The sequence below is a fragment of the Bos indicus genome, chromosome 26 (genome assembly GCF_029378745.1).
Source record: "Bos indicus isolate NIAB-ARS_2022 breed Sahiwal x Tharparkar chromosome 26, NIAB-ARS_B.indTharparkar_mat_pri_1.0, whole genome shotgun sequence".
NCBI lineage: Eukaryota > Metazoa > Chordata > Mammalia > Artiodactyla > Bovidae > Bos > Bos indicus.
In genome coordinates this window covers 24659642-24802359 of record NC_091785.1, presented here as the reverse complement: position 1 = coordinate 24802359, position 142718 = coordinate 24659642, and the positions used below count along the sequence as shown (strand labels likewise).

Below are 142718 nucleotides of genomic sequence, written 5' to 3'. Positions count from 1 at the left end.
ATTCATGTTAATATTTGGCAGAAACCAACACAACACAATACTGTAAAGCAATTATCCTTCAATTAAAATAAACAAATTTATTTTAAAAAATCAGAATCTACTTAAGATTTTGATGTGCCTCTTTCCTGACATTTTCCTATGCAAATACATATGTGTATATAAATATATTTATATACCACATACACCAAGATGGAGCCATAACACACAGTCTTGTAACTTGCTTTTATAACTAACCAATATAAATAAATACCTCTCTATAATATAAATGTGTATCTACATCAGAACATTTAAAGACTTCATATTTCACTGTATAAAAATGTTTAATTTATTAAGCCAATCCTCATCTTAACACTTAAATTGCTTCTTTTTATTTTTTTGTTGTGCAATTACAAGCAATAATCTTATGAAAGTTCCTGCTCATTTGGTCATCTAGGAGAGGAAGTCCTTGAACCAAAAGTGATTTTCTTTTTAAAGACCTTTTTCTCCAGCTGCCGAATTTCTCTCCAAAAATTAATAGTAGTTTAAATCCATACCCAAACTAGAACAGTTATTACCATTCTCCTTGATCTTTGACAACCTGATAGCTTTTCCTAAACCAGTATGTTTATATTTAATTCACATATCTTTGATTGGTAGTGAGGTCGACTACTTTCTCATGTTTCACAATCAATTATTTGTTTTCTGGTTTTCAAATTGTCCACACTAACTCTCTGCCCATTTTTCTCATGAATTATTTACCTTTTTGTGAATTCGAAAGAGCACCTTATATATATATTAATAATGATGATACTAACTCTTTGGCAATGTTTTAGTCAATTTGTCTTCTTATACAGAGTCTTTGGGGGCTTCTCTGGTGGCTCAGTGGTAAAGAATCTACCACCAATGCAGGAGACACAGGCTCAATCCCTGGGTCGAGAGGATCCCTTGGAGAAGGAAATGGCAACCCACTCCAGTATTCTTGCCTGAGAAATCCCATGGACAGAGGAGCCTTGCAGGCTACAGTCCATGGAGTCACAAAAGAGTCCGGCACAACTTAGCAACTAAACAGCAATATAGAGTCTTTTGTCGCTAAAAAACAACAACAACAAAAAAAAACAACAACAACACTGTGTAGTTTTTGAGAGAAATTGAGAAACTCTAGTCTCTGAATAAAATATATGGTTAAATGAGCTAAAAACAATGAAAAAGACACCTGATGTCTCAAGATACCATTGAACGGTTGAATCAAATAATATAAGAATGCCGAGCTGTATGCATCATAAATGTGTGAAATTTGTGTACAAATGTTGTATTGATTACCAACTTTCAGACTCACAAAGTGATCTCTCCTGTAGGTTATTAACATTTAATTTCATTAAATCTCTCCATCTTGGCTTTACTGTTCCTACATTTGACCTTAACTTTTTTTCCAAAAAAGTAGTTTATTATCTTACTGTCATTTTCTTAATAATCCATACTGCACACTGGTATGAAACAACACCTTTATCTTAGATGGTAATCACGGGTCTTTTTGTAGCCTTTCCAATCCTTTCCATTGATCTGTTTATTCACACATTTTCACTAAACTATTTGATTACTAAAGCTTTATAATACATTTAAACACCTGGTAAAGGCTAATGCTCCCTTCTCACTCTTCTTTTCCAGAATTTTATGGCGATTGTCACCTGTTTATTCTTCTGGAGGAACCCTAGAATCAGTTTTCAAGTCCCAAGCAACATAACTCTCTGAAATTTTTATTGGAGATATTAAATGTGCAGATTAATTTGGACAGATTTATATCTATACCATATTGAGTTTTCTCATCCAGGAACTTGGTGTATTGGTCCATTTTTCAAGTCTTCCTTTTTATACCCCTCAAAAGAATTCTGTAGTGTTTTATATATATAGGCCTTACAGATATTTTGGTAACTTTATTCATAGATATTTTATTACTTTAGTTGCTATTGTGAAAGGGGGGTCTTCCATCATACACTGTAACTGATTCTTTGTAGGAAAGAAAGCCATTGATATCTATATATTTCTTTTATAACCTGCCACCCTGTTGAACTCCTGTTAGTTCTGGCAATTTTTCAGTTCACTTCTTGGATTTTGTGGCAGGAAATCATAACATATGGGGGCCTCGGGCTCCTAACCATTATGTGCAATATCCCTGTCTGATAGGACACATCAAAAGGAAGTGCTCCCTAAGAAGAAATAATGATGCTAACGAGATCCACAAAATAACCAGAAGAGAGAGCACGATGACTTCTTTAAACATGATTTAAGAATGAAGAACTGCGGTCAATACTTAATGGGGAAATTTTTTCTGCAGGCAGCTAAAAACTATTGTCTACAAAAATATGGAAGTTTTAATATGGGAATGCTTTTGAAATTCACCAAGCCAATTACAAAATGTGCTCTACCAGTTCTACCTTTGTGTGTGTGTATCTGTCATTGAAGATACTAGATTATAAACTCATGCTACACTGTAAGCATCCTGAGGGCAGGAACCTCCAGGCACCCAATGCCTAACATAATGCCTCCTCACAGTCTGGACTCAGGTTATTGAATGAGTACATAAATGGAAAAATGACCAATATCAACTGCAACTGTGCCTCAGTAAAAGATTATTTCTGATGTCTTAGAAGGAAATGTATTGGCACTTCTCAAAGACTTTAGTGACAAATATTTCTAATAATCTTATCTAGAGATCTAGATTTTACTTAACTTTTAGGGAGGCAATGTACATGTTTATGCTTCTGGGTATGTCATCTCAGTCAGTGAGTTATGGCTGAGTTCAGTGAGGTGTTCCTGCCTCACATTTTCTGGTGCAGTCGGAAGTCAAATCCCGACCCCTCTGTCTCCAAGTCTCTGAGCTGTTTCTACCACACCATATTTAACTAGTATATGCCATATTTTTAATTATATTCTTCTTCAGGAGGGGATAGCATTCTCTCATTACTTTTATAAGCAGTAATATATCTGGATAATAATAGATGACATTTAGTAAGCACTTACTACATGCCAGGCACTGTTCTTTCGATATTAGCCATTTTATCCCCGAAAGCTAAATGAGAAGGAGGTTGGATCTGAACCGAGGCACATCTTCAGAGTCTGTATCCTTAACGATGTTTCTATACTACCTGGCCTCCTGTGGCACTTAAATTTTCCCTCCACAGGTCACAGTGATAGTTGGGTAGAATAGGGATTTGCCATATGGTAAGAGGAAAGGAGTTGGAAGCCATTTATTTTTGTCTTGCTGATTCCGGGTACACTATTGTCTCATATACTGCTCATGGGGAATATTCAAGTTTCATTTCTCCTGCATCCTCTGTGAAAAAGAAAACTTAAGGAAAGATCATGTAGAACCCAGACTTAAGAGTATACGTGTGTGCTAAGTCACTTCAGTAGTGTCTGACTCTTTGTGACCCTATGGACCATAGCCGGCCAGGCTCCTCTGTCCACGGGATTCTCCAGGGAAGAATACTGAAGTGTGTTGCCATTTGCTCGTGCAGGGGATCTTCCCAACCCAGGGAACAAAACAGTGTCTCTTATGTCTCCTACTGTTACTTACTTCATTGACAAATACTGAGCAATACTTTGGGCTCAATATAATCCGTTGAAGAGTTTTTTAAGGTAAGAAAGTTCAAGGTATACAAAATGATGTCTCCTCCATATTATCTACTTACTAGTTTCAATGTTGCTTCACTGAATTCATTCCGCATGGTTTGTGCTTACATACGTGGAGTTGTCAAAAGACATAAGTCACCAATGAAACTGCTTACAATCTAATAAAAACAAAACACAAAATGATTCTTGGTTTACCTCTCTCTAGTCCCAAGATCTGATTTTTCAGGGTTTCCTTGTGCTGTTCCACTTCTCCCTTTTGATCTTCAATCTGGTGCAATTTCTTATGGATTTGTTCTCTGATTTTGTTGAGCTTCCCAATGTCAAGGCGCATCTGATGGACTTCTTCCTCTTTGGCCTGTAATTAGTGAGAGAGGATTACCAGGGATACTTGGTCAGTAAAGGACCGGTGACTGGATGATGGTAAACTCAATATCAATAGAAGAACATTCTTTCTAGGTCAGTGCAGAATTATTCTGTGGGATTAAATCAAAACACACACTGTGTAGTTTTTGAGAGAAATTGAAAAACTCTAGTCTCTGAATAAAATATATGGTTAAATGAGCTAAAAACAATGAAAAAGACACCTGATGTCTCAAGATACAATCATTGAATCAAATAATATAAGAATGCCGAGCTGTATGTATCATAAAGGTGTGAAATTTGTGTACAAATGTTGTATTGATTACCAACTTTCAGACTCACAAAGTGATCTCTCCTGTAGGTTATTAACATGCTGTAAAATATTGGTCTTTTGGATCCACATTGCCACTGTGGAACTACTACATACAATAGAAAAGTCACTGTCCCCTTCCTCGAGTACGTTAGTCTTGTTGTTCAGTAGCTCAGTCATGTCTGACACTTTGCAGCCTCATGGACTGCAGCATGCCAGGCTTCCCTGTCCTTCACTATTTCCCAGGGTTTGCTCAAACTCATGCCCATTGAGTCAGTGATGCCATCCAACCATCTCAACCTCTGTCGTCCCCTTCTCCAGCCTTCCATCTTTCCCAGCATCAGGGTATTTTCCAATGAGTCAGCTCTTCGCATCAGGTGAATACTTGGCGAAGTATTGGAGCTTCAGCTTCAGTATCAGTCCTTCCAATGAGTATTCAGGGTTGATTTTCTTTAAGATTGACTGGTTTGATCTCCTTGATCTCCAAAGGACTCTTCACCATCACACTCTGAAAGCATGAATTCTTCAGCACTCAGCCTTTTTTATTGTCCAGCTCTCACATCCTTACATGACTGCTGGAAAAACCATAGCTTTGACTAGATGGACCTTTGTTAGCAAAGTAATGTCTCTGCTTTTTAATACACTGTCTAGGTCTATCATAGCTTTTCTTCCAAGGAGCAAGCGTCTTTTAATTTCATGGCTGCAGTCACCATCTGCAGTGATTTTGGAGCCCAAGAAAATAGTCTGTCACTGTTTCCATCGTTCCCCCATCTATTGCCATGAAGTGATGGGACCAGATGCCATGATCATTTTTCGAATGTTGAGTTTTAAGCCAGCTTTTTCACTCTCCTCTTTAACCTTCATCAAGAGGCTCTTTAGTTCATCTTCACTTTCTGCCATAAGGGTGGTGTCATCTGCATATCTGAGGTTATTGATATTTCTCCCGGCAATCTTGATTCCAGCTTGTGCTTCATTCAGCCTGGCATTTTGTATGATGTACTCTGCATATAAGTTAAATAAGCAGGGTGACAATATACAGCCTTAACGTAATCCTTTTCCAATTGGAATCAGTCCATTGTTCCATGTCTGGTTCTAACTGTTGTTTCTTGACCTGCATATAGGTTTCTCAGGAAGCAGATGTCTTTAAGAATTTTCCACAGTTTGTTGTGATCCATATAGTCAAAGGCTTTAGCATAATCAATGAAACAGAAGTAGATGTTTTTCTGGAATTCTTGTGCTTTTTCTATGATCCAAAGAATTTTGGCAATTTGATTCAGATGATCATTATATCTACTACTGTAGGCAAAAATCCCTTAGAAGAAATGGAGTAGCCCTCATAGTCAACAAAAGAGTCCAAAATGCAGTACTTGAGTGCAGTCTCAAAAACAACAGGACGATCTCGGTTCCTTTCCAAAGCAACCATTCAACATCACAGGAATCCAAGCCTATGCCCTAACCACTAATGCCAAAGAAGCTGAAGTTGAACAATTATATGAAGACCTACAAGACCTTCTAGAACTAACACCAATAAAAAGATGTCCTCTTCATCATAGGGTACTGGAATGCAAAAGTAGGAAGTCAAGAGATACCTGGAGTAACAGGCAAGTTTGGCCTTGGAGTACAGAATGAAGCAGGCCAAAGGCTAACAGTTTTGCCAAGAGAATGCACTGGTCATAGCAAACACTCTCTTCCAACAACACAAGACAACTCTACACATGGACATCACCAGATGGTAAATACCAAAATCAGACCGATTATATTCTTTGTAGCCAAAGATGGAGAAGCTCTATACAGTCAGCAAAAACAAGACCAGGAGCTGACTGTGGCTCATCTCATGAACTCCTTACTACAAAATTCAGACTTAAATTGAAGAAAGTAGGGAAAACCACTAGGCCATTCGGGTATGATCTAAATCAAATCCCTTATGATTGTACAGTGGAAGTGAGAAATAGATTCAAGGAATTAGACCTGATAGACAGAGTGCCTGTAGAACTGTGGACAGAGGTTTGTAACACAGCACAGGAGGCGGAGATCAACACCATCCCCAAGAAAAAGAAATGCAAAAAGGCAAAATGGTTGTCTGAGGGGGCCTTACAAATAGCTGTGAAAAGAAGAGAAATGAAAGGCAAAGGAGAAAAGGAAAGATACACCCTGAATACAGAATTCCAAAGAACAGTAAAGAGGATAAGAAAGTCTTTTTAAGTGAACAATTTCAAAGAAATAGAGGAAAATGATAGAATGGGAAAGACTAGAGATCTCTTCAAGAAAATTAGAGATACCAAGGAAATATTTCATGCAAAGATGAACACAATAAAGCACATAGGGTATGGACCTAACAAAAGCAGAAGATATTAAGAAGAGGTGGCAAGAATACACAGAAGAACTACACAAAAAACATCTTCACAACCCAGATAATCACGATGGTATGATCACTCACCTAGAACCAGACAGCCTAGAGAATGAAGTCAAGTGGGACTTAGGAAGCGTCACTACAAACAAAGCTAGTGGAGACAATGGAATTCCAGTTGAGCTATTTCAAATCCTAAAATATGATGTTGTGAAAGTACTACACTCAATATGCCAGCAAATTTGGAAAACTCAGCAGTGGCCACAGGACTGGAAAAGGTCAGTTTTCATTCCAATCCCAAGGAAAGGCAATGCCAAAGAATGCTCAAACTACTGCGCAATTGCACTCATTTCACATGCTAGTAAAGTAATGCTCAAAATCCTTCAAACTAGGCTTCAACAGTATGTGAATTGAGAACTTCCAAATGTACAAGCTGGATTTAGAAAAGGCAGAGGAACCAGAGATCAAATTGTCAACATCTGTTGGATCATAAAAAACCAAGATAATTCCAGAAAAATAGCTACTTCTGCAGAGTACGTTAGTCTATGACTGTCCGTATGGACAGGACAGGGTGGCATTCATGAGCAAGTGTACATGATATCAAAAGGTATCAAAATGACAATTCTAGCAAAGTAAAGCACCAGATTTTTGTCTCTGGACTTCAAGTTTTATGAATTTTTTTAAAAATTTGCCATTCTTAGAAACTAGTTGATTTTCTGCAAATAAAGAGTGGCAATTATCCTCAGTTTTTATAATGAAGAGACTGAACTTAGCTGGGCATGTTATGCTCAGAGCACTGCTAGAAACAGAATCCCAGAGGTTTAGGATCTGATAACAAAATACTCCATTTTTCAAGGTGCCTCATGCACATTACCAAAGGAGAGAATTATTGACTTAAGTATTTTTAATTTCACCTTAGGGGCTAATACATTATTTTGCCTTCAGTAGTCATTTCATTTCTGCTTTAACGTGGAGCATTCTCATAAAGAACAGTGAGTCAAGCCTTTCTGGACTGCTTAAATGTTCCTCAGCCTCAGATCCTGTGGGGTCCAAATTAGTTCATCTAAGATCCCTTTCAATTAAAAAAAAAATGTTCTAATTCACTAGTTATTCATCTAGGCCTCCTAGTGATACTTCAGAAAAATTTCTAAGACTGCATGCAAAATAATATATAAGATGTACAAATATTAGTAAGTGTGTGTATGTATGTATGTGTGTATGCATGCACACACATGCTTTTATCAGATTCCCAAAAGGGGCTGTGACACAAAAACTGTTAAGATTTACTACTCGAATCAATGTATTTTTGTGATTAGTCATTGCCCAGTATTCTAACAATACTAGAATAAGGTTTATGGATTTTTCAGAACTGCTGATAAACATAAAGCCACTCTGCTAAGCATGTAGGCAGACAATATGTATCCAAGTATAAAACGGTTATCCAAACTTAATTTGCAAGCACTCTTCAGTGAAGGGAGACCATTCTTGAAATTTACACTGGACAGAAGTGAAAATCATGATTCTGCAGTCCTAAGAGTAGACACCAAACAGTACCAGTCCATCCCCCACCCCTCCCCTTCCATACAAGCAGTGAAATATAATCTGACTTCTTTGTCACTCACATGTGTAAATGGTTTCTAGCTCTGGGCTGCTGGTTACTTGCAAGGCTGAACTACAGAGATGAACATCTGAGCTCGCTTTGGAAAATATCTGCATAATCATATGACCAAGAATCAGCTTTGCAATGTTATGAGAATGGACGCTATTATATTAAACTGCTTCTGGGCATCAAGCAATCACTGTAGGTTTGCACCTGCCTCTGATGGACCAAGGCTAATGCAGGTTATGCAACCAAGGGCTCCCAACAGCACGGATCAACCTGCATTTACACTACTAGGGAATGAAAAAGGGCGTGCCAAAGGAACAGATATGTCACTCCGTGTTTACTTTGAGCTCCAACGCCTTCTGCTGGTTTTCTTGGGATAGCTGCTCACAAACCAAACTGTGCTGTTCGTTCTCTTGCTGAAGTTTAGCATTTCTCATCTGAAACTGCTCCAGCTCCTTTGCGGCTCTCTCGTTGAGTATCTGAAAGATGCAGAACAAGCTGGTTAATGCTTTTACAGGGGCTGCATACCCACACAGGAGGCCAGGCAGACTTCCTGGGACAAGGCAAGGCAACCACCCATTTTTTCATCTTTGCAGAAATGGTTCTCGCTCCCCAGTGAAAGCACAAATGCACTCAAATATGATGACTGTTAAATGGCTGAGGGAAATGATGCCTTCTAATGAATAACACAGAGAGCATAACTTTTTTTTCTGGGAGCCTTGGGAAGCCTTGTTCACAGGTGGTGGATAAATATTTTAATGCCTGTTTGCCATTTGGCAGGCTTCGCATATGCAACAATCGCTATAATCATTGCAAATGAGCTAGAGATTCAAGCAGGCTTTATCGGCTATGGGGCTCAGAAGCTACATCTTCAGAAGCAAATCCTGCATTAACATGCCTATACTTTCGTGAACAGAACCTTTCACTAAACACCAACACAAGAGACAATTCTCCTTAATCCAACTTAAGTCAAAACTGTAGAACAGTAGTGGAATGATTTATAACTGCCTGACTTCAGAGTCAGTTTGATTTTCCTCTTCCTTACTTTGACTATCCTAAGAAGATATGGTTTCATAAATACATATTTATAAACACACATATTTTGGGAGGTCATTTCTATTGGGAAAATACTGGGGAGATGAAGGGATATCAAAAAGGTTAAAGGGGGGGAAAGGGGGAGAAGATAGTTTAGAAAACACTTATTCCAATAACTTCCATTCAAGCAAAAGTTAAACACAGAAAGAATCCATCCAACTTCCCATCAATAAGGACTAAATAAGCTTTTCCATGGGTCCTGACTATTGTTTTATGATGACCAAAAACCTCTCAAAGAAAGGTTTTCATGCTCAAAGAAAGCCTCATATTTTTCTCATGTATATTGCACATCATATATTATCTACTTGATTTCTGGCTTTACATAAAATTAATAAAGCAACTGACAAATGAATGTGCTCTAATATCTAATTTTTTAAGTAGAAAAATGCTGGATGGCTTGAAAAATAGTTTGGAAACTTCTGAAAAGGACATACTTTGAAGAAATGACTTTTTTAAATTACATGAATTGGTTCTTTAAGAAATTAGAAAAGACAGATTAGTATTTATGTTACCTTAAACTGTTACTAGAGAGGAAATATTAGAAAACTATCATATTTAGAACGCATAAAGACTGTGTGTGGTTTTCCAGACTTGAAACTTAAAAATAAGCATGTTAAAAATAAATCATGTTATATTTACAGGCTGGAATGCTCTGTCCAGTAGAACTTTCTGCAATGAACTAAATGTTCTCTGTTCTGCGTTATCTACTAGTCCCATGTGGCTGTGAGCACTTGAAATGGTGCGACTGAGGAACCGAATTTTTTATTTGATTTGATTTTAAATAATTTACATGTAAATAGCCATATGTGGTTAGCTACCACATTAGACAGTGTGGTTCTGTAACTGTGACAATAACATAAATGAATCTCACAAACACAATATGAGGAGAAAGACATTAGACACCAAAAGAGTACTTCCTGTATGATTTCCTTTCCGTAAAGTACAGAAGCAGGCAACACTAATGTCTGCTCCGAACTCGGAAGAGAGCTGACCTTTGTGGGAGGAGGTGATTGGGAGGGGGCGCAAAACGAGGAGGCTCTTGCAGTGCTGTTTCTCCCAGGCTGGATACAGGTGACCAAGATGTGTTCAAGGGCAGAAAATTTATCAAGCTGTACACCTGTGACTTATACACTTTTCTATGTGTTACGTTATACATCAGTAAAATGGTAAAAAGAGATTAACCTGTTGGAGTATGGGGTGGGGGGGGAGGAGAGGGCATAGGACAGGGGAGGACATCTCTACCATCAGAGTCATTCGAAGACCAAACACAGCGCTACGTGCTGTGTTACCAACATCCATCAACATCCATAGTGAAGGGATTTGCTGCTTTCCAGAGGAAATTCAAGAATCACCTTTGGCCAGACCCCACGGCGCAGCCCTGCCCAGCCCACCTTCTGCTCTTTCAGCTGCTGCTCCAGCCTCTGAAGCTCCTCCTTGCTCTTCTGCACGTACTGCTGCAGCGCCCTGATTTCCGTCTGCCTGCTGTCCATGTCCATCTGAATCTGCCTGAGCTCCTTCTCTAGTTTTTCTTTCTTCCGGGTCTCCCGTGAAGCTTCATTCTGACGTTGCTGGATTTCTTGTTGGAACTACGGGCATAGAAAGGACAGGCGGGGAAGAGATGAGCCCCTCTCTAGGATGAGTGTCAACAAGCTGAGCTTCTCCCTCTCTCGGATATTTTCAGGGCAGTGATATTTTAGTAGTATTTCTCCTGTAGGAGAGTCATCTTTGAACCCCACTGTTCAAACTTTTCAAGAATATTCTGTATTGTTTTTCAGAACCTCGGCACCAAATGTATACCCTGATGGTGCGAACAAATCTACAAAGAAAGGTATGAAGTCCAGTTAAATATGGAAGCCCAGAGTTCTAGGGAGGTCAAACATGGAAAGAATTCATCCAACTCTCCATCGATAGAAACAAAGTAAAATGTAGCCAGCTACCCTAAATATGCAAATGTGTTTTCCATGAGTCCTGGATATTGCTAAACACAGTACCGTATAGTTTTATCATGATGGCCAAGTTCTGTGAAAAGTCATTCTTTTATCTCAGGCTCGAAGGAGTCTCCTGTTATTCTCCTGAAGCTTGCATTTGTGTACTATCTATTTGACCCCTGGCTTTATAGCAAAGTGTATGGAAGGATTCATAGATGGCTTCCTCACAAAGGAGAAAGCCCAGGGGAACTGCTTCCACCATCCCCAGAGGCAGGGCATCCTGGCTGTCACAGGGGACTCCTTCTTGGGCCAGAAACGTAAGCAGTGCCCTGTCTTGGCGACTTCTCAGGCAAAGGCTATTGAGAAGAATGACTCAAGTAAAACCGCTCTTGCAAAAACCAGAGAAACAAGCAGAACCATGGATGCTTCATCTGGGGAACAGGGGGGTAAATCAGAGAGAGGAACAAGACGGGAAGGGAGACTGGAGAAGGACAAAAGCTCCTTCTGGAAGGTGATGTTTCTCCATCTTTCTCTCCGTGTTCAGAGCAGACCTGGATGATGGCCTGCTCTGCCTCTTCCCTGGACCGCTCCATTTCTTGCTGCTGTTCAATGGTCTGAGCTAAGCACTCTCGCAATTTCACCACTTCTGATAACAGCTGGTCTCGCTCCTTTGTCACTTCTTCTTTGAACTTCAGCAAATCCCGGATACTACGAAAGAAGAACATGAGAGTCAGACTTAGCAGCCACAGCCATCTGCTCAGAGATCCTGTTTATCATCCTCTGAACTCATTTTCAGAGGAAACACTTTCGGACAAGGATCAACACTATTCAAGTGTGAAAGAGAGACCTTTATCTCTGACACGGGAGCTATTTGTGAGTTGTTAACTGGAAAAAGAAGACGTTCCAGTAATAATACGCATAATATGATCCCTTTTCTTGTTTTTAAGCAATTACAGTCCATGTGTGTGTGCTATAGGCATTTTTATATCAAGATTAGGCACCAAACTGATAACCAGTTATCTCTGAGGAATGAAGTTTAAAGTGGAAGAGTTGACAGGCTGATTTTTACCTCTGACTTCCCATATTCCTGTTGTATTTGAATTTGTTACGATAAAACTGTAGTTAACAAGAGCTACTGTTAGCTCTTGTAATTAACCCTAAGGAGATGTCAATTTAGGAAATTATTTGCTTAATATATTCACTGGAGAGCTATAACCACAGCTATAAAGTCTAAAATGAAGCAAAAGCCTAAGCAAACAATACACATTGTCAGTTTTTTATTCATTCATTCATTCACTCTCCCAAAGGGACATACCACATAAAATGTTCCCAAGAACAAAATTTGGAAAATGATTAGTGATGCCAGTTTTGGGAGGGTGCACGCATGCCTGCTAGGTCACTTGAGTTGTGTCTGACTGTGCAACGCTATGGACTGCAGCCCGCCAGGCTCCTCTGTCCATGGGATTCTCCAGGTAAGAATACTGGAGTGGGCTGCCACGCCCTCCTCCAGGGGATCTTCCCGACTTAGAGACTGAACCAGCGTCTCTTATGTCTCCTGCACTGGCAGGCAGGTTCTTCACCACCTGGGAAGCCTTTTAAGAGGGTATGCAGTAATGTTTATTGATATAAATTGTAAACCAGTTACCTCAGCATTTCAAAAACAATTGCATATGGTTTGGCATGCTGTTCTTCAGAATTAGCATTTTGAAAGCAGAAAAACTGTCTGATAAGACCACTACCACAGAATTCATCTAGAACAAGGCAGCTACTCGGAGAAGGCAATGGTACCCCACTCCAGTACTCTTGCCTGGAAAATCCCATGGATGGAGGAGCCTGGTAGGCTGCAGTCCATGGGGCCGCTGAGGGTCGGACTCGACTGAGTGACTTCACTTTCACTTTTCACTTTCATGCACTGGAGAAGGAAATGGCAACCCACTCCAGTGTTCTTGCCTGGAGAATCCCAGAAGAGGAGCCTGTTGGGCTGCCGTCTATGGGGTTGCACAGAGTTGGACACGACGAAGTGACTTAGCAAGGCAGCTACTTTAGGGCTAAGGAACCAGAGAACTTGCATTTAAGATGCTTGTAGCTGACAGTCATCAAATGACTATTGGAAGCACAGTGATTGGGTAATATGTACTGACCATCCTTTGATATGATTGTTTAATAAGGAACCCTCAAAATCGCAAACTCTTCTCCAAAAAGACGACCTGAAATTCTAAGGTTACTGCAAAGATAGACCGCTACATCTAAGTACACTGTGGAAGATAAAATGCAAGCCGGGTTCCTTCATCAGCTCTCCTACTCATCATGTTCTAATTTTCGTTAAAACTCCTCCTAACGAAATCAGCTCCCTCATGTTGCTCTTCAATAGCTACTCTGATTGTATGTGACTTCTTTAACAAGAAAACGGAGTCATTATGAACACCACATCTTCTGTTTATTTTTCCTATTCCCTCCTGCGTTTAGAACTATCTATCAACATTGGATAAATGTATCTCGAAAGCACAGGAAACCTAAACAGCAGGTAAACATTGCCAAGGATGCCTAAGGAAGTGCATGCTCATTCCTGGTTCATTAAGGTTTTGCATGCCCTGCAGAGTGCTAGGTTCATAGAGGAAAGGTCAAGATAGCTTTCTCCCTTCAAGGAGTTTATAGCTTAATGGGCAGAGAAGTGCAAATCATTTAAGTACAACATGATAAGTGCCATCTTTGAGGGAAACATTGGGTCCTATGACAGGGTTCCCACCTGGCTCAGGTGGTAAAGAATCTGCCTGCCAATGCAGGAGCCACAGGAGACATGGGTTTGATTTCTGGATCCGGAAGATCCCCTGGAGGAGGAAATGGCAGCCCACTCTAGTATTCTTCCCAGGATAAAGCCATGGACAGAGGAGCCTGACAGGCTACAATCCATGGAGTCACAAAGAGTCAGACACAGCTGAGCACACAAGCATGACCTATTGGGTCCTATGGAAACCAGGGAACACAATGACTCCTCTGCCTGGTCATTAGGTCTGGGGCTAGGGACGAGGCTGGAATAGAGAAGCTGATGGTGATAAAGTTAAGATGGTGTTTAAGATGGGTCTTGAAGGATGAATAGTTGTTTACTGTGTGGAGAAGGGAAGAAAAGAGATCCGTGGCATTGAGAACAGTATGGCCAAACGCATAGAGATGTGGGCAAGCATGATGCTGCTGGATGTGAGTCTAGCAAGGCTGACTGGGGCAGATCTACAAAGGGCTTTGTATGTTCAAGACTTTGGTCTTTATCCTTTGGAAATGGGTAGTTGTCAAGGGTGCAACGTGTTGGCAATGGAAGCATGCAGTAGTACATGTTTGAGGAGCATAAGGCTAGTATGGAAGATGGTAAAGAGGGGAGATGTCTCCTTGAAGGCAGAGAGAACAGTTAGGAGTCTGCTGCCAAATCCTGCAGAGAATGGGGCACCCAGTGGTGATGGGGAGGAGGGGAAGAATGAAGTGATGCTTAGAAGACTGAGTCAACAAGACAAAACTTTAAGGGATGGAGGGGTAACAGGTGTGAAGAGCAAACTATTTTCTGGCCTAGAACCTGAGGAAGTAGGAAGGATGGTGGTACGGCTAATCATGGGTCCAAGGACGTTTGGGAGGCACTGGGAATCTGAGTAGAAAGTCAGCCATTTCCATTCCATACAAGTTTCATAGAAATAAACTTAAAATCTTTACTCATTTTCAAACTGTATCACTGACTTTATAGAGCCAGAAGTTTGATGTAACCACAAATTAGTCCTGAGGGGACTTCCCTGGTGGTCCAGTGGCTAAGACTCTGCACTCCCAATGCAGGGAGTCCAGGTCTGACCCCTGGTCAGCAAACCAGTTCCCACATGCCACAGCTAAAGAGTTCACATGTTGCAACTAAGACCCAGAGCAGACAAATAAATAAATAAATGTTTTTAAAAAAAGAATACCTTTATTTAAAAAAGAAAAAAAAAATGAAGTTCTTGGGTGTGGAAAAAGGGAGTATTAAAAAGAAAAAAAAAAACAGTAATAGACAAGCAACTATCTCTGGGAACCCAACAAGGGAGTGTCTTACATTCACAAAGAACCAGCAAGCCCCAGGCTGTCTGTTGAAGAAGGAGGCCTCCACAAGTAAAATGACCTACTTGCTATCTTGGTCCATAGACAGTCCAGACCCTTGCTCGACTAGTTTGGTTAGGTTCACTATTTCCTCCTTCAGGGCAAGAATCGTCTCCTTTGCCTTCTGCTCTTTATCATAGGCTGAATCCACCATCTTCCAGGCCTTTTCAATTTCCTAGATGAGCCATGGGATATCAGTGAGAAAAACCAAACTAGGTTCCATATGCAACATAAATTGAATAAATAGAATAATAAAACAAATACAATATAGAAGTTATTTATAGGGAGAGAAGATTATACCTTATACACTATGTATTAAATGTATATTGACTTACTGCATTGTTTGGCATGAGTTAGTCAATACTGAAGAGCTGTTTTAAAGATGGAAACTGGCAAAGGGTATTTCTTCTTGTGTAGGTGAATGTAGTTACAGGGTTCACATACTGCAAGAGTTGCTAGAATTAGTGGGATTATTTCTAATAAAGATGTTAAGATATGTTCACAAAATCTAAAATGAAAGTTTATGTGCTTTCCAAGTCCACATATTTTATAGGAAAAAAAGAAAAAAAGGAATGGTCTTGGACCCAAGCCCTAAATGTGAAGCTCTTCATAATTTCATATTAAAAATATGTTTTGCCCTCAGGCCCTAAGTGAGCTCCTGGATGGCAATGTGAACTTTAGAGCCATCCATGGAAACGAGGCCTTGACTGTCACCTAATTGTACACAATAGCCTTGATAATTCCCATTTCCAGAAACCCAAGCTTAACCTTCTCATCGAATGCTTATAGGGGAAAAGCAATACTATTCTGAATGCAATGGGGAACAGTAACAGAAATACTTAAAAGAGAATCACAGGCTTTAGAGTACATGGATGAAGGACAGTAAATGTTGCAACAGACTTGAGTTTTGCCCTCCGACTTAATTTTCTTGCAAAATTTCATCAAGTGGAATGTGAGCCCCTTTACACAAATAAGAATCTATATGTTTAAGGTGAAAATATTGTACTTTTATGTGACAAGGAATAAAATGAGTGGAAGAAAGTATTTAATTAAATAAATTCATCTCATTACATTAGAAAGAGATGATTCTTGGGTAACTGCAGCACATAATTTAGTGATTCAAAACAAAATGTCAGTTCATGGGATATTTTTTTCTGTAGCAACCATATGTACTATTTTCAGCAAAACAAAAGAAAGATATTTAAATGAAAATATGATTATATGAGGTTCTTGTCTGAAGCAATTTCACCAATTATATTTTAGTCAATTCATGACTTTAATTTTCAGTTTTTTAATTTACAATAAAAAGTGGGAGGGAGTTCTCATCATAAAATGATTTAAAGCCTTCTTATATTGGTACTCCTGCAAAGATTAGAAGAAAATAACAATAGAGAGAGAAAGACACTGAAAAAATTGGGGTATGTTTAACTGTATGATATCAAGGGAATTATCTAAACATTTTGTGATTATTTTTCAGCTCTAGGGTTTCGATTATAAAATATCTTAACCTCTTATCACCCTACAGTCCACAAGGAACGTTTGTGTTTCACCTTCAAAACAATGTAACATACTTGAGGATGAAAAAATAAAGTGTAAAATAAAGCCATACTTCCTCAATAACCACTCCTCCAGACTGAATCCCTATTCTCCCATTATGAGAAACTGGGGCAATCATTGCAGAAGCAAAAGGGTGATAAGAGAAAAGACGATAAAAACTACCATCTGGAAATTCTCAAGGTAATCTCTCCCAAACTATTGGAAAAAATAGGGATATGAAAATATCTTTAATAAGCTATCACCATAAGGTATTTAAATACTTATCTTTCTTCAAACAAGAGATTCTGAGATTCCTAATATTGCACTTCAGTTCAGTTCAGTTCAGTCGCTCAGTCGTGTCCGACTTTTTGCGACCCCATGAACTTCAGCACGCCAGGCCTTCCTGTCCATCACCAACTCCCGGAGTTCACCCAAACTCATGTCCATCGAGTCAGTGATGCCACCCAGCCATCTCATCCTCTGTCATCCCCTTCTCCTCCTGCCCCCAATCCCTCCCAGCATCAGAGTCTTTTCCAATGAGTCAACTCTTCGCATGAAGTGGCCAAAGTATTGGAGTTTCAGCTTTAGCATCAATCCTTCCAAAGAACACCCAGGACTGATCTCCTACTTATGGCCAAATGTTTTTGCTAACCCAGTATTTCCTAGAACCAAGTCAGTAAGGTTCTACATTATTTTCTACATAGTGAAATTCACTCAAGCAAATTATTTTCTTTGAAAATGAAAATTTTCATTATTTTTCATAAAATTTCATAAAATTTTCAAAATTTCCATTATTCCCTAGGCTTAATGAATACATAAATCATGTAAATTTTTACTTAATAACTCTTTTACTAGAGTCCAGAGCTGCCAATATAATGAAAGGATGATGTTTTAAAGATGGGATGCATTTATGGCAGCTCGCCATGGTTCCTTTTCTAGAAGATGACTGACCTTCTTCAGGGATGCGATGGTGGTCTGATCATCCTGAGAGAGCTTCAGGGCAGTGGCGACCTTCGCGGAATTAACCACGATCTCCGCATTCAGCTCTCTGCACTTGGCCATCAGACGCTTTTCATTGTCATAAGACTTTTTCATGACAGCATGAAGCTTCTCATATTCAACCCTAAATTTCTCCAAACTTCTGTCCCCTGAAAGTTCATTGAGAACCTCCTGAAAATCCCTTTCGATTTCTTCATATGCAGTTTCCTCCAGCACTAGCTTTTCAGTCTTTTCCTGTTCAAAAAGTCAAAGATGAGAATGAAGATTGCAATATTTACCTCATCACTATTCAGGAATGACTGTTACTATCCGTGAATAAGACCTTCGTACAAGCAAAATAAAAGCTACTGATAAGCAGGCGATTTATATGAAGATCTGCATGTATGTGGGCTTCTCTGATGGCTCAGTGGTAAAGAATCCACCTGCCAACGCAGGAGACTCAGGAGACGCTGGTTTGTTTCCTGGGTTGGGAAGATACCCTGGTGGAGGACATGGAAACCCACTCCAGTATTCTTGCCTGGAGAATCCCATGGATGGAGGAGCCTGGCAGGCAAAGAGTCGGACACGACTGAATGAGCATAAGCATTCTGCATATATGTATACATAAGCATAAGGATAATATTTCCTAATATTTCCTCCCACATACAGCTAAGGATTAGATTAGATGGGATAATTCACGTTAAACACTTAGCCAAGTGCCTGGCAAACAGAGTTACTCAATAAATTTTGAGAGCTGTTATGATTATTCCAAGCCTGCTTCTTACCATCCCCAGGACTGCAGAGGGAAGCCACAGCATGCTGAGGTCAGACATAACATAGATACCATGAAATCACACTTACAATGAAATCTGTCCAGAATGTACAGTATTCTATTTTAAAATATTCCATCATTTTTACCCCTTTAAAAATTAGCCTAGTTCATCTCCACAAGAATTTTGAAATGCCCCGTGGGCAATGGTCATGGGCTTTCTCCACATTTGCTTTCCATGATTAGCTGGGCAGCAAATTATTTAAAATAAAAGCATATAGATGTAATTTAAGCAAGTCTGACTTAGATGAGAACCAGGATTTAGTTATATAAGAATTCATATTTCCCTAGTCTTGTGGGCAGAATTGTGTACCCTAGAGAAAGGACATGAGTGAGGCGACTTAGCAGCAGCAGCAGAGAAAGGTTTGATGAAGTTCTAACCCCCAGTAACTGTGAATGTGACTTTATTTGGAAATAGAATCATTGCATATACAATTAAGTTGAAGTCATACTGGAGTAGGGTGGGTCCTAATACCATATGACTAGTGTCCTTATAATAAGGGAGGGATTTTTATAATTATGTGGGGTAATAGATGTTAACTAAACTTATTGTGATAATGACTTCAAACTGTATACATAAATCAAGGGGGCTTCTCTGGTGGCACAGATGGTAAAGAATCTGTCTACAATGTGGGAGACCCAGATTCAATACCTGGGTCAGGAAGATTCCCTGGAGAAGGGAATAACAACCCACTCCAGTATTCTTGGACTTCCCTGGTAGCTCAGTGGTAAAGAATCCACCAGTAACGCAGGAGCTGCGGGAGACACAGGTTCGATCTCTGGACTGGGAAGTTCCCTTGGAGGAGGGCATGGCAACTCACTCTAGTATTGTTTCCTGGAAAATCCCATGGAGAGAAGAGCCTGGTGGGCTACAGTCCATGGGATCAAAAAGAGTCAGACACGACTGAAGCGACTTAGCACACACACACATATATCAAATCATTATGCTATACACCTAAAACTAATACAATGCTACATGTCAATCATATCTCAGTAAAAAAGGTGGGGAGGCATTTGGACACAGATACACACACACACAAGAACCCATGTGACAGGTGGAGGCAGAGATTAGACTGATACAACTGCACGCCAAGGAAAACTCAGGATGGCTGGCTACCACCAAAAGCTAGGAAAAGGCAAGGAAGTATTTTATTCATTAGTCTCAGAGGGAGCATGGCTCTGCAGACATCTTGATTTCAGACTTCTTAGTCTCCAGAACCGTGAAATAATAAATTTCTGCTGTAAGCTATCCAGTTTGTGGTACTATGTTACAGATGCCCTAGCCAACGAATACACCTATTTCTTACTACAAAGGGCGAGACAGTGAAGTGAAAGTGAAGTCGCTCAGTCGTGTCCGACTCTTTGCGACCCCGTGGACTGTAGCCTACCAGGCTTCTCCATCCGTGGGATTCTCCAGGCAAGAGTACTGGAGTGGGTTACCATTTCCTTCTCCAGGGGATCTTCCTGACCCAGGGATCGAACCAGGGTCTCCCACATTGGAGGCAGACGCTTTAACCTCTGAGCCACCAGGGAAGCCCTACAAACAGCATAATAATAATAATAAAGAATGAGCATGGTTAATATATTTATTCAGGAAATATTGATTGAATATCTTCGGTATATAAGTTGGAATGAAGAGGCTGGAGGAGATACCAAAGTAAGGAATAAACAGCCTTCCCATAGGAAATGTGTACATTAAGAGCTGATGCAGTATGTATGCAGAAAATAGAAGCATGGAGTTTGATACCTGCCATAAAATAGATTCAAAATTCTATGAGGACCTATAGGAAGATGGAATTACTTCCAGCAGCAAGAATTAAAGCCAATTTCATAAAGGAAGTGGCATTTGAGCAGGCATAAAAGGGAGATTGGAGTTTTCACAGGTAGAGGTGAAGAGAAAGGGCATTCCTGGCCCATGGCAAAACTTGATCAAAGACTCAGGGCCAAGCAGGTGTCCGTGATTTGAAATTGGTTAAGAAGTTCAAATTAGCTAAAGAAGTATGATGTGGAGAGGGACAGAGACTAGACAGGGAGTTAGGAACAGACTGGACACCTTGAATAGCATTCTGAGGAATATAGAGCAAATTATTCTGGAAGCCACAGGTAACCACTTAACCTTTTGAGCAAAGAACTGATAAGTTTTGAAAGGTCTTATTTATGTTTGTAACATTATGCTTTGATATCTCCACTAAAACAGGCTTTAAAATCGAAACTATTGCTAACACTGTTGATGGGAATGTAAATTGCTACAGTCACTATGGAGAACAGCATGGGGGCTTCTTAAAAAAACTACAAATAGAGCTACCATATGACCCAGCAATCCTACTCCTGGGCATATATCTGGAGAAAACCATAATTCATTCAAATAGATACATGCATCCCAATGTTCATTGTGTTAACAATAGCCAGGACATGGAAGCAACCTGTCCATCAACAGAGAAATGGATGAAGAAGATGTGGTACAAGGGATGGGGGAAGGGAGACTCAAGAGGGAGGGGATATATGTGTACATACATACAGCTATTTCACTTTGTTGTACAGCAGAAACTAACACTGCAAAGCAATTAAACTCCAATACTAAAAATTCTAAAAAGATGTGGTACATATATACAATGGAATATGACTCATATTACTTAGCCATAAAAAGGAATGAAATAATGCCATTTGCAGCAACATGGATGTACCTAGAGACTGTTGTACTGAGTGAAGTAAGTCAGACAGAGAAAGACAAATATCATATGTTATCTCTTATATGTGGAATCTAAAAAAAAAGGTACAAATGAACCTATTTATAAAACCAAAATAGAATCACAGATGTTGAAAACAAACTTATGGTTATTGGGGGAAAAGATGCAGGGGAGGGATAAATCGGGAGATTAGGATTGACATATACATACTACCACATATAAAATAGATAACTAATAACCTCTATTGTACAGCACAGGGAACTGTACTCAATACACAATGTGATGACCTACATGGGAAAAGAATCTTAAAAACAGTGGTTACATGTGTATGTATACCTGATTCACTCTGCTGCACACCCAGAAGTAACACAACATTGTAAATCAACTATATTCCAATAATTTTTTTAAGAAACACCTCTATTGCTAGTCAGAGAAATTAACTGAAACAATCTCTAATCCCAATAATAAAGTAAAATTCAGATTCACCCTGCAGACTTTGGGTAAGTTGTCTAGTTTACCTTCTGCCTCGACAAACCCGTCTTTTCCAACATAGAGAAAGTCGACATGCTACTGGTCTTCAAAAACACCTGTACTGTTGATCACACTTCTAAATATGATATGCAAGCAAAACAGAGTCTATATCTTAAACCAGATATGGAGTCACAAGCATGTTTATAGAACGCTTTGTATAACGTTAGTATTAATACTAACATTAAACTCAACAGAGGTTTTCTTCCTGACTAAAAAGCAGATTATTGCAAAGATCACAATACAGCAATTCCACAAAGCAGAAAAACTTGTATTAAGGAATGCTGCTGCTGCTGCCGCTAAGTCGCTTCAGTCATTTCCGACTCTGTGCGACCCCACAGACAGCAGCCCACCAGGCTCCTCCATCCCTGGGATTCTCTAGGCAAGAATACCGGAGTGAGCTGCCATTTCTTTCTCCAATGCATGCATGCATGCTAAATCACTTCAGTCGTGTCTGACTCTGTGCAACCCTATGGACAGCAGCCCACCAGGCTCCTCTGTCCACAGGATTCTCTAGGCAAGAATACCGGAGTGAGTTGCCATTTCCTTCTCCAAGGAATGCTGCTGCTGCTCAATGCTTTCCACTTGTTGATGTTAACATGAACACACAACAAACATTTATCCCAGCAAAGTTCTTGGTTCCCTCCCTGTAAATGGTATTTACCGGTCATGGAACAACAGATTGGTTCCAAATTGGGAAAGGAATACGTCAAGGCTGTATATTGTCACCCTGCTTATTTAACTTATATGCAGAGTACATCATGCAAAATGCTGGACTGGATGAAGCACAAGCTGGAATCAAGATTGCCGGGAGAAATATCAATAACCTCAGATATGCAGATGACACACCACCCTTATGGCAGAAAGTGAAAATGAACTAAAGAGCCTCTTGATGAAGGTTAAAGAGGAGAGTGAAATAGCTGGCTTAAAACTCAACATTCAAAAGACAAAGATCATGGCATCTGGTCCCATCACTTCATAGCAAATAGATGGAAAAACAATGGAAACAGTGACAGACTTTATTGTTTTGAGTTCCAAAAATCACTGCAGATGGTGACTGCAGCCATGAAATTAAAAGACGCTTGCTCCTTGGAAGAAAAGCTATGACCAACCTAGACAGCATATTAAAAATAGAGATATTATTTTGCCAACAAAATAATGGTCCATCTAGTCAAAGCTATAGTTTTTCCAGTAGTCATGTATAGATGTGAGAGTTGGACAATAAAGAAAGCTGAGCACCAAAGAATTGATGCTTTTGAACTGTGGTGTTGGAGAAGACTCTTGAGAGTCCCTTGGACTGCAAGGAGATCAAACCAGTCAGTCCTAAAGGAAATCAATCTTAAATATTCATTGGAAGGACTGATGTTGAAGCTGAAACTCCAGTACTTTGGCCACCTGATATGAAGAACTGACTCATTGGAAAAGACCCTGATGCTGGGAAAGATTGAAGGCAGGAGAAGAAGGGGATGACAGAGGATGAGATGGTTGGATGGCATCACCAACTCGATAGACATGAGTCTGAGCAAGCTCCGGGAGTTGGTGATGGATAGGGGAAGCCTGGCGAGCTGCAGTCCATGGGGTCACAGAGTCGGACAGGACTGAGCAACTGAACTGAACTGAACTGAAATGGTATTAACATCAACACTTGATCACTAGCCTAAAGAGTTGTTCACAAGAAAGGTTCTCCCTGTGCACCTGGCACCTAGCACAGGCATGGAAAAATATCAAAGAAAAAAAGCTGTAAAGAAACTTTTATGAACAAAAGAAATTTGTTTGTATTTTCATTTTAAAATATATTGCAATTCAAAGCAAAGCAAAAACAATCTTTTAGCTGTGACCAATAACCAGTTGGTATCTACACTGTTATAGCATATAATAGTATCTACTTCAGAAGCAGGATTTCAACATGAACTGATCAGAAAGGCGCTGTGATGCTCCTTCATACAACACTGATTTGGGTGTGTACTATTAGCTGAGAGTAGGGGAAAAGGGAAAAGAAAAAGCAAGCTGCAGTGAAAAATGAGGCTGCATGGAAATGAAGACTTATGAAAGCAAAAAGTGAAGTTGCTCTGTCGTGTCCGACTCTTTGCGACCCTGTGGACTATAGCCTACCAGGCTCCTCTGTCCGTGGGATTCTCCAGGCCAGGGTACTGGAGTGGGTTACCATTTCCTTCTCCAGGGTATGAAAGCAAACGTGAGGAAAATTTGACTGAGGTCAAATGAAAATAAAAATAGATGAAAAAATGACAGCAGATTATGAAAGGGAAGAGAGACAGGAAACAATTAGTTTATAGTATTGATATCTGGGGCTTACATAGGGAAAATGAAGAATAATGAAATAAACCAAGAGGACTAGTGGGGGGAGAAAAGGAAATAAAGGAAAAAATAAAGGAAAAATTAAAGAACTAGAAGGAACAGGAGGAGGAAATGGGAAGAAAGAGGTATGAATGAGTGTGGGTACTGAAGGTAAGAAATTTGGCCTTGGATGGACAAAAAACACATGAAGAAACGCTCAACATTACTCATTTTCAGAGAAATGCAAATCTAAACTACAGTGAGGTATTACCTCACACCAGTCAGAGGGGCCATCATCAAAAAATCTACAAACAACAAACGCTGGAGAGGATGTGGAGAAAAGGGAACCCTCTCGCACGGTTAGTAGCAATGTAAACTGATAGAGCTAATGTGGAGAACAGTATAGAAATTCCTTAAAAAACTAGGAATATAACTACCATATGACCCAGTAATCCCATGACTGGGCATATACCCTGGAAAACTATAACTCAAAAAGATCCATGTTCCCCTATGTTCACTGCAGCACTATTTACAATAGCTAGGACATGGAAGCAATCTATATGTCCATCGACAGATGAATAAAGAAGCTGTGGTACACACATACAATGGAATATTACTCAACCACAAAAAGGAGCAAATTTGAGTCAGTTGAACTGAGGCAGATGAACATAGAGCCTGTTACACAGAGTAAAGTAAGTCAGAAAGAGAAAAACAAGTATGGTATATTAACGCATAAACGTGGAATCTAGAAAAACGGTACTGATGAACCTATTTGCAGGGCAAGAATAGAGACACAGATGTAGAGAATGGACTTGTAAACATAGCAGGGGAAAAGGAGAGGGTGGGATAAATTGAGAGAGTATCAATGCCACGAATACACTACGATGTGTAAAATAGATAGCTAGTGGGAAGTTGCTGTTAACACAGGGAGCTCAGCCCAGTGCTCTGTGACAACCTATAGGGGTGTGATAGGGGTGGGAGGGGGGAGGCTCTAGACGGAGGGGATACATGTATTGATTGATGATTGATGATTGATTCACATTGTTGTACAACAGAAACCAACACAACACTGTAAAGCAATTATCCTCCAATTAAAAGTAAATTTTTTAAAAAAGAAAGACATTTGGCAGGGTGGATGAGAGTGATGGAGACTAGAGAGGGAAGCAGATGAGAGTGATGGAGACTAGAGAGGGAAGCAGATGGAGTATAAGAGGGATTGTATAAGGAGAGAGAGTTGTTGACCGCAGGAAGATGGAATTTGCAAGGGCAGACTAGGTGTGGAGGAGATGCAATGATGAGGGGATGTGCAAGGTGTAAAAGAGACCAAAGAAGGAATTAGAACAGGGGTATGACGGTAGTGAGAGACGCTGGGACCAGGCCTGGCTTCGTGGGTGTGTGAACTATTCAGATGCAGGAGCCTCCTTGCTAAGATGTCCACCCTTGGTTTACTGTTCTGCTCAAACCTGTTAATTTTTTTTAACATGAGACTCTGCATTTTCATTTTTCCTTGAACCCCACAAACTATGTAACTGATCCTGGCTGGGACTGATCATGTGATGAGAGAGATTGGGGAGGTCTCTGATGGAGTGATGAAGGATTTGAATTAGGGCCATAATGAATGAGGACTGGGACTGGCAAGTAAGGACAGGGATCTGAGGTTGTCCAGGTTATAAATGAGGGTGCTAAGGGACAGGCCGATGGACAGGGGAGCTGGGTGTGCTGCAGTCCACAGGGTCATAAAGAGGCCCACACGACTTAGCTGCTGAACAACAATGGACAGGCGAGGGGTCACTAGAGAGTTGCAGAAATAACCTCTCATCAGTGAGGCTGAAGTTGGAGTGTGTCACAAAGTCGGGGAGTGAAAGGAGGGCATAAGATATTAACACAGTGGTCAGTGACAGCAACAGGGCAGTTAGTGATGGGCTGAAATGAGTAATGGGTGATCAGCTGATAGGGAATCGTGGTGCGACGTGGTCAGTAAATAAGGGTGACACTGGATATATATGAAGCCTTCTTCCAGGTTTCCCCATTCAGCAAGACATCAATATTTCTGTGTATCTCTCCTGTGGTTTCACCTTTCGACTCAAAATCTAGAAGTGGGGGCCTGTCATGTGTGAGGGGGGCACCTTATGAAAGTCCTACCGCACTTTGCACCATGTGAGTTTAACAGGGTCAGGGGTGGGGGGCGGGGGGAGGTGTCCACCCAATGGAAGGAGGGGCAAGAAATAATGGACCCAGCGCCAACGGGAACCCGGGGAGGGGGGCGGTAGGGAGTGAGGTTGTGGGAGGGGATAGGATGCTGACTGAGGGAGTATTCGGAATCGGTGGATGTGACACGGGATAGCAGAAAAGAGACGACGGGGAGGGGTCGAAGGAGAGGCGACAGAGAAGGGGGCGCTGACTTCTGACCTCGGCCATCCTGGGGCGCTCTGCGGGTGGCCTCAGAGGCAGCTGCGGAGACCGTGGAAACTGGGCCGCAGGCTGGGAAGGGGGGCCGAAACCCGGCGCTCCGCGCGTCCCCCGGTCTCCTGGCAACCGCCTAGCCCTCTGCGGGCGCTAGCGAAGGTTCGAAAGGGGTGGAGCCTCCGAGGCGGGCACCCGGGCTGTGCTCCTCAGAGTCGCGTGTGCATCCTATATGGGGCGGGACCAGGGCGATGAGCCGCGGTGTCTCTGAGCGGCTGGGAGGAGTCCCGGGGTGTGCAGAAGTGAGCAACACCCAAGACCAAGAAGACTCGGGTTGAAACCCGGGATTAGACCCGGGAGCCGGCAATGGAGAACCAAGGACTGACGCTTAGAAGATGTGGATCAGAGGGTTTGAATGAAGGAAAGCCCGGCAGTCTCCCTCTGCCTTCTGTCACAAAGTGACTCGGTCGCGGGAGCAGGAAATATTCTCGGTTCGCGTCAATTCCAGCCCTTGAGAAGCAGCTACTGTGTGCAAGACATAAGGTGGAGGGGGTGGGGGGAAGAGAACTAAGGTAGAGGAAACACAGACCCTGCCCCCAAAGGCTGTAGTCACTTGTGGTGAGGAAAATAGGGTGCAAAGGTCGAAGCATCCTGAAAAAATACGTGGAGCCACGTCCTGAAAATCTGCCTGGTATCTGATTTCTCTCTTCCTCCCTGCCCCTCCTCCTCCACTCCTTTAGACTTCAGGTGCAGGGTTGGAGTAATTAAACTCTTTAATTAAAGACCTCTCTCTTGTTTCCTTTTTTTTTTTTTTTTTTTTCATTTTCCCCACACCTCAACTTTAGCCTCCATAGGAATTCATGCTACTGTGCTTGGCTGTATGGGCTTCCCCGGTGGCTCCCACCTGCAATTCAGGAGACCTAGGAGATGCTGGTTGGATCCTTGGGTGGGAAAGATCCCCTGGGTAAGACCATGGCAACCCACTCCAGTATTTTTGCCTGGAGAATCCCATGGACAGAGGAGCCCAGCGGGCTACAGTCCATAGGGTCACAAAGAGTTGGGACACAACTGAAGCGACAGCCCGCACGCACGTGCCTGGGTATATATTTTTGAAAAAATGTATAGCATTTTCATTAGTGCATGTTTTTCATTGTAACAGTGGTATTGGACTTTAAGGATCATCCTGTTTCCTAGTTTTCACTCAGCAATCTTTTTAAGGTTCTGTCCCTGTTTTGTAGGTGTTGTAATCCCAGGTCATTGCTTCTCACTGTGGCACTGCTTTCTGTGTTGGACATCCTTACCTTTTATGTTCAGCCCCCCAGTGCTGGATACCAAGGCTGGCTCCACCTCTCCAATATCATAAACAGTGCAGCTATGGTCCTTGTCAGTGGTCTTTTATGGACCTATGAACAAACTCCTCTGAAATATATGCCTAGGAGTGAAATTGTTCAAACCAAAGGGGATGCACGAGGCCACCATATTCAACTTGTCCTGCACAGACGCATCCAGCCAGCCAGCCAATGGGGGCTGAAAAACAGACCCCACCCTCTTGCCCATGTCATGTGCTCTGCTGGAGGAAGACATGTCCTTTCCTTCCCACCAAAGTTTTGTTCCTTAGTCAAGCCATGAACCTATAGGCTGTGATTATCCAGAGGGTATACCCTCTTCAAATTCATACTGTGGTGGACAGTATTTTCCAATGGCACAAAGGTGCCTAGTAGCCTGGTGGAAGCCCTGGGTACTTGACTTCACCAGTACTGCTAGATGGCACACCAGAACTGCTGCCCTACACCACATTCCAGGGTGTCCCCTACTCCCATCCTTACCAGCATGCAGTGGTTTATTTATTCATAAACAGTCATATAGTGTTTACTAAGTGTCAGATACTATTCTCAGGGCCTTACCAATACTGATTCATCTAATTAGCCAGGTTCCTAATTTGTGTCAGTATCATGGAATTCATGTCAGCACATTGTTTTATTTTATTTTATTTTTATAATAACCCTCATGCCACGAGGGAGCCCCAAGGCGGAACCCTAGCTCTCGAGCCCACAACTCGACAGCCGCACAGAAGCGATGAACCGCCTCCCCGGGCTGGGCTGGAAATGCTTCTAGCACATTGTTTTAATTTGCATTTCTCTATGAGTGAAATTGAGCAGTTCTTCGTACATTTATAAGCCACTTGGGGTCCCCTTCTGTGAATTGTCTATTTATAGCCTTTGCCTATTTTTCTATTGCTCTTTTTGATTTGCAAGAGGTCTTTGTAACATCTAGACATTAATCTACTTTCAAAGACTGGCCATGTTGCTTGTGATATCCTTTGTAGAAGAATAATCTTTCATTTTATAGCCCTTCATCCTCTTTATGCTTTTTAGTATAATTTAATAAGTCTTTCTCAATCCCAAGGTTATAAACATATTCTCTATCATCCTCTTCTATTAGCTTACTAATTTTACTTTAACATGTCTAGTTCAATCCATCTGGACCCATTCCCTTCTCCAGGGGATTTTCCCAAGCCAGGGATTGAACCCAGGTCTCCTACATTGCTGGTGGATTCTTTACCAGCTGAGTCACATGGAAAACCCAAGAATACTGGAGTGGGTAGCCTACCCCTTCTCCAGTGGACCTTCCCGACCCAGGGATCGAACCAGGGTCTCCTGCATTGCAGGTGAATTCTTTACCAGCTGAGCCATCAGGGAAGCCCAATTAGCTTAATAATTTTCCTTTTACACATTTAGTTCTTTAATCCATCCGTATATGGTGTGAGATAAGGATCCAGTTTTATTTTTCTCAATGGAGTGAGTCCTTTTTCCAACATCTTCCCAAATATAGATGGGTCTGTTCTGAACTCTCTGGTTTATTCCCGTGTCAGCACCACAAGGTTTTATTACTATAATTTTGTAGCCAGTCATCATAGTTAAAGGACAGAACATGCCTCCCTGCTCTGTCAAAATTGCATTGGCTATTCATGAATCTTTATTGCCCCATATAAGTTTTCAGGATATTTTTCAAATTCCTCATGACAAGTGTTAATTGGAACTTCATTGAATGTATGAATTAATTTGAGGGAAATTAACATTTGCACAATGATATCTCATTCATGAACAGAGACTGTGTATCTGGTGGACAAATAGAACAAAATATGACTGAGCCATAATGCGCAGGGAAATAGTGAAAGAGGTGGCACATGAAGCTGGAGAAGCAGGTTGAACCAAACTTTAAGCCAAGTTAATAGAAATGAGGTGGAGATGGAGCAGGAAAGATGACTCAGGCTGCTCTGTGTTTACAGAAAACTTGATTACAACACTGGGACCAGCTCGTGGGACCACCATAGTCCAGAGAAACTCCATAATAACATTGTTAAAGGTACTCAGCCATAAAGGAAGACCTAGAGGGCCCTGGCCACCCGTATCTCGTACTGGTGTCTCTTGCAGAGCCATGTGTCTTCCCACTGCCTGGGAACTGCCTATGGGACAGTTTCACAAGCAGATGGCCTGCCAAGGTTGCAGCAGTTCAGTGCAGAAAACACTTTGTTTAAGCAACTACTACAGAACAACAGCTCCCAAGGCTGGCCATAGGAGCCACAGCAGTGAGTAAGACAGTCACTGCCCTTTGGCTTTAGGGGGAAGAAAGAAAGAAAAACCTACAATTAATTCTAACATGATGTGATGGTGTCATTTACAACAGACTCTGTCAACAGAAAGCACTGTGAGTGCTCGGGGAATCTAGACACTGATACCTGAGCGTAGTATTTACCATGTGGGGACAGAAAGGCAGAACACAGACACTCAGGGAACCACTGGAGGTGGACAGGAACATGACATCTTTAATTCGCAGGAAAGAGATGCAGGAGGACATCAAAAAGGATGTATGAGTGAATGAGAGGATGGGTGGCTTGATAAATTAATTTATACTGATGAAAAAAAAAATGCTTTGTGTTCCAATTTTCCAGATTACAGTCGAAGACTACTCACTACCAGGCTCCCACTTTGTTGCTGTAATTAAAAGGAGCACTAGGTGGCATCGTACTACCAAAAGTCCTCACCTTCTAGAGCCTTTGGGAGAAACTCTCCAGACTGGGTCAGCCCCTAATTTAGACAAGAGTGCTTCCGTCAATCTCAGGTCTCATTACACCCACTTAATTTGTTTACTGAGCACCTGCTATATCCCTTCACACCATGGAGACTATGAAGGAATAAAGTCTCCCCTCCCTAAAGGAGCAGAAGGGGACGTTAAACATACAGTGCCCCCCTCCTCCACGCATAAAAATCAGTCCAAGACACGATGCAGTAAGCACTGTCAGGACAGAACATCCTGTGTAATCTGGTCCCGTCAGCTATCTGCTGCCTTCTCCCACCACTCACTTCTTGCTGCAATATCTTCTTTTGATTCCTTGTATATGTCATGTTCTTCCATGCTACCAGTATGGAATAATCGACCTTCCCTCTTCAACCTGGCTGACCGCCACCCATCCTTCCTTCAGCTCTAACTTAGATGACATTCCTGACCTGCCCCCAACACCACACTACCTCTTCAAGTACCTCTTTCTCTGCTTCTTGGACCATCCCATAATGTTAATTAACTATGGATTCAAGGAAATAGTTGTTTCATATCTGTCCTTGTTGTTGAACCCAAGTTCATGTCCCCAATGCACAGTGAGGCCAAACTGAAAAATCAGAGTCTCTTTATTTAATGGGCAGACCATGCTCAGAAAGCCAGAACTCCCTGATGATTTGGGGGTCAGGGGCAGGCTACAAAGTGTGTGACCTTTTTTTGATTGGTTGGTGATGAGGTAACAAAGGTGGTATTCCAGGAATCTCAATCATCAACCTTCAGGTTCCAAACAGTCCGGGTTCCTCCTGATTGTGTTTAGAAAGAAGTTACCATCCCCCACAGGTGGATGCCCTAGAAGAGATCAGTTCAGTTCAGTTCAGTCACTCAGTCATGTCCGACTCTTTGCAACCCCATGAATCGCAGCATGCCAGGCCTCCCTGTCCATCACCAACTCCCGGAGTCTACTCAAACTCATGTCCATCGAGTCAGTGATGCCATCCAGCCATCTCATCCTCTGTCATCCCCTTCTCCTCCCGCCCCCAATCCCTCCCAGCATCAGAGTCTTTTCCAATGAGTCAACTCTTCGCATGAGGTGGCCAAAGTACTGGAGTTTTAGCTTTAGCATCATTCCTTCCAAAGAATATCCAGGACTGATCTCCTTTAGAATGGACTGGTTGGATCTCCTTGCAGTCCAAGGGACTCTCAAGAGGAGATACATTATATTATTATGTATACCATCTGAGGAAGAACTAGGACCCTGCTTTATGGCCGTGAAATTGTTTCTCTTTTGTTTCTGCATTCCCTCCGCTCCCCAATTAGTAAATGTTTGAATCTGCCCTTTGGTACTCAGGGAGGATCTAGGAGTTGGAAGCCTTTTTCCTACAATTAAGAAAGGAGAGATAGGCTTTTGTACCCAGGAGGGTACTGCTCAGTTTCATCTTTTCTACCAGGCTGTCAAACAAGAGAACAAGTATCTCTTTCTTTCTTGTTCAGCCTGTCTCTATTGGTGTTATGGGCTAAACTGGATCTCCCTAAAATTCATATGTGGAATCCCTAACCCCCAGTACCTTGGAATGTGACTATATTTGAGAAATACGGTCTTGGAAGAGGTGAATAAGTTAAAATGAGGCCATTAGGGTGGGCCCTAATGGCCAAATCTGACTCCTGCTCTTATAAGAAAAGGAAATCTGGGCACACAAAGAGACACACAGACGAAAGATACAGCAAGAAAGCGACCATCTGCAAGCCAAGCGGAGAGGTCATAGGAGAAACCAAACCCTCAGACACCTTGATCTGGGATATCCGGCCTCTAGAACTGTGAGCAAATGTCTATTGTCTATTGTAAGCCACCCAGTCTGTGGTTCTTTATTATGGCAGCCCCAATAAACTAATACAAATGGCCATCACGCCTCTCAGTACGTAACTATTAAGTGAATGACTATTGAATGAGTTCTGAAATAAGGAGGACCTGTGAAGGATGGATGGTATTAGTAAGGAAAGGTACATGGTAGATGTGGTTCTTAAACTTGACTGTAAGTGATACATGGAGACATGGAAAAGAGAAATAATCCCAAGTGTGGAAAATAGCACCCAGCAGATACCAAGGTAAAAAGGCAAAAATCCTGCTCCAGGAAGGGTGGGGTCCATATCAGGGACTCGTGGACATTAACGTTGATATGAGGGTCTGGGTGAATGTGGAGCCTTTGGAAGACTAGCAGAGACATAGCTATAAACTCAAGGACCGGGGACAGCAAAGGACGCACCCATTTGCTCTGCTAAATAATTTAAATGTATGATCATGATCTGTAATACATATGCAAAGCTCCTTGTTTAAACCTGGATATCGTTGTTGAGTCACTCAGTTGTGTCCAACTCTTTGTGACCCCATGGACTGCAGCCCTCCAGGCTCTTCTGTCCTCCATCGTCTCCTAGAGTTTGCTCAAATTCATGTCCATTGAGTTGGTGATACTATCTAACCATCTCATCCTCTTCCGCCCCCTTCTCCTTTTGCCTTCAATCTTTCCCAGCATCAGGGTCTTTTCCAGTGAGTCAGCTCTTCTCATCAAGTGGCCAAAGTATTGGAGCTTCAGCATCAGACCTTCCAATGTGTATTTAGGGTTGATTTCCTTTAGGATTGACAGGTTTGATCTCCTTACAGTCCAAGGGATTCTCAAGAGTCTTCTCTAGCACTATAATTTGAAAGCATCAGTTCTTTGGCACTCAGCCTTCTTTATGGTCCAACTCTCACATCTGTACATGACTACGGGAAACCATAGCTTTGAGACCTGGATATAGCGCCTCTTGTTTAGCTTCCTTGGGACTTGCTATGTGCTATGACTCAGTAATAAAAGCAGCATTTTCTGTACACAGTGCTCACCTCTTCAACAGCATTCCATGAGGCTATGAAGTGAAACTCCAGAAAAGCAGAAAGAAACATGGATATGCGCCTCCACATGGAAATTCCAGCTTGCAATACAAAATGACTGTGTCCTAAAAGAAACCTACTCCTCCAATGGATCAGAGAGCTCCTAGAAGCAATTTGCGGAAAAGGCAATGGCACCCCACTCCAGTACTCTTGCCTGGAAAATCCCATGGATGGAGGAGCCTGGAAGGCTGCAGTCCATGGGGTCGCTGAGGGTCGGACACGACTGAGCAACTTCACTTTCACTTTTCACTTTCATGCATTGGAGAAGGAAATGTCAACCCACTCCAGTATTCTTGCCTAGAGAATCCCAGGGATGGGGGAGCCTGGTGGGCTGCCGTCTATGGGGTCGCACAGAGTCGGACACAACTGAAGTGATTTAGCAGTAGCAGAAGCAATTTGGGGGGAGTCTGTGGAGCCTAGAATCCCCATCCAGAAATATGTTCCTCCCACCTCCCCGCTCCACCTCTGGCCATAGCTGAAAGGGTCAGGAGTGGAGACTTAACCCACGTGACCCATTATCTTTCCTGGGAATTTATAATTAGGACCAAAAGTTGCAAGTCGCTCATTATGAAGCCTGGAACTGAGTACGTGCCACCCAAAAGAGGCAGAGAAGGCAGGCTGCATAGAGGGAAGAATAAATGAACAAGAAGGGGATTCCACAGGCTCAAGAGAGGGAGGAAGAATTGGGGGAGGGGCTCCCTTGGTTGTTGATGCCGTTTCAGATGCTGGGTGCAGTCTCTGAGGGGGCCCAGCACACCTGCTCTCTTGGCTTCTGCCAGATATTTTGCATCCTCCTAACAAATTCACCTTATTTGTTTAAGCACCAAGTTTCCACTATTTATCTGCCCACCCAACCCCACTAAAAGAAAAAGACAAAATAGGACCAACACAGGTCCTGTTTGCACAGGCATGTGATGTCGCTGGATTTAATGTCCATGAAATCTAAACACTGCATTTGGGGCTGCAAACAACACGGGAAAAACTCCAGTCATCAGAGCTAACACTTTTCCTCCAGGCTTTTGGGAAGATTAAAAGCCCACGTGTTACAGAAAATTATCATTTATCAGATGACCCCATGCTCACCTTAAATGACAAAACAGAGTCCCAGCTGGCTAGTACTCTCCAAAACTGTTTGGGCCGTATTTTATTCCTTTAATCTGCTTCTTTTCCACACTGCTGCAGACCTAACTTAACAGAACATTTGCTGAGCATTTGACATCGATTCCCAAAGGGTCTTCATACAAATGCCTCTCTTGATACCCTAGGAGGCAGCAAAACTCAGGCAGATTTATTAGGAAGATTGAAAGGTCGGGCACAAGGTGGAGGCAGCGTGCAATCTCCACTGCCTGGGATCATTTTTACAAGGAGACTGTCACAACCCAGTCATCTTAACTGCCCCGCTCCCACTGGGTCAAGTTCCTTCTGGATGTGACTGGATAGGTAAGCTAGCTCACTCAGGGGGTGCTTCTTGCCCAAGAGGCCAGGCCAAGGTTGCAGTTTGACGTCCTACCTAAAACTAGTGAAGATTTACACAGACCAACCAGCTAACCTAACCGACTTGCTGAAAAAGACTGAATCGATCCACACAAACTGTTCCCACTACAAATAACCAAATACACTAAATGAATGAAGAAGTAAATAAGTAAATAAACAGAATTTTTTAAATCACCTTAAGAGAGAAAACTGTAAGCGAAAAAAAAGAAAATCAAGGCACAAATCCCTTTGATGATGGGCCACTGCTCTTGTTTTCTACTATCCCCTGAAAACATCGTATTTTCAACATACATCTAGTCTTAACGTGTGCTGGTGCCTTGTCTAGAATATTCTATGTCTCCTTTGTCCAGTGAGTTTTTTCAAGAGTCAGCTCTGTGCCACCTCCCTGAGGAAGTCTTCCCCTGTTTGGCACACCTTCTCTGTATTACTAGAAAATCTGAGCATCCCTCCATCAATGTACTGTATTGTAATCATGTGTTTATATCTATGTCTGGAAAGACCAGTCTTTTCTTTAATACATCTATGGTGCTGACCCAAAAGAGACATTCAAAACAGAAAGTTTGTTAAAGGAAGGAAAAATGGAAAGAAGGATGGAATGGAGAGAGGGAGAGAGGAAGGAAGAAAGGAAAAATAGAAGCAGCTTATGCACTCAGGCACACAGCAATCACTTTGGGAGTGATTAGTGACTAGCTAAAAGCTATTGGAACATAAACATTTAAGATTCTAAGGTAATTAAATAAAATCATCTCCAAGTACACACTAGGCCCTCAAATAGAGATATTAAGTATCTCATTTCTCTTCCCATCTTTGATGCAAGTGTCAAAGAACCAAGGCTTTTCTTTTTATCCACGGGGTTCGATGCACAGTAGGCACTCAACAAAAGTTACAATTTGCTTCTCTTAGCGAAGATAAGCATCTGTAAAGTGAAACTCTTTGCTGTCTTAAAGGAATAAATTCTTTCCACCCTGTAGATAGGTTGCTTTATTTCCAATATCGGCTGCCAAATCTACCTAACAGTTTCACTACCGAAAAATGCCTGCTGAACTAATCTACTGCGGGCAGGTGTTCTCTGAGGCAGTGCAAGGGAGGCAAAGAACCTCCACACTCCCTCTCCAGTGCTACCAAAGGAACTGGAAACACAGCATAAGCTAAATAGGACAATGCAAACATCCAGGATGGTAGAGACCAGCCTAGAATACCACTGTGTTCTAGAATCTAGCACCATAATCTGCAAACTAGGTCTATAAAGAACCAGATTAAGAAATATTTTGGCCTTCACCAGGCCACACATTTTCTGTAGCAGCTATTTTCACTCTGCCGTAAGCACAGAAGTGGCCCAATATATAAATGAATGGGCTTGGTTGTGATCCAAGAAAACCTTATTTACAGAAACAGTGGTACTCTGGAGTTGGCCTGCCAGCCAGAGTTTGCCAACTCCTGATTTAGCACAATGCCTGGCATATAGTAGGTGCCCACATATTGAATGAACGAATGGATGAGGGAATGAAGATTTTTCTAAGGTAATGGCACGGTGATTTGTCTTAAAGCATTCATGTACCATCATTAGACATTAACTACGAGGAGAGCAATGAATACCTCCTGACCAGAAATACACTTGATAGAAATTATCTGACAGTCTTTCCCACTCCAAGTGGTGTGTATGAATGGAAACTTAACAAGTAAAACCACTAACAGCTTTAGAGATGTGAATCAGAAGATCAGTTTAAAGAGGTATTTTTCCCAAACCATGGATCATGACTCTTGAGTAAGTTGTAGCCTGCGTTTTGTTTTTTTTTTTTTTTTTTTTTTCAAAAAAGGATAAGAGATGCAAGGAGAAACAGAACAGGGAATACACCACAGTCTATTACATGTAGTAAGCATAAGGATTGTTTCTAAGGTGACTGTCTTTCATCTGTAAAGTACTTGTATGTGAGAGTATTCACATTCTGGGGTAGAATGTATTTTCAAAAAAGGTTGGGAAAATGTTCTATTATAATCTCATTCTACTATAATCCCATTCTTGAGGAAATTCAGTGTATTTGTACATTTGAAAGGGATTTACTTCTTCATAGCAAAGTAGTTGAAGGCAAAACTCTGGAGCAAATTTCTTGACTCTCACTTGTTAGCTGTGTGATCTTGGATAAGTTAATTAGCTCCTCTGGGCCTCAGTTTCTTTACCTGTGAAATGGGAATGCAAATGATACCTATTATTGTTGTTTAGTTGCTAAGCCATATCTGACTCTTTTGTGATACCTAGAGCCCACCAGGCTTCTCTGTCCTTGGGATTTCCCAGGCAAGGATACTGGAGTAGATTGCCATTTCCCTCTCCACGGGATCTTCTCAACTCAGGAATCAAACCTGAGTCTCCTGTGTTGCAGGTGGATTCTTTATCGCTGAACCACCAAGGCTTTCCAACAATACCTATTACAGTTATTATGAGAATTAAACAAGTTATCAATTGCCAACATCCGCTGGATCATAGAAAAAGCAAGAAAGTTCCAGAAAAACATCTATTTCTGCTTTAGTGACTATGCCAAAGCCTTTGACTGTGTGGATCACAATAAACTGTGGGAAATTCTGAAAGAGATGGGAATACCAGACCACCTGACCTGCCTCTTGAGAAATCTGTATGCAGGTCAGGAAGCAACAGTTAGAACTGGACATGGAACAACAGACTGGTTCCAAATAGGAAAAGGAGTACGTCAAGGCTGTATATTGTCACCCTGTTTATTTAACTTATATGCAGAGTACATCATGAGAAACGCTGGACTGGAAGAAACACAAACTGGAATCAAGATTGCCGGGAGAAATATCAATAACCTCAGATATGCAGATGACACCACCCTTATGGCAGAAAGTGAAGAGGAACTCAAAAGCCTCTTGATGAAAGTGAAAGAGGAGAGTGAAAAAGTTGGCTTAAAGCTCAACATTCAGAAAACGAAGATCATGGCATCCAGTCCCATCACTTCATGGGAAATAGATGGGGAAACAGTGTCAGATTTTATTTTTCTGGGCTCCAGGATCACTGCAGATGGTGACTGCAGCCATGAAATTAAAAGACGCTTACTCCTTGGAAGGAAAGTTATGACCAACCTAGATAGCATATTCAAAAGCAGAGACATTACTTTGCCAACAAAGGTCCATCTAGTCAAGGCTATGGTTTTTCCTGTGGTCATGTATGGATGTGAGATTTAGACTTTGAAGAAGGCTGAGTGCCAAAGAATTGACGCTTTTGAACTGTGGTGCTGGAGAAGACTCTTGAGAGTCCCTTGGACTGCAAGGAGATCCAACCAGTCCATTCTGAAGGAGATCAGCCCTGGGATTTCTTTGGAAGGAATGATGCTAAAGCTGAAACTCCAGTACTTTGGCCACCTCATGCGAAGAGCTGACTCATTGGAAAATACTCTGATGCTGGGAGGGATTGGGGGCGGGAGGAGAAGGGGACGACAGAGGATGAGATGGCTGATGGCATCACTGACTCGATGGACGTGAGTCTCAGTGAACTCCGGGAGTTGGTGATGGACAGGGAGGCCTGGCGGGCTGCGATTCATGGGGTCGCGAAGAGTGGGACACGACTGAGCGACTGATCTGATCTGATCATATGTGAAGTGTTTAGAGCAACATCTAACACAGAGTATAAATTTTAGCTATTATTATGCGGCCTTCCCAGGTGGCCCTAGTGGTAAAGAACCTTCCTGCCAATGCAGGAGACATAAGAGACGCGGGTTCGATCCCTGGGTTGGGAAGATCCCCTGGAGGAGGAAAATGGCAACCTACTCCAGTATTCTTGCCTGGAGAATCCCATGGACTGAAGAGCCTGGAGGGCTACAGTGCGTAGCATCGCAAAGAGTCGGACACAACTGGGGCGACTTAATACATACACGTGCATGCTGTCACTAACCAATAATGTGACCTTGAGTACGTGACCTAAAATCTCTTGGTTTCATTTTTGTTGGTAAAAAGATCTCCAAAGGCCTTGCTGGCAGCAACATTCCAAGAAGGGATGGGAAGTGGTTTCCCAACACAAACCTTGAGGAAAGCAAATGCAAATCATCTTTCCTGTTCAACGACACTTTTGAGGTCTCAGCAAAGCAGCCTGTTTCAGAGAAAAAACCAATGTAAGCCAATTTGTTATTCTCTCTCAAAACTGCATGCACAGGTGAATCAGGATGGTAAGAGACTGACCAAATCAAGGGAAAAGCTCTTCTTTCCGTCCATCCAACCCTGCAGGACCAGCGTTGGCCTCCTGTCTCTTCCACTGTCGTGTATTATTCCATACACTGGGATAACCACAGCTGGGGGTGAACAGGAAACCTGTCCCTGTTTGTTTCCAACATTCCTGACTGTGAAGTATAGTGTGAGGCTGCCCTGCAGTTGTTCTGGGGTTGATCACAAGTCACCTTTCACTGTGGAATTTGAAGCCCTGTTTAGCACCAAAGACCATTAAAAAAAAAAAATCCATTTACTTTCACACACACAAAAGAAGTCGACAGAAAAACAGGTGAAGTTGTTACTGATTACTCACAAACAAAATGGTCAGTAATAATGTTCTGTTTAGCCCCATTTGTAATTAAAGAAATGCACAGCAAGACACTGAGATATTTTTTACCTATAAAAGAGGCAAACTAATTAAAGTCAAAAAATAGTCAATGCAGAAAAAGATGCAGAGACACAAACATTCTCATGCTTTTATGAGAGTCTAAATTGGTGAAACTTCTTTGGAGGACAACTTTGCGATAAAGAGCAAAACAGTAAATATGCATAACCTTCAACCAGCCCCAAAACTAGGAAGGTATTGAACAAAAGCAGCCTATATACAGACTTCTCCTTTGAGAAAAATAAAGCCCTATTTGTTTAATTTCTTGTCTTAGACACACATAAAATTATAGTCAGGTAATCTATCAGAGATCAAATTGCCAACACCCGATGGATCATGGAAAAAGCAAGAGAGTTCCAGAAAAACATCTATTTCTGCTTTAGTGACTATGCCAAAGCCTTTGACTGTGTGGATCACAATAAACTGTGGGAAATTCTGAAAGAGATGGGAATACCAGACCACCTGACCTGCCTCTTGAGAAATCTGTATGCAGGTCAGGAAGCAACAGTTAGAACTGGACATGGAACAGACTGGTTCCAAATAGGAAAAGGAGTACGTCAAGGCTGTATATTGTCACTCTGCTTATTTAACTTATATGCAGAGTACATCATACAAAATGCCAGGCTGAATGAAGCACAAGCTGGAATCAAGATTGCCGGGAGAAATATCAATAACCTCAGATATGCAGATGACACCACCCTTATGGCAGAAAGTGAAGAGGAACTCAAAAGCCTCTTGATGAAAGTGAAAGAGGAGAGTGAAAAAGTTGGCTTAAAGCTCAACATTCAGAAAACGAAGATCATGGCATCCGGTCCCATCACTTCATGGGAAATAGATGGGGAAACAGTGGAAACAGTGTCAGACTTTATTTTTTTGGGCTCCAGGATCACTGCAGATGGTGACTGCAGCCATGAAATTAAAAGATGTTTACTCCTTGGAAGGAAAGTTATGACCAACCTAGATAGCATATTCAAAAGCAGAGACATTACTTTGCCAACAAAGCTCCATCTAGTCAAGGCTATGGTTTTTCCTGTGGTCATGTATGGATGTGAGAGTTGGAGTATAAAGAAAGCTGAGTGCTGAAGAGTGGATGCTTTTGAACTGTGGTGTTGGAGAAGACTCTTGAGAGTCCCTTGGACTGCAAGGAGATCCAACCAGTCCGTTCTGAAGGAGATCAGCCCTGGGATTTCTTTGGAAGGAATGATGCTGAGGCTGAAACTCCAGTACTTTGGCCACCTCATGCGAAGAGTTGACTCATTGGAAAAGACTCTGATGCTGGGAGGGATTGGGGGCAGGAGGAGAAGGGGACGACAGAGGATGAGATGGCTGGATGGCATCACTGACTCGATGGACATGAGTTTGAGTAGACTCTGGGAGTTGGTGATGGACAGGGAGGCCTGGCGTGCTGCGATTCATGGGGTCGCAAAGAGTGGGACATGACTGAGCGACTGAACTGAACTGAACTGAACTGAATCTAGTCCTTGTAACCTAACACATCCCTAATTGACAAATCTAAAAAAAGTGGAGGGGGGTGGTGAGAGGACATTCTCATCTTGCACTAATTTTAACATTTCCCATTAAGCATAATATTGGCTTTGGAGAAGAATTTCACTCTCTACTTTTTTCATACTACAGAAATGTTTAACTGTGTTTGGATGATGAATTTTTTCAAATGGCTCTTCAGATCTTAGTGATGGTCTTTCAGTTTTTTGTTTTTGATCTATTTGTGATGTAATATTCTTTTGATGTGCTATGGAATTCTGTGTTAATATTTTATTTAGAATTTATAAAACAGTATTCACAAGTGAAATTTGTATGTTACTTTTATTTTCCTCTTTTTAATGAGTTATTTTCATTGGATTTTTGCTGGATATATTACCATTGACTTAAGAAAAAAAAAGAATTCTACCCTTGAGGGTTTTTATGTAAATGACTAAAATTTTATTTCTAAATATTATATTTGTACTTTTCCAAATCTGCCCTGTTTTTTTCATAGTGGTATGTTCTATCCTTCTGTCTCTGTAATTATGTTGAGCATAACTATTTTAGTCTTTTTCAAGTTGTCCTACTGCCTCAAGTTCTTAAGGAGCTAATTCTCCTGTTTATCACCGATCCAGGCCCTCATGTGGTTCATTTCCTAGTTGAGTTTATAATTTCTTATTATAAACTCATCTCGAATGGGAGTTTTTTATCTGTCAGAGATCAAGAAAAAAAAATTGTGTTTTGCATTCGTTTCTGACAGGATTTGGGGGACTCATCACTTTGGAATCAGCTTCTATGTTCTTTCTGGACTCCAGGGTTCTCTCAACACATGGGTAATATTGGGACCTCACAACTAATCATGGCAAAGGCAGGCTAGTGGTTTCAGTCTCTATAGCACACATTTTAAAATTCATCCAGAGGCCCCACACAAATCACAAACTTCTTTGGTGTGGCCCTGGATAGTGGGAGACTTTTTTCTCCTAAGATCCTTCCCAGGGTGTCAGCTTTAGGCAGGAGTCTCAAGTCCAGATCTCTGCTTTTCTAGAACCCAAGGTTTGTGTGGGTACCAACCCCAGTCCTTAGCCATTTGTGCTTATATTCATGTCAAATAACCCTATTTGCCTTTGAGTTCCTTCTTCCTGTCTCACACCTAGTGATCCCCCTTTCTTTTTTTCAATTGTTGATTTTTGACCCAGCATTTCTGTATTCAGCAGAGGTTCCCTGAATTCTTGGCCCCTCACATTCCCAGAAGATGAATCTTTGCACATTCCTGTCTTTTTAAAACTTTACTTACTTGGCTGTGCCAGGTCTTAGTTGCAGCACACAGGAATCTTCATTGCGACATGCAGGATCTTTTTTTTTTTTTTAACCTGTAGGATCTTTTTTTTTTTAACTTGGGCTTTCCCGGTCACTCAGTGGTAAAGAATCTGCCAGCCAATGCAGGAGACACGGGTTTGATCCCTGGGGTTGGGAAGATCCACTGGAGAAAGAAATGGCAACCCACCCCATTCTTGCCTGGGAAATCCCATGGACTGAGGGGCCTAGCAGCAGTCCATGGGGGTAGCAAAAGAGTTGGACCAATTTAGCAACTAAACAACAACTCAGGATCTTTAGTTGTGGCATGCAAACTATTAGCTGTGGCATGTGGGATCTAGTTCCCTGAGGAGGGATCCAACCAGGGCCCCCTGCACCGGGAGCTTGGAGTCTTAGCCACTGGACCACCAGGAAATCCCTGTACTTTCCTGTCTTTTAAAAACCTTTCTTAGAATAAGCACAATGTGCTATGGAAACTACATGGGGGAGGGGAGTGTCTAACCCAGGCGTGGGGGTTCAAAGAAGACTTCCTAGAGAAGAAATCACCTATTCGGAGACCTTAAGACTAAGCACACATTAGCCATGCAAAAAAAAAAAAATGTGTGTGTGTACATGGGGGATGATAGGTTAGAGGAAAAGGTGGCGTGAAGGTTGCAGACAGAAGATAGAGCCCATGTGAACATCCAAGGGGGGGAAACAAACCTCAGATCACATTCGGAGAAGCACAAGTTCCAAGAACTACAAGAATTTTAGTGTGGAAAATGGAATGAGATATGTGCTTGGTAAGATAAGTATTAAGAGAGGCCAGTTCATGAACGACTCAGGTGCCTAGATAGGAAAGTGGACTTAAGGCTGAGAACAGAGTGGTGCTGAAGGTGACCATGCGGTCGCGGAGAGTGAAATCAACAGGTCTGAAAGGAAAACAAATGTAATAGATTTGTTGCCCCATCAGTAAATAGAAACCACCGTTAGAAAACGCTGAAACAACTTTGCTTATAGGACAATCCCAGAGGGCATTCAAGCACTGTTCTCGGCATTCTACCGTACATAATATAACCCTGAGTTCTACCCCAAGGACTACAAGGCAGGGTAGTGGTGCTCAATCCAGGGTCCCCACCTCCCAGGAATTTCTCCCCCTACTTGGGGGATGGGTGGTGGGTGAATACCTCACCCATCCAACTGGCAGACATTTTCAAAATCACCACCCTTTCAGGAAGGTTTCCACAGATCACCCCATTCCTCACCTCTCCCCGACAGCCCTCCAAAACTCTACTATAACCGTCTCTGATATAAGGAAAGAACTGTGAGCAGCAGCAGAAGCTTGAAAACAAGAGTAACCTGGGCCAAGGGCCAGGGGGTCTATTTTTAGAACTTGTTCTCATTGCCTGTTTATCTTTCAAACTAAGCCTAATGTCTTCCAGGCGACTGTGAAAGCTATTTGGCTGGCTTGCGGAGGAGAGGAAGAAGGTGATCTAAAACCAAACAGCAGTGGCAATGGTGATAATCATTTAGCCAGTGTGTTCTCATAATTTCCCCCAATGTACCCTCAGTGGCCTTTAATTCCTGCAAAGCCACTTACCTAGGATTTATTCAAGCCCTTCCCAGCCACTTCTAATGGCTGTGGAATTTGGGCAAGTCACAAAGTGAAGACAATAGGCTGTGGATTTCATAACCCATCAAGTCTGACCAGGGTACTACAGTCCGTCCTGGCCTCAGCTCCTCCTTCTAAAATAGTGGTCTAACATCCCTACCGTAAACACGCTTTGGACACTAAAGCGCCCTCTACAGATGAAAGTATTTAGTAATAATGTTCCTTTGTGCCTAGTTACTCAGGAAAAGGCAAAGATGCGTTCAATTTGATCATAGAATTTGGTGAGCTATTTTAATCCACTTAGAAGTCGAAAAAAAGAACCGGCGTTGTGTCTCGACTTATATTTCCCTCCAAAGGACAAAATAAGTGGCCCCTGGAATTCCACCGCTTGTAAAACGCGCCGCTGAAAACCCAGTGTAGGCGTGCAGGGACTTAACTCCTTCCTTTCCGCCTGCCCAAACACACTTTTAAGGGCGTCCTCTCCTGATTCCCTGTCCATTCGCTCCAGTTTAAATCCAGCAGCCAGATTCCGTCTTGCCCGATCACCCTCCAGTTCTGCTGGCTCCTGTGGAGTTTCTGGGGTGGTCGATGCGCAGATTTCCGCGCCGGACCCTGGGTCAGCCGCCCCCTAACCCTCACGGTCCACCTTAAGGAGCCTCCGCGGCGGGGAGGAGAGGCGGGTGTTTGTTCTTATATGGAGGAAAAGTTTCTTTGACATCTAGGAAATGAGTAACTCTGAAGTCCTCTAGAGCCCGGCGGATGGGGGCCAGAAGGCGGGAGCCAGCCGAGGTATCGCCGCCCCCGTCCCTCTAATTGTCGGGCGGGAAGCTCAGCCTCAGCGGCGGCCAGACAGCGGATTCCGGGGCCCCCGGGACCCGCGAACGCAGCCGGGACTCGTGCGATCCCTCCCGCCTCGGGGAGCGGAAACCGAAGCCGAAGGTAAGTACCGGGCCCGCGGCCGCGAGGCTCTGCGTCCTCCCGGAGCATTTCGTGGGTTGGAAGGAAGAAGAGGGACCAGGGGAGCTGCGCCGGAGATGGAGGCGGATTGGAGGGGCGCGCCCGCTCGGCCCCCCCCCCCCCCGGGTTGGGACTGACTTGGGGGACTGGGATACGGCGCCCGAGCACAGCGCGGGTGGGGGAGAGGCTGCCCTCTTCCTCTTCGCGCCGTGCGGGGTCCTGCATCCCAGCCTCGCCTCTGTGGCTTCTTCCCGGCCGCGGAGACCCCAGTGAGCGATGTCCGTTGCAGCCCCGCGCGGCGGCAGCCCCTCCTCCCGGCTCACCGAACCGCGATGCCGGAAGCGGGACCACGTTGTTGTTTCTACCGCCCCGAAGATCCGTTACTTTGGACCGTGTGAGCAGAGCTCTGGAGCTGAAAGAGTAGTCGAGTCGCCCTGCTTCTTAGCCAGCTCCCTTCCATCCTTCCTTCCCCCTCCTGGAAGGAGAGAGTAGGTATGAAGTCTTTGTTTTCTAGGTTTAACGTAGTGAAGCCATGAGGTTGCTGGAGGCGGGATAAAGCCCCCGCCGCTTCCTCTTTCTGGGCTATTAGTGGAGGAGACCCCACGCCGTGCAGAACTTTCTCTTGGGGCTGCTGCTAGTCTCCACCTGACCTCTAGTAGCATCCTAGACCCCTTCCCAGTTTCCAACTTCCTGGCTGCGATTTGGAGGAACTTGGATGCCCCAGGACTGGGCTTCCCATCCAGAACGCTCCTTTTCTTTAAAAACAGAAGTGCTGTGTCCCAGGAAGGGCAAGTATTTTACTGAACCCCTAAGGGACCACATTTTGCCTTTTGCTCCTCTGAAAGCTGTGAGAACCATCCCTCCTTATACTGCCCCCCCCCAGCTCCCCAAAACTAGAAGAGTACCAAGTACTGGTGGATCCTGGACCCTGTCCTTTTGAATCTAAATCAGTTCAGAGTCCTATTTTTGGTGGGGAGGAGGGAGTGGGGAGGTTTTTCTTTTGGATTTGACCCAAGGTTCTTCCCTTTCATAAACTAGTTCTACTGCTGAGTGGCTGCCAGGTAAAGCAAACCTGTGCAGGGTGCAGTCCCAGGTCCAAGCCAGCCTTGCAAAAAGGCCTGGTGCGCAGGTAGAATTGCTGCCATTCACCTCTCCTTTATAGCATAATGGGCTGTGCTTTTGAGTCCTCGCTCCAGCCTACGTGCCTGAAGTGGCTTTCACTGTTTGCTAATTCCCTGTGTGCTGCTGCTGCCGCTCCAGGCCATCCTGCCCTCACATTTTCCACTTGTGGGTAACCGTAAAGTGGTTAGGCTGACTCTCCAATGGAAAGAGTTTTGTGCAAGTGCCATCCTCCAGCTCGGTAATTTTCAAAGATGTAGCAGTTCAAGCTCCAACTTTCGGGTGGCAAGGATCTGAACTTTTAACCTCATGCCATCAGCCCAGAAGTTGTCAGCAAGAACACCTCCCAGCTTCTGCAGCACTCATGAGAGGAACAAAGATGAGGGTTTGTGGGTGAACTTTTTATCTGAGGACAAAAAGTGGAGGAACTTCTGGTAGAGGCTTCTAGCAAAATTGCCCACCTGAGAAGGTATTGTCTGGGAGGAACCTGGTCTTGTGTTTTTTTCCTTCTTGGACCCCCTTGGGATCAATAAAGGGAAAAAGATGGAGGATTCTGTCTGGAGGAGACGTATCTCTGGGTGGAGGGCTGGAGTGCACAGCCCTGTTCTCACTTGTCCGCAGGGGAGAGGTGGAATGCCATGGGAGTTGGGAAAGTGTTTCTTGTCAGGGAGAAGGGAATGACTGGCAGTATTTCCTCCAGAGACGAGAAACCTAGGGGAAGGTGGCTCTGGCCTTCAGGAATTTCCCACTTTGTCACTCGAGAGAAGGAGACTTGCTCTGTCTGGCCTTAGAGATTCACAGGGTGGGAGAAGCAGGAGATGGATTTTACTTACTCAGAAATAAGGAGGAACTTGCTGACAACTGGAGCACCTCAGTAGTTAAGGCATTGCTATCACTGGCAGGAGACAGGTGGCCATCGACAATTATGAAGGAGAGGGTCCCTCCAGAGTCCAAGACTCTGTGGCTCCATGTTTGGGGTGCAGAGTCCCCTCAATTGGAGGGCAGCCCTGGGGGGCCCTTGGGGAAAGCTTTATCCCACGAGCCTGCTAAGGGAGGGGTAAGTGCTCCAGATGTGCTGGACACCTGAGGAGCAGGACCTTACTTGTGGCTGGGACTAATCTTGTCTTGCTGGGAAAGGGATGTACCCGAGAGAGTGCCAAGAGCTGACAATAATAACCTCCAAGACTGCTGCTAGCCTGTTCCGTCATCTGCATGAATTAGAATAAGGTACTTCCTCTTAACAAGAAGATGGCACCTTGGTATCATTTAGAAAACAGGGGCCTCATCTGGGTGGACAGAGCCAAGGCACATAGCTGTGCAAGCTGGCATCTGAGCTTGATTCATCCTTTCCACTCTCCTAGCCAGGTGTTCTTGAGCAGTATACCACCCATACAACCGTACACAGCAGCCTGATAACCAATTACCGAGGGCTTAACATTTGCCAGGCTTTTTTTCCCCCAAAATCACTTTGCCTGTATTAACTCATTTAATCTTCTCAGTAGCCCGGTGACATAGGTATTGGTATCCCCATTCTATAGTTGAGGAAACTCAATCACAGAGAGGTATAGTGTTCAGAAGCCTGAAAGTCGCTGAGCATTCACAGAGCAAGAAGCAGGTAAAGTTTCAAAAGGTACTTTGGTTGGGGCCCCTCGTGAGAAAGAGATAAGAGCGATTGGTCTTTTCTTTGTCAGAGGAAGGAAACCCACTGTCAGCTCCGATGGAGGAAGATGGAAAACTTACCTGGCACCTGAAGGAAAGAAAAGAGAGGCAGGGCTGGCCCAAGCCTCAGATGTCCTTCCTTTTTAATCACTGGGCAGTGTGACATCGCACATCCAGTCTGGGGCCTGTCCTGAGGGTGGTGAGTAAGTGCTGCCTGGGTGTGGTGCAGAGGAAAGGGGCCATGCAGGGTCCCTGACCTGGGCAGAGAATGCCTGAGGGAATGGAGGATGGAAAAAGTATCTGAACACGCTGTCCTGACACTTGCAAGCTCTATAGCCCCATCCCTGTCCAGTGCTGCTCGTGTGCAAACGCCCTTCCCAACTCATCCAGAAAGACTTCCAAAACTGCATCTCACAGCTCTGTATATATGGTCACTTTTTTTTCACCCTATACATTACAGCACTTAATTAGCTGGAACGGAGCATTTTACTATCTACTATCTGTAGACAGTATTTTAAACAAAATAGACTTCTCAGCTAATGGGAAATTCATCATCGCCTTGGAAAGGGACGACTGGTGCCTAGCCGATTTCCCAGGCATGTGACCTGCCCCAGAATCTGGCTCTTAGCTGCACGCGTTCAGAAGCCCTGTCTCCACAATTTTCAGAACAGTTTGGACTTGAGCTACTGAGTCATCTACAGAGAGCTCTTGTACACTACAAAGTGTACAAATAAAATTGCTAGCATATTAATTTGCAAGAAGACTTCGTAACCATTGTAGAGCCAGTGATACTGGCTTCTTGAGTTCTGGGCAAGCCACATGGGAAACTAGAAATCAGAAGGCAGCTTGTGGTTGGCAGAGCTGGATTCAGGTCAGGGGAGGCAGAGGGCAGGGGCAGCAGTGGTCCAATAGCATGGACTCCGTTCGCTTCTGTGGCCCCGTCACCAGTGGAGAGATGCCTGCCAGGTAGATCAGCAGTCCTGTATGTTATGTATATCTCCTTAGCCAGTCCCTCAAGGGCAGTGTTTGCCAGTAGGATGTCTCCCTGTCCTCTTTCATAATTTAGCATTTTTTATTTTATTTACTTATTTCATTTAGTGCTTTCTAAATAGTAGCTCCCAGCTACATTAAGTTGTATTTGCATAAGTTAAATAACTACTATAAAATTTCAGGGTTGTAGGTTCAGGCCACAGGGGTAAATGCAAACCAAGGAGATGGTCAGGTGGCCTGGATGGGTCAACAAGAAGTCAAGTACAGAGCAAAGAAACATGGTCCTTAGTCAACACAGATACTCAACGAACTGGAAGGGCCAGGACTGACCACTTACTGCAGCCCCAGTGTGAACATGAGGGTGATACAGTCCTAAGTCCTTGCTTTGGCTGTCTGAACCACCTGGCCTGCCCAGCTGGCCTCTTTGGATTTAAAAGGTTCTCCCTGGCCTCTGTCCAGGCCCCCTCATGGCTCTTCTTTAAAGCCACAAGCCTCCAGGTGTCCCAGAGCCAAGGAGGTATGACTCACATCGACCTTGACTTAGGGCAGGCTTGGGTTGAGTCCTGGCTCCAGAGCTCAGGAGTTGGGCAACTGCTTTGACTGTTCCAAGCCTCGGCTCTGTCATTAGTAAAATGTGGACAACCCCTCACAGGGTCTGCTTATAAGCCACTGTGATGGTGCCTGGTGCAGACCAGTGTCTGGCTGGTATGAGCACTTAAAGATGGGAGGTCAATGGAGGATCATCATTCTCTGCCAGATTGGGACCTCGCTTCCCCACTGCTTCCTCCTCTTAGCTCTGGGCAAAGGGCAAGGCCACAAGGACCCAGACTCTCCCAGATGGTGAAAAGGAGATTGGTGCCCTGGTGTGGGGTTCATTCAGAGTTGAGGGTAAAGCTACCCATCCAGACGTTTCCACCAACACTAGGAGAGGGGAATGAGGCATGGCCTGAACAGGCACCCAGAGGGGAGAGAGGGTGAGGTTTTTCTGGGACAGGAAGAGGATCATTTGGTTGTGCCCACGAGGTATACAGGGTCCACCTGGGCAGTTTGGAACCTGGGATGTCTTCCTGTAGGAAGCTCAAACCCCTTCATCCTCGTGGCCCACCCCGTGACATCAGCAGAATGGAAGCACCTCACCAGTGACATCACTGTTGCCCAAGGCAACAGACACCTCCACCTTAAGTTATACTGGGAGGAACGAGAACCACCCAACTGTAAGACACATGTTGAAGGGAAGGAGCGCTGCAAGTGCTACATCCACAGGTGTGTTCCTCGGGATGGGCTAGGGGAAGAGGGCAAGGCTGCAAGTCCGAGGTCTGGGCTATGAGCCTTTTGGTGAAGGGTCTTTGGGCTTTGGGTTTGCTCCAGGCCTGAAGTACTGACAGCTGCCTTCTTGTTTGGGTCTCTGAGCTGCAACTCACAGCAAGAAGGATGCCTCCTGAGGGGCTTCTTGTGGCTTCCATGGCTCTGAGCCTCCCTTCTACAACCTGAATCAGTCCACAAAGGGAGTAGGGCGAGAGCAGCCAGGAGTAGTGAAGGGGAGGTCAGAAAAGGGGCTTTCCCTTCTTCTTCACCTCTTCCCCCTAAAGGAAAGTAAGAAACATGGCCTCCTTCCTGGGGAGGCTGACCTAAGAGAGAACCTTCATTCATTGATGGAACAAGTATGCTCTTACTGTGCACCTACAAAGTGCCCGACACTGTGCTGGGGCTTCAGTAGCCTCACGGGGCCTTGTGATCAGATGCACACAGAGGAAGATTGTGCAGAATCCACTGCCCCATGGGTGGCTACCAACTGGAAGTAGAAACAAGGTCTCTGAGTCTGCCTCTCACCCAGCTCTGGCATGCCCCGGGGAATTCTAAGTGGGTTACATGAGACCTGTGGAATGCTTTCCTCCCCAGCAGTTTATGTAGGAATCTGAGGGTGTCTGAGATATACTGGAGATTTGGTGAGTGGTGTTAGCGAGCACAGCCGTGGGTGTCCACGGTGTCCTGCCTAAGGACAGAATCTGACAAAGTCTGAGTGTCAATGGTGAGGGGACAACAGGCAGACTGCCAACCCCAGGTCCTCTCTTGCTCTATGATATTGACGCACAGGACTCAGTTTCTCTGTCTGTTTAATGGGGACAGTAACAATCAGAAGCAGATAATACTCAGTACACTTGAGATCCTCTGATGGAACTCCTAAGGAAAAAATTGAAAACCCACAGTGTTTAACAGACTCACTTCCAGGTGAATAGCACAGCAGGACCCTTGCTGTGCCCAGGAGGAGGGGCTCCCCTTTGTAGCTCTCCTGGGCTTCCTCCCTCCAGGTCACTTCCCTGCAGCGCGGATGCAGGAGTGTCTCCTACCCCTGCCTCAAACCACAGGGAAGGCGTTGTCCTCATAATTGCCCAGCTGGTTGATGCAAAACCACGTGCTCATAACAAAAAGTTCTCCTGGGAGCTTGTTTCAATAGCCTTCTTAGTAGCAGTCTGGGAACCCGCCTGGAGTTCCTGAAAAGGTCCTTTGTTTGCTGACTTTGTTTCAGAGTCACTGAGGAGGTAGGCATGCCTGGGCCGGAGGGGAAGACAGCGGGGATGCCTGGGCCCCACCCTTGTGTGCCTCCTCTGAATGCCCCCATGCATCCATGCCTTTTCCTCCTACTGCCTCACCCCTAAACGCACTGCCCAGGGTCTCAAGAGACCTCAGTCCTCTTTCCCCATGCACTGCGGAGGAGGCTTCCCCATCCTTTGAACTGAAAAGCCATCTCAGATATCCAGGGTCACACACCCAGAATCTCTGGATGGAAGGAGCATCATAGCTTCATTAAGTCTGACTCCTTGCACCATGCCCACATTTCACCTAAATTGTCACCTGTTTTTCCAACGGACAGAAGAGCCTGGTGGGCTACAGTCCATGGGGTCGCAAAGAGTCAGACACGACTGAGCACATTGAGCAAGAGAGTTTCCCTAAATGGTACAGGGAAGGAAAGCCCATAGGTGCGTGTCTGATGTTTCATAGCTCACTGAGCAGCACGGTATCACGGAAGGACCAGGGGCTTGAACGTTGGACAGTCCTGGGTTCAAATCCCCGCTCCGTGATGCTGGTGTGGGTGGCCGCCCCTCTCTGTGCCTCCTTTAGAGGTTTATTGTGAGGATGATATAGCAAAGTAAAGTGTTTTGCATCATGCTTGAATCTCAATAAATGGAGTGCATCAGTTGCTGTTTACTAAGCCCTGCCCTGGGTGTCAGGGCCCTGCAGCTTGTCTGGTGTCCTCCAGAGAGACCAAGCTGCTTGTCACTCTACCAAGGATTGCTCTTCTGCTTCTTCCCTTGCCTGCTTTGCATCTCACCCTGTCATCCTTCATTTGTCTTCCTTTTCTCCAAGGCCCTCAAGCGAGGAGGTGGGTGTCAAGGGGAGAGGTAGCTGAGGGTCAGATAACTTGTGTCGGAGTTCATTCTTGGGACGTCATCGTGGTCGGTGGTGGTGGTTAGCCAGCCTGCAGTTAGCAGAAGGCTGTACAGACCTAAAGTGGCTGTGGTCTGTCCCAAGGGGTGTGCTCACATTTCCCAAGGCACTGACCACTGTTAGGGCTTTACTTTGCTTTTCAGATGGCAGGGTGCCTCCCAGGGGGAAAAAAAAACTTAGAATTTACTTTATCCAGGATGCCCCACTCCACTCCCATTTCAAATTCCTCCTCCAGGGAATGCAGTGAGGTTCTTTTCCTAGTCCTGACTTCATTCATTCATTCAGCAAGCATCCATGCAGCACCTTTAATGCCAGGTATCGGAGACCAGCACTGGTTTCTCCTTCTAGGTGCTCAGAAATGGTGGAGGAGCTCTCATTGTTGCTGCCACATGGGCAGGGCAGGGAGCTGTGAACTTCCCAGGTGCCAGACTTCCTGCTCTCCCTTGGTGGCAGCCCCTGGGGCCTTTAGAAGAAAACAGGAGGTAGAGGTGACAACTTTCCCTGTCCCCAGGCTTCTGGGGTTGCTGCAGGAATGTAGGCCATCTCACCTATGCCCAGAGGAGTCTCTAAGATGCACCTAGCAGGATTTTACAAATCAAAACGGAGACCTGGCCTCCTCACCAATACCAATGCCAGTAACAATGTCCTTTACGGAGCACGACCATGTGACTGCCATGCCATGAAGTAGGTGCTATTGTTATAGCAAGTGGGAGAGCCAGGATTCAAACCAGGCCTCTGATTCCAGAGTCTGGCCCTTCTCTAGGAAGCCTCTACGAAGTGTTAAGCCCTTCTGAGCTGAACAGCTTTGGGCTGTTTCTTTCTGGGTAGCCTTGGGGTTGTAGGATGTCCGGTAAGCTTGGCAGTATCAGTGGCAGTTTGCAGCGTATCCCAGCCAGACCCGTGTGTACCTGAATTGGTTCTGGGACACCTACTGTGTGCCAGGTGTAGCCTGGGGTAGAAGCTCGGACAGAGCGTGGGCATCCTCACAACAATGTCATCCCTCCAACCCTGTGGCTGGAAAACCGTGTGGTTGTAGATTGTGGTTTTGTGTAATTCACAGGGAGGGTGACTGTGTTCCTGGGTAATTCTGGGGGCTGTTTTTCTCTTTCTCACAGTTCCTAGGTCCCCGTGGAGGAGGAGGACTGGTTTGCTCTGACTGGTTTGGCCCTAGTGAGGGAGGTCCCTGCAGCGGAGAGCCCAGCCAAGAGGGCCAACCGCAGCTCTTATGTTTTTTACAGCTGGGTTGGCCTCCTTCTTGCCTTTGAGTCTCTTACTGTTCCCCTTTATTAAGATGAAAGGGGTCTTTAGATCTTTGCAGTCACGGAGCAGCGTGTGTGTGTGTGTGTGTGTGTGTGTGTGTGTGTGTGGGTGTGTGTGTGTGGGTGTGTGTGTGGGTGTGTGTGTGTAGGAGGCCCAGAGCGCTTCCTTTCCTCCCCACCTCTCTCCCCCTCTCCCAGCCCAGCTGGGGCCCGGACCTTGTGTCAGGTACGCCCAAGCCTCAGGGGACCAGGGTGGGAACACCGCCTGAGATTTCACTGTGGTGGGGGCCAGTACCCCTCGAAGCCTGAAGTCAGAGGCAGTGGGGAGGGTGGGGAGAGGGAAGAGGCGGGGAGTGGGGGAACTGGCTGTTCTGTGGCCACAGAAAAGCCCCTGGGGCCCATCACTGTGGGTCCTGCGCTGGGCTCTTTGTTCCAACCCAGGGAAGGTGGGGCACAATCAGCTTAATCCCTCCATCCCCTGCTTAGCTCTGAGAGGGGCCAGTGGGTGGGTGGGAGGGCCTTCCCTTCCCTTCCCTTTGTTGTCCTTTGTATTTACTCTCAGCTTCCTGCTCCACCCCCTTGAGTCCCTCCCCTAAGCCTGTGTGTTTGCTGTGGTCTGGAGCCTGCTTCCCACCCCCTGCTGCAGACTGCCCTCTGTGTCCCAAAAGCGGGGTCTGCCCTGAGCATTTGCTGTTGTGCTTGGAGGCCTGGGGTGTAGAAAACACAGGATGCAGAGAGAGACAGCGGACAGTCTGGGGAGCCCTGGTGTGGCCACCCTAAAGTGAGTGTTCATGTTCCCTCCGGGCAGCTGCTCTTGGGAGTGAGATGGGGCCCAGGGGCAGAGGAGACCCCAGAAACTGCAGTTTAAGCCAAGCCAATGTCTGACAGTCAGAAGGACTGCTTCGCTGTGGAACACGGTTAGTACTGCACTTCTGTTGTTAAAATGCACCCTGTAACTTCAAGTCTAGAAACCTGGTGTGGGAACTGGGTTTCAAGGGAAGCCCCTGGGTACATACCTGCTGTAGGAAATACATGGAGAGTGTTTATAGACGCCTTTAGAAAGCAGTGTCTCCATATGTAGGGTGTAAGCCAGTGGGTCCCCAGGGTCGCCATGTCCTTGGCACAGTGAGCAGGCGGCCCTGCATATGGTCTCTGCCAGGTGCTCTGCAGAATGTCAAGGCATACAGGCCCGCCTTGACCCCAGAGGAGCCCAACCACAGAAGGCAGTGAGATACGACCAGAGCTCAGGCCAACAGCTCCTTGTGATGAAGCAGCAGCCTGGGTCCACTGGGGAGACAGCAGGGTCCAGAACCGCAGGCCTGGCACAGGCCTCTGGCTCCTCTGCTCTCTTCCTACTTGTGTGACCTTGAGCAATGGCTCAACCTCTCGTTGCCTTGGGCTCCTGCCTGGGAAATGGAGCTGCTGCACAGGCAGATGAGCCAAGAACAAAGCCTTGAGGAGCAGGTCTCTGTTGGGTCCCTACTTGGGTCACATTTCTGGAGATACCATCTACACTGGTACCAGATGCCCGCCTACACTTGAGAGGTTTAGTAAATAGGCTGTCTCTTCCCCTTGTTCATCCGTCCCCTTCAAGAAAAGGATTTGTCTCGAGTTGGGGGAAGAGATGATCCCGAAGACTTTGGCAAGTGGTTTCTGAAATGGGCTGACTGTGAGCACTGTACGATGGGGTTAGGTGTGGGCGTTGTAGGGAATGGTGGGGGAGTAAGTCTAGGAGGTGTTCAGAGGACAGTAGATAATTTGAAGTGGCCCTCGCAGGAGAGAAGGGAACAAAGGGGGTCCCCTGACTGAACTAGAGCTCAGACCTGTGTCTCATGGACACAGGATCTCCCTAAAGTGGGGCAGGGAGACCTCCAGGGCCTGGGCTACCTGAGGTGGCTGGGAATTAGGGGAGAGCTCAGAGGAGCTGATTCCAAAGGACGATACCCGGCCAGGAGGGAGAGTGTGGCATGCCCAGTAGTGTGGCACCCTATAGTTGGAATCCCAGGTGATGGCTGGTTTGCTGCTGGTGACCAGCAGAAATGGGAAGCTGGGTGGCCAAGCTGGGATGCGCTGTGAGATTGCATCGGCCACCTAAGGGCTGTTGTAACTAAAGATCACAAACGTGGTGGCTTGAAACAACAGGATTCTGCTCTCTCATAGCTGTGGAGGCCAAAAGTCAAATCAAGGTACTCCAAGGACCACGCTCCCTCCAAATGCTCTATGGAAGAATCCTCTCTTGCCTCTTCCAGCTTCCCATGGCTCCAGATGTTTGTGGGCTATGGAGCATCACTCCAACCTCTGTCTCCATCCTCCACCTTCTCCTCTTTGTCTGTTTTCTCCTTTTCTGTCTCTTTAGAAGGACAGTTGTCTTTGCATTCAGGGTGATCAAGAAGTGTCTCATCTCAAGATGCTTAATTAAATTACATGTGTAAAGACCCTTTGGGCAAATACAGCCCCATTCACAGGGTCTGGGTATGAGCACATGGACTTGTCCTGTTGAGGTGTGCCATTCAACAGCAGTAACTTGTATTCCAGGAGCCTTGGGAAGGATGAATGAAAGAGGAGGGTGTGGGCCCCAACTCAGGGCTGCCAGGAGAGCCCTTCCTTGTCTCTGTGACTGCAGCCTCCTTGTTATCCCTTAGCCTCTGAGACCCCAGGCCTTAGTCTGTCTGTCTCTCCATCCCAGAAATTTTACTGTGATTTCCCATGATGCCCTGTGGTTCAGGGCCTCGGTGGTGGGGAATCAGGCAGCATGCCTGGACAGGAGGAGGCCCTGTCCTTCTTGGGAGACTGCTGGCTTCCCTGCCTTGTCCATCCCTTGCTGGCCGAGGGACGTGCATGTGGTGCGGTGGAGGAGCAGGAACAGGAGGGATGTGGGCTGTCCCATCCATCTGGGCAGAGTCCAGGCCATTGCACCTGGACTTGCTGCACCCGGGCTGGCCGGCTGCTTGACCCCAGTCCAGAGGATGGGGTTGGCATCCTGGTGGCATTGTGGAAGCGCCTCCCTTTTCTGAGAGTGGGCCTGGTGGAAACTCCACACTCTGGCAGAGTGAGTAGCCTCCCTCAAGGAGTCTGGCCAGTGTAGCCGCGTGCGGCCACAGCAGAGCTCCCATCAGTGGAAAGGCTGCTCCCCCCGCGTGTCCAGTTCCCACGGGCCCATCGGTAGGTAGTCCACCTCCCCGGGCGTGGGGGTGGGGGCTCTGCTCCCTCCCTTGTTCTGCCCTGCTCCCCCACCCCCACCAGGGCCAGGGCCAGTCTTGACCCCTGGCGTTTCCCTGGGTTAGGAAGGGGTGGTGAGGGTGCAGCTCTCGGTCCTGAGAGAACCACAGGCCTTGGACTGAAATCTGAGTGCTGCTCAGTGCCTGCCTATTAGACCGCATGGTCACTCTCTTTCCTTCTCGTCCCTAGAGAGGCCGTGGGGAAGGCGCATGCAAGCCCCAGGCACCGGCTGGTTAGGATTAACTGAGGGTGGTTGCTGGGGCCGACGGGAAGACACTGGAATGGGGTCAGCACTGGACTAGGAGTGAGAAGTTGAGGGGGGGTGAGCGGTGGGGGCAGGTATTTCAGGGAGTCCCGGATGCAAAGGCTCTAGCTAGCAGGTGGCGGTGTGGCTGAGGGGGAAAAGTGAGGAGAATCCCGGGGTCACAGGCAGCCTTGAGTGGAATGCTGGGCGGGGAGTGGGGGGCGGCAGTGGGCAGGGAGAGGAGGCATGTGAGGGGCAGCAGACTGGGTGGCCCGCTGATACAGTTTATTTGGCTCACATGGATTTCAAAGAATTTTTGAAAGAGTGGACAGCAGAGTAAAATTGAGATGCTGGTCAAATGCAGATTTCTGGCTTCTCTTGGAGGAAACAGGAAAGATCATGCCATTTTGGGTGCAGTGTGGTGGCTTCCCCAGAGAAGGCCTGAGTGGCCCAGCTGTCCAGCACCTGCACTGAGCCATTTACAGTGGGGAAGTGTCCCCTCCCCACTCCATCCCCACATCACCACCACTCCTGCCCCCAGGAAGGCGAAAAAGAGATAAAGGAAGGAGCCCAATGGCCACAAAAGTGGCAGGTCTGAGAAGTGGCAGGCTGAGGCCAAGAAGGAGGTCCTGCCCACCAGTGGGAGGAGTTAAAGGTGATGCCGTGGAAGGTAGGGGTGTTGCAAAGACACTGAAAAGAGGAAGCCCTGGGGGCCCAAAACTGCACCCTTTCTACCCACTTTCTCAACTGATTTTGGTCCTCTTCCTTCCTCTTTCCTTGCCCGCCCCTCCCTCTCTGCCCAGGCCTCAGGCCAGCCAGCACCCCGTTCCCACCCCCAGAGCTGTTTACCCTCTCCCTGAAATTCCCCTCCCCCATCCGCTTGCGGGGTGCAGGTGAAGAGACCCCAGCCTGAAATGCACTGGTGGAGGCTGTCTGCCTTGCCTGGGGGGGATCTCTCCTCTCCAGCAGGGGTCCCATCCTGAAAGGCGGCAGCCAGCGCCTGCAGCGCTGCCTTTATGGCACCGTCTGTGCTGAGTCTGTCTGTCCCCTGGCCCAGAGTCAGGCGGCGAGGAAGGAATGTATGGAGACCTATCACTCAACATGGCGGGCCATTCCTCCCAAGTAGGTGATAAGCCAACTCCCCCTAACACATTCACCGCCTGCAGGTGTCCAGCCCCGTGTGTGGTGCCTGGAGGAGGTAGGGGTGGGGATGCAGATGATGTTCAGCTTCGAGCCCTTGCTGGCACTGCAGGTAGAAAGGCAGGGACACAGCGTAAACCCACACAGTAAAGAGCAGGGATGTGGCCTGACCCACGGGGTTTGGAAAAGGGCAGGCTTCCCGGAGGAGGGACCCCTGAGCCGGCCCTGAATGGTGGGTGCTATTGAACAGCAGGGAAGCTGATCAGACACCAGCATGAGACATGGCCTCTGCCAAGAGAGAAGAGTGGAATCGGGCATGAGACAGACAAACCGTACGTCACCAGGGCTCAGACAGCCTGCCCCAGGGGCCCAAACTGCAAACCAAGACTCGGGGTCAAACTCGCACTCCGCATTCCACCTCTCTTTGCTTATAGTCCTGTTTCTCCAAGGCCTAGGAAGCTTGGGGTCAGCCAACCTAATGATTTTGGTGATCACCACTGGCAGGGAACCCAGGGAGGTGTCACCAGGCGGGGGAGGTTTCCTATCAGCCCCTGCGGGGATGGAAGGAGTAAAGCACAGAGAGGAAGGCAGGCTTCATCACAGACTGCAGTCCAGGAAATATTGGAGGCCACCCAGTGAAAGTCCCTGACCACCAGTCTCTTCACAAGATAGGGATGCCGCAACCACCTATCTGGTGTTCTGAAAATTAAATGACAAAACACACACAGAGTAATTAGCTTCCTGTTAGCTGTTAATGAAAATATCACCTTTCACTAATCCTCTTCTGCCTGCGAGGGTCCACAGTCCACCTGGACCACTTCCACCTTTACCCACTCTCCCAGTCAAGTGTGTTGCCGCATGATGCCTCAGTTTCCCCACCTGTAAAATGGGGCTTAGATGAGTACCGCTCTAAATTCTGACTTTCTTAAATTTGTGGGTTTATTTCCCCCTAACAACATGTATCTCATTGGCCAGGACTGTGAAACTCCAGCACAAGGCCAGGGACACAGGAGGGGTTCAGCCTAAACTTTGGACAGTTTGGGTCTCCTTTAGCCACTTCTTTCTTGGGAGGCCCAGAACCTAAGCAACAGGAAAGGGACTCCAGTAACCCCATAGGACCTGGGCTGTCAGTGCGTTCCCCTGCCATCAGCCCACCTCCCTATTCCATTTTGTAAAGACACATAGGTTCTCCTTTCAGCTCTGAAGATGACGCCGGGGCCTGAGCTACATCTGCCGTGGTAATTAGCAAAGCTAATTGCATCTGAGAGGCTAGGTGTGAGGTAAACCCTTGGCGAGTGCCAGGATCTGGGCTGCAGGGACACTGTGGAGTCCCACCCTCCTCCTCCCTAGAAGCCCGCCTGGCTTGGGAAGGGGTGGGTCTCAGACTGGAGTGGGCATTAGAACCACCTAGAGGTGCTGGCCCCACCCCAGGAATTTCTGATCAGTAGGTCTGGAGCTGCACCTGAAATCTGCTTTTCTAGCACATCTCCAAGTGATGTTAGGGATGCTGAGCCACAACCACATTGGAACCACTGTCCCGGGGAGGCGGAGGCCCTGGCTGCTGGGCTGCTAAGAAAGGCACCCCCACTGCTGAGGCCACAGTCAGCCAGCCCCAGGTGAGGGCAGGTGGGTGACAGAGCCAGGCCGGTGTTGATGAACACGTTTATAGGGCTGGACACAGGCTCCTGCTGTTCTCGATTTGTTGTTGGAATTCTGCCTGGAAGGAAAGGGGCGTGGTGGATATGGAACCAGGTCAATGGGGGCAGAGATTTACAGATAAAGAAGTTCCTACAAAGAACAGCAATGAAACTCCTTCTGAAATGCTGTAGCCTACTGTTCATTCTGTCTGCCTCTTGCATGGATTGTAGTGTTTTCACTACTGAGGATCATGCCATCCTCATCTTTGTGGGCCCTGTAGCACCCAACCTTGCACACTATTAAGTGTGGGAAGATCCCCTGGAGGAGGGCATGGCACCATACTCCAGTATTCCTGCTGGGAGAATTCCAGCACTTTTACTTCACTAGGATGTGCTGGGCACTGCTCACAGCAACCCCTGGAACCTTCTAAGTGGTGGGTTGTTACCCCTGTTTCACGGGTGGGTTAACCAAAGCCCAAGATGAGAAGTAATTTTCCAGCCACACAACTAGAAAAGGCACAGCTAGGCTGAGAAAGCTGCTCTGACTGCCTCCACCAAAGCCCAAGCTGCTTCCACTGTGTTAGGTTTGTGCGTGAGGGCTAAGTTGCTTCAGTCATGTCCGACTCTTTGCGACCCTATGGACTGCAGCCCTCCAGGCTCCTCTGTCCATTGAATTCTCCAGGCAAGAATACTGGAGAGGGTTACCATGCCCTCCTCCAAGGGATCTTTGTGACCCAGGGATTGAACCCAGGTCTTCTGCATTTCAGGCAGATTCTTTACCATCTGAGCCACCAGGGAAGCCCCACATCCTAGTGAGGGCTGGATAAAATGAAGTGTATCACTATTTTGGGGGGGCCATGTGGCATGCAGAACCTTAGTTCCCTGACCAGGGATGGAACCTATGCCCCTGCATTGAGAGTGCAGAGTCTGAACCACTAGATCGCTAGGGAAGTCCCACTATTAACCAACTCGTAGTGGCATTTATTGGATTAAGCTGTGGTGAGGGTGCCTCGGGGGCCTGGGGGATGTGGAAGTGAGGGATCCACAGAAGGAAGGGGAGGTCTTAGATTTCTCCCCCAGGGTCTGGGGCTTGCAGCCAGGCTCAGAGTAAGGGTTTGAGTAGACCATTGGTCCGGGCTAACCACACACAGCGCTCCGCCCCAGCCCCAGTGACCTTGGACATTTGCCAGGCTAAGTTTAGCCGTGACCTGCATGGGCTGCCACGCTCTGTGGGCAGGGGCGGGGGTGGAGAGGAACTCAGCAGGTTTCCTCCCTGCTTCCTGGCAAGCAGACCCACAAAAGCCCTCCAAGTGACCCAGGTTTATATTCAAAACTGAACCCAGCTGGATGTCTCAGACTACTTGTATGGGGCAGCCTTGCAGAGGTAAGAGATTTGGGCCAAGGCAGAGGTGGAATACTTAAGTCTGGGGAAAGGGACCCTTTGGTGAGGAGTGTGTGTGTGTGCGCGTGTGTGTGCATGCATGTATCCACGGTTTTGTGAGAGGTTCTAGCTGCTGTCCTGCCCCTGTGGTCTCCAAAAGTCCCAACATCCAGATTCTCTCCCTTATTCTTCTGACCCCCGAGGACCCTGGGGCAGAGTTCTTGCGACTTGGCTTGGGGAGGGGAAGTAATGGAGGCTTCTAGCCCAGCCCCACCTAGTGCGCACTCAGCAGCTCCGTCCTGTTCCCCATCACCTAGGCGCCACAGGCAAAGCCAGCCTGCACAAAGGGTATCAGGAGCAAGACAACAGCTGGGAGCCCATCCCATCCCCAGAGGGTGGAGGTGGTTTAAACTAGAAGTGAGTCAGAGGGAACTCCACCTCCAGGAGGATCCAAGGCTCGGAAGGCTTTGCCGCCCCACTGCCCCCACCCCCACCCCCTGTTACTGGGGGGCAGGGTGGATGGAGTGGTTTACCGAGGAACAGCAGGCTTAGGGAAGCATTTTGTGCTTTCAGAGCACTTTTGAGCGTGTGTTCCTCCATACCCCTGGGACTTGGGTAGGGTTGGTGTGCTTGACAGGTGAGATAATAAGCCCCTAGAGGCCAAGGGGGAAGGAGCTGGTGTTGTAATGTGCTTACTGTATGCTGGGCACTGCTCAGCACCTGAATTGGATGGTCTTGCTTAACCTGAAGGAGGGCCTGCTGTTAGCTCCATTTCACAGGTAAAGCAGTGGAGCCCTAGAGAAGCTAAGTGACTCACCCACGACCCCTCGGCAAAGGACAGAGTCACGGTTCAAACCTGGGCCTCTCTCTGCAGCCCAGGGTCCTTTGTGATTCCTGCTCCTTTTGAGTCTTGCTGTTAACCTTACTATTGCTAGTGTTCTCTGGCTGCCTACATCTCCTGTAGGGGCATTTGTTTGTCCCACTGCATCTGCAGACCCCTGCAGGCAGGTTCATCTATTACTCCCATCCCATTACAGCTAACCTTTTATATGAAAATTTGCTCAGGGGCAAGCATTTTGGACTTCCCTAGTAGCTCAGATGTTAAGCATCCGCCTGCAATGCAGGAGACCTGGATTCGATCCCTGGGTTGGGAAGATCCCCTGGAGAAGGAAATGGCAACCCACTCCTATATCCTTGCCTGGAAAATTCCATGGACAGAGGAGCCTGGCCGGCTGTAGTCCATGAGGTTGCAAAGAGTTGGACACAACTGAGTGACTAACACACAAGCATTTTGCTGAGTGCTTTTTATGCATTATTTCCTTTACAACAGCAGGTATTATTCCAATTTTACAGATGAAAAGACTGAGATTCTGAAAAGTTGAATGGTTTGTCAAGGTCACATATCTAGTAGTGCACATGCTGGTGCTAACCCAGTCTGTCCCCTCTAGAGTCCATCCTCTCATCACAGTGCTGATTGCTCTAGCTGATTTGGAGTTTTGAAACTTGGCTGCCCTAGTTTAGCACATCATCTTATAGCAGGCATGAGGACATACACAGGGAGCCCTGTGGAAGCTGTTGGATAGAGAAGAGGAGGACTTCCCAGTTATGGGACTTAGTGATAGCACCCCACTCCCCAGCTGGTGGCATCCTACCCTGGAAACTGACCTCAAAAATCAGGTGTTGCCAAAGACTTTGGCTGTGACTTATCAGGGCCTGCCTGTGCCCAAATGTGGCCGTCTGTAGTACAGGCCCTTTAAGGCCTCAAAATGCCCAAATTATCTCCTGACTGACTGCTGCCTGTATGTATGTTGTATGTGTTAATCGCCTGGTCATGTCTCACTCTTTGCAACCCCATGGACTGTAGCCGGCCAAGCTCCTCTGTCCGTGGGATTTCCCAGACAAGAATACTGGAGTGGGTTGTCATTTCTATTACTAGTACTCCACACCTTTATCCTAAAGTTCTGATCCATGTTTATCAGCCAGCCTTACAATCTTATCCTGGACCACCCTGGTCAAATTTTCCACTGATGTTTCTCTAATGTAGAAACCAGAGCTGGCCTGTTCATGCAATTATCCTGCACGCTGCTCCTTGTCTTGGGGCAGAGAAACTGGCTGGCTGCCCCCTGCCCTTTTTCCTCACCCTACCTCTCTCCCAGCCCAACTTCCTCCACTGTCTCCTGTCCTCCATTGACTTCTCAAGTGGAAATGCATAAGTGTCTCAGAGTTCACCTCTTAGGCCTGAACGTAACTACACTGAATTCTGCTGCTGCTGGACCTCCCCAACCCCAACACTTTTGGTTCCTGCTAATGAGGAGGGGTCACCTCTGAGCAGCAGGTTTTACCCAAGTGTGAAAACTCAGGCTACCTACATCCTGGCACTGCCAGGTAGAACCTGCAGAGGTGTTGTTGTTCAGTCACCCAGTCGTGTCCAACTCTTTGCAACCCCATGGACTGTAGTATGCCAGGCCTCCCTGTCCCTCACCATCTCCTGGACTTTGCCCAAGTTCAAATTCATTGCACCGGTGATGCCATCCAGAGGTGTTCTTAACCTACTGGTAGATACCTGCTTCTTGGTACCATTAGGGTAATAACCAGAACATGTGACTTTCAGGGTGCAAATTCAAGGTCAGAGAATGGGGTTCCTATCAGGTCTGTTGGCATGCACTGGGGCAGAGATGGGGGCTCTTGGTTCTCCAGCAATGACCTCCTTTTTCCATTTGCTTTCCTAGCTGAGGTCCCCAACGGGAAGTGGGTGGGGCAAAAGCCAAAAAGGCCAATTGTTACTTCCCAAGGTTCCAGCCAGGGGAAAGAGAGGGTATAATATAAGGGTTACGATGTGAGATAGTCCTTCGAAGACTTTAATGTAGATGGTATTAAAATGCAGATTCTGGTTCAGTGGGTCTGGGGTGGGGCCAAGATTCTACATTTCTAACGGACTCCCAGGGGATGTTGCAGCTGCTCAGTCTGAATAGCAAGTATTATAAGAGGTTAGTCCTTACCCCAAAGTCACTTGAGACCTAAAAATCCTGGAGGAATGGCACGTCTCCTTTCACAATTAAGAAGTCAGGTTAGAAGTTCAGATGACTAGTGAGAGGAAAGTCAATGACTCAGTCACTCTGGTTGTTCCCTAGATTGGCCAGGGAAAGATCCAGGATCAGCCAGGAGAACAGTGTCTGAATTTAGGGTGGGGTCTTCCGATTGGAGTGAGAGGTTTTCACTGGGGGTATATATAAGGGCTCAAGACTGTTTCAGCTGCTGCTGAGTAAACATGCTGTTCACCATGCTGTGTAGGCTTTGGAACCCAGCCCTTCTGTTCTTAAGCACTAGGCTATACTATACCGAGGAATCAGCCATTGACTGAGGGGGAAGAAAGGATGTCTTATACAGGATTATTTTGGTTTCAAGTGTTAGAAAAGAAACTTGACTTAAACAAAAAGAGAATATATTGAGAATTCCCTGGTTGCCTAGTGGTTAGGATTCTGGGCTTTCACTGCCAGGCCCAGTTTCAATTCCTATTGATCTCAGGGAACTGAGATCCTGCAAGCCATGCGGTGCAGCCAAAATAAAAAAGGAATGTATTGATTTATATGACTACAAAGTCCAGAGGTACTGGCTTCAGGCACTGCTGGGTCCATGTTGGCACCTCTCTCTGGCAGATCTCCCTTTGAGGTAGCTAGAGAGCCAATCGGAGAAGGAAATGGCACCCCACTCCAGTACTTTTGCCTGGAAAATCCCATGGACGGAGGAGCCTGGTGGGCTGCAGTCCCTGGAGTCGCTAGAGTCGGACATGACTGAGCAACTTCACTTTCACCTTTCACTTTGATGCATTGGAGAAGGAAATGGCAACCCACTCCAGGATTCTTGCCTGGAGAATCCTAGGGACGGGGGAGCCTGGTGGGCTGCCATCTATGGTGCGCACAGAGTCGGACACGACTCAAGCGACTTAGCAGCAGCAGCAGAGAGCCAATAGCAGGTGTAACCCCTCAGGGTTCCCTGAGCTACCCTAGGCAACAGGGTGAGCCTTTCTCCCCATTGGTCCCAATATATCCTACCTCTGTCTCCCACTGGCCAGAGCAGGTCATAAACTCATCCAGAAACAACCACTGCCAGGGTGAGGAGTATGAAGTAGTCAGGCCGGGGTTATATCCTCACCCCTTGACTGGGGGTGGGTTCATCCCCTCATCCCCTCCCAAATCATGAGGACTAGGAGTAGAAAAGATTCGGTTCCCAGGGGAAGTGGGTGCTGCTCCCACAAAGAGGACTGTTTGGACAGACAGAAACAGGTCCACCAGTGTGGTGGTTTAGCCAGGATGCTGGTGTGGGACTTCAGGGTTCCTGTTCCCAACAAGGCTGGGCTGTGGGTTGGGTGGGGCGGAGGTCCGCGGGAGGGAACGACAAGGGAGTGAGCAGTGTTGAGGAAAGCTAGGTGTGACCATCCGTGTCTCTCTCTCTGTTCCCAGGAAAGCTGCCGCCATGGCCCTGGGGCTTTTCCGGGTGTGCCTAGTGGTGGTGACGGCCATCATCAACCACCCACTGCTGTTCCCGCGAGAGAACACCACAGTCCCCGAGAACGAGGAGGAGATCATCCGTCAGATGCAGGCGCACCAGGAGAAGCTGCAGCTGGAGCAGCTGCGCCTGGAGGAGGAGATGGCGCGGCTGGCAGCCGACAAGGAGGCTGAGAAGGAGGCATTGGAGCGGGTGGCGGAGGAGGGCCAGCAGCAGAATGAGAGCCGCACCGCCTGGGACCTATGGAGCACTCTCTGCATGATCCTCTTCCTGGTGATCGAGGTGTGGCGGCAAGACCACCAGGACGCGCCCTCACCCGAGTGCCTGGGCTCGGACGAGGACGAGCTGCCCGACCTGGAGGGCGCCCCGCTCCGGGGCCTCACCCTGCCCAACAGGGCCACGCTCGACCACTTCTACGAGCGCTGCATCCGGGGGGCCACAGCAGATGCCGCCCGCACCCGGGAGTTTGTGGAAGGCTTCGTGGATGACTTACTGGAAGCCCTGAGGAGCCTGTGCAGCCGGGACTCGGACATGGAGGTGGAGGACTTCATCGGCGTGGACAGCATGTACGAGAACTGGCAGGTGAACAAGCCTCTGCTGTGCGATCTCTTCGTACCCTTCATGCCCCCGGAGCCCTACCACTTCCACCCAGAGCTCTGGTGCTCCAGCCGCTCCGTGCCTTTGGATCGCCAGGGCTATGGCCAGATCAAGGTGGTCCGGGCCGATGAGGACACGCTGGGCTGTATCTGCGGCAAGACCAAGCTTGGAGAAGACATGCTGTGTCTCCTCCACGGCAGGAACAACGTGGTGCACCACGGCAGCAAGGCAGCAGACCCGCTGTGCGCCCCCAACTCCCCGTACCTGGACACCATGCGCGTCATGAAGTGGTTCCAGACCGCCCTCACCAGAGCCTGGCACCGCATCGAGCACAAGTACGAGTTCGACCTGGCCTTTGGTCAGCTGGACACCCCAGGGTCCCTCAAGATCAGGTTCCGCTCGGGGAAGTTCATGCCCTTCAACCTGATTCCCGTGATCCAGTGTGACGACTCCGACCTGTACTTCGTCTCCCACCTTGCCCGGGAGCCCGGCGGGGGAACCCGGGCATCCAGCACCGATTGGCTTCTGTCCTTCGCTGTCTATGAGCGCCACTTCCTCAGGGTAACCTCGAAGGCGCTGCCCGAGGGCGCCTGCCACCTCAGCTGCTTGCAGATCGCCTCCTTCCTGCTCTCCAAGCAGAGCCGCCTGACCGGCCCCAGCGGCTTGGGCAGCTACCACCTGAAGACCGCCCTTCTGCACCTCTTGCTCGCCCGGCGGCCTGCCGACTGGAAAGCCGAGCAGCTCGACGCTCGTCTCCACGAACTGCTCTGCTTCCTGGAGAAGAGCCTGCTGGAGAAGAAGCTCCAGCACTTTTTCATCGGCAACCGGAAGGTGCCACAGGCCATGGGGCTCCCTGAGGCCGTGCGCAGGGCGGAGCCTCTCAACCTCTTCCGGCCCTTCGTCCTACAGCGAAGTCTCTACCGGAAGACAGTGGACTCCTTCTATGAGATGCTCAAGAATGCCCCAGCGCTCATTAGCGAGTACTCCCTCCATATCCCCTCAGACCATGCCAGCCTGCCCCCCAAAACTGTCATCTTGTAGAGCATCCATGACCCAGAGGGCCAGGACACAGGGCATCCTGTGCGTTCACACCCCTGGGGGCATCTGCAGGCCCTGTCCTGGGAAGATGGCAGGCTTTATAGGGTGCCATGGCTTAGCCTGCGGGGGAAGCCAGACCCTATAGCACAGAGGAAATGGAATTCCAAGCCAAAGCTGGTTTGCGTTCATGCCCTTGGGATTTGCCAGTTGAAGCTATTGTCTGGGTTTAGGGACTGATCCTTTGCAGCTGACTTGTGGATCACTACCAATGACAAAGATGATGATAGAACTCAATGGATTCTGAGTTGCGGGACAATGCAAACAGCGATTTGGGTGTGATTCTTTTTATATCCCAGGTCCAGTCTTTACTTGAATATCAACAAAGGATCTACAGGAATGCTAACAGGAACCCAAGTTAAGACCCTGCACCCTGATTTTCCGGTAGCAGCCAAACAGTGGACATCAATATGGGTATTTGCAGCGTTCAATCCATAGCCTGCACTATAGGGATCCCCACTGTGGCTGCCATTTTTATACTGTTTGGAGAAAAGACAGATTCGCAGCCCAAGTGGCTAACGGCTCTGTTGTACGGAAGTGGGTACCTGGCAGAGAGAAGTTGAAGTTGGCCGTTGCTTCAGCTCCACATCTCACTCAGGGTGCACCCATTTCTCTCTGCCCCTTCCCCTTGGATGCTGCGTTTTGGACCCAGTAGGGGCCACATACCATGTGGGTACAAGCTCAGTGGCTCCTCACCCTCATTTGTCTCCACAGCTGGTCTCTCCAGCCACCAGTATGTTGGGAGGTGGAGGCACTGAAGGCGGAAGATGAGAGAGAAAGAGGGCACTCACAGGGTAACTGGGGTGAAGGACAGAGCCTGGTACCTGGGGTGCTGGGGTCTGGCCTGAAGTCTGGCCTTCAGAAAAGATGCCCAGTTCAGAGAAGATCATAGAGATGAGGGATGCCATCGCCCTGGGTTTCCCTCAGGGTTCCATCCTTAGGGCAAAGGGTGCCTGCAAGCAACATCTGTTGTGGAATCCCAGCTCCACATGCAGACCCCCACATTCCCTTGGTTGTTCATTCCAGTGGGGTTCCCTCACTGCACAGAACCCCCCTTTCTGGATGGGCTTTGCTGGCCACACAGATGACCAACACCCGAAGAGCGTGACAGAGCCTTGGCTGACTGGGACACATGAAGACAGACTATAGGCACAGCCCACAAGCCTCAGAGAGGGCGCCTTGGCACTACTGGGCCACGGCCCCGGGGCAGGCACAGAGCCTGTGGTCAGCATTGGCCTCCGCCTCCAGGCCTGGCTCAGGGGGCTTGAAGCTGCTCCCTCCTCCGTTTGTGGCTTCACTAGCCCTCTGGGAGCTCCTCTCTTGGCATCGCTTCAGTCACCCTGCAGAGGGCCAAGCAGAAAGCAAGGATGAGTGCTCCTTCTGCAGCACTCTCCCTCCAGGGCTGAAGCTGCCCATACCGCCCAGACTCATGCCTGATTCCTTGGGGGTGTCGGGCTTACCATGAACGAAGAAAAGATCCTGTCTCTGCCCCAGGAGTGCTCTCACCTAGCCTTGGAAATTTCCAGAAGATGGACAGTTTGCCTGACAGGGTTAATTCGCAGTGGTTGGCTCAGCTGTGATGAGGCATTACAGACTGTAGGAAGCTGCAGGAAGCTTTCCATGTGAGCTGGGGTTAGACTGAGCAGCACCTGGGCTTGCTCCTCTCCAGGCCCACGTGGTCTCCAGCAATAACCCTAAGCACCCATTCTGTGGGGATTCATTTCCAGAGTTGGGGTGAATTTCCTTATTTATTGTCACCCATGCCTTTACTTTCTGATCTTCATCCTCATCTGATGTACTTTGAAGAGACCCCAGTGACCAAGAACCAGTCTCCTTAAGCCAAGATCAAGCCTCAGTCTCCCCCAGCTTCCCCTTTGCTTCCAGAAGAAAATTCACCGAAAAATTACCTTCTGGCCTCTTGTTTATACAGAGACAACAACTCAGCGGGGAAATGGGGATCTTGTATGCACCAAAGCTGCTTCTGAAGCAGGAAGCAGCGGGACTCTTGGTGTTTCATGCTGCCTTATTTATATTAAAGGAAGAATTAAATTCTTGCAAGGAGTAGAAACTGGTCACAGTATTTGTTTTTAACTTCAGGAAATCTGTGAGCTTCCCAGGGCAGAGCTGGGGAGAGGGTGGATTTCCTATTAACAAGAGGAAGCTTTCACTCCCTTTTTTATTCTTATGCTTTTGGAAAACTTTTTAAAATTGCAAAATCGAGTATTTCTGGCCCATCTCTGAGGCAGCCTGCAGAGTTTCAGAAAGGGCCTTTGAAAGCCAGCTATAGGGTGGATTTCAACACAAAACCATGTTTCACACAGCTGATTGTGTGCAGACTGTGGGGGCCTGGGAGTAACAAGAAGCTTTTGGCTTGAAGAAAACAGATTGCCTTCTAAACAGAAGAGATCTAGGCCTGTAGGGCCTTTTCACTAAGGACAACTTTCTCCAAGGAATCTCTTTTCTTCCCAAGGATGCTAGACTTTACCCAGCGTCTGCTCACTTGCTATGCCAAATGCCCAGGACTTTTTCTGTGCATCTTGGCAAGTGAAATGAGTAGGGCTGGCCTGAAGCCACAAGGTTGGTTAGGTTGAAGGAGGACCCCTCGTCCCTCCTCAAAACCCCAGCCCCTCTCTCTACCTTGTCAAAGCACAGCTTAAGTTCAGAACCTGCTTTGTAATCAAACCAGCACTGGTTTGTAATCAAGGCTGACATCAGAATAACATGAAGAGCTAGGTCAAATGCCTAGACACCAACTTGAACCTACAGGGCACCCAGGTAAGGCTCCTAAAGCGCCCTCAAGTGACCGATGATACCCCCTAGTTGGCTGAGCATGGCTTTTCACTTCCTTTCCAAAGCTGTTAGAACACAGACCTGGTAGAAGCCAAGGAGCTTGCTTGGGATCTGTGGTCCAAGGGGAATCTGGCATGCCACAGGCTTCTGAGACTACACTAGTATGAGAAGCAGAGAGGATGCGGAAGGCAAAGCTGGTGAGCACTCCTTTCTGGCAGGTCAGGTCTGGGTATCACTGGCAGGCGACTTCCTGGGCCACACAGCAGACTTCAGTGGAGTCTCTTAAGAGTTCAGTGCAGGAATCTGCCTTCTGCCAAGTTCCCCAGGTGATGCTGGAAGTCCAAGAACTCCTGATAACGAGGATTAGGGAAGGCCTCACGGTCAGGCACTGCCGGAGACTGTTTCTCAAAGCTGGGCAGGACTGACCAGGAAAAGCATTTCAGCCAGAACCATGGAGTGAGAGCAGGAAAGCACCTTGTGTGTGTGTGTGTGTGTGTGTGTGTGTGTGAGAGAGAGAGAGAGAGAGAGAGAGTTGCTCAGTCATATCCAACTGTGCCTGCCAGGCTCGTCTGTCCATGGAATTCACCAAGCAAGAATACTGGAGTGGGTTGTCATTTCCTCCTCTCGGGGATCTTGCTGACCCAGGGATCGAACCTGGGTCTCCTGCATTGCAGGCAGTTTCTTTACTTTGTGAGCCCCCAGGAAAGCACCATGGACATAGGCAATATTTAAGCCACCCCTGCTATGCAGCAAGCACCCTTCCAGAGTGGGTTTGGTGGCAGCAGTCAGCAAATGTCCCGGAAGTTCTAACTGAAGTCATTCTGCAGACTGTGATTCAGAGCGTTCTCATGCCCTGTCTGGTCTCTGCCCCATGGGATAGAGCCGGAAGATTGTTTGGTTTGGCCAGTGGATGACAAGCAGAGAAAGCCAAGAACCAGTGACAGAGTGTGGGCCTTCAGTTCACCTCCCCCATCCCCTCCCCTGCCTCACTGCCTCACCCTCTCTCACTACCCTGGAGGGACATCTTTCAGAGTTAACATTTTTCCTTGCCATCCAAAGATAGCTTGTTTTTCTAACTCATGGTTTGTTTTTTTAAACAAAAACAATGTAGTCATTATTAAAAAATCCAGCCACTGACCAAAAAATTAAATAACAGATAAAAGCCCCCACTCTTAACTTCTCAACCCGTTTCCCCCAGTGTTAATGAATAGGAAGTGACTTGTGTATCCTTCCAACATCTTTCCGTGTGGGTGCGTGTTAAGTCACTTCAGATGTGTCTGACTCTTTGCGACTCTTTGGACTATAGCCGTCCCCAGACTCCTCTGTCCGTGGGATTCTCCAGGCAAGAATACTGGAGTGGGTTGCCATGCCCTCCTCCAGGGGAGCGTCCCCACCCAGGGATCTAACTTCTCTTACGTCTCCTGCATTGGCAGGCAGATTCTTTACCACTAGCGCCACTTGGGAAGCACGTTTTTCTGTGTATGTGTCACATGTGTCGATGCATCCCTTTTCTTTTTTTTTTTTGGCCACACTCTTCTGCATACAGCGCCCAGCTCCCCCCAAGCAGGGATCACATCCATGCCCCCTGCATTCAGAGTATGAAATCTTAACCACTGGACCACAGGGGAAGTCTGCCTTTTGTTCTTTTTCACTTAAATTGCACCACAGCATCTTAACTTTTCTTGGACATCTTTTTTGACTGTTTGATCTACCTTAGTCTTTAAAATAGCTGTTGGCTATCACCCTGTGTGATAGATGTACCCTAATTTACCCACCCTCCCCTGAGGAACACTTAAGTATCCTCACTTTTTTTTTTTTTTTTTTTTTGCTGTTTAAACAACACTGCAGTGAACATCTCTGTATTAAACCTGCTTTGAGGTGAACCTCTGCTAATAATTGCTATAATCTGTACTCACCAACTTGTTGCATATGGATTTACCACCAAGCATCTTAAGAATAACCCCTTTATTCTGGGATTGATTTAATCACCATGACTCTGGAGTGAGGAAAGAGCATTTTTTTTTTTTTTTTTTTAACCAAGGACTGAGTAACAGCTTGTGTTCCACCCTGGGTCAGATGATCTGTAGGGAACAGAAATATAAAACAAGGGGAGGGCTCTTTCCCCAAGGAACTGGGTCTTTTAGGAAGGTAAGAACAACGTCCACAAAGTAAGCCAGAGAAAAATGAAGTCTGGTAAGTAATTGAAAGTGAAACAATTCGGCTCTGAGGCCTGTGCAGGGAGACAGGAATATGAGCAGCTGGATCAGCTTAGGGTTTGAGCTGTTAAGACAAACACACATCTCTTCATCATTCATCCAGTCATGTGTTCATATATTTGGCTCTTCACAAAACATCGAGTGGCTATCACTGGTATATGCCAGGCCCTGTGCCAGCTGCTAGGAAAACGAAGTGCAAGTGAGACCCTTTGTCCTTTTAAACAGGAAAATGTGAAGAGCCTCCCCAAAGAAAATCAAATCTGTGCGATTGTTGTTCCAGCACCAAATGCCTGTGCTAAATTCATCTAAGCCCCAGGACTGGTTTATTTTCTGCACAATGAGGAACCCTGCTTTAGAGATGACAGTGGTGTTTTCTATCCCTTTGGTGTTTCTCTACAGCCCTACAAAGAGACCAGAAGATAAAACTGTCAACAACAAATTCTCTCCCACCAAGATGGAACCACACAAATCTCAGTGATGTTCAAAGATACTTCTTTTTTCCTAGATCAGAACAGGTAGGTCTTAGAAGTTGCAAGGTGAGATTTTTCAGGCCGGGGGTGGGGTGGGGATAGGGAGTCAGGAAGAATTCAGTCTCATCTGTCTCTTTAAAACCCATCGATCAGTAATATTTAAGATTTCTCTTAGGGTCAGTTTATTTGAAATAGAAATAGAAAGCAGAGACCCACTTCCTGCCACTTCTTACAAGCTTCCCTTGGGCCTGTCTTCCCGGAGATGACTCACACAGCCCCCAAGCCTCATTTCTCACCTATTGCTGGAGACGACTGAGCTATGGTAGACCAAAGGTCTCTTGGGACATTGGTTGGACCTCCAAAAGCTGAAAATGGCCTTGGATCTCTCCCAAAAGGCATGGCTGGTGCTGAATCATCCCCCAGGAGTTGAACCTCAGGTCCAAGAGGCCCCTGTCAGAGACCAGGAGTTAACCCATACATGCCCCCAATTCCTGATACCCCCAGAATCAGGGCCAGCAGAGGCGACAGCAAAAACTTCAGTGGAGCCAGATTCAAGGCCAGAGAGGTGGGTGGCGTCCAGCCCCCTTGACGACACAGCTCCCACCAGAAGAATTCCTGAGATGCTCTCTCCACACATCTGTCTCCTCACAGTATTTTGTAATCCTTCAGACAGGGAAGCTACTGAAGCCACACCCCTCCAGGACAGGACAAGACCTCAAGCAGTAAGATTGCTTAGCTGAGTGTTCAAGGAACCAGAGAGACAGGAAGGGAGGTCCCCCGGCCCCTTTCCATGTGTCTGCTCAAACTGGAGGACCGCTGTGAGGTTCTGCCCCTGGGAGACCCAGATTTCTGTGACAAAGCCATGCAAGAACCAATAGGACTGAGATTCCAGACAGTGCAGATGGCACAGGGGCTAAGAGCTTGGGCTCTGTGGTCAAGTCCCAGCAGTGCCACGTCCTGCTCAGCAAGTCAACTAATTTCTATGAGCCATGGTTTTGCCTCCATCTCTTCTGCAAATTGGGAATAATGCTGCCCATCTCGTGGAGTCATTGAGAAGGCTGAGTGAACAGGCCACACGGGAAGCACTTAGCTTAGGGCTTGATGAGTAATAAACAACAAAAACAGCAGCGGTTATTACCCTTGCCCTTAGGAGGGCTCCTTACAGCCAAATTCCTACTTCGTGTTTCCCCCACTGATGATGAGGCTGTCCCTAAGTACCCACTCTCCCCACGTGAGTCTGTCTTCCCTGGGTTCCCTCAGCACACAGCATGGGACCTGCAGGACCTGTTTCCTTCACACCTACCTTAGGGCCAGGCGCATGCTCAGAAATTACACTTGCCCGTAGTGTCAGGGCACTGTGCTTGGCTTCTCTGCGTCCTCTGCTTTCTTGGTCCCTTTGCAGAACAACCACAGCTTAGACCAGCAGTTGCATAGAAACAGTAGAGCCAGAGAGAGGGTACCAGGCAGAGCATCCCTGTTTCTCGGGAGATCAGGTGCTCTTCTGGGCAGCAAAGAGGGGAATCAGCTATGACAGCTGCCTGGAAGCAGCCCCTGGAGGCGGGTGCAGGTTTCTATGTCGTCCGTACACCCCTTCATTCTGTCATCCATGCAATCACATCTGCCCTTTTACAAAACACTGAGTGGCTATCACTACTATATGCTGGGCACTGTGCTAGCTGCTAGGAAGTCAAAATTTAAGTGAGACACTATTCTTACCTTCAGAGAGCTCCCAGTCTAGAGAGGTAAGCAGAAGGAGAAGTCAAAGGAGGGCAGGAGGCAAGTGGGTATGGGTGAAGGGGGAGCAGAGGCGTGCAGAGGTTAAGAGCATGGCATCTGGAGTCCACTTCTTGCATTCAAACCTGGACTTCGCCTGTTATTGGCCATGTGACATCTGGACATGTTACTTCATCTCAAAGCCTCGGTTTACCCATCTGTAAAATGGGGGTAATTAGCAGTTACCTGAAAGACTGTGAGGTTTCACTAGGATATGTAAAGTGCCTGACATATGGCAGGCAAGCACTCAGTAAATGGAAGATTTTCTGTTGTCTGACTCTACCCTGAGCTCCCTCCTCCATACACCCAAAGCCAGTCTTAGATGAGAGCTTCCTCCGCAGAGCCTCAGCTCTCCTCCCCTGGCTTCAGGCTCAGCAGTGCCCCTGTCGCTGCACCTGGGAAGACTGTGTGTACCCACCCCTGCTGCCAGCAGATTACCAGGACAGTGTCCCGGATAAAGACCCCAAGGGCACCTTTCTGTTTAGCACATGAATGGCCAGTACTTATTTCAGGATAGAATTTCTTAACTATCTATCTCCTGCTCTGATCATTTATAAGTTTCCTCAGTATTCATCCTGGTACTTTGCTCCTTTGACAGAGATACCCAGAAACACACACACACACACACACACACACTTTGAGAGGTTTTCCTAAACCCGTGAAGTATAAATGAAATATTCCACAGCTTTGGAAGTATAAACCCAGATTTAGCAAAGTCTGGGGGCTTCCTGGTGGCACTAGTGGTAAAGAATTCACCTGCCAATGCAAGAGATTCAGGAGACATGGGTTCGATCCGCAGGTTGAGAAGATCCCCTTGGGCAGGACATAGCAATGCACTCCAAGGGGAGCCTTGCAGATCGGGGTCAAAAAAGAGTTGTACCCAACCAAGTGACTTAGCACACACACCCCTGCTAGCAGACATCTACCCTCCTTGCTTCCCAGCCCTCAGTCCTGCGCTGCTGGCGGAGGGGTGCCGCACTCAGCCTCCCCAGGGCAGGCAGCACAGAGCCTGCCTCAGTTGCTTGTCCTGTGTGGCTGATGGATGGGCCTGTGAATGGCTCTTTCCCACTGGCTCCAAGCCAGTGAGCTGACTGCTGCTCTCCCTTTGAGGAGGCTGTCTGCTACTAACAAAGTGGGCTGGGGGACTCTTGCTGCCTGTGAAGGCATTCTTGGTTGTGGTGGATCCTTGGGAGGAAATGATATGGCAGAGTAGCCCACAGTTGTTGCCTGGAGCACGTGGTAATCATCCTTTCCATTAACAACGCGGTCCCAGCTGCTTTTGTGTTCCATGCAACATCCAAGCTGTCTGGTAGCTGGGCAGGCCTTGCAAACCCCTAACCCTCTCACCCGTGTAAGGTGGTAACATGCTCCAAGAGGGTAGAGAAGCAAGATTCTGAGTACTCCTCCATAACATGGGAGAGAGTATTTATTTTACCATCTTCAGCAACATGGAAAGATTCCAAGAGGCACGATATTAAAACTAGACTTTGGATGCACTGAATGGGAATGGGGGAAGGGAGCATTTGAGATTAAACCTACACACCCAAGTGAAAGTCGCTCAGTTGTGTCGGACTCTTTTCAACCCCATGTACTGTATAGTCCATGGAATTCTCCAGGCCAGAATACTGGAGTGGGTAGTCTTTCCCTTCTCCAGAGATATTCTCAACCCAGGGATTGAACCTAGGTCTCCCACATTGCAGGTGGATTCTTTACCAGCTGAGCCACATGGGAAGCCCAAGGATACTTGAGTGGGTAGCCTATCCCTTCTCCAGGGGATCTTCTCAACCCAGGAATCAAACCATGGTCTCCTGCATTGCAGGCGGATTCTTTACCAACTGAGCCATGAGGTAAGCCCCAAAGCCACCCGAAAACAACTCTAAACCATGGATCAAGCTGTGTGCAATCCTGTTCGGCGAAGTGTTGGGAGAATGAACTCAGAGTTCATGATTGACCATCCGCAGAAGCCTCACTCACCATGGTGTTAGGGTTGTTGTCCATTCACTGAGCATTTCCCTGGCAGATGCTAAGTCCTGACATGGATGATCCCATCATTCTTCAACAACCCTATGGAACAGGTCCTTAGTGGTCCCGTGTTACAGATAAGAAACTAAAGCTCAGAAAGCTGGAGCAACTTGCCCATGGAATTTAATGAGTGGCAGAGTGAGAATTGGAACCCATTCACACAGGCCCCTTCTTATCCTCTATGGTATACCACCTCTTTGCCCAAAGAAGAATTCTTATCTGAACTTTGCAAGAGAAAATCTAGTTGCAGAAAAGCACCAGGAGGCTGCTCTGAGGAAGATTCAAGAATGGAGGAAGCAGCATTTGCAAAGGCTCTAGAGGTCTGACAAGGCGGAGGCAAGCAAAATGTTGGTAAAGACCAGATGCTCAGCCTTCCGGGGACTCACAGATGTGAATGAAAGGGAAATGGGCGGGTGGGGGCTCCCGGGTGGGCCCAGTGCTCACTATGTGTGTGAGGGGAAGAAGGGGCTGAAGGCTAATCGGTGAGAAGCCCCTCGGGCTGGATGGTTGACTGTTTGTATAACTTTTGATAACAAACAGAACCAAGCTGACATAAACCACAGAGGAGCCTAAGGCAGAGCGGTGATGTCCCCTTCCATCAGGACCATTGACTCGGACAGAGGAGATGTGGACCAGGTGGTACACGAGGTGAGAACTTAAGGGAGAGAAACACCCCATCCCCACCCCGACCACCAAAGCTCCAACGTGGAGAAATGTGGAGGTACCTGAGGGGAGTCCCTGTGACAGTGAAGATGCTCCACCTTGGACTTGACTGTTTAGATTTAATCCACTCTAACCCAGCCACTCTGCTTGCTGTCCGCCATCAGAAAGGTTTAGAGCTAGAAGGAATCTCAAGTAACCCTTACTCAACATCCCCACCACCCACCCACCACCATAACCACGGCCAGCTATCCTGATCACTCCCCCTACACTGTGTCAGGATGTAACTGGACTCAGCCCAGATGGGCTTCTGTCCAGAACCGCGAAGAAAAGAAGTCCACATGACTCCTCTGATCATCAGCTCTGATATTAACATCGTCTATGACAATGAGGCTCTTTCAGTGTGGTGGTTTAAACTACTTTTTTCTAATTTGCTGGACATAGAGAACAGATTTCACCCTAAATCCACAGTTCAACATGCTTTTATAAGATATTCTTCAATTGTCAAAAGTGGTTCTCTCTGGGACATGGGATGATGCACAACCTCCTGTTTCTTTTTCACTGAAGTTTTTTTAACCCTGATGTATTATTTCTACCTCCCCTACCGCACCAATAAAATAAGTGGTTATTTTGAAAGCTCCTCATGGAGCCTTATTTTAATTGTCTCTTTTATCCAGGCTAAATGTGCCTAGTTTCATCCAGAGGTCGATAATTCGGATCCCTCTGTGGTCAGACAGATGACATAAAGGATTGAGAAGGAAGTCATGGAAGGCCCAACCTGCACACTTCCCATGGGCACTCTCCTCCATCCTTTATTTCCTGGTTCTCTAAGCTTTCTAAATTAGTACGTGGAGCCTCAGAAGAGAATATCTTTGGTTTTAGCCATCCAGCGACAGGCCTTTATTTGTTGTCTCAACAGCAGTCTTGGTCCCGTGCCAAATGCTGGCCAGCACACAGGATTTACACCTGCAAAGATGATCAGTCCCTGAGTCCCAGGAGAGCCACGGAAGCCGAGCAAGCATCCCAAGGAAATGTGACTCGCAGACCTCACTCTGCGTTGGCTCGGGTGCCATGGCAACAGAGCACCCCATCCTGAGCAGATGGCACAGCAGACTGCCTGGTCACGTGGTGCCTGCTCTGGCAGACTGGCTACCTCCCCGAGCTGGCTCACTCTGTCCAGCTGGCACGGAGTCACACTGGTAACTATTTACATGAGTCAAAATCCACCAGGCGGCAGCAGATGGCCAGGTCAGGATGAGACATGGGGAGTAATGGGCGGGTTTGGGCTGAGTCAGAGGCAGAAGTAGCACACAGCTCCTCCGTGGGCACTAACAAGTCTGAACATTGCTCCACATCGCTCCTGCCACTGCCTGGTCTCAGCGTGGCTAGAGGCTGGGAAAAGATCCCACGTGAACAAAGCAAATGATCACCGGCTGATCTTGAGACCCTGAGATAAAATGGTGTTGGCCAGGCCTGTCCCACTCCTAAGGCACCTGTCGTCACACCTGGCCATCCTCTGGGGCTCCTTATCATCTTTGGAGGAGGGCACATCTGGACAGAGCCCGCCAAGGTGCCATGCCTGCCCAATGGAAGCATTCCAATACATTGGTGTGGCTTCCCTGGAGAATGAAAATTCCTTTAAAAACTAAAAATAAGAGTTACCATATGATCCTGCAATCCCACTCCTGGGCATATATCTGGGAAACATGAAAACTCTAATTCGAAAAGACACATGCACCCCAATATTCATAGCAGCACTATTTACAATAGCCAAGACATAGAAGAAACTTAAATGTGGACATTTAGAATAAAGAAGATGTGAGAGAGAGAGAGAGAGATATATATATATATATATATATATATATATATATATCACATGTTGTTTAGTTGCTAAGTGCTGTCTGACTCTTTGCAATGCCATGATTGTAGCCTGTCATGTTATTTTGTTATGTTAGATCTGTCCATGGGATTTCCAAGGTAAGAATACAGGAATGGGTTGCCATTTCCTTCTCCACGGGATCTTCCTGACCCAGGGATCGAACTCACGTCTCCAGCATTGGTAGATGGATTTTTTTACCACTGAGCCACCAAGGGAGAGTAATGAGTAATATTACTCAGCCATAAAAAGAATAAAATACTGCCATTTGCAGCACCATGAATGGACCTAGAGATTATCATACTAAGTGAAGTAAGTCAGACAGAGAAAGACAAATACTATATATCACTTATGTATAGAATTAAAAATGCAATACAAATGAACTTAGTTGCAAAAGAAAAAAAGACTCAGAGACATAGAAAACAAGCATGGTTACCAAAGGGGAAATGCGGGAGGGATAAATGAGGAGTATGGGCTTAGCAGATACACACTGCTAAACATAAAATAGATAAACCATAAGGACCCTCCTATATAATACAGGGAACTGTGTTCATTATCTTGTAATAATCTATAATGGAAAAGAATCTGAAAGAGAATCTGTATATGTAACTGAATCACGTTGGTGCATACCTGAAATGAACACAACATTGCAAATCAACTATACTTCGGTTTAAACAACCTTTTTTAAAAAGAGAAACCTTCCCACTACAAGGCAAGCAGCTCCAAAGCTCTAGGTGTAAAATCTCAACCAGGATCAGTGAAGAGATCAGGAGCTCTGGTGTCTTTGTCATCTTGGTCACTCACGTGGCCCAGGCTTGGTACACAACAGGCAGTCAGGGGCATGTGTTGGGGTGAATTGAAAGCATCTGTGACGCAAATCCAACAGAATGACCTTTGCCTGGGACCAGGTTTAGGGTATGTGTAATTTTTTAAGGCAGGATGTCGACTCTAGAACATTTTGTGAGCCATTCTGAGCGCCGAGAGCACCGGTGATATTCTGACGTCGTTAGTCCAGGGTGATCTGGGTGTTTCGTTTCCTGCTTTGGAATTCTTTCCGTCACAAGACCTCGGTGTCTCCCAGGCCCACAGCCAAAAAGCTGGAGCCAGAGATAGACTCATGCACGCCCACAAGGACTGCAGCTCTCATCTGCCAAATGGAGAGTATGTGGACTTGAAGCGCTTTCTTCCTTCTCATCTCTCTCACCAGGAGGATATGCAGGGTACCAATCTGTAGTGACAGCATCAGCGATGGGGCGGCCTTGAACCTCAGCATCAGCATCGGCACCAATAACCTGGAGGTCAAACTGGGGCAAAGGTCATCAAGCTGGGAGGCACACGGTCTCCCTAAACATCTCTGGATGTTAACACTGAGATTTCTAGAGAATGACTAGATGCTACGGGCTACAGGAGTCATAAAATGATTATCAGAAATGATTCTGTCTCCATGTTTATTTGGAACCTTAAAGAAAATGAAGAGAGACTGACTGCCCCACCAAAAGAAGTGCAGAATCACGACAGGCTTGGGAATTCTGGGTGGTGAAGGGGTGGACTGCAAGGCTCAGCAACTTAGCCCGTAGTCAAAGGCACCGGGGTTGTTCTGAAAATAGAGATTCAAGAAGCCCAAGAAGGTGTTCTTATCTGTGAGAAGAGAACAGACTGTGGGATCCTGCTTCATGGCTGCAATCCAGAGCCGGAGCGCAGGGGTGTGGTTCACACAGCTGCAGGACAGGAGAGAAGCGTTAGCCGGTCTGAAGGTGAAGGGGGACGCAAGTCACTTTTCAGACTACAAGCTACGAGGGACGAGTTTATTGGGGCAACAGAGCTATCTTAGTTACCTTCCTATCAACTGAGCACAGTCACTTACTGGAGGAAAATCTGACTTGAAATGGCTGTGTGTCTTTAGAATCACCAAAGTTGTTGTTTTTAACCCTGCAGTTAAAATACTTGTGGACTGAGCGCTCTGGGGAAATAAGGTATCTGTTTTTTACTGTTTACCAACAAAAAGATGCATTCTTCAGTCATTCTCAGATTTTACTTTTGGGGGATTGAAAAAAAAAGTTTTCAAAAACACATTTTTAAAGAAATGAGTAAAACGATCATGAAACCTTGAAATAATGGAGCTGACTGGGCCCTTTCAGGGACTGATCAGGACGTGTAGGTCTCGGATCTGTAGTGACTTGCCCAGACAGTAAACTTGTTAATGGAAAATCCAGGAGGAGAAGGTTCCTAATGTGTGGTTCAGCTCTGTCCCCAGAGGAGACAGGTTTTGGCGAGGTTTATGTTCTGACATGGTTTAAAATATCCAAGTCTGTGACATCTGACCTGCCCTAAGTGAGGAGCTTATAAGATGAATCCTGGATAAACGCAAGCATGTGCATTATAAAAGTCCAGATGCAGTTCCACCTCGGCAGGACGGCATTCCCCAACACCAGAATAGTCCGGCACCCGCCATGTGACTGGCTGGTGTGAGAGCAGAGCCAGCTCAAGTTCAGGTTCTCCTGTGAGTGTCGTGGGAACAAAGCACATGTCTGTCTGGGGCCCCTGTGTGGTCTCCCTGAGTCTACAGGGCAATTTCTTCTACTTTATCCCTATACTCGTGTGGTGTATATGGCTGGCCATTTTGTTTCTCTGATATCAAGCATATATTACTTTAAAATCATTTGTTTTTTAAGGGTATGCCTATCTGGAGAAAGATTCCTCCAGTAACTAAGGTGCCCTGTAAGGGATGTGAGGGCCACAGGGTGACACGGCAGGACCAGGCAGAGGGCCACCGACGGAGCTGCAGACAAGCCACCAAAACCCTGTGACTGAGACCGTCCACCTGCTTCTACACTCACCCCCAGCTATGCTGGATGCATGGTGAGGACAGCCAGCGGCTCTGAAACACTGGGGAGGCTCTGGGATGCAGTCTTAGCAGCAGCAACATGGATAAAGTGTGTGTCCGCAGTTAGTGGCACAAGAGCACAGGTGCATTTTGAACAAAGAAGCACACAGTTTAAAGCTCTACGTTCCACATTCACGTGAAACATGTCCAGAGGAGGACAGATGGCACAAAGATCATTTGAAGCACTGCTACCCAGTGCGACCCTCGGAATCTATGACCATACAGCTTAATGTCTTACTCGGCTATTCCATATACTTCCAGCCGCTCAAACCAGGGCCAAAAGAGGTAATCAATCATGGATATACAATCTCCGCCAAAGAAGACGGTGTTCTGATAGCCAAGAATCTGGAAGTTTAAACAGAGCAAAAGCAAGTTAATTAACCCATCTGCTAATGTATTTATAGGCACTAAATACAAATATCAAATTAAGTCCCAAAGAAGGAGACCCAAGGCTTGGCGTCGTCTTCCATTTGGTTAGGTGAATGCTTCTACCCTTTTTCTGAGGTTTCTTCCATTTCCTTTAGGGTCTGTTGTCCAGGCCACACTTAGCCCCGCCCTCCTTTCAACCCTGGAGTATCCCAGCGGCTCATCTGATTGGAGGATTTGGAAGAACAACCCGCCTCTCTCAGCCTAGAACAGGCTACCCCCTGTTCTAAGCTTTCTAGGGCTCAGCCCCTGGAGAGGGGCCCTGCCTCTGACCAGCACTGCCCATTACTGGGAGGGAGGGGCCACATAAGGAACCTCACTTGTTGTGGTCGTGCCCCCCCCATTCTCCAGGATCCAGTTTATCTGTAATAAAGGGGATACCATAGCCTCCACATGTCTTCCTCTTTAGCCTTATTTTTCAGCCAATTCAAAACTAAGGCAAGGAAGAGCAGGGCTATCTGATGGGCTCTCTCAAATCCCAATACTGTCTTTCTACCATATTTTCCTTTTTTATTTGAGCTTTTTGAACTTCATATGTGTTGGCCACTCAACATTATCAAATTTTTGCATTAAAACAAAAGTTCTCATTCCCAAATGGGACAAATCAACACAGATAGATGAACCATCAAGAAAACAAACTCTTGACAGAGAGCTAGCCAAAGACATTGGTGGCGGGGGAGTGGGGGACGGGGAGGTACTTGAAAATTTAAAAGGCAATAGTATTTAGCAGAGGTTATTGTTGGGCCAGTTCTTCCCATTGAGAAAAGTATGATGCCAATTATCTAGTTAAGTCAAACAAAAGACTCTTTGGACTGACATAATCCAAATGTCATAACTGGACTATCATAATGGACTGACATAATCATAATCAATTATATACTTCCCTGTAGCAAAATATCTAGATCCCTATATCCTTTATCTAGATTCCTATATCCTTTATCTGGACTTCCCAGGTGGTGCTAGTGGTAAAGAATCCACCTGCCAATGCAGGAGATGAAAGAGACGTGATTTCGATCCCTGAGTCAGGAATATCCCCTGGAGTAGGGAATGGCACGAAGAAGGCAATGGCAATCCACTCCAGTACTCTTGCCTGGAAAATCCCATAGATGGAGGAGCCTGGTGGGCTGCAGTCCATGGGGTCGCTAGGAGTCGGACACGACTGAGTGACTTCACTTTCACTTTTCACTTTCATGCATTGGAGAAGGAAATGGCAACCCACTCCAGCATTCTTGCCTGGAAAATCCCAGGGATGGGGGAGCCTGGTGGGCTGCCATCTATGGGGTCGCACAGAGTTGGACACGACTGAAGCGACTTAGCAGCAGCAGCAGCAGCAGCAGGGAATGGCAACCCACTTCACTATTCCTGCCTGGACAGAGGAGCCTAGAGTGCTGAAGTCCATGGGCCACAAAGAGTTAGACACGACTGAGCAACTGAGCACGTCCTTTACCTAGATTTCAAACTTCCTATCTCTCAGGCTTGATTCTTCATCCTTCAGGCCAGCTTGTTGCTTCTATGAGGTAGTCTAGGGGTGGAGTTAAGAATGAACTCTAGGGCTGGCAGATCTGGTCCTCTCCTGGGTTCCGCCTCTCATTCAACATGAAACCCAGACAATTTACTCACCTTCTCCTCCAAGCCTCAGTGCTCTCATTTGTATAATGGTGGTAATGTTATTGCCCACCTTAGAGGTTACGGTAAGGAATGATGGAATCATGCCCAATAAGCGTGAGCTCTCTTGAGGAAAAATCACAGAAACCTCTAGAGGTTACATCTACAGAAAGTAAATCCTTCGCCACCACCCTTCTCAGAAGAGAAAGCAAATATTGGTACCCTAATGTCTATGTCTTCATTATCTCCCGGCATGGCCTAGAGGAGTTCCCCTGACTAAGCTGAAACAATGCTGCTGCTGCTGCTGCTGCTAAGTCACTTCAGTCGTGTCCGACTCTGTGCGACCCCAGAGATGGCAGCCCACCAGGCTCCCCGTCCCTGGGATTCTCCAAGCAAGAACACTGGAGTGGGTTGCCATTGCCTTCTCTTTGGATCGCTGCTGCTGCTAAGTCACTTCAGTCCTGTCCGACTCTGTGCGACCCCATAGACGGCAGCCCACCAGGCTCCCCGTCCCTGGGATTCTCCAAGCAAGAACACTGGAGTGGGTTGCCATTTCCTTCTCCAACGCATGAAAGTGAAAAGGGAAAGTGAAGTCATGTCTGACTCTTAGCGACCCCATGGATTGCAGCCCGCTGTTTGAAGAAGACGGTACTGAAACGGCAGAGCCTGGTCAATGAAAATTTAAAAGAGGCTATTTTCAATCATATGTAGTAAGACCTGATTTACAAGGAAGAGGAACCATCCAGTTTTCATGAATTCCAGAAAGCCCTAACCCTTCTTTATATTCAGGATCAGATAATAATTACCCAAACATTTATCACTGGCTTTGAAACGTATATGTCCAGCTTATTATTGGCCTTCATGGCACAAATCAGAACTGAATCTGAACTGACTGACTCTGGAACTTTTATATAACTCTTCTGCTTTACAGAGCAGAGATGCTCTTGAGAAAGTCCTTATCAAAACAGACCATATATGGGCATTTATTAGAACCCATGATAAGTCTTTTGTTAAGGTGATGAGATATTTTGAAAATGAATAATTGCTTAGTAATTGATGTTTATTTAGTATATTTTAAAACCTTTCATTTACTCAAAGTGAGAGTATGTCTTTGAATACATATCATCATTTGGATGCAATGAATTTTTAACAGAATGGTACACTTATTCATTCAGACATTAGGAACCATCGAAACTGTTTTACTTCTATTTATCAAGGAAGTCTGTCCTCTGTTTTTTAGGAATATCTTTGTAAAACTACCCTCAGCCGTGTAAACACTCATAAGGACTTCCCTGGCTGTCCAGTGATTAGATTCTGCACTTCCACTGTAAGGGGCATGGGTTCAATCCCTGGTCAGGGAACTTAAGATCCTGCATGCCAATGCAGTGTAGTCAAAAAAAAAAAAAAAAAAGCCATTCATAATGTAATTCAACCTTTATCAAGGTATTCATTACAATAAAAAGTCAAGACAAGTATATAGATGAGACTGATGTCTTCTGCCAGCCTCTCCCCTGCCCCTGTGATACATTTACACATTCCCTCAGACTTTCTTAAATCCAAGTGTGACATCAAAATTCCTTGGAGTTCTTGATACAGGTGCAGATTCTTGAGCCCTGCCTCAAACAGGCATTTCTCCACCAGATTTCATACAAAGCAAGTCTAAACGTCCCAGTAGAAAAGCAGTCTTCCTATAAACCAAAGTGCCAGCTTCTCTATAGACACATCACAGTGACCCAGGGGCACATTGTGGCTAGGCCTCTTTGGAAGCTCATTACCATCTTTAGGACCTTCAGTAGGAGAGCTCCCTTCTCCGCAAACCTGAGACATTCCAGACATGTACAAAGACTTGTTCCCTGAGAATCACAAAACTTCAGTACTGGAAGGGCCCCTGGATTCATCTAGCATAACTTCCCTTCCATTTTTCCATTTATTTATACCATGCTCACTAGACAAAGGATTGGAGGTGCATTGTATAAAAATGTGTACACTAAAATATTAAATATGAAAAATCATGCTAAGAAAGGCAAAAATAAAAGAACATAAGGTCAAAATAAGGAAGGAAAATGGTCTCAAGATATCAAGCCAAGGCTCCTGCAGAGTTCCTTAATAAATAAAGCTTTGAATTTGACTTGAGTTTCCTGGCAATTCAGAGAGGAAAGCGTGCTAGTGAGCTGATTCTTGTCTCCTGTGTGGAAGACACTCTTGCTTAGAAAGAAGGAAACTCTGTCCCAGGGAAGTAAGAGGGCTCTCTGGTTCGTGCCAGAGCCAAGACAAAGACACCATTCTCCTAAGTCCCAGCCTAGTGTCAACCCTGTGTCAACGTCAAATATGTATGTATGAGGACTGTAATCACAGAGGCTTTCCCAAGTCTCTTGTGAATTCTTTGTCTGTTCCTTAAATTTAAGTATCAGCAACAAGCTCAGAATCAGCAAACCCCGAAACCCTCTTTCCTTCTGCCAAGGACCGGCCCAGCTTTGAGAGTCCCTGTGAGGACTCCCCCCACCCCCGCCTCGCAATCTTCCTCTTTCTCCTTCTCTCTCAGTCAGGCAACTAACTGATGGAGAGGTGAGATACAATCATGGCAAAAGAGCTTTTCAAAATTCTCTCCTTCCTGTCTCATTCCATGGATAAGACGGTCTTCAGGAAACTTGACTTAAAATAGTTCTTCCGTATTCTCAGTTTAAACTAAGTCCCTTTTGTGGTTGTTCTTCAGTCCCTCAGTCGTGTCCAATTGCTTGCGACCCCGTGGACTACAGCATGCCAGGCTTCCCTGTACTTCACTATCTCCTGGAGTTTGTTCACACTAATGTCCACTGAGTCGATGATGCCACCTAACCATCTCATCCTCTCGCCACCTTCTCCTCTTGCCCTCAATCTTTCCCAGCATCAGAGTCTTTTCCAATGAGTCGGCCCTTTGCATCAGGTAGCCGAAGTATTGGAGCTTCAGCATCAGTCCTTCCGATGGATATTCAGGGCTGATTTCCTTTAGAATTAACTGGTTTTATGTCTTGGGACTCTCAAGAGTCTTCAGCACCACAGTTCTAAAGCATCAATTCTTTGGCACTCAGTCTTCTTTATGGTCCAACTCCCACATCTTGACAAATTTAGGACAGTCAGAAGTAAAATAATATGACAGTGTTAATTTCCTATGTCTTATCTTTCCTAAATGATCTGTCATCAGAACAGGAAGCTGCAGCTTTGCCTCCACCCACTGAGCAGTGGCTATGCTAATAGCCAATGTGTTTTAAAAAAAAAAACAACTCTGTTTTGCGGTATTTCTGTCACCTGCCTGTCACATATAGTGATATTGGTCATTCTTAATGTTGAATAACTTTTCTCACAATGGACTCTCTCATTCTCAGAAATACTGCCCTTCAAGATGGCCTTCTTAGAAAAGATACTTTCCACCAAGGCCCTAGGCCACACATGGCCTGAGGAAGAAACTGAGCCTCTAGCTTCAAGCCCTAGGATTTCCTTAATGTATTAACACATCTTCCATTCAGATTAAGACGTGAGCTATTTCAGGAAAAAGCCATTTGACGTTCTGGAATAGTAGAAAACGTTATTTTTAAAATTTCTCTGTTCTCCAGTTCACTGAAAAATGACTACAGATCCTTCTCTTGGTTCTGGATGTGACTCGGAAAAAGGAATGAGCATGCAAATGAAGAGGGAGAGAATGGTTGGTGACACCTGAGTACGCTGTTTCCACCCCTGAACTTGAACCCTGAAGGGCCGCTTATCTGCCTCGAAGGCCTCTCGGGCTCCCCCAGGCGGACAAAAAGAGGTTCCCGCTAGAGCGCACGTAGAAGGAAGAAGCGCGCTGGGCTCCCCCGCGTGGCCATCGTGGTGAGGCGCACTGGCCAAGGCTCCCCAGCTAGGACGTTCACCAAGGAGGAAAAGGAAATCTGCAAAATTTTTTGTGAGGGTCAAGATTACAAAGAGAAGCCCAGACTTCCTCAAACCAGACATCCTAAGAATCATCAGTCTACAGTCTTGGGCGCTCAAGTGCAGCGTCAATAACTGCACTTGTGGTCTTAATGCACCACCTGCCCTGCACACAAGAGAAGTCTCCTGGCTCTAACCAGGACAGCATGCTGGCTCTGGCCTGGCTGGAGGAGGAAGGAAGCGGTTTTTCTTGATGGAAACAGTTCTTATGAAGCAGAACCAGTCCCCTCCTATAAAATACACAAAGCCACCTGCTGTTACATCAGCAATGCAGACCCTAACCAGAAGCAGAAATACTCAATCCACTCCAGGGCAGATATCTTTTGAGTTCGTACAAGATAAGGGAAGATTCTCAAGATTTCAAATTTCAGGTGTCTGCTCCACTGACATACTATAGCTGAGGCTGAGCTAATGAAGATTAACGGATTCTCCTTAAAACAAACCAAGGATACAGAACAAACTTAGAGTATACATAAAACCCACTTCTCTGGAAAGAAGCCTGAGAAGCAGGGTCTGTGCCAAACACACCCCTCCTGCTGGTCACCACTTACAACCAGGAGTTTCCTGTGAAGATTCAGAATGCAACCTGTCAACATTTGGCCACCCTGAAAATTCTATCCTGGAATCCCTTTCATAGGTTTAATTCTTTTTGTTGCAATATATTTGTAAGATAATAGTGGAGGGAAGCTAGTGGGGCAAGGCTTGACAAGTCAAATATCTTTAAAGTGATGGGTGGTAGATGAAAATACAAAAGCATTTTATCAAATTTCTGAAGGGGGAAAGGATTTCCTATGTACAAAAGCAGTGGAAGAAATCACAACAGGAAAGATCACACAATATTTTTAATGTTAAATTTCTATATGTACAAAGACGACAAAAAGTTAAAACAATGTATCTTAAAAGCAGGCCAATATCCTTTACATATAAAGAACTCTTAAAAAAATTAACAAGGAAAATCAGGAAGATCTTGACAAACAGATGGGTAGCAGACCATCTGCACAAATAAAACACAAAGAAATGGAATACTTTGGGGAAAACATACCATCTCACTATCAAAGAAATATACATTAAAGCAACTATGAGAAACTACTGTTTCTCAAGACAGGCAAGTATCTTTTTAAATGAAATCTCCCAACAGTGAAAAGGGGTTGGTTCAAAGGGCATTTTTGACACTCAGAGGGTAGGGGGTATACAGCACAAGTCTTGGGGGAAGCAATTTAGCAACATCCAGCTCTAGCTTCTAAAATGGTCATACCCTTTGATCTGGTAATTCTGTTCCTGGAAGTCTGGCCTAAGGACATATTTTAAAACAGAGAAAGGGCTTTTTATGCAAAGGAGCTGCTGTTTCTGGGAGGCATCATTAATAATGATAAGCAACTGAAACAATCTAAATAACCCTAATGAGTGTGCTGGATACATAATTCTGGCTTATGCATATGGCAAATTATGCAGAATGAAAAGTTTTTTTTTCCATCTTTAATAATTACACATATAATAGAGAAAAATATTCTCATTATTAAAAAAAAAAGATTCAAACACAGAAAGCAGTATAGAAGGCAAAGGCTCTCCCTTCCTATCCTTGCTCTGAACCACTCTTCTTTCCCACCCCCAGGCTAATCCCCTTCCAGTAGTAGGCACCAGCCAAGTCTGATTTGAGTCTCTCCAGACATTTTTCTAGGAGTTTATTTACATTTGTGCATATAACCTCAGATATGCAGATGATAATACCATCCTAACGGCAGAAAGTGAAGAGGAACTAAAGAGCCTCTTGATGAAGGTGAAAAAAGAGAGTGGAAAAGCTGGTTTAAAATTCAACATTAAAAAACTAAGATCATGGCATCCAGTCCCATGACTTCATGGCAAATAGATGGGGGGAAAATGGAAACGGTAACAGACTTTATTTTCTTGGGCTCCGAAATCACTGTGGATGGTGACTGCAGCCATGAACTTAAAAGATGTTTGCTCCTTGGAGGAAACGTTATGACAAACCTAGATAGCATATTAAAAAGCAGAGACATCACTTTGGTGACAAAGGTCCGTCTAGTCAAAGCTATGGTTTTTCCAGTATTCATGTACGGATGTGAGTTGGAACATAAAGAAGGCTGAGCACTGAAGAATTGATGCTTTAGAATTGTGGTGCTGGAGAAGACTCTTGAGAGTCCCTTGGACAGCAAGGAAATAAAACCAGTCAATCTTAAAAGAACTCAACCCTGAATATTCACTGGAAGGATGGTGCCAAAGCTCCAAAACTTTGGTCACCTGATGCGAAGAGCCGACTCATTGGAAAAGACCCTGATGCTGGGAAAGACTGAAGGCAGGAGGAGAAGAGGGTGACAGAGAATGAGATGGTTGGACGGCATCACTGACTTAATGGACATGAGTTTGAGCAAACTCAGGGAGATAGTGAAGGACAGCCTCTGCAGTCCATGGGGTCGCAAAGAGTCGGACACAACTAAGCAACTGAACAACAGAAAAATGTATCTCAAAGACCTATAAAAATAACATGGGAAAATGAGGTTATATAACAAGCACAAATAAACCTTCAATTTTGATGATACTTGTTTGAAAGAAAAATGTAAAAGTCAAACGGCATTTATTTAAAAAGAAGAAAACGTTAGAGTATAAGGCTGCCAACTTAAACTGACCTGTTTGCTTGTGGATAACATGGACCATTATACACTGGTCTCTTGAGTTGCTTATCACTCAAGACAATCCATAGATATTTAAGATATTTTCAACTCACAGAAAATCCTGATTGTACAAAACCATGGAGAAAAAATTGTACACATCATCTCTATAATAGAGAGAAAACATCTCTATTAGAATTATTCTGACAAGTTTCAATTTCACTAGAATCTCCTAGAGTCAATATACTGGTATTGAGAGGAATGTATCAAATAATTCAAGCTCAGTGGGCATCTTTCAGATTCTGATATTACCTATGTTGTACTTACAATTCCTACTAACATTCTGTGGGACAAAACCCAATTCAAATCTGGAACAATATTGCATATTCAGTGGTCCTTAATTAGCCCTGGCTAGCACCCCACTCCAGTACTTAGCAGCAGCAGCAGCCCTTAACTAGCCAGAATTTCACTGATGCTACTTATTACATCTGAGAGGGTCATTGGCAAGATTAAATAAGAGGAGTATGCAAAGCAACTTTAGCATCATGCCCAGCACGAAAATACAGGCTCACTTCCCTGGAAGAACCCAAACTAAGGAGCTGTGCCTCCATTGTAATATTATACATTTACTTAGCAATCTGTAATTTTCAAAGTTCATCCATCATTCAAATGCAGAGTAGGAAAGAGATGGGTCAACCTATGTTTTCAATTATCTTTGAATTTAAAAGATTTTGTTTCAAGGCTCCTTTCCCTGGCCAAGCATTTAACTTGTAAGAAGGTAACCAGACATGATAAAATCAGTTCAGCTAATCTTTGAAAATAAAGACCATAAAAATTCTCCATGGGCAACAGCTATCAAACTTCTTTTTCAAAGCAAGGTCCCCCTCCCTCTTCAAATTCAAGCTTATTAGATGTCTTGTTAAACACAGTGTCGAAACCAGGGCTGGTCTGGCTGAAGCAGGCTCTAAAACCACCAGCAGACCTCCTCTCACTGGGCCGTCCCTCTGCAAAACTTGTGAACACACCTTTTAAAAGACCCTTTCTTTCTATGAATGTGGAAACAAAGGCACAGAGAGGTCCAGAACTTTGATGAAGGTTCTGGAATCCCATAAAGCCAAGCCCAGGAGCCAAGACTCTTTCTACCTCACCCTACTTGCCTCCTCAGAGTTAAGACCGCAGTCTGAGTTCTCAGGACCAAAGGCTGACACTTCTTACACATGATGCTGAATCCATAAATGCTGAAACTATATAAATCTAAGACAGGCAGCTGTAACTGTAAATAAATTTAACAGCTTCCACTTCACAAAGGTCAGATGGAAGAATATTAGTAATCAGCCTTCTTCTAAGGGGATAAAAATAGCATTCCCTGGCTGCCAAAGAATCACAACCCACCCATAGGGGAATTTATCAGTTTCTAGAACAAAGATAATGGAGAAGGCAATGGCACCCCACTCCAGTACTCTTGCCTGGAAAATCCCATGGACGGAGGAGCCTGGTGGGCTGCAGTCCATGGGGTCGCTAGAAGTCCGACACGGCTGAGCGACTTCACTTTCACTTTTCACTTTCATGCATTGGAGAAGGAAACGGCAACCCACTCCAGTGTTCTTGCCTGGAGAATCCCAGGGATGGGGGAGCCTGGTGGGCTGCCATCCATGGGGTCGCACAGAGTCAGACACGACTGAAGTGACTTAGCAGCAGCAGTAGAACAAAGATAAAGGAAGTCAAAGGACCACCTTCCAGACTATAAGAGAGTTACAGGGTAAATAGCCCTATTACTGCTAGATACATGGAGGATCTGGTAACAAAGATTACCCATAGACACTTCCCCCTTCTTCCTCTTCTTCTTCTTTTTTTTTTTTTTTTAACATTTATTTATTTGGCTGCTCAGGTCTTGGTTGTGGCATGTGAGATATTTTTAGCTGTGGCATGTGGGACCTAGTTCTCTGACCAGGGATAGAACCTGAGCCCTCTGTATTGGGAGCATGGAGTTTTAGCCCCTGGACCACCAGGGAAGTTTTTCCCCCTTCTTTCTTAATTACAGAACTCTGATTTTATGCAAGGTGGTCCCAGCTAAGAGATTAAATTTCCCAACTTCCCCTGCAGATACTTATAACTCAATGACTACGTTCTGGTCAATGAAACTTAAGTAATCATTGGACAGAACTTCTAGGAAAGCCTTTAAAGGTGTATGGCCTTTTGCCAGTTTTTTCCTTTCTGTTGTCCTTTCTATAACCTGGAACTTGGATGTGATAGCTGAAGTTCCAGCAGCTATTTTGTTATTTTGAGGATGTAAGCCTCACAATGAAAATGACACAACAGGAAGAGAAAAACAAAAAAACCTCAGTCCCTGCTAACTTCATAAAGAAGCCATCAAAACGGCCCTATAGTACTGTACCTCTAGGCTTGTGTGTGTGTGTGTGAAAGAATAAATCCTTATAAGTTTTTAAATCAATGCTATGCTATGCTAAGTCACTTCAGTCGTGTCCGACTCTGTGCGACCCCATAGACGGCAGCCCACCAGGCTCCCCCATCCCTGGGATTCTCCAGGCAAGAACACTGGAGTGGGTTGCCATTTCTTTCTCCAATGCATGAAAGTGAAAAGTGAAAGTGAAGTCGCTCAGTCGTGTCCGACTCCTAGCGATCCCATGGACTGCAGCCTACTAGGCTCCTCTGTTCATGGGATTTACCAGGCAAGAGTACTGGAGTGGGTTGCCATTGCCTTCTCCAATGCATGAAAGTGAAAAGTGAAAGTGAAGTCGCTCAGCCGTGTCCGACTTCTAGCGACCCCATGGACTGCAGCCTACCAGGCTCCTCTGTCCATGGGATTTTCCAGGCAAGAGTACTGGAGTGGGGTGCCATTGCCTTCAATACTAGAAGCCAAACACAATCCCTAACCAATATTGACCCTGGACTCCTAAGCAGAAGCTACAGAATCCATGCAGAGATAGGTCAGGAATGTGGTGATTCTGGGAAAGGAACAAGTTCATCACATGCCCTCCCCTACCCCTAGGCATATTTTCAAGAAAAATTCCAGAGGAGGTCAGTGGAGCGCAAGGACCTACAAGTTAGATGACCAGTAGTTGAACTTATCAAAGTCTGACAGGAGAAGTATATAAGTCCGTGAAAGCGGAGGGTGTCAGGGTGACCAGGGTGTGGACCTGCATCACTTTATCCACCACATCTGGCCAGGAGAGGGCCCCGTTTTTACCTCTTCCAGGTTGCAGAACTCCTGACGCAGGGCCAGCTTCAGATCACCGCAGTCTCTCCCGCATCTCAATGCTACCAGACACTCCTTGGTCAAATGTGGGACCTGATCGGAGGACACAGGTTCTGAGCAGAGAAGTCCGAGGGCACTCCGTGCTCCTGCTCTGCCTGACAGTGCAGCCAGAGCTCTGTCACTCTGTCAACAGTGCCACCTGATGGCCATCTCTATGGTTTCAGGAATCCACTTGTCACAGCACTCTGGTAAACAAGGTGCTTTAAAGGGGGCTCTTTGGTACGCCTTACTTGTTCAGCTATTTCCATACTGTACAATCTTAGGTGGGGCATTTTCCTTCTTTAAGCCTCAGTGTTCTCATCTGAAGAATGGACACAAGAATAGTACCCACCTTAAAGGGTGGGACCTGATGAGGGCAGTGATGGGGATCAAACAGATTAACGTTTATAAAATAGTTAGAACCGTGCTTGGCACATGGCTAGGGCTCAGTAGACATCAGTCACTAATATCATTGAGTCATTTATGTTTCTTTAAAAAAAAAGCTATCATAAAATTTCTCCATCACATTCTCTCCCAATATCAACAGCTGTGTCCTTTTCTCTCTTCTTCACATTTCCTGGGCAGTCGGCACTCCTGTTCCCCATAAAGGGCAATCTCCTTCTGTGCATTACCTTTTTCACACCCCGATATTTTTTTCACCTGAGACCTTGGAAATAGCTCCTTCAAAGTATCACTAGTTTTCTACTCTTTCAATATTCCTTGTCTCAAGTTACACAGTCATAACTATGCCATAATCATAACTCTTGAGACTGTTCGTTCCACTGGAAAAGTAGTTATTGGCAAAGACTTTAACCTTTAATATCAGAGGTCACAGCTTTACTATAATTCCACACGAGTTATCCTCCTAAGACACACACAGGTATTAAATCAATTTCACCAATGATTTGACTTTTAAAATGGACTGGAGTTTGAGAAAGACATACAAAGTAAAATAGAGTGTTAAGTGTTTTTGTTTTTCTTTAAATGGATATACCTTATAGAATAGCTCCAATAACATCTTTTGGCGAGCTCGCTCGTAAGGGTCATACGGGTACAGCTTCCTTCCAGGGTAAGCGTCATCCAGGTACTCACAAGCGATGACAGACTCATAGATCAGTTGACATTTGCTGTTCTCCAGGACAGGAATTTGGCCAAAAGGATGCTTTGTAAAGTACCACTCAGGCTTGTTTCTCAGGTTAATGTTGATAACTTCATGTCTTATAAAGCAAAGGGAAAACAGGACAGAACAAAAATGAGAGGATTAGGCAGACACTCATCTTTTTTTTTTTTTTTCCCCTGAAGTGCACAAAGACCCTCTGTAAGATCTTAGTGTCTAGACCAGGGATCAAACCTGTGCCCCATGCAGCGCAAGTACAGAGTCTTAACCACTGGATTGCCAGGGAAATCCCCAGACACTCATCTTGAAAGCAGAAACAATCAATCTATAAAATTAAAATTTGCAACAAGGTTTTTAAATTGAGGTTTGTACAAAGAAAAATACATAACAACATCATTCTTCAACAGTAGGATGTGTTCAATGTTTTTTTATGCCTTATTGCATTCACTCTCCATGATTCCCATGAGATAAACTAGGGAATCATGATGAGGTGCAAACAAAGGAAGGCAAAGAAATCATTTAACACATCCCTTCTGAGAGATAAGGCTCCTTGTGGTTCAATCCCTTGCCCAATATTACCCACCAGGAAGTAGCAGAGCCAAGATGGAAGGCCAGGCAGTCTGACTCAGAGCTCACAAGCTTAACCACGGCACCACAGATTTTAGTACATTTTAAAGTTTGAAAGTACAAATCTGATATCTGGAGACATTTTTTGTTTGCCACAACTGGAGGGAGGGGGATTCTACTGGCACCTAATGGGCAGAGGCCAGGGACGCTGCAAGATATCCAACAACACACAGAACAGCTCCTCCCCCCTCACCAAACACACAAAGCCAGGAATCATCTGCCCCAAATGTCAGCAGTGCCAAGGGTGAGAAACTCTGCCCTAAAGAAGGACTTCCATCAATTCTCAAGCTGCCACTTCATCACTGTGGGTAAAACATCAATCTGTTGTTATTTTTCTTTTTTATTTAAAAAAGTAAACTTTGGGCCAACTAGAATTGAGCAAGAGGGAATAACCTGGAAAAAGCCATAGACACTCCACAGAGCAGAATTATATAATTTTTTTTTAAAGTCTCTGTAACAGTCTCTGCGTCTCTATAACACAAAACTCCAAAGTCATCCCCTAATGATACACACTGGAGGCTGAAGTAACACTTTAGCTTTGAGCTGGCTCCCTGCAGCCTCCCCCGTTCCAGTAAAGTTGCTCTGCCTTCAAAATCCAGACCTGCTTTGCAGGAGCTCGTCTTGCAAAATTACTTCTATGACCAGTGTGCCCCCATTTTTCAGGTGTGTGGGAAACCTCTTGATAGCAGTCCTTTCTATTTCTTTGTTTGAAACTATTTGTTCATTCATTCAAAACGTAGTTTTAAGTGCCTATTATTGGCCAGGTTCTCTTCTAGCCCATGAATAAGAAAAAGTCCCTGCCTTCAAGAACATACATTTGTGTGTGTGTGTGTGAGAGAGAGAGAGACAGTGTGTGTGAGTGTGTGTGTGAGTACAGGTGTGTGGGTGTTGGGGGAGGGGCAATGGAAGTGAGTCTGGGGAGTGTGGAGGAAAAACAGATAAGTAAGGAAACGTTGTTAGTGCAATAAAGGGAACAGAACTGACCTGAATATAGCTGGGGTGGGGTCTGGGCTGCATTTCATAGAGCTGTCAGAGAAGGCCTCGGTAGCCTCCGCGGTCCGCTCTTTCACAAACTTTAGGGAAGAAACCCAGCTCACCAGAGCATCATTCAGTTTACTCCGAGTGGTCCTAACAGTTTCCTGCAGAGACCTGATTCTGCATTTCAGGATGGCCCACTCAAGAACCCACCTGCCCTCTGCTAACCGTTTATTGACTTCGTCTCAGAAGAAAGTGACAGACAGCCTGTGACACCTAAGCGGGGACCCCCGGATGGTGAACCTATGGGGCCTCCCACCGCTCACCTGATGCCTTTGGCCCGGAGGACCAGGCGCGTCCTGTGCGCGTAGGGACAGAACCTCATGCTGTAGAGGCGGATTACGCCTTCAGGGACCGGCCCTGGGGGGATGCTCCCTGCGGGTGGAGGGGGGACGGGGACGCGGATTAGCTCTGTGTGGAGAGGGGCTCACTCGCCTTCCCAGGACCCCACGAGGGCCGCGGTCCTCCGCCTCCCGGGCCCCAGAGAGGACACCTTTTTTTTTTTTTCCCTGCACGTGTCTTTTTTGCGGAGGAACCGCGATCCTCCTCGCCGCTGCGCTGATCGGCGAGCCAAGGACCGGCAACCGCCTCTCCAGAGCCAACATCCAGCCAGCCGGCACCCCCAGCCCGCGGACAACTGTCAAGAGGACTCACCTTTCCCCAAGGTCCTGGTCGCGTCGTCAGTCATGCTCTCCCGGCGTCTGCGCAACGACCAACGCTCACAGTCTTTGCCGTGAGGCTTGCTGCCGCCGGCGCAGGGTCCAAGGACGGCAACGTTCCGGCGCGCCCCGCTGGCTCCAAATGCAACTTTGGAGCAACAGGGCCGTGTCGGGGTGGTAGGGAAGTGATCCAGGACGGCAGCTAAGATAATTCAACCTGAGGAGACAGAGCCCCAGATTCAGAAGCCAGTGTAGCAGGAGTGGGAAAAACAAACAAACCTGAAAAGTACCCCTTGCTTTGAACTCACAACATCCTGCGCGGTCTTTTCTCTGCATCAAGAATCTGTGAAGAACAGGCATGTGAATTTCACTTACTCCAAGGGAGTTTAATACAAACTGACCAGGGTGACACTAACGTTTTCTTTCTCATTCTAAGCCCTCCCTCCTGTCCATACTCTGTACATGAGTGTACTTTGTCTTAAAATAAGGCCAAGGATTTCCCTGGTGGCTCAGTGGGACAGGACTTGGATCTCTGATCAGGGAAGATCCCATATACCCAGAAGCAACTGAGCTCATGTGCCACAACTATTAAGCCTGTGCCATAGAGCCTGGGAACCACAACTACTGAGTCCATGTGCCCTAGAGCCTGTGCTTGGCAAGGAGAGGCCGCATCGATGAGAAGCCCAGGTACAGCAAATAAAGAGTAACCCCCTGCTTGCCATCTATGCAGCAATGAAGACCCAGCCTAAATAAATTATAAAATAAGGCCAAACTTTTTCATCATCTAGCAGATAAGAAGAAAAACTTAGTGTTAAGATCTTGCATGACCCTAAAGTGTCCCCTTTAATTTTATGTCCTCACTACTCTAGTTCCAGCCTTATTTATGAGATTTTACTCAAGTTGTGAAAAACTGGTAATGAATAGGAAACCAGATATCTAGAGGCAGAGACAAATCTGTGCACTCTCTTCAACTCCCAGTATACATTTCAGAGCAGACCCTTTTTAATTACTAAGGACATACTGCCAACAGCCCAGCAATACAGAGGTCACTTGGATAGCTCTTTCATCTACATGAGATAAAGGGGTTAACTAGCCTTTGCTCTGACCCTGAATCACTGCAGATGGTGATTGGAGCCATGAAATTAAAAGACGCTTACTCCTTGGAAGGAAAGTTATGACCAACCTAGACAGCATATTAAAAAGCAGAGACATTACTTTGTCAACAAAGGTCTGTCTAATCAAGGCTATGGATTTTCCAGTAGTCATGTATGCATGTGAAAGTTGGACTATAAAGAGAGCTGAGCACCGAAGAATTGATGCTTTTGAATTGTGGTGTTGCAGAAGACTCTTGAGAGCACCTTGGATTGCAAGGAGATCAAAATAGTCAATCCTAAAGGAAGTCAGTCCTGAATATTCATTGGAAGGACTGATGCTAAACTGCAACTCCAACACTTTGGCCACCTGATGTGAAGAGCTGACTCATTTGAAAAGACCCTGATGCTGGCAAAGATTGAGGGCAGGAGGAGAAGGAGACAACAGAGGATGAGATGGTTGGATGGCATCACCGACTTAATGGACATAAGTTTGAGTAAACTCTGGGAGTTGGTGGTGGACAGGGAGGCCTGGCATGCTGCAGTTCATGGAGTCGTAAAGAGTTGAGCGACTGAACTAAAATGAACTGACCGGTACATAAAAAAGAAACAGTCAACATACCCATGTCATGTGAGAGCTTCTGGTAGACAAGGAAAGTAGTTCTGATCAGGTAAATGTGACACTCACATAAAGGAAGTATAGTATTTCAAATAGTTGACTTTCATATAAACAGATTCTAAAGGGAAAGGCCATATGAGGAATGTGAAACTCTCTAAATTCAAAGTAAATTATACTAACATGTATTTAATGCTTTATGTGTATTAACTCACTAAATCCTTAAAATAATCCTACAAGGATTCTCTTCTTACCTCATTTTAAAAGATAAGTAAACTGAGACTAGCAAGGTTAAGTCACTTGACCAAAGCCTGATAACTAGTAAGAGGTGGAAGGAGGTTTATGAAGCCTGGGAAGTTTGATTTCCAGGGCAAGTCACTCCATCTAGAATCTTAATCTATATCAGAGATGGGCAAACTTTTTCTGTTAAGGTCAAGACAGTAAACATTTTAGGCTTCTCAAGCCATCTTGTCTCAGCTACTAAACTCTACCCTCGTAAGGTGAAAATAGCCGTAGATAATATGTAAATAAATGGGCATGGCTGTGTTCCAATAAACCACTATTTATGAATAGTAAGTTTGAATTTCATATACAGGTATATTTTAACAGACTACTTTTTAGAGCAGGTTCACAGAAAAATTTAGCAGAATATAGAGACGTTTCCTACCAACCTATCCCCACACGTGCATAGCCTCCCCATCAACATCCTGGATCAGGGTGGTACACTTCTTACAATCAATGGATCTATATTGAAACATCATTATCACCCAAAGTCTAGTTTGCATTAGGACTCACTGTTGGTGAATTTCACGTAGTTTTCACATGTTATAAATTATACTTCTTCACTGAAATGTTTTCCCCTAACTATTCTTAGCTCTTGAACTGCAAAGAAATGAGCAGTGGGCTTGGCTTGACCCTCTGGCTTTAGTTTGCCCATCCCTGGTATACACTGATGATGACTGGATTAGCAACCAAGCTGAGGTTTCCATTGGAAAAGTAAAAGGTTCCTGGGTCCATCTTTCTACTACACTAGAAGAGAATGTATTTTCATGTTGTGTCCCCTTATTCCCACCTTTTCAATAAAACCAACTCTGAGAGCTGGTAAATATTGTTTATTAAAAATACAGCTGACCCTTGAACAACTAGAGACTTCAGGGCACTGGTCCTCCACTGTCAGCCCTTCACATCTGTGCTTCTACACCTGCAGATTCAACCAACTGCAGACCATGTAGTACTGTAGCATATATTCAGTGAAAAAAATCCAGGTATCCATGGACCCTTGCAAATCAAACCCATGTTGTGCAAGGGTCAACTGTATACTTGTATTAATATATGGGAAGTCATGGGGTGACGGTCTATTTGATGTAGTCAGGGGAGAATGGACAAAGGAGTGGAATGTTTTTCCTCTGAAGGGAAGGAATATTGTCAAGGTTCTCACTTGGCACTATATTCAAACCCTGACCTTGGCACTTAGGCAAGCTATCTAACCTCTATGATCTTCATCTTCCTCACCTGTTAAATGAGAACACGAAGTACCTACTCGATGGGTTTTGAGTATCAAATGCAATTGTTCAGGTGGCTATCCTCAGTATAGTAAGAGTTTAGTCTACTTCAAAATTAATGATTAAACCTAGTGAATAAGGACACATTTTTGATAGTATAGTACATTCTGATTTTATATCCAAAAAGATAAAATGCACTGCGATTGAGCTTTGCCTTGCACATCAGAATTAAAGTTCAACTCAGAACGCTTATTTCACCAGTTACCTATTTAACAACAATTGAATGGGCTGAATGCTGCAGGTTACATTTCAGTTTTTAATCTTACCACTGAACAATATGGTTACCCTAGAAAGGTTTTAATTGTGACATTTAAGTTTAACCCTATTTTCTCATTGAGACTCAGTAAGTACCGCTTGGAAATCCTCTTTGTAAATTTCCCTTGTTTGTTATTATATCATGTTTACACCTCTATTATACTGAGTCACTCAAGCAAGGAATAAATGGTAATTGGGCTACATTAAACCTACTCCAAATTGGTTTCCAGAGACTTGAAATATGATGGAATCTGTTTTGAAAATGTGGAGATCTTCAGTCCTGGGTGAAGATGTCTTAAGCTTTCTAGGAAAAAAAAGTGCCACCACAGAAATAATCTTTTCACTCTATTTACATGAGTCTCTGTTTTGAGGAGAGGAAATGGGGTTTGCATTTTGCAATTTTTCAAAGTTATTTTGTCATACTAATCTCGGATAGTGGAAGAACTTGGAAGACATTCCTCTTAATGTTTCAGAAGCTTGATTTACATGACAGATTATGTTACTGAGAGTTCCACTATTGTTCACCAAGTTCAAAGAGTTAGACAAGTGAGGAAAAAGGCTCTTGTGCAAATGGGCCTAGATTTAGGACTTTTCCCCCCTTTAAGTTAAAGGTATTCGCTTTAAAGACCTGTTTCTTATTCTCAGAGTAGCTTTTTTTTTTTTTATGTTAAAATCTTTGATGAAACTTTCGTGAAGACAGTTGGGCTTCCGTAGTTGGGCTTTCGTCTAAAAGTGTTAGGCAAAATTAAAAATCGGCAATCCCATTCTGGGTCCCCAAATTCATGAAAAAATCTCAAGTTTCAGAATTGACCTCAAACCCCTCTCCCCTTCAATGCTACGCAGGGCCAAGCAACCCACCCGGTGCATGCAAAATGATAAGACGCCCCCGAGGCACCTCCCGGCGCGCGGCAAAGGGACCGGATATGGAGCTGGGGGAGGGGGGGGGGGGGGGGGCGGGTCGGAGAGAGAGGCGGGGCACAGGCGGAACCCGCCCCTTAGAACGCGACTCTATCCGCCAATTGGCTGCGGCGCCCGGAGCTTCACCAATCCGCCAAGCCTTTGGAAGCGCTCCGGTGGAAAGCTGAGCTAATGGGCGGCCGCGTTACAGGCTCCTGGGTACCGGAATCTTGGATCCCAACGGGTATGTGGCTGGCCAAAGTGGAAGCCGAATAGTGGCTGGTCGTGGCACCTCAGCGCCCGGGTCTACATCCGACTGAAGTCCGCCCGCAGCGGACCCGGGCTTGTTGGGTGGGGCAGGCGGACGGCAGCAGAGATGAGTCAGCTCGGAGCGTGGGCATTGGTGGCGGCGGAGGTGGGCGGCTGGAGACCTTTTGTGAAGTCAGTCAGTTCGCTGCTGCCTCCTAGGGTGCGGCCCCCAGGTCGCCTGCATCACCATAGGACGAAAGACCCATTTCATATATGTACTCCTGGGCCCACCCGGACCTACCGAATCGGAAATCCAGGGGTGAGCCTTAGGGGATTGCTAGGCGCTCTTTTAAGAGTATGAGGGCAGGTCGAAACCGCTCCCTAGTTCTGATATAAGAGCCCTGTACTGCGTATGTTCTCCAGCACTTTCCTCCAGCATCTTAAGACTTCAGTTAACCTCAGGACTTTAATTGAATCATCTGTAGAATGAAATGATGCTCTCCGGACCTACTTTCTCATGGAGGTGATGTGATGATATAAAGTGAATAGTAAGAAGCCCAATGAGCTATGGAAGTGTATAAAGATATTAGTATTTCTGAATTACTCATCCAGCTTTAGAATGGATGTGGCCTTCTCAGCATTTAGTTATATACATGGAACACCTTTTGTGCTGGGCAGCATAGGATTTGGTAGGAAGGATTTTGAAAGGGTTAGTGACTGAAGCCTGAGAGAGCCAATAGGAGACCACCTAGTCACTTGGCTTTGAAGTTAATGTGGGTCTGGACTTCAGTGGCAACAGCAGTTATTACTGTTGTATAAAAGGCATGAAACTGAGTCAGACATGGAAATGAAAGAATGAGGAATTGAGAAGTTCTTAACTCAGAACCTAGAAGACAAACTTTAAAGGGCATCTCTTGCAATGACAACACAGTATCTATTTGGAAATGTCCTATGGGCAGTTAAAAATCCAGATTGACTTCCAGCTCTCACTAGAGGTGACTTAGAAATTTTCAGCATGGAGTGTGATAGAACCCTTAGAGTCATATGAACACCCTGAGACAGGAAATGTGTTTATATTGCTGCAGGAGGGCCTTGAGGAAAGCCCACAGTGTGGCCAAATTTGGTGTCAAATCAGAGGTGATTCAGTAAGACATGAGAGCACGTGGTAAAATAAAACCATGGTATTATTCATATTAGTGAAGGAAAGTATCAGCTATGTCTTCATTGCTGACTCATCCCCATCAGAGTCCATAGTCATAAGCCTCAGGGTTGTTCTGCAAGTAGAGGTTGAAGAAACCTTGAAAGGTCTTCACGTCAGTGAGGAGAGATGATACTGTGGGATCCTTCTTCATGGCTGCCATCCACAGCTTAAGAGTTGGAGCGTGGTCTACACACCTGTGGGAGATGGAAATAATGAAGGGATGAACTAGGCTAAGTAGGAAGGCATTGCAAAGGCTCCTATAACTCTACAGTTTCATATCATTTTCCTCTAATCTTTTCAAAGCATTCTTTAGAAATACTTCTTTAAGATGTGCATAATCATAAAATATGAGATTTAGAAGATATTGTAGAGGTCCTTGTTTTGTGGAAGAGGAATCTAAGACTAGAGTGAAGTGACTTGCTCAGTTAACCTGAGAACTTGTCCAAACTAAGAGACTGATTTTTTTTAAAATGAGAATGTGAAAGACAATCAAGAACATGACATATTTATTACTCTGTGGTCAGACCATGACTAATAGCAACTGAGCAGTTCTAAGCTCTAGGAAATGGGAGTAAGCCAAGGTGGCTGCTAAACTTCAAAACATGGAGTTTGGGAAACAGTGTGGGACTCTTGCTGGTAAATGGAAGGTGGCATTGGTCACACAATCCTGCCTGATGTCCTTACGAAAATGTGCATCCTTATGGGTTTTTAACCAGGAGGGGAGAAGTAAATCACTTTTCAAACATTTTACTACCTGTTACAGAATTCCCCACCCCTGCCCAGCCCAGAGATGGGAGAAAATGGAGGGTGTAGGTATAGGACATGCTCTGGAAAGTCCAAGTCTCCTCCTGTCTGCTTGTTCCCATTCATGTCAATTGAATGAGATACATTAATTTTTGTCTATATGAAAGGTTAGTATATATTATTCTGGTTATCATTGTCCTAAATTATGCAAAAAATATTCAAGTGTCTTACTCATTCAACTCCAGAGCTTCCAGACGTTCAAACCAGGGCCAGATGAGGTAATCAATCATAGAAAGAGAATTGCCACCAAAGAAGGTTGTCTTCTTATCAGTCAGAACCTGAATATTAAACAGCATAAGAATACTGTCCATCAGGACTAAAATGGATAAACTGTGCAGCAGTCATATGCTGGAACACTACAAAGAATAGGAATGAACTATACACAACACACACAACCTCAGAAACTTGACCTTGTATGAAAGAAGTCAGACCCCAAAATGTATATTATATGATTCCATTTGTACAAAGTACAGAAATCATCCAAAACTAATATTTACTAATGTTCACTTTGTAAATTCAAGCTGTACTCTTACGCTTTGGGTAAGTCTCTGCATACGATACGTCAATAAAAACTTTACTGAAAATAAACTGGACACAACTAGATTAACTATTAAACAATGCCATGTAAAATTCTTTGAAAACCAAGTACAAAGTATATATCTGAAATTTAAGGAGGTGAATTAATATTATGGTTTTGCAAACAGAAGATTGAGAATATTATCTGGCTAATAAACACCAAAGCATTTTATAAAACATCCATGATTTTTCTCAGGGCCCTTATAACATCCTACATTGTAGATAGATTATATCTACCTGAGTATTTATTTTTGGTCTACTATCAAACCAATTATCTAAACAGTATGGACTGCCTCTCACTTTCTACCTCCCATACTGTTGAGCAGAGTGCCTTGTAGTTACTAGGCACTCAGAATTGTACAATGAACCAATATTGTCTAGGTCTGTCCTTAAATTGTAGGGCCTGGTAATTATATTATGCATAAGTTAAATTAAGTATGATAGTTTCAGTCAGAAGGAAATACTCTCTCAGCAGCCTGAAACATGGAAATAGTACCACTTACTTTTACCGCATGAGTCCTTAACCTGGAGTCTGAAATTAGATGGGAAGAAAATTATATGTCCCCCAACTAACCCCAAATTTAGTAGGTAGTATGTGGATTTTCTACTGCTTGGGGACTTGGCACCTTAAACCTCTACCTTGTTCAAGAGTGAGTTGTAGTTGTACATAGAGATTTTTTTAAATCAGGAAACATGATTCTCTTTCTGTCTGTATATATGAGAATATGAAATATGTAACTTTAAAGAAAAATATAAATTACAAAACTGATTCATTACAAATGAATTACAATTCATTACAATCCAATTACAAAACTGGAATACAAAAATCCTAAAAATCAATTAACATTAAGGAAACTGAACTACTGATAAAAACTCTACCCCTATAAAATACACCGGACTCAAATGTTTTACACAAATTGCCAAACCCTATCAAATGGTTTCAGAACTTAGAAAACCAAAGAAAGTAATGGGACTCATTTTATGAGTTGAGAAAATCCCTGATACAAAAACCAACTAGTGAATTCCCTGGGGGTCCAGTGGTTAGGACTCTGTGCTTTCATTGCCTGGGGACTCCTGGCATGGCCAAAATAACAAACAACCACAACAACAACAAAAAAAACACAAAGATATGATAAGAACAAAGTAGTCTCTTTTATGAACAAATGTGCAATAATCAAATATCAACTAGTTTTAAAATATATATGAAAATCCATTGAAAGCAAGTGGGTTTTACACAGTAATACTGGCATGGTTCAACACCAGAAAAATCTGTCAATGCTACCATAACTATTCACCAGATTAAAGGGAACATATTCAGTGAACATTTCAGCAGATGTAATAGATGAAGACAAAACACTCAATAAAATCCAACACTTTCATGACTTTTTAAAAAATATTCGCAAACTAGTAATAGAACTTTCTTAATGGGAAAAAAAGCTTTGAAAAAATCTACAGTAAATGGCAACCCACTCCAGTATTCTTGCCTGGAAAATCCCATGGACAGAGGAGTTTGGTTGTTTATAGTCCATGGGGTCACAAAGAGTTGGACACAACTGAGTGACTTCACTCACTTTACAGTAAACTTCAAACTTACTGATAAAAGGTTAGGATGCATTTCCATATGAGACAAGAACTGTGTCTTCCCTCAGTAAAAACCTAAGGCTGACTGTGAATGGAAGAGAATTCCATATAAAGGTCCAAATAGCATCTCTCCCACAAAGGAGGAAAAAACACACCTGGGTTTCCCCAAGCGTGTCTAATGGCAGACTCTTGTGGGAAATGTTCATTATATAATAAACATTTTTATATAATTTTAAGTTTTAATGTATAAAATAATTTTATTTCCATAAAGTTTATTATATAACATAAGTGGAAAAAACCACAATGACTTATGTTCTGATTATAGTTAACGTTTTAAATATATGTTCAAGGATTGAAAACAAGCATGGAAAAACATAAACAGGTGTAAAGCTGTGGAAATTTGGTTGAAAATTTTCCTTAATATTTTGTGTCAGTGCAATAAAAAGTTTTAAAAGCAGGCCCATGACAAAACATTTTTAGGTATTTTGGTTTGTATCTTAAATACAGCAGCTTACAGCTGCTATCTGTTGTAAATGAAAATTTCCTATTTGATGCTATTTCTAAGTACCTTAAACTCATTTTGGAGATGGGAGTATGAAGAAAAGAGGAGAAATGAGTGTGGGTATAATATATCACTTAATCCAATAAGAATCAAGGAGAAGGGATTGATTACCTCCTCTAGCTTGGTGATTTCTTTATGCAATTCTTCTTTTAGGCCAGAGCAGTCTTCCTTATTTTGTGTTCTAAGAATCTTCAATATCAAAGGTGGTACCTAGACAGAGAATAATGTCTTAGTTTATCAGTGTGAGGCTAACCATACTGACCCTGTCACATAAAGGCAGGATAGAACCCTCACAGTCCGTGTCAGGGTATTCTATACACTTGATATGTGCACGAGTTCCTCTTCACAGAGGTTATATACTGATCCTAGAAACAGTTTTGTTACCAAAGATGCTATACTGTTCAGGATTTTTTAAGCTGCAAATAAGCCATTTTGGTGAGTCTGAATCAAATATATCTTAAAAGGACACTGAATGGCATGTACTGTACATGAAAGAGACTTGAAGACAATTTGGCAAAGTGAGAAGGAGAAAGAGTCTTTTAGCAAGAATAGAGAAGAAGGTGGCAAGTTTGGGAAAAATAAAAATATTCAGCATGACATGAATATAAAGTATTAGGAGAACAGTGAAGAGATGTAACTTTGAAAAGTAAACAGGGTCCAGATTATGAAAGAGCTCATTGGACATGTCAGAGCCGGCAAGAGCATAATCCTGTTTGTCTTTCCCTCCCAAATCACTGAACCTAGAGTGACAGCACTGATTCAGCTTTAAAAACAAAGATATTTTCAATAGGAGCTGAAATTTCTTAAACACGCACCTTAGAAAAGGACTCCAAGACCATCTTTTGGCAAGCTTTCTCATAGGGGTCGCCTGGCAACAGCTTCTTCCCTGGATATGCTTCATCCAGGTACTCACAAGTGATGGCAGATTCACAGATCAGTTGACCCTGACTGGTTTCCAGAACCGGCACCAGGCCTGAGGGATTCTTCTTGAAGAACCACTCAGGCTTATTTTTCAGGTTGATGTTGATGACTTCATGCCTGAAAAACACAGAAGACAGTGAAGACAGTAACATTTTTCTTGTATTCCTGAATAAAATGTCATTGGTCCCATCACCCACTGAGCTGATCAGACCCCAATTTGGGAGTCAGTGTGGCCTTTATTCCTTCCCCCTGCCCCCTCTTCCTCAAATCACCTGGATCAGCAAGACCTGTCAGCTAGACCGTCAAATCAGTCTGACTTCATCTGCTTCTCAGCTTTAACACTTGCCACCTCGTCCAAGACATCACCTGCCTCCTGAATCTCTATAGCAGTCCCACTGGCCCCTGTGCTTCCCCTGTGACCTCCCTCTAGTTCATTCTCCACATCCATTTACAAAAGTAAATTGGAGGAGGCCACCCTCCTGCTTGCTTACAGCCCTCAAATGCTCCTCACTGCAGTGAGGATAAACTCTAAACCCCTTCCCATGCCATGTGATCTGGCCCCTGCTTACCTGTCACATGTTTCCTATGACTTCCGGTTTGGTCATTATGATCTGGCCACAATTACTTTTTTCAATATTTCTTGAATTACTTTCTCCATTGTACTGATGATATGTAACAAATTACTTTGCTCACTTAATTACATGTTTGTTATGTCACCTCCCTACAATATAAGCTCCAGTAAAGCAGTGATCTTGTGTGTCTTGGTCATATTCATAAACAAACATGTAAGTCAGCAAAGTTTTAAACAGATTTATATGCTATGAAAAAATATATAAACATTTTCAGATTGGTACTCAGTACACACTGGTTGAATAAATAAGTGGAAATGCTTCAAGACTCAATTAGATATTCCATTTGGGACTAAGATGTATCTTAATTGCAAAAATAAATCAGCCTACTAATTGAGTTTGTCCACACCCGCTATATAGAATCAATATGATAAAATTAAATTCCTTTTGCTAATTTGAATAGAAAGCTAGTCATTTTTTTATAAGAATATTAGAGAATCCAAAATATTCAACCACAAAATAAGCTCCCAGATTAAATCTCCATGCATTGATATTTTTTAAAACTGCCACATGGGTAAACACACTAAGTAAACCCATAAAGAAGAAACAGGTGAAGTCCAGACATATACTAAGATTGTTTTTATCTAACTTCTCTCTTGTCTGAGAGATTTTAGGGGAAATAAGCGGAAGGGAAGTTTCATATAATTGCTACAGCCAGATCCATATCATTTCAAAGCTGGATGAGTGTTCAATAGAACAGATTAGTTACTCAGAAATAATACACCCTAACATCTTTTGTTTCCTTTCTCCCCATCCACCTCAGAAGCTACAATAGCATTTAGCTTGAGGTACTATTAAATACACAACCCCACCCTCTCCACCATGGAAACAAAGGAATAGCCAGATTGAATACTGGCATCTGTGTGTATGTATTACAGGGTTCGTCTGCTGACAGATTACTGTATACTCAGATACAAGCCACTGTAAGAACAATGAGGCTCCCTGCCAATCAAGATTTCTGCAATTTCATACTGTGAAAAGAAAGGGTAAATCCTGGGCTTTTGTAATAAAGAAGGCTCTCAGAACACATATGCATTTTGGTATCTTGGTAATGATGAGCCAACAGGGCGACATACCTGCTGCAACAAGTTGGAAGATGAGAGAAAACCGTACTTTAGTAGATTCTATCATGTGGTAAAGTCTACCACTTATCTAATCAAAGTCTCCTGGGACTTTAACCCATGAACATAGTTTGTTAGTTGCTCAGTCATGTCCGACTCTTTGCGAGCCCATGGACTGTGGTCCACCAGGCTCCTCTGTTGTTTGCACTGTTCAGCAACAGTTACCACCCTTCACTCTCCATACGTGCGCTTTTATGATAAGATCACTTTAATTTTCCTTTGGAAAACTGTCCCAGAAAGATAAAGTTTTCAATCTAGAGTTCCAGAGGGGCACTAACCCAGAACTCTGTGCCTCCAAATTCAGCTGTCTTGATCCTGAACTTTTCAGTTGTATGAGCACAAGATATGTCATTTTTCAATCCAATTGAATTGGATATCTGCTATGTATTGATAAATGTTACTAAATGTTAAATATTTTGCTATGTATTTAGAAACAGTTTCATCTAAAGACACAAGAGTTACTGAAGTGATTAATCCAAAAATAATTTGTTTTTTTTTCTTTAGAATATATAGCTTACTTTTTTTAGGGAAAAGTATTGCCTGCTTAATTCTCCCTCTAGCAGGCTAAAGTTAATTTTAAAACTCTAAGCATATAGATGTAAAGTTTCTTTGGAATGGGGGCTATGTTTTAAACTCCCACATCACAGGTATTTGATGTCTGTTCAACCCACTGTTCAGGAAAGGGCTATATCCTCAGAATAAATGTAAACAATATATAGATAAATAGGACATGAATGAAATGGGATGAAGGAGAAGGCAGTACAGAAGGATTTAGGGATGTGCCAGAGCTAAAAGAGCCGCTGCCTGTGATTCCCATTCCAGTGATCTCTGCATACCACCAACTTTACTGGAGCCCCAGCTTTGCTGACCCATAAAACGGTTAGGTTAATCTAAACGAGATGTCCTCAACTGGTGCAGTGGTCTATGGCATTCCTTCCACTCCCCACCAGGGGAACAGAGTTCATAGCTTTCTATGCACGCAATAAGTCGCTTCAGTCCTGTATGACTCTTTGCAACCCCATGGACTGTAGCCCGCCAGGCTCCTCTGTCCATGGGATTCTCCAGGCAAGAATACTGGAGTGGGTTGTCATGCCCACCTCCAGGGGATCCTCCCAACCCAGGGACCCAACTCGAGTCTCATTGTCTCCTGCACTGGCAGGCGAGTTCTTTACCACTAGGCCTTTATCACCCCGCAGAAGGCTGAGAATAGTGTATTTGGCAGTAAAGAAAGCTGTGGGGACCCTATCAGAGATTCTCGTACCCCGCCCACGGGCTGCCCAAGCCTCCCCAAGCAGCTGGTTCCGGGCAGGCTGGGAGCGGCCCCTGCCTCGGTCCTCACCGGATACCCTTGGCGGTCAGGACCAGGCGAGTCCTCTGGGCATACGGGCAGAACCTCATGCTGTAGACACGGATCAGGCCCTCGGGGACGGGCCCCGGGGGGACGCTTCCTGCGGAGAGAAGCGGACGCGGTTACAGCCTGGACCGCAGTGGGGACATCCAGCATCCGGCTGGTTTCCCGCGAATGTGAAGTCTCCTAGGCCGCTCGGCTCCGGAGCAGAACCACCCCCCACCCCCCAGCACGCGTCGGATCACGGTCGGCAGGTCTCACCCTTGCCCAGGCTCCTAGCTGATCCTCCGGACATCTCGCCGCCGCACAGATAAAACTGGCACCGGGGTTCGCAGGGGTTTGCAGACCAATTAAAAAGTCGATCGCCCCGCCTTCCCTCTTTCCCTCCCTCCCTTCCTATCAGAAGTAAACCAAACCCGCGCGCAGAAGCCCTCTGGGGCGGCCCTGCCCCGCACTCTGCTGCATTCCCCACGCTCTGCAAGAAGGAACACGCCGCAGCCCGCTCGCCTGCCGGACGCCACCCCGTAAGCCAAGAGGCAGCGCCGGCCTTCCGGGTTTGGTGGGGGTTAAGTCTTAATTAAAACATCTCAGGTGGCGACTGTGCCAGAGTTCATCGTGCTGGCCAAGAGGTGCTGACATATCGAGATGCACAAATGACGCTCAAAATCCTCAGAGCCCTTTCCTGACCCCGAAGGATGGTGGCCTTCACTTTGTGAGTGGATCCACGCTCCACCCAGACCCTGACCTCCCACGCCCCGCGCCCTGGCGGCGGAAGGCGAGCTCTGGCCGCAGTCACGTGGCTCTGACTTAGTTGCAGCTCTTCCTACCCCAAGGCTTCCAATACTTAAGGGCCTGTGGCCTGGGCTCCAGTGCTTGCTGAAGATTCCAGAACATGCTCTCCCAAGGTTCCTTTCCATAGCCCAGGGCCAGTCGTGGAGCCACCTGGAGAGCCTTTTCCCTTTTTCTGTCTGGACTAACTTAATATGACTACTGGGAGGGTTGCTGTCCCTACCGTCACTCTTAGGACACATCCTTTTAATTTTAACCCAAAGGAAACAGTACAAATTTGGATATTACTAGTATCCGAAGGATAATGCTGCTTTCAAAAATTTACTGGATTTTGAAGCCCTAGAAGGGGTACATGCTCAGAGTCAAGTAGGTTAGTGGATTTAGTCTATAGGTCTATGAAAATTGTCTGGCCAGGTCATCCACTCATTCAGCCCCCTCTTAATTAGGAAAGAGGGGCTTCCAGAGCACGTAATACAGATACTGGAAAAGAGTGCATGCTCAATCGCTCAGTCGTGTCTGACTCTTTGTGACCCCATGGACTGTAGCCTGCCAAGCTCCTCTGTTCATGGAATTTTTCAGGCAAGAATGCTGGAGTGGATTGCTATTTCCTACTCTCTTTGGAAAAGAGTAGTCAATGTTTTATTTGACTACTGTGCCATTTATTTATTATTATAAAAGAAGCTGAGCGCCGAAGAATTGATGCTTTTAAACTGTGGTATTAGAGAAGACTCTTAAGAGTCCCTTAGACGCAAGGAGATCCAACCAGTCAATCCTAAAAGAAATCAGTCCTGAATGTTCATTGGAAGGACTGATGCTGAAGTTGAAACTCCGATACTTTGGCCACCTGATGCAAAAAACAACTCATTGGAAAAGACCCTGATGCTGGGAAAGATTGAAGGCAGGAGGAGAAGGGGACGACAGAGGATGAGATGGTTGGATGGCATCACCAACTTGATGGACCGAGTTTGAGCAAACTTAGGGATTTGGGGATGGACAGGGAGGCCTGGCGTGCTGCAGTCCATGGGGTCGCAAAGAGTCGGACCCAACTAAGTGACTGAAATGAACTGAACTGTTCCATTTATTTGGGAAGGGAGAGGCATGGTGTGTTTTTATTTTTTATTAGCTCTATTACTGGAGCAGCAGACTGTGGTAATTAATAAACACATCCATCTTGGAGCCTTCCTGCCTGAGTTTGATTATGATTCCACGCCTGTCTTAGTTTGCTAGGGCTGCCATTATCAAAATACCCCAAACTGAGTGACTTAAACACCAGAAATTTATTCTCATAATTCTGGAGGCTAGATGTCCCAGATCAAGGTGTGAGCAGGGTTGGTTGTCTGGTGGAACACAATTCAACTGCTTCTTGAGTCTGTCTCCCAGCCTTTCATCCTCAGTATGGCTTTTAAAAAACCTCTTTTCTATTCCTAGAATAGATTGGTTTATTGAGTACTTCCCTCTACAGTTCCAACTGACTAGCAGAATGCACAGGACAAACTCAATCAACATTTCTCAACGGAATGAAGGTAAGAATTTGGCAAGACAGGAAGGAGAGCCCTAAAGAAGGGAAGAGGGGAGGATTGGAGGAGAGGGAAGAAAGAAGGGAAGAGAGGGCAAGTAACGGTCTGAGAGGGAAGGTCAGAAGTAAGGCAAATTGCTAACCTGTCTTATCAGTTACTTCCAGAAGCTGTCCTTGAAATAGCCGACGGTAGACCACAAAGTGTACATTAATTGAAAGCTTTGCATATCAGACTTGGCTTTAAAGTCTTTTAGCTTTGTAATTTGTAAATTACTCAGCTTTGTAATCTTGGGGAAATTGTCTTATCCTCCCTTTCTTTTTCTGTAAAACGGGGCTAATTGGGGATTTGAATAGTGAATGAAATTATGCCTGCACCGGCGCTTGGACGGTCAGCACTCAACGTTAAAGTCGACTGTCGTTATTTACTAACCTAACTATTTGCCCTAGCCTGGGCCACTGCAGTACCCACTGGAGGCCCGCCCCTCTCCTTCACTCGCCGCTCTCCCGTTGGTTGAGACAGCTCAGCGCTGCCACCAATCGGCTTGGTTCGAGGGGGAGCAGCCGAGAGGGCGGAACCAATGGGCGCAGGGGGCATGGGAACCTAAACAGTGAAGGCTTCCCGTCTGCAAGCTGGGGGCAGTCCCGGGCCTCAGAGTAACAGTTAGACTCACGGCCCCTGGCCGGGGTGAGAGACACAGGGCCCTTGGGGCAAGGCTTGGAGAGAGGCCTACAGCGTCACGTCTTTGAAGTGCGGCACCCCCGGCCTCGCTGCTCACAGTTTGGTCTTGAGAAAATTCTTCTCTCAGACTACATCCTCTCCCTTCCCTCCACCTCTTCCCGGTCAACCCCCAATGCCTTCCTGCACACTTCCTTTCTCTGTAACTTTTCTCCCGCCCCTCCCCGCTCCCATCCCCAGCGCGTCCAGTTATTCAATGTTATTCACTTTAATAACAGCTCTTTCCCGCCTTTGGTGATTTTCCCCGTACTTAGGGCCATCAGTCCCTTCTGTCTCCTATCCACTGACTCTGGATTTGTTTGCACTTACAGTGCACGTGAAAAACATAAAACGCTGCACAGGTGTAAGTTGGCATTGCTTTCCTTCCACATTCTAGAGTGTTACTTGCACTGTGTTCCAAAGAGCATCCACCACGGGTCCTGATTGTACTATTCCCTTGAAGTTTATCTCCAAACCAGTGTCCTTCTCTTGTCCTCTCCACCATCTTTAAGCTTATCTTTAACATTTAAATAGAGGTAGACTCCCCCCTCCTCTCAGACTCTCCTTTCTCTAGCTTACACTCATCACGCACTCCTTACTTTAAAATATATTCCCTTTGTGTTCTCACCTTTTTCATCCATGTCCTATGATTATTCCTTTTACTTTCTGCATTTATCTCTAAGTTTTAAATCTAAAATATGGCTACCCACGCTCCTTTTTTGTAAAGAAGCAAAATTTCCTACTGGGCTTACAACCATAAAGCAGGCTGTCATATTCGAAGTTGCTTTTTAAAGTTTATTTTTAAAATTAAAACTAATTTTAAAGGTAAGGCCCAGAATGCACCCTGTTTTCTTTGAGAATTAAGCTCTTTTCTCTGTCGTTTTCACATTTTCTTTTCCATGTATACAGGACTTCAGAAATCCTTCCAAAGTTTTCTTAGGTTTGAACAGAGGTTGTGCTTCACTGGAAAAGCTCTCTGAAGAAGGCTTTTGAGACCTAGAGAATGTTCAGTCTGCATTTAAGTTTCTATAGTGCCTGGACTGTAACTGTCCAGTTCAGAACACACAGCAACCTCGTGTGTTCTTTTATCTGAGAGATTGTTTTGGGCAGAAATGGGGTGAAAAGGGAATAGATGAGTTTCAAAGATGTTAATGATCTATTGCTTGTGTTAGGTAGTTAGACTAGGGGAAAGGAATTCAAAATGGCAGTGGCTAAAATACGAGGAAGGGAAAAACCTGTGAAAATAGAACAAAGGAAGGTCCGAGGACCGGAGTGAAGACCTCAGGTAGAACAAACAGCACTCCTGGCTAAGCCCAATTTTCGTAAGGCAGGCCCAGGGGGAGGAAAAAACATATCAAAGGAGGAGCCAAAGCACTTTCTCTGTCTCTCCCCAGCGTGGGTGCGCTGTTTATCTTGGTATACCCTCACGTTTTGAGGATGGATTCTCCTGCTAACTTCTAAATAAAACAGAGCTGTAACACTGATTTGTCTAAGAGCTATAACACGGTCTGTCCATGACCCGAGAGCTGTGACGCGCCAAGGGCTTTAATGTCCATCACTCCAAATCTTTGTTGTGACGAGACAGAACCGAGGAGCATACACTCGCCTGACACTTGCATTATTTAAAAAAAAAAAAAAATGAAAAGTATTTAAAATGTATTTTATTGATGGCGATTGTATCTTTTCCTAGGGAGGTGCAAGTATTCCCCAAGAAGAATGTTCATTTTGTCAAGAACAGCACCATTTGCCACCCTTGTGGGAATTTCATAGTACTTATTAGTATTGAAATCAAGAAAAAGACTGTACTCCAGTGTATGAATGGAACTGTGGGCATCCTGGCAACTAGTGTTCCTTATGAAGTTGTGGTTTTTCTGACCAGCAGCTCTGTTCCCTCATCTACATATACAACTTCCTCTGAAATGACCAGAAAGATCAAATTAAAAGGTATCTTGCAAAACTCTTCCTTTACCATGACCAAAGGATTGTATTAAAGATGTGACCAAATCTAGTTCTTATAAATGTAGGGTTTGGGGGTTTTTTTGACTGGTTGGGTTTTTTTTTTTTTTTTTTGGTAATAAGCATTTTTAAGGACCAAATCAGGCTGATCACATAGGATTTAATTAAGTAGGCTAGAGCCTTGCTACTCAAAGTGTGGTCTGCTTACAGTCAACATTGCATCACCTAGGATGGCTGAAACTCTGCTCCCATCACAGACCTATGCATCAGAATCTGCATTTTAACAATATTTCCCCAGTTAATTCATATGCACTTTAAACTTGAGAAGCACTGGACTAGAACACTACTAGAGCACTAACTGCTGTTTAAAACCCTTTTTTAGAACAGTTTTTTTTTTTCCCTTTTGTTAGGTAGGTAGAATAGGGAAAAGGAGTCTAAAATGGCGGTGGCTAAAAGACAAGGAAGGTCCGAGGACCAGAGAGAAGACTTCAGGCAGAACAAACAGAACAAACAGCACTCCTGGCTAAGCCCAATTTGCATAGGGCAGGCCCAGGTGGAGGAAAAAAAACATATAAAAGGAGGAGCCAAAGCGCTTTCTCTCGGTCTCTCTCTCTCTCTCTCTCTCTCTCTCTCTCGCGCGCGCGCGCGCGCGCGCGTGCATGCACTCTCTCTCTTTCTCTCTCTCTCTTTCTCCTTCCCCATGCACTCCTCCACTCTCTTCTCTTCGAGTCTTGGATTCTCCTGCTATCTTATAAATAAAATGGAGCTGTAACACTGATTTGCCTAAGAGCTGTAACACGGTTTGTCCAAGACCCGAGACCTGTGATGCGCCGAGGGCTTTAATGTCCGTTGCTCCAAATCTTTGTTGTGACGAGACAAAGAACCGAGGAACATACACTCGTGTGACACTTTCCTGATGATTTATTGAAAATCTGGCTGAAGAGATGTGTATAACTTCTAAAGATAAGTCTCTGAGCCTCAATTTCCTTTTCTATGATAAAGATAATGGTATCTACTGTCAAGACTGTGCTGAAAAAATTGAAATTATATATAACATATAACCTTATATGTTATGTATAATTAACATATATGTTAACACATAAATTACATGTATAAATGTCACTTATGTAATACGTCAATCACTGTTGTTGTTGTTCAGTCACTCAGTTGTGCAGAGGGAAGGAAGAGACTTTGATCAGAAAGCCAACTGACAGAGAAGATGGCAGGCTAGAGCCTCACAATAACCATCTTATTGGGGTCTGGATGCCAGACTCTTTTATAGATCAGAGAGAAAGAAGCAATGAGGAACTAAAGTCAAAAGGCAGAATAGAGAGGGTGATGCAGTGGGGAAGTAAAGTTGAAAGGGTGTTCAGTCTTGCAAAACATCTCCAAGGGAATGGCCTGCCTTTGGAAGGGGTGTGTTAATCTCTCCTTTCACAGGTGGGTAGGGACAAAGTTTCTCTCCATGTGCTGAACAAAGGCACTTTACAGTCAAGCAGAGGAGCAGGGTCCTCCAGGCACACCACTAAGTATGATAATAATAATAAAAGCAATGAAAAAGCAAGTCAGAGAGACAGTTTCCAACATGGAGTCAGAATTGGCTTCCTCCCTGTAGCAATACAAGGTATGTCTACAGGCATACCTTGTTTTATTGTTTGCAAATATTGCATTTTTAATTTTTTTGTGGCAACCCTGCACTGAGCAAATCTGTTGGCATCGTTTGCTCAATTCGTGATTCTGTCCCATTTGGTAATTCTTATAATATTTCAAACTTTTTATTATTATATTTGTTATGGTGATGAGTGATATTTGATGTTACCATTGTATTCATTTTTGGAGGCAATGAACTATACTCATATAAGAGGGAAAACTTAATCTCTAAATTTTTTGTATGTTCTGACTGTTCCATCAAACAACCATTATCCTGTCTCTCTTTCTTCATGTCTCCCTATTCCTTGGGACCCAACAATGTTGAAATTAGGCCCATTAATAACATGACAGTGGCCTCTAAGTGTTCAAGTCAAAGGAAGAGTTGCATATCTCTCACTTTAAATCAAAAGCTAGAAGTAATTAAGCTTAGTGAGGAAGGCATGTCAAAAGCTGAGACAGACTGGAAGCTAGGCCTCTTATATCAAATAGTTAGGCAGGAATCAACGCAAAAGAAAAATTCTTGAAAGAAATTCAAAGTGTTACTCCAGTGAACACACAAATGATACGAAAGTGAAAAGGTCTGGTTGCTGATATAAGTAAGTAAGTGCAGTCGCTCAGTCGAGTCCAACTCTTTGCGACCCCAGGAGTCTGCCAGGCTCCTCCATCCATGGGATTCTCCAGGCAAGAATACTTGGGTGGGTTGCCATTTCCTTCTCCAGCAGAACTTCCTGACCCAAGGATCAAACCAGGATCTCCCACTTTGCAGGCAGACTGTTTACCATCTGAGCCACCAGGGAAGCCTACATTGCTAATATAGAGAAACTTTATATTTCTTCTGGATAGAAGATCAGACCAGCCTTAACATTCCCTTAAGCCAAAACCCGATACAGAGCAAGTCCCTAACTGTCTTTAATTCTATGAAGGCTGAGAGAGGTGAAGAAGTTGCAAAAGAGAAGTTTGAAGCTACCAGAGGTTGGCTCAAGAGGTTCAAAGAAAGATGCTATCTCCATAACATAAAAGTACAAGGTGAAGCAAGAAGTGCTGATGTAGAAGCTTCAGCAAGTTATCCATAAGATCTAACTAAGTGGCTACACTAAAAAGATTTTCAGTGTAAACAAAACAGCCTTATATTGGAAGAAGACATCATCTAGGACTTTCCTAGCTAGATAGGAAAAGTCAATTCCTGGCTTCAAAGCTTCAAAGGACAGACTGACTCTCTTGTTAGAGGCTAATGCAGCTCGTGACTTGAAGTTGAAGCCAGTGCTCATTTAACATTCTGAAAGTTCAGGGGCCTTTATAATTATAATAAATCTCCACCTGTGCTCTATACATGTAACGACGTAGCCTGGATGACAACACATCTGTTGACAGCATAGTTTACTGAGTATTTTAAACTCACTATTGAAACCTACTGCTCAGAAAAGAAGATTCCTTTCAAAATACTGCTCATTGACAATGCACCTGGTCACCCAAGAGCTCTGATGGAGATGTACAATGGGATTGATGCTGTTTTCATGTCCTAACACAACATCCTTTCTGCAGCCCATAGATCAAAGAGTAATTTCAACTTTAAAGTCTTATAATTTAGGACATGTATGTTGTGAGACAATAGCTGCCATAAGTAGTGACTCTTCTACTGCTGCTGCTGCTGCTAAGTTGCTTCAGTCGTGTCCGACTCTGTGCGACCCCATAGACAGCAGCCCACCAGGCTCCCCCGTCCCTGGGATTCTCCAGGCAAGAACACTGGAGTGGGTTGCCGTTTCCTTCTCCAACGCATGAAAGTGAAAAGTGAAAGTGAAGTCGCTCAGTCATGTCCGACTCTAAGCGACCCCATGGACTGCAGCCTACCAGGCTCTTCCGTCCATGAGATTTTCCAGGCAAGAGTACTGGAGTGGGGTGCCATTGCCTTCTCTGGAGACTTTTCTACTAGATCTGGGTAAAGTAGATTGGAAATCTCTGGAAAGGGTTCACTGCTGTAGATGCCATTAAGAACATTCATGACTCACTGGAAGAGGTCAAAATATCAGTATTAACAGGGGTTTGGGAGAAGTTGGTTCTAACTTTGATGGATGACTTTGAGGGGTTCCAGATTTAGTGGAGAAAGTTACAGTACACGTAGTGGAAATAGCAAGAGAACTAAAACTAGAAGTTTAGCCTGAAGATGTGACTGAATTGCTGCAATCTCATGATAAAACTTGAATGGATGCAGAGTTGTTTTTTTATTGCTAAGCATAGGAAGTGCTTTCTTGAGAAGGAAACTACTCCTGGCAAGAACGCTATGACGATTGTTGAAATGGTAACAAAAGGTTTAGAACGTTATATGAGCTTAGTTGACAAAGCAGTGACAGGGTTTAAAAGGATTGACTCCAGTTTTGAAAGAGGTTTTATTGTTGCTAAATGCTGACAAACAGAATTGCATGCTATAGAGAAATCATTCATGAATGGGTGAGTAAATCAAGCAGACTTCATTGTGGTCCTATTTTAATAAATTGCCACAGCCACCCCAAGCATTAGCAGTCACCAACCCCAGTCAACAGCCATGAACAAGAAGGCAAGACCCTCCATCAGCAAAAAGCTTATGACTCTAAAGGCTCAGCTGATGGTTATTATTTTTAGAGATAAAGTATTTTTTAATTAGGTTGTATAAATGATTTCTTTAAACATATTATTACACATTTAATAAACTATATTATAGTGTAGACATAACTTTTATATGTATTGGGAAACCAAAAAATTTGTGTGATTTACTTTATAGGAATATTTACTTTATTCCTGTGGTCTGGAGCCAAACCTATAATATCTCTGAGATATGCTTCTATATGGACTGTATCTACTCTTCATCTTTAAAATACTCCCAGTTTGGTTACTTGGTATAGTCTTATCAAAGGAATTGATAGTTAATTCAAACTAGTAGCCAACATTCATGTTGAATCATTAAACTCTAAAGGAATCCATAATAAAATTAGGATTAAATCATCAAGGATACACAGTGTTACTACTGTTATTTAATATCAACTTGGAAGTTCTAGTCAATGCAACAAAATATGAACATATAAAACTTATAGCTAGGAGAAAAGAGATAATGGATAATACAATAATCTTCTAGGACTGATAAAAGAATGCTCAGTAAGATGCTGGTTTCAAAATAAATATCCTTGCAATTAGAAGATTTAAATATTTAGGAGTGACTCTAATGAAGAAAATTACAAGAATCACTGACATAATATTTAGACATATAGAGACATACTCCTGCATGGCAAGTCTGGTTATCATACATGTAGTTCTGATATTCTTTACAGAAAGAAATTCATAGTTTTATCAAATGTTTTAGAGACCAGGAGTACATAAATGAATGATTTCAAGGTTCATCTAGAAGAACAGAAAGTAGAGAATGGGGATAATTTGAAAGAGAATATGACAAGGTAGAGGGCCCTCCTTAGCATTATGGTGCTGTCATCATATAGGGTGTGGGATTGGTTCAGGAGTCAATCAGTGAAAGAATTGAAGAGTGAGGACAGGCTCTGGAATACATGAAGCTAAGTATATGAAGAAGACACTCCCAGAATGATACCCATACACAGTAGATGATATGAATTATTAAACAATGGTGTTAAGAAAAATATTAGAACAAAAGTATCAAGTTAAGTCTTTATGTTAGACTGTGTATCAAAACATAAATCAAACAAAAGCAAGAGAGAATATAAACAAACCTATTGAAAAATAGATGAAACTGTGGTAGAAAATTGAAATAATTTAAGGTTGAAGAAGGACTTTTTGCACAAAGGAAAAAAGTGGAAATAGAAAGATTGAGATATTTCATTATATACAAATTTTACACCTATGAATATTGAAAATACCATGAAAAGTTAAAAGGCAAATAATACACTGAAGAAAGTATTTGGGACAAATATGGCAAAATATTTTCAGACCATTTATGAAATAAGAAAAAAGATATCTCATTAGAACAATGGATAAGGAACTCACCTAAACCACAAAACTACTAATGACCAAAAACATAAAAAATGTTTCATTTGAATATTCATTTTATAAAGTGTCATTTAAACAAAGGTGAGGTTTTTCTACTTATCAAAGTCACAATTCTTTTAAAGCTCATATTTGCTAGCACAGACTGCAGTGAAACTGGGAGCGCTCTTTTCCTAATGGTGGGCATATGAATTCATACAAGCTTCCCGAGAAGTAAATATCTACTCTATATCCACTTCAAGAACTATTCAGTTTAAAGGAAATAATCAGAAATAGGGCCACACATTTGTGTGCAAACGAATTAAAAGCACTGTCATAATAGCAGAAGATTGGAAGCAACCTAAATTTCCAGTAATCTGTGAATGGTTAAATAAGTTAAAGATCCCATAAAGAGGTACTATGCGAATGTTAAAATTCGTATTTTTGAAAAATTATTAATGATAAAATGCTCAAAGTAAACAAGCAAAAAAAAACTCAATAGAAATCATGGAATATATGATCCAAGTTCCATTTCTAAAATGAATTATTATGTAGGTTATTTATTTAATCCATGATTATTATAGCTATAAAAAGCAAAGTTATATTAACAAAAAAATGTATTTTTATAAGTAAAAACACAAGAAAACACCAAAAACAAATTTATCAAATTTTGTAGTATAATTAAGGAGTGTTTGTTTTTCTTCTCTGGATGGCTAGTGTGTGTGTGTGTTTTCTTCAAAAGTCTTGTGTTTTGTAAAATAAATGTAAAGAAAATATAAAATTAATAATCTTCAATTATGGGAGGAAGTGTCTGTCTAGCAAGGATAGAAAATTATTCCATTGAAGCCCCTGTCCAACAAGAAATTATATTTATTTTTGCACTGGATCCTCAGAAAATATAAGCTGTTTTTATTGATCAGACTATGCTAAATAAACCCAATAAATGATAAAGTTTAGTGGAATAGTAAGTTCAGTTAAAGTGAAAAGTGTAAAAATGCAGAGAACAGGGCCATTAAAAATATGCAGAATGAGCAATAGAGAATTGAATGTAAAGAAGACAGACATAGGAGAAGGCAAAAGTTGTGTCTATGGAACCACAGTGAAGAACAGCAGCTAAAGGAGGGGAAACTAAAGCCTCACACACAAGGAAGCGGAAGCAGACACCTCCCTGCATTAGCATCCTCACTGTGTAGATTTTAAACACATTGTTGCTAAGACTTTAAAGTCAAGTTTCATTTGTTCAACTGTAGGTACAAATGAGAAAATAACTTTTTATAGTTGTTCTAAGGACTGGAAGATATTAAGCTAAGGGCCAGATATGGCCTAAGGGACAGAGACATGCAATTAAGCTAGAATTATTGCAACTGCCCAGTGTATTTCAAGTTGTTTGAATAACTTCTCTAATTACCATGTTTCATATATTTATGGAATATTTTATGGTTCTTGGGCCATTTCAAGGCACACAGGGACATACATAGTGCAGTGTGCTTAATTCAGCACTGAAGTCATGAGACAGTGACCTCATGGCCTTAGTTCACTCAAAAATCTTTTAAACAGAGATCTTAACTTTGCTCATAGCTTTCTGTTAATAGTGTAAGAAACCAGCCTAGACATTGCACGAGGCAAATATATTTGAATTATGTGAAAATTATTAAATAAAAGAAATTAAACTATAAGGCTATAGTTAACCTGAACATAATGATTAAATCCTTGCACTGTATTTTATATTATAGGCAATGTTCTCCTGGACTCTACTTTCCTTCAGTTACTGTGGCACCTACCTGCCTAGTTACTCCTCCCTTCCAGAATTTGAACTGGCCCTCTGGTAAGTTGCAGCCTCCTGCAGAATTCCTTTCATTGGGTCACATTTTAATTTATCTTTCTGGATTTTATCAAAGCACGTCTACATGAGAAATTGGAACAAGGAAAAATGGAAGGAATAAAAGTCCTAATCATAAGGCTTAATATAATCAGTACTTTCAGGCAGCAAATTGGCAGGGCAAAAGCTAACAGATTAATTACTGTCTTTCTCATCAGTGTGTTATAATATTTCCTTTGTCAAGTAAAGAATACATGAATAAGTACATAAAGTTTCATCTTTTCCTAATAGGGTACCTATGAATTATTTTCATTATTTCCACTAATGCTGAAATTAAGATGGTCTTCATATTAGAGCCCAGTTTGAAGTAACTGTTTTTAGGGACATTAAAACAATTAAATGTTCAGAGACTGGAACATTATACTGCATTTCCCAGCTGTATAGGAAATACTTGTGAATAAGACACACGTCTGGTCTTTGCTGGATCACTTCATGTGGTCACCTTCAAAGATGCATTCACTGTTCTATCCATAATATAAACTCCTTTGGGGGGAAATTTGTCTTATTGAGGGGAAATACTTAATATTCTCAATCCAAGAATGATTGTGAATACTTACATACCAGCATTTTTCATGGAAATATGTAACAATCTTGATTCATAGAATAACATTTAGTTTATGCAGAATTTCTTTACTGTTTGTGCAGAAAATTTTTACTATTTACTGGTGGTCTAGTTGTTAAGACTCCATGTTCCCACTGTAGTGGACACAGGTTTGATCCCTGTTTCGCAACTATGATCCCTCAATCGGCCAAAAAAAAACCCACAACAACTTTCAGTTCAGTTCAGTTCAGTTCAGTTGCTCAGTCGTGTCCGACTCTTTGCGACCTGGTGAATTGCAGCATGCCAGGCCTCCCTGTCCATCACCAACTCCTGGAGTTTACTCAAACTCATGTCCATCGAGTCGGTGGTGCCATCCAACCATCTCATCCTCTGTCATCCCCTTCTCCTTCTGCCCCCAATCCCTCCCAGCATCAGAGTCTTTTCCAATGAGTCAACTCTTCACATGAGGTGGCCAAAGTACTGGAGTTTCAGCTTTAGCATCATTCCTTCCAAAGAAATCCCAGGGCTGATCACCTTCAGAATGGACTGGTTGGATCTCCTTGCAGTCCAAGGGACTCTCAAGAGTCTTCTCCAACACCACAGTTCAAAAGCATCAATTCTTCGGTGCTCAGCTTTCTTCACAGTCCAGCTCTCACATCCATACATTACCACTGGAAAAATCATAGCCTTGACTAGATGGACCTTTGTTGGCAAAGTAATGTCCCTGCTTTTGAATATGCTATCTAGGTTGGTCATATCTTTCCTTCCAAGGAGTAAGTGTCTTTTAATTTCATGGCTGCAATCACCATCTACAGTGATTTTGGAGCCCCCAAAAATAAAGTCTGACACTGTTTCCACTGTTTTCCCATCTATTTGCCATGAAGTGATGGGACAAGATGCCATGATCTTTGTTTTCTGAATGTTGAGCTTTAAGCCAACTTTTTCACTCTCCTCTTTCACTTTCATCAAGAGGTTCTTTAGTTCCTCTTCATTTTCTGCCATAAGGGTAGTGTCATCTGCATATCTGAGGTTATTGGTTATTTCTCCCGGCAATCTTGATTCCAGCTTGTGCTTCTTCCAGCCCTTTACTGAGATATAATTGATGTATAATTCACTGTATGTATGTATATATATATGTGTGTGTATATATATATATATATATATAAACAACTTTATATGTATATAAACAACTTGATAACTTTTGACTTACCCATAAAAGCATCACTATAATTGGGATAATGAATATATCCATCATCTCCAGAAGTTTTTCTGTGCTCCTTCAGGTCCTTCCTTATTGGCTCTCACCACACATACCCGTACACCACTGAAGCCCTGCCCCTCACTCCCAGGGAATCACTGATGTGCTTATTCACATTCTGGGTTAGTTTGCATTTTCAAGAATTACACATACATTATATACTCTTTCTTTGGGGTCTGGCTTCTTCCATGCAGCACAATTATTTTCTAATTCTCCCATGCTGCTGTGTTTTAGTTGTTGATTCCTTTCTATTCCATGGTATGGATATATATCACAGTTTATTTACCCACTCACCTTTTGATGGCTGTATTAGTTTGCTAGGGTTGCCATTAACAAAGTACCACAAACTGAGTGGCTTAAACACAGAAATTTATTGTCTCAGTTCTGGAGGCCAGAAGTCTGAGATCAAGTGTCAGCAGGATTGATTCCTGCTGAGCTACGACGGAGAATCTGTTCCTGATTGTGAATAACTGTCCTTGTGTTCACATGGTGTTCTCCTTCTGTGTGTATCTGTCTCTTAATTTCCCTTTTTATAAGGATACTAATCATACTGGAGTAGGTCCACATTAAATTACTTCATTTCATTTCATAAAGACCCTACTTCCAAATACAGTCACATTCTGAGATACTGAGAGTGAGGACATCAACCTACAAATTTTGAGGGACAAAATTCAATTCCTAGCAATACTTAAAGGATGAGCTTTGTGATGAGGAAAAGGAAGAGGATTCCAAGCAGAGGAAAGGCATATGCGGAAGCCATGAGGTCAGAAAAATTTGAAGATCTAATTAAGCAATCATAATGATGTGAACAAGAGATCAGCTATGAGAGGCAAGCACAGGAACAGTCTGAGGCCAGCTCATGATCAGCCCTAAGAATAAGTGCACTGCAGTTTATCCTCCAGTCTATCAGCATGGACTGTGATAGCCCTTAGAGTCATTTGAGCATTCTGAGACAGGAAATATGTTTATATTTCTGCAGGAGGGTCTTAAGGAAAGCCCACAGTATAGCCAAATTTGATGTCAAATCAGAGAAGGTGATCCAATAAGACATGAGAACACTTGGTAAAATAAAAGCATGGTATTATTCATGTTAGTGAAGCAAAGTATCAGCTATGTCTTCATTGCTGACTCTTGTCTCCATCAGAGACCATAGTCACAGGCCTCGGGGCTGTTCTGTAAGTAGAGGTTGAAGAAACCTTGAAGGGTCTTCACATCGGTGGGGAGGGATGATACTATGGGATCATTCTTCATGGATGCCATCCAGAGCTTTAGATTTGGAGTGTGGTCTACACACCTGCAGGATTTGGAAAAAATGGAGGGATGAACAAGGCTAAGTAGGAAGGCATTGCAAATGCTCCTGTAACTTGCCAGTTTCATATTGTTTTCCTCTAATCTTTTCAAGTAGTCCTTTAGAAATATTTCTTTAAGATATGCATAACCATAAAATAAGAGATTTGGAAGATATTGTAGAGGTCCTTGTTTTGTGGAAGAGGAATCTAAAACTAGAGTGAAGTGAATTGCTCAGTTAACCTAAGAACTTGTCCAAACTGAGAGACTGATATTTTTTTTAAATGAGAAAGTGAAAGACGACCAAGAACATTACATATTTATTACTCTCTGGTCAGATTGTGACTAATGGTAACTGTAAGCTCTAGGAAGTAGGAGTAAGCTAAGGTGGCTGCTAAACTTCAAAACATGGAGTTTGGATAACAGTGAGGGACTCTTGCTGGTAAATGGGAGGTGGCATTAGTCACACAATCCTGCCTGACGTCGTTATGAAAATGTATATCCTTATGGATTTTTAACCAAGAGGGAAGGAGTAAATCATTTTTCAAATATTTTACTACCTGTCACAGAACTCCCCACCCTTGCCCACCCCCAGAGATGGGAGAAAATCGTGAGTATAGGTATAGGACATGCCCTGGAAAGTCAAAGTATCCTTCTGTTGGCTGCTCCCATTAATCTACTTGATGAGATACATTAATTTTGTCCATAAAAAGGTTAGTGTATACAATTCCAGTTATCATTATCTTAAATTATGCAAAAAAAAATTCAAATGTCTTACTCATTTAACTCCAAGGCTTCTAGCCATTCAAACCAGGGCCAGATGAGGTAATCAATCATAGAAAGAGAACTGCCACCAAAGAAGGTTGTCTTCTTATTAGTCAGAACCTGAACATTAAACAGCATAAGAATACTTCTTATTTCTGCATCTGGTAAGGCAAGTCAAGTAAGTGACAGTAGCAACTTTTGCCCTGACATAGTCAAGTTGGGGTTTGTCTGATTAGTTTAAGCTTTAGAATCTCTTGGTTTGGGATAACGCAAAACAGTCTATTTTACTGGAAAGGGGAAAAAAGTAAAACAAGCCACAGAATACAAGATCTTTGCAATACACATACCCAACAAAGGACTGGTATTCAGAATATAGAAAGAACTCCTGGGAATCAATAAGAAAGAGGCAAACAATTCATCAGAAAATTGGGCAAGACTTGAATTTCACAAATGAGAAGTTCCAAATGGCCAATAATCATTTGAAAAAGTGCTCAGCTACATGAGTCATTCAGGAAATGCAAATTAAAATGAAAATGTCATACCACTTCACATCCATCAGAATGGCTAAAAGGAATAAGATGAAGTTAGTAACTCTGTAGACCCACTGCTGACAGGAGTATAAATTGGTTTAGCCATTTTTTTTTTTAACATTGTCTCCTAAAGCAGAGTGCATGCATACTCTATAACCCAGTAATTCTACTTTTTGAAAATGTGAACATATAGTCACTAAACCATAGGTATAAGAATGTTCATCACAGCACTATTTTATAACCGCAAAGTGGAAATGTTTACTGTCCATTAGGACTAAAATGAATAAATTGTGCAGTAGTCATACATTGCCTGGAGAATCCCAGGGACAGAGGAGGCCGTCTATGGGGTTGCACAGAGTCGGACACGACTGAAGCGACTTAGCAGCAGCAGCATACATTGGAACACTATACAAAGTATAGGAATGAACTAACTACACGCAATATAGATGAACTTCAGAAACTTGATATTATATGAAAGATGTCAGACCCCAAAGAGTGAATATTATGATTCCATTTGTATGAAGTACAAAAATCATTCAAAACTAATATTCTCTTTCTTGATACGGGTGCCAGTTTCATGGTTGTGTTTACTTTGTAAATTCATCAAGATATACTCTTACGCTTTGGGTAAATCTCTGCATATAATACTTCAGTAGAAAAGTTTACTTAAAATATATTGGAAATAACTAGATTAATTATTAAACAGATGCCAAGTAAAATTCTTTGAAAACAAAGCACAAAAGTGTATGCCTGAAATTTAAGAAGGTGAATTGGTATTATGGTTTTACAAAGAAAAGAACTGAGATTACTGTCTAGCTAATTAACACCAAACCATTTTGCCATTTATAAGATATCCATAGTTTTTTTTCAGGGCCCTTATAATATTCTGCATTGTAAACAGGTTGTTTATACCTACCTGAGTATGTTTTTGGTCTACCACCAAATTAACCATCTGCATAGTATGAACTGCCTCTCACTTTCTACCTCCCATACTGTTCAGCAGAGTACCTTGAATTATTAGGTACTTAGAATGCTACAATGAATCAATATTGTTTGGGACTGTCCTTAAAACTGTAGTGACTGGTAATTGTATTGTGCATAATAAAGTAAGTATAGTTTCAGTCAGAAGGAAATAACCTCTCAGCAGCCTGAAACATGGAAATGTATTAGTCCTTAACTGGGAGTCTATAAGCACAGATGGGAAGAAACATATGCCTCCCAACTAACCCCAAATTTAGCAGGAAGTGTATGGATTTTCTACTGCTCAAAGGGTCAGCACCCTCAGCCTCCACACTGTTCAGGGCCAACTATAGTTGTACACAGAGATTTTTTGAAATCAGGAAACATGATCATCTTCATGTCCATATATACGAAAACTTAGATGAAATGGACAATTTTCAGTAAAAATAGAAATTACCAAAATTGATTTAAGAAAAAATACAACACCCCCCCAAATTAATCACCATTAAAAATTGAACTCTACCCACATAAAAGACACCAGACTCAAATATTTTACAGAAATAGCCAAAAGATATCAAATGGTTTCAGAGCTTAGACATCCAGAGAAAGTAACAACTCATTTTATGAGGTGAGAATATCCTTGATATATAAAACCAAATAAAGATACTATTAGAACAAAGTAATCTATTATATAAACAAATACGCAAATATTCTTTAAATATTAACTAATTTTAGAATATATATGAAAACCATTTAAAACAATTAGGTTTTATCCCAGTAATACTAGCATAGTTCAACACCAGAAAAATCTGTTAGTTATACTATACTCTTCAGTTTAAAGGGAAAAATTTTTTATGAACATTTGAAAAAATGTAATAGGAACAGACAAAGCATTCAATAAAATCGAACACTCATTCATGGCTTAAAAAAAAAAAAAAACAGCAAACTTCAAGACTCAGTTGGTAAAGAATCTGCCTGCAGTGCAGGAGACCCAGGTTTGATCCCTGGGTTGGGAAGATTCCCTGGAGAAGGAAATGGCAACCCACTCGAGTAGTCTTGCCTGGAGAATCCCATGGACAGAGGAGCCTGGCAGGCTACAGTCCATGGGGTCACAAGAGTTGGACACAACTTAGTGACTAAAGAGAGAGACAGTAATAGAACTTTCTTAATGGAAAAAAAAAAAAAACGGTTTCTGAAATAATCTACAGCAAAATTCATACTTACTGATAAAAGCCTGCATTTCCATATGAAACAGGAACTGTGTCTTCCCTCAGTAAAAACCTAACGCTCAGTGTGAATGGAAGAGGAATTCTCGTGTAAAGGTCCAAATGGCAGTTCTTCTGCAAAGCAGGTAAACTATATCTGGGCTTCCCCAAGTGTCTGTCTAATTCATGGCATCTCTTTGTGGCGGGGAATGTTTATTATATAATAATAAGTAGAAAAAAGAACACGAATGATTTATGCTCTGATTATGGTTAGGATCTGATAGAGTGCCTGATGAACTATGGAATGAGGTTCGTGACATTGTACAGGAGACAGGGATCAAGACCATCCCCATGAAAAAGAAATGCAAAAAAGCAAAATGGCTGTCTGGGGAGGCCTTACAAATAGCTGTGAAAAGAAGAGAGGCGAAAAGCAAAGGAGAAAAGGAAAGATATAAGCATCTGAATGCAGAGTTCCAAAGAATAGCAAGAAGAGATAAGAAAGCCTTCTTCAGCAATCAATGCAAAGAAATAGAGGAAAACAACAGAACGGGAAAGACTAGAGATCTCTTCAAGAAAACTAGAGATACCAGGGAACATTTCATGCAAAGATGGGCTCGATGAAGGACAGAAATGGTATGGACCTAACAGAAGCAGAAGATATTAAGAAGAGATGGCAAGAATACACAGAAGAACTATACAAAAAAGATCTTCATGACCCAGATAATCACGATGCTGTGATCACTGACCTAGAGCCAGACATCCTGGAATGTGAAGTCAAGTTGGCCTTAGAAAGCATCACTACGAACAAAGCTAGTGGAGGTGATGGAATTCCAGTTGAGCTATTCCAAATCCTGAAAGATGATGCTGTGAAAGTGCTGCACTCAATATGCCAGCAAATTTGGAAAACTCAGCAGTGGCCACAGGACTGGAAAAGGTCAGTTTTCATTCCAATCCCAAAGAAAGGCAATGCCAAAGAATGCTCAAACTACCGCACAATTGCACTCATCTCACACGCTAGTAAAGTAATGCTCAAAATTCTCCAAGCCAGGCTTCAGCAATATGTGAACCGTGAACTTCCTGATGTTCAAGCTGGTTTTAGAAAAGGCAGAGGAACCAGAGATCAAATTGCCAACATCCGCTGGATCATGGAAAAGGCAAGAAAGTTCCAGAAAAACATCTATTTCTGCTTTATTGACTATGCCAAAGCCTTTGACTGTGTGGATCACAATAAACTGTGGAAATTCTGAAAGAGATAGGAATACCAGACCACCTGACCTGCCTCTTGAGAAATTTGTATGCAGGTCAGGAAGCAACAGTTAGAATTGGACATGGAACAACAGACTGGTTCCAAATAGGAAAAGGAGTACGTCAAGGCTGTATATTGTCACCCTGTTTATTTAACTTATATGTAGAGTACATCATGAGAAATGCTGGACTGGAAGAAACACAAGCTGGAATCAAGACTGCCGGGAGAAGTATCAATAACCTCAGATATGCAGATGACACCACCCTTATGGCAGAAAGTGAAGAGGAACTAAAAAGCCTCTTGATGAAAGTGAAAGTGGAGAGTGAAAAAGTTGGCTTAAAGCTCAACATTCAGAAAACGAAGATCATGGCATCCAGTCCCATCACTTCATGGGAAATAGATGGGGAAACAGTGGAAACAGTGTCAGACTTTATTTTTCTGGGCTCCAAAATCACTGCAGATGGTGACTGCAGCCATGAAATTAAGAGACGCTTACTCCTTGGAAGGAAAGTTATGACCAACCTAGATAGCATATTCAAAAGCAGAGACATTACTTTGCCAACAAAGGTCCGTCTAGTCAAGGCTATAGTTTTTCCTGTGGTCATGTATGGATGTGAGAGTTGGACTGTGAAGAAGGCTGAGCGCCGAAGAATTGATGCTTTTGAACTGTGGTGTTGGAGAAGACTCTTGAGAGTCCCTTGGACTGTAGGGAGATCCAACCAGTCCATTCTGAAGGAGATCAGCCCTGGGATTTCTTTGGAAGGAATGATGCTAAAGCTGAAACTCCAGTACTTCGGCCACCTCATGTGAAGAGCTGACTCATTGGAAAAGACTCTGATGCTGGGAGGGATTGGGGGCAGGAGGAGAAGGGGATGACAGAGGACGAGATGGCTGGATGGCATCACTGACTTGATGGACACGAGTCTCAGTGAACTCCGGGAGTTGGTGATGGACAGGGAAGCCTGGCGTGCTGCAATTCATGGGGTTGCAAAGAGTCAGACACAACTGAGCAACTGATCTGATCTGAATGTTTAAAAATATACATAGAACAAGCATAGAAAAATTAAAACAGGTGACAAATTGTGGAAATGTGGGTGACATTTTTCCTTGATATTTTAATGTCAGTGCAATAAAATGTTCTAAAAGCAAGTCCATGACAAAACATTTTTAGGTGTTGTCATTTATATCCTAAACACAGCAGCTTATAGCTATCTGTTGTAAACTAAAATTTCCTTTTTGGTGTTATTGCTAATTACCTTAAAGTGATTTTGGAGATGGGAATATTAAAAAAAAAGAATAGAAGAAAAAATGGATACCATGTATTACTCCCATAAAATCAAGAAGGGGTTGATTACCTCCTCCAGCTTGCTGAATTCTTTATGCAGTTCTTCTTTTAGGCCAGAGCAATCTTCCTTATTTTGCTTTCTAAGAAAGCTTACCATCAAAGATGGTACCTAGACAGAGAAAAATTTCTTAGTTTATCAGTGTGAAGCTAATGATATCAGCCCCTTCATATAAAAGCACCACAGAACCCTTATAGTCCCAGAGTCAGGGTGTTCTGGAAACTTTAGTTTCTGTACTCACAGAGGTCAGGTACTGATCTTAAAAACAGTTTTGTGGCCTAAGATGCTGTAAGAGTCAAGATTTTATAAGGAACTATTAGGAGAAGCCATCTTGTTGAGTTTGAGTCAAACATATCTTGAAAGGACACTGATAGAATTGTTGCTCATTGAATTGTTGAGAGGCGGAACAAACAGGTCTGGAACTGAACTGGACCATTCCAAAATCATGGTGGAAACGGACCTGATGGGAAGCATTCTTTGCCACCAGTGAATTGAGCACTCAGTGCTACAGTTTGTGCCCCTGCCAGATGCTGGACTATAAGGTTAGTGATGCCAGGCTGGAATTGAATCTTGCAATCACCCCAGCTCCTGAAAGCCAGGAGCTCTGCTACCAGCCACTCTCATCAGCAGAACCGGTGCCCCAGCCCATGCCTACTTCTCCACATGTCTCATTTCTGAACTGAACCCTAGTATGTGTGCATGTGAGAGGAAGAGCGTAGATCCCAGGCCTTGGCACGAGCTGCAAAGAGAGCTGGGAAGGAGATTTTCCTGATCTCTACCTTGGGACAAGCATGAGAAGACAGCTCAAAGTGGCTGACAACCTGAAGACTTGACAGGTGTAGCAGCAGATGCTTTAATGCTTGTGGTGGAGGTGTTTGTGTTTTAATGCTCAGTCTTTGGTATTGTCTCACTGCAAGAGACAGAAATCCACTTGTCCCAGTGTAAGTAAACAGGCCCTTGTAAAAGTACAGGAGAATGTCCAGAAAGCCTATCCATGTTGGTACAGCTTGCCTTCATTGGAACTGAGGTTTGCAGGCAGCCGTTCCTTCCACATTTCCATCTGGGTCTGGATGGTCTTTCATCTCTGCTTCTCCTTGAATGTCTGCTTCATATTATTTGCCAAATGTCAGTTCCCTTTGCAATGTTCTTAACCTCTGCTTTGCTAAAAATTCTTTTTGTGTGTGTCTTTGGTTTGTTAGGTCTCCAGTGATATAAACGTACAGCTCCAAAATCTCAACACCTTTATTGTCTTAGTTTGTGTCTCATTCCCAAGTTCTCAGGAAAATAATTATTGGTCTGGGGTACGGCTGGGGGCTTTTCTGGCTTCCTGAGCTGTGGTCAGGAGGATGGGGTCATGCGGTACTTAAGCCCACCTCTTCTCTGAGTGTGAGCAGGGAAGAAACGGTGGGCGTCTCCAGCTGTTAGCGCCTTTTCTTTCTAGACAGTACAAGAAATCTCAGTATTATGATTCTTTAATTCGCCAATATCTTTCTTGTAAACACCATATCCCCTGTCTATCATCTTCGACAGTGGAAATCTCTAGCATTCTTTCACTGTCATTCTGCTAAGCCAGCCAACTCCCTCTTCCTTCCCCACTGGTTTTTCCCTTTTCAGTGTTTCCTTAGACAATATGTTCTCCCTACAAGTCTCACTTTGTAGATTTTTTTTCACCATTTCTTTCCCTAGAGACAAGATGTTTCCTATTATGCTGACATATATCCTGATGAACTAACAGAATTATACAGACATTATATAGATATAACCTGATGCGGCTATTCACATTGTCTGCTCTTGGTCATTTCTTTTTTAATACTAACTGTTTGAACTAATCTAACTGTTTGAATTAATACTGATGCTAGTTCAAACACAGGAAGTTCTCTACAGGAATGCCATTACTCAGCCCATAAGGAGCTGTTGCCAACACACAGGAGATGCCCACAGATAAACACTGTGGCTAGAAGAACAAGAGCCAACACTGAGTATTCACCATGTATTGGACTTCAAGTGTTTTATATTAACCGATTTTTTTCAGTGGCACAGGAACCCTTATTATACTCATTTTATACATGAGCTGAGGTACAGAGGCAAATAACAAATAACTTGCTTAGAGTCACACAGCTAAGGAGTGGCAGGGCTGGTGACAAGCCTAGGCAGTGAGCCAGCAGTGATGGAAACACGGCTCTCATCCTCAGAAGCTCACAGCCCTGGTACAACACACAGGCATGCAACTTACGTACAAGAAGGCAGCAGTCCCCACAGAGGGAAGTTAGCACATGTGAGAACACAGAGCTGGGCACTAACAAGCTTCTGGGAGACAGCAGTCTCCAGACAGGTACAGTGGTTCCTTAGTGTTTGCTGGGGGTGGCAGGGTTGGGGTGGAAGTGGGGGTTGGGTTCCAGGACACCCCGCCCCCAGATAGGAAAATCTGAATGCTCAACTCCCTTATATAAATCGGCACAGTATAGTCAGCCCTCAGCCTCTATGGTCCCACTCATACAGGAGTGCAGACTGCACAAAAGAGAACCTGGGACAACCAGGCAAAGTAAGAAGGGGGAAGAGTCTTCTAGAAAGACTAGAGCAGAAGGTAGCAAGTCTGGGAAAAATTTCAGCATGACAAGAATATAAAGCGTTAGGAAAGTAAAAAGGATTCAGATCATGAAAGGGCGCACGGGACATGTCAGAGCCGGCAAGAGCATAATCCTGTTTCTTTCCCTTCCAAATCACTGAACCTAGAGTGACAGCACTGATTCAGCTTTAAAAACAAAGACATTTTCAATAGGAGCTGAAATTGCTTAAACACGCACCTTAGAAAAGGACTCAAAGACCATCTTTTGGCAAGCTTTCTCATAGGGGTCGCCTGGCAACAGCTTCTTCCCTGGATATGCTTCATCCAGGTACTCACAAGTGATGGCAGATTCATAGATCAACTGACCCAGACTGGTTTCCAGGACCGGCACTAGGCCTAAGGGATTCTTCTTGAAAAACCACTCAGGCTTATTTTTCAGGTTGATGTTGATGACTTCATGCCTGAAAAACACACAAAAGACAGTGAAGACAGTAACATTTTTCTTGTATTCCTGAATAAAATGTCAACGGTCTCATCACCCACTTAGCTGATCAGACCCCAAAATTTGGAGTCAGTGTGGCCTTGATTCCTTCCCCCTGCCCCCTCTTCCTCAAATCGCATGGATCAGCAAGACCTGTCAGCTAGACCTTCAAATCACAGTCTGGCTTCATCTGCTTCTCAGCTTTAACACTGCCACCTCGTCCAAGACATCATCTGCCACCTGGACCTCTACGGTAGTCCCACTGGCCCGTCTGCTTCCACTATGGCCTCCCTACAGTCAGTTACTCTACTCGAGTGCCTGTGTACTCAGCTGCTAAGTCGTGTCAAATCTTTGCAACCCCATGGCCATGGACTGTAGCCCACCAGGCTCCACTGTCTATGGGATTTCCCAGGTAAGAATACTGGAGTGGGTTACCTTTTCCTTCTCCAGGGGATCTTCCAGACACAGGGATTGAACCAGTATCTCCTACATTGGCAGGTGAATTCCTTACCACTGAGCCACCTGAGAAGTCCCCACTCTCCATATACAAAGGTAAGTTGAATGAGGCCACCCTCCTGCTTATTTACAACTGCTCCTCACTGCAATGCGGATAAACTCTGAACCCCTTTTTATGCCATGTGATCTGGCCCTAGGTTACCTGTCACATCTGTTTCCTATGACTTTTGCTTTGGTCATTATGATCTGACCACACTGGCCTTTTTTATATCTCTTGAATTACTTTCTTCATTGAACTTAAGATATGCATCTGAAATTACTTTGCTAACTTAATTACATATTTGTTATGTCACCTCCTTAGAATGTAAGCTCCATGAAAGCAGTGATCTGCTTGTGTGTCTTGGTCATATTCATAAACAAACATGTAAATGAGCAAAGTTTTAAATAGATTCAAATGGTATGAAGATATATAAACATTTTTAGATAGGTACTCAACACACATTGGTTGAATAAATAAGTGGAAATTCTTCAAGACTGTCATTTAGATATTCCATTTGGGACTAAAAATATCTGAGCCAACTAATTGAGTTTGTTCAGGTCTCACTACATGAGAATCAACATGGTATTAATAAAATTCAGTTTCTTTTGCTAATCTGAATAGAAAGTTCATCAATTTTTACAAGAATATTAAGGAATCCAAAAAATTCATCCACAAAATAAGCTTTCAGATTAAATTTCCATGCATTGATTTTTTTTTTTTAATGGCATATGAGTAAATTACACTAAATAAACCCATAAAGAAGAAACAGGTGAAGTCCGAACTATATTGATTGTTTTTAGATCTGATTTCTGTCCTGCCTGAAAGATTTAGGGGAAACAAACGGAAGGGAAGGTTCATATAATTGTTAAAGTCAGGTCTCAGGTCCATATCATTGTCAAAGCTGGAAAAGTGTTAATAGAACCAATTAGTTACTCAGAAATAATACACCCCAACGTCTTTTGTTCCTTTATCCCCATCCACCTGAGTAGCTACAAAATCATTTAGCTTGAGGATTAAATACACAATCCTACCCTCTCTCCCACAGAAAGAAAGGAATAGCCAGAACGAACAGTGGCGTTTGTGTGTATGTATTAAAGGGTTTGTCTGCTGACAGATTACTGTACACTCATATACAAGCCACTGCAAGAATAATGAGGCTCTCTGCCAAGGAATTATCAAGATTTCTGAAATTTCATACTATGAAAAGAAAAGGTAAATTCTGGGTTTTTGTAATAAACAAGGTTCTCAGAACACATGCATTTTGGTAATCTGGCACGATGAGCCAACAGGGTAACATACCTGCTGCAGCAAGTTGGAAGATGTGCCTTTCAGAGAAAACCAGGCTTTAGTAGATTCTATAATGATCCAACCAGTCAATCCTAAAGGAAATCAGTCCTAAATATTCATTGGAAGGATTGATGGTGAAGCTGAAGCTCCAGTACTTTGGCCACCTGATGTGAAGAACTGACTCATTGGAAAAGACCCTGATACTGGGAAAGATTGAAGGCAGGAGAAGGGGACGACAGTGGATGAGATGGTTGGATGGCATCACTGATGCCACGGACATGAGTTTGAGTAGGCTCTGGGCGTTGGTGATGGATAGGGAAGCCTAGCACGCTGCAGTCCATGGGGTCGCAAAGTTGGACACAACCGAGCGACTAGACTGAACTGCTAATGCTGTACAGTCAGCGTGCATGCATGCTAAGTCGCTTCAGTCATGTCTGACTCTTTGCAAGCCTAAGGACTGTAGCCCGCCAGGCTTCTCTGTCCATAGGGATTCTCCAGGCAAGAATATGGAGTGGGTTGCCGTGCCCTCCTCCAGAGGATCTTCCTGACTAAGGGATCGAATCCGCATCTCTTAAGTTTCCTACATTGGCAGGCAGTTTCTTTATCACTAATGCCACCTGAGAAGCCCCATAGTAAAGTCAGCTACCTCTCTAATCAAAGTCCCCTGGGACTAAAAACTAATCCATGAACATAGTAGACCTCTGTTGTCTGCACTGCCCAGCAGCTGTTACCACCCTTCACCCCCTATCACACATTTTTATAGTAAATCAATCCCGTTTCCCTTTGGAAAACTGTGCCAGTAAGATAGGGTTGTTTTCAACTTAGAAGTCCAGAGGGGCACTCACCCAGGACTTGGTGCCTTCAAATCCAGCTGTGTCTTAATGCTGAATTTTTCTTTTTAAAAAAATTAATTTAATTTTTGGTTGCACTGAGTCTTTGTTGCTGTGCAAAGGCTTTCTCTAGTTGTGGAGAGTGGGAGTTACACTCTAGTTTTGGAGTTACACTCTAGATTCTTCAATTGTATGAGCACAAGATATGTCTTTTTTCAATCCAACTGAATTGGATATCTGTTAATTGCAATAAGAGATTCTAATACAGTAAATATTATGATATTTAGATAAGACAATGTTTTGATAAGTGTTACTAAATGTTGAATATTTTGCTATGTGTTCAGAATCAGTTTCACCCAGAATATGATGGAAATCTTACTGCAGTGATGACTAATTGATAAATAATGTGTTTTTTTTACCCTTTGGAATATATCTTACCTTTTTTAGGGAAAAGGAATTGCCTGCTTAATTCTCCCCCTAGAAGACTAAAAGTAGTTTATACATTCTAAGCATATAGATAGAAAATTTCTTTGGAATGGAAACTATCTCTTAAAACTTCCACACCACATATATCTAATGTTTGTTCAACAGATTCCAAAGGTCACTCTAAGGGAGAAGGTTCCAGTGGCTCTTCAGTGTCAGAGAAAAGCCAATGACTTGCAGATTTCTTGTGGGAAACGCCTATGTCAATAACCTTGCTGTGTGGCTTCCCCAAAGCATGAATTTTTAGGCATAGACACTTTATTTGCTTCAACCAATAACCCAAACTATAGAAATATGCACAGTACAATTAACTCAGTACTCTACCCAGAGTCAAGGCCGGGACTCTGGACTGGGATATAGGGCAATATAGCAAGACTCAGGGATCTGCCAGAGCTCAAATAGCTGGCCTTCCTCAGCAGCTGGTTCATGGCCAAATCGGGGAGCAGCCCCCTCCATGGTCCTCACCGGATTCCCTTGGCCCTCAGGACCAGGAGCGTCCTCTTGGCGTAAGGACAGAACCTCATGCTGTAGACACGGATCAGGCCCTCGGGGACGGGCCCTGGGGGCGCGCTTCCTGCGGGGAGAACCGGACGCAGTTACAACCCAGAGAGTGGCAGGGACCCCCAGCCTCCAGCTGTTCCCCGGACCCAGCAGTGGAGAGGTCCCGCGCGCTGCGGCCCCGGCCTCTTTCCCCGGGCGGGTGCCTTCCCAGGAGGTTCAGCCGCACGCCGACCCGCGGCCGAGGGTCGCCCAGATCCCCGCGGCAGATCGCGGAGGGCAGCCTCACCCTTCCCCAGGCTTCTGACCGTTCCGCCGGACATTGCAGCGCAGCACAGGCCGAGCTCCCAATGGAGTTTAAAGTTCAACCAGGAAGTCGGTCGCGCCTCCCCTATTTTTCTCAGAAGTGCCAGGCTGGGGCAGCCGTCAGCCCGCCCTGGGCTGTGTGCGCAGGGACCCGCGCTGCCCGGGCGCTGAAAGGAAATCTGAGCGCAGAGGCCCCTGGGCGACCCGACCCAGCGCGCAGGCGGATTCCCCACCCTCTCCAAGAAGGAAGACCCAACTACCGCAGCCTGGGTGCCTGGAGGGAGATCACAGCCGATATTCCCACTGCAGGCGCCTTTGCAGTACATGTGAAAACTGGAGTCTTAAATTCACCCTCTCTGAGCCTGTTTCTTCTGCAGTATGGTTGTTGGAAGGATTCTATTTTTACTAAGTTCTTAATACATAGTAGGAACTCAATAAATTGAGGTTTATTATGACTACTATAAAACGGATCAATTACAGGAAAATAAGTAGATACTCTCTGTTGCAACTGCTTACCTTTACTGTAAAAACTTTGATTATTTACATCTTTCTATCCAGAGAAATGATGCTCACATGTTGCTTTCTCAATTTTCTTGTACACATTGCCTTTCACAAAAAGCAAATACTTGTCTAATACACAGAAGGTCATTGATACGTGTACTTAATAAATGGAGTAATTTCCAATATGCTGTATAATCTTTTTCCATGTTTAAAGATCCTAGAAAACCTACTTCATGGGTGAATATTTTAGCGAGATGAGAAAAGTCATCTTTCAGATATCACAGAGCTTGGCTACAACCCAAGAAAAGCTGAGAAGCTGGGAGTGAGATGAATTCTTCTTGGAAAATAAATGTCCTTTGTTGTTGTTGTGTTTTCCTGTGGATGGTTCTGGACAGGTTTTGGGTTTTAGAGCTCCATAAACTCGAATAGACCTTTGCTCTTTTGGCCTTTAAGACAAGCTGAGATCTACAAAGGGATAAAACCTCAAGGTGAGGATTAGGCTTAATCTGTCCAGGACTGGTCTAGTGATGATGGGATGGAGATTTGCAAGGAAAGAAAGTTGAAAGAGCTAAAATGGGTTTAGGAGGATTGCAGGCTTCCTAAAAATAGTGAAACACACTGCTTATCATCTTTGGAAGCTCAGGGCTGCTCCTTGCATCACTGATTAGATTAAAAAATTATGGGTCTTAGATTTTATTTCTAATATCAAAAATCATTCACAGTGAGAACTCACCCATTTTCCTCAATTGTCCCTCCAAGTCCATTTTCTGGGATAGTCTGTCTTTCACCTCCAGACTAAGAAAGAAAGAGCACTCCTCTTCCTGTGATCTGCACGGTGTAGAGGTCACGGCATCTCCACCTGAATACCAGCCACAGATATTCCCCAGAAACCCAGTTAGAGACCTCCATTTTCATCTAAAACCCAGTCAGATTGCAGAGAGTAAGACATGCTTTTCCAATGCTTTTTCAATTTGATTTTGTTCAGTTTCTCCTTTGCTCTAGCAAAGGGCAGGTTCGACTTCCCAGGTCATGGCTGATTCCAGCCCAGATCAGTATCTCTTTCCTAGAGTTCACACTTCTTCTCACCTTCTGCCTCACCTACCTGCCATTTACTCTGGGAGAAGTAGCAAGATTTGCCTCTTCACCTTCTTTTCTAATGATGGCTTTAAAATGCTCAAGTTGTAGTTAAAGGAATATTGTGTTTTCTGGGGGTGGCGTGGGGGTGTAGGGAGGGCTTGATGGAACACAAATAAGTCAACTAGTGAGGGAGTGGCAACATAAACTATCCCGAGCTTAAGAAGTACTTGAGAAGAAAGTTTGACTGTTGTCCAAGCCACTTCTCTCTGTGGCTCAGCAATGTGGGATTTTGTCAGCCAATCAGTGCAGACCTTTAACACCAAGCACCACCTGTGTTTGGCACTCACATTTCAGCAAAGAAATTCTTCAGAGCAGAAACACATAGCTCCACTCCTTCCTCATCCCACGTCAGCAAAGTGCATCACCATCTCTGATTGTGATAATCAGACTCCCAGGAGCATCCTGGATTCTTCCTTCTCTCTTACCCCTATTTATCAATCCATCACCAAAGCCCATAGCTGTTGTTGTTATTGTTTTTCATATTTATGTATTTGGCTGTGCCAGGTCTCAGTTGCAGCATGTGGGATCTTTGATCTTCACTGTGGCATGTGGGGTCTTCAGTTGTGGCTTACAAACTCTGAGATGCAGCATGTGGGGTTAGTTCCCTGACTAGGGACCAAACCCAGGTCCCCTGCACTAGGAACAGTCTTCTTCACTGGACCACCAGGGAAGTCCTGATATAGGTTTTTACCTTTAAAATATTTTTAACACATTGCCTCCTCAATGGCTTTCAACTGGGGGTGATTTTGCCCCCCCCCCTCAACGGAACATTTGACAATATCCACAGACATTTAAAAAAATTATCTTACTTACTTATTTTTGGCTGTGCTGGATCTTTGCTGCTGTGCAAGCTTTTCTCTAGTTGCAACAAGTGGGAGCTGCTCTCTAGTTTCAGTACACAGGTTTCTCATTGAGGTGGCTTCTGTTGCCGAGCTCGTACTCCAAGGTGTTGAGGCTTCAGTAATTGTCACACATGGGCTCAGTAGTTGGTGCTCCCTGGCTTAGTTGCTCTGAAGCATGTGGGATCTTCCCTGATGAGGGATCAAACCCATTTCTCTTGCATTGGCAAGTGGATTCTTTACCACTGAGTCACCAGGGAAGTCCCTATAGACATTTTTGATTGTCACAACAGTAGAGGTGCCCTAACAGGGATGCTGCTAAACATCCTGCAGTGAGACTCACCCCCATATCCAGTCCCAGATGCCAGTAGTGCTCAGCTTGACAACCCTGCTTTGCTTCCCTTGTTAGAATCATGAAATCAACTCCTAACAGATCTTCCTATTTCTATTCTCCTCACTCTCCTACCCAATTGATAATCCTCCAGCCAGAATGATCTTTTATAAACATAAATCTTATCTTGTCATTCCTCTAAATCATTTAATGTCTTCCCCAGAGAAGGCAATGGCACTCCACTCCAGTACTCTTGCCTGGAAAATCCCATGGATGGAGGAGCCTGGTAGGCTGCAGTCCATGGGGTCACGAAGAGTTGGACACAACTGAGCAACTTCCCTTTCACTTTTCACTTTCATGCATTGGAGAAGGAAATGGCAACCCACTCTAGTGTTCTTGCCTGGAGAATCCCAGGGACAGGGGAGCCTGGTGGGCTGCCGTCTATGGGGTCACACAGAGTCAGACACGACTGAAGTGACTTAGCAGCAGCAGCAATGTCTTCCCCTGGCTCTTAGGATAAAGATCAGCATTCACAACTTGGCCTTTACTTGTCCCTTGCTCCTTCTCCAGCCTTCAGTGTTTTCTACTGACCTTCCTCTATTTCAATAACACTGCCCTTCCCAGTGCTTACCAT

At 44.5% G+C, this 142718-nt stretch overlaps 5 protein-coding genes and 2 long non-coding RNA genes across 17 annotated transcripts in view; 3 read left to right on the top strand and 4 right to left on the bottom strand.

Annotated features, from left to right (window-relative positions):
• CFAP58 (cilia and flagella associated protein 58) overlaps nt 1-26752 on the bottom strand; it is a 116520-nt gene extending 89768 nt beyond the window's left edge. The window contains exons 1-7 of the mRNA XM_019953225.2: nt 26625-26752; nt 17850-18131; nt 15389-15537; nt 11807-11963; nt 10719-10913; nt 8574-8711; nt 3805-3964 (exon numbers count right to left, since the gene is read on the bottom strand). Of these exons, the coding sequence (XP_019808784.2) occupies nt 3805-3964; nt 8574-8711; nt 10719-10913; nt 11807-11963; nt 15389-15537; nt 17850-18131; nt 26625-26633 (1090 nt within the window). The 5' untranslated portion in view covers nt 26634-26752. The remainder of the gene's footprint in view (nt 1-3804; nt 3965-8573; nt 8712-10718; nt 10914-11806; nt 11964-15388; nt 15538-17849; nt 18132-26624) is intronic.
• Nucleotides 26753-44594: 17842 nt separating this feature from the next.
• ITPRIP (inositol 1,4,5-trisphosphate receptor interacting protein) lies at nt 44595-69393 on the top strand. 8 transcript variants are annotated; one of them, XM_070780793.1, is made up of 5 exons: nt 44595-45014; nt 45322-45524; nt 47843-48009; nt 49874-50063; nt 65588-69393. In XM_070780793.1, exon 5 carries the CDS (start codon nt 65601-65603, stop codon nt 67269-67271), a length of 1671 nt encoding a protein of 556 aa, XP_070636894.1. In that variant the 5' UTR covers nt 44595-45014; nt 45322-45524; nt 47843-48009; nt 49874-50063; nt 65588-65600; the 3' UTR covers nt 67272-69393. The 8 variants fall into 8 exon arrangements, with proteins under 8 accessions (XP_070636894.1, XP_070636895.1, XP_019808531.2 ...); XM_070780794.1 differs by lacking the exon at nt 45322-45524; XM_019952972.2 differs by lacking the exon at nt 49874-50063.
• An 11173-nt stretch (nt 69394-80566) lies between these two features.
• GSTO2 (glutathione S-transferase omega 2) lies at nt 80567-103003 on the bottom strand. 3 transcript variants are annotated; one of them, XM_070780795.1, is made up of 7 exons: nt 101696-103003; nt 97309-97530; nt 96921-97029; nt 94870-95092; nt 93828-93929; nt 82255-82361; nt 80567-80850 (listed from the first exon to the last, which is right to left on the bottom strand). In XM_070780795.1, exons 2-7 carry the CDS (start codon nt 97340-97342, stop codon nt 80691-80693), a joined length of 735 nt encoding a protein of 244 aa, XP_070636896.1. In that variant the 5' UTR covers nt 97343-97530; nt 101696-103003; the 3' UTR covers nt 80567-80690. The 3 variants fall into 3 exon arrangements, with proteins under 3 accessions (XP_070636896.1, XP_070636897.1, XP_070636898.1); XM_070780796.1 differs by having other exon boundaries at nt 101958-103003; XM_070780797.1 differs by lacking the exon at nt 101696-103003 and adding an exon at nt 97622-99266.
• A 146-nt stretch (nt 103004-103149) lies between these two features.
• LOC109553169 (glutathione S-transferase omega-1-like) lies at nt 103150-111165 on the bottom strand. Its single transcript, XM_019953135.2, has 6 exons — nt 110988-111165; nt 110718-110826; nt 107523-107745; nt 106819-106917; nt 104160-104266; nt 103150-103378 (listed from the first exon to the last, which is right to left on the bottom strand). The coding sequence occupies exons 1-6, from the start codon at nt 111019-111021 to the stop codon at nt 103225-103227; spliced, it is 726 nt and encodes a 241-aa protein (XP_019808694.1). The 5' UTR covers nt 111022-111165; the 3' UTR covers nt 103150-103224.
• Nucleotides 111166-111633: 468 nt separating this feature from the next.
• On the top strand, nt 111634-115693 carry LOC109579089 (uncharacterized). The gene is made up of 2 exons (XR_002183775.2): nt 111634-113038; nt 115437-115693. It is a non-coding gene; the product is annotated as an uncharacterized lncRNA (long non-coding RNA).
• A 4232-nt stretch (nt 115694-119925) lies between these two features.
• On the top strand, nt 119926-138939 carry LOC139179974 (uncharacterized). 2 transcript variants are annotated; one of them, XR_011564272.1, is made up of 5 exons: nt 119926-123140; nt 129791-129886; nt 135578-135788; nt 135875-135928; nt 138581-138939. It is a non-coding gene; the product is annotated as an uncharacterized lncRNA (long non-coding RNA). The 2 variants fall into 2 exon arrangements; XR_011564273.1 differs by lacking the exon at nt 129791-129886.
• Nucleotides 125346-139394, bottom strand: GSTO1 (glutathione S-transferase omega 1). Its single transcript, XM_019952998.2, has 6 exons — nt 139260-139394; nt 138938-139046; nt 135134-135356; nt 132342-132440; nt 127059-127165; nt 125346-126287 (listed from the first exon to the last, which is right to left on the bottom strand). The coding sequence occupies exons 1-6, from the start codon at nt 139291-139293 to the stop codon at nt 126134-126136; spliced, it is 726 nt and encodes a 241-aa protein (XP_019808557.1). The 5' UTR covers nt 139294-139394; the 3' UTR covers nt 125346-126133.
• Nucleotides 139395-142718: the final 3324 nt, after the last annotated feature.

Excerpts from the sequence above, each read along its gene's own strand:
- GSTO2 (XM_070780795.1), bottom strand. The coding sequence starts at position 97,342 with ATGACTGACGACGCGACCAGGACCTTGGGGAAAG. Across the intron at positions 97,030-97,308 it reads GACCAGGACCTTGGGGAAAG|GGAGCATCCCCCCAGGGCCG; the intron begins GTGAGTCCTCTT and ends CTCCACCCGCAG. Across the intron at positions 93,930-94,869 it reads TATTGGAGCTATTCTATAAG|GTCCCACATTTGACCAAGGA; the intron begins GTATATCCATTT and ends TCCTCCGATCAG.
- LOC109553169 (XM_019953135.2), bottom strand. The coding sequence starts at position 111,021 with ATGTCCGGAGGATCAGCTAGGAGCCTGGGCAAGG. Across the intron at positions 104,267-106,818 it reads AAATCACCAAGCTAGAGGAG|GTTCTGACTGATAAGAAGAC; the intron begins GTAATCAATCCC and ends TTTAATATTCAG. Across the intron at positions 103,379-104,159 it reads GAAGCTCTGGAGTTGAATGA|GTGTGTAGACCACGCTCCAA; the intron begins GTAAGACACTTG and ends CATCTCCCACAG.
- ITPRIP (XM_019952970.2), top strand. The coding sequence starts at position 49,735 with ATGAGGCATGGCCTGAACAGGCACCCAGAGGGGAGAGAGGGTGAGGTT. Across the intron at positions 50,064-65,587 it reads TGCAAGTGCTACATCCACAG|GAAAGCTGCCGCCATGGCCC; the intron begins GTGTGTTCCTCG and ends CTCTGTTCCCAG.
- GSTO1 (XM_019952998.2), bottom strand. The coding sequence starts at position 139,293 with ATGTCCGGCGGAACGGTCAGAAGCCTGGGGAAGG. Across the intron at positions 132,441-135,133 it reads TCTTTGAGTCCTTTTCTAAG|GTACCATCTTTGATGGTAAG; the intron begins GTGCGTGTTTAA and ends TTCTCTGTCTAG. Across the intron at positions 127,166-132,341 it reads AATTCAGCAAGCTGGAGGAG|GTTCTGACTAATAAGAAGAC; the intron begins GTAATCAACCCC and ends TTTAATGTTCAG.